Here is a 144,179-nt window from a genome sequence, read left to right on the forward strand (position 1 = left end):
TAGAGAAATGCTAAATCTACAGAATAAAAATAACTTTTTTTTTCATAATCATGTATCCCTGGGTCACACATTACCAGTAGAACTGAGCCCAAAAATCTCCAATACAAATTTCAAATTTTGTCTAAATAGCCAAGAAGTAGAACACAGCCCTAGACTATGCATAGCTTTGGCCTGACATTAACTTTATCTTGCAACTTGGCTATAAGACATTACCATAAAAACTCTTTAAGGACCCAACATGTAATAAAGAAAGCCCTAGCCAGTTTTAGCCACCCTGCAAAACTTTTTAAATCATCTGACAGCATTGCAGTTTTAGAAAATGGATACAAGATCTTATTCAGATGATATTTAACACCTCATAGATTATAGAAAATAAACACACAGGTGTCAGTTAACTGTTGGAGACAAATATAGAATAAAGAGACCTTAGAACATAAATAGAAATGTGCAGACAAAAAATTGAACTGGAAATCACCTCATAAAATAACAAACAATAAAATCAAGAAATATACATCATAAATCATAATAGTAAAATCATATTAATAAAAATGATATATATTTCAAAATATGAATATATCATCCAAAATTTAAAAAAATGTTATAAATCTCCCAAAACACCAATAAAATATTTCTAAACAACAGAAACATCAAATAATACCTCAAGATTAAAACTAATCAGGATTTAAAAATCTTTTGCTCTCCAAACCTGGGATCTTTTGATTTCCAGTGCCCCTGATATTGTTGTGGATTGGGGGAGGGGAGCTGCACAAACTTTATCCTCTCTCTCACACACACAATTGCACATGTTCATTCTCTCATACACATGCCCACGCTTTCACACACATACCCTTTCCAATACACAGGTCTCTCTCCTTCACACACACATGCAAACAGGCACTCTTTCTCTCTCTCACACACACATACATACACACAGGCTCTCACTCTCACACATGCACACACACACACAGGCTCTCACACATATTATGTCTGTGTGTGCATGTGAGAGCGTATACACATAAATACACATAAATACATGCTGGCTCTTTCACACACACACACACACACACATACAGGCTCTCAAGTGTGTGTGTGTGTGTGTAACTGGGCATGTATATGAGAACGTATGTGTGACATACAGACACACATACATAGCTATAAATGTTTATTCTCTCACACACTCTCTCTCTCATACATATGCCCATTCTCTCACACATACTCCCTCTCTCTCTCACATAAACATACACACAAGAGCTCTCTCTCTGTTTTTCACACACACACGTACACACAGAATTTATCTCACACACACTTAGGCTTTCTCTCTCACAGACAGGCTCTCTCTACCTCTCTCAAATACACAAATGCAGCTTCTCTCTCCCTAGCACACACATGCTCTCACACAGTCTCTCTCACATATTCACTCACACAGGCTCAGGGCCTCCCTCAATTGTTGCTGGGTCTTCTCCTTTGACGATGTGGGATGGGCTCCATGGTGGTCTGCAGGCCTCAGTCTTTCTTCAGTGGCCAGTGGGATGGACTATGTTTTTGGACTGGGGGGAATGTCAATCCCCCTTCACCCATGGTGGTCTTGGCATGGGCCGTAAGCGGCAGCAGGAGTATAATTAATCAGCATTATATCCTGCTGCTGTGTGACCCTGTGGAAGCAGAAGATGGTGTCTGCTTAAATGCGACTCCTGCTGCCAGCTGGGAGTGGTGGGGAGATAGATGGAAATGGAGGATAGTGTGGCTGACGGCTGCAACGGATCAGCTAGGGGTTTGGTTTATCCCTGCCTGATCCAATGTATAAAACTGAGACGGCACTTGCCACCCCTTAGTGAAGTCGATGGGGTCCGCTGCAGCACCCCTCGGTCACTGTGTCCAGTTTGGTTGTACAGGTCACCACCCCAAAAGCCGGCTGTGTCCGTGTGCTACAGAAGCGAGTCGCCCACCACCAGTACAGATTTATATTTGTGAATCGTATCTCTCCAAGCAATTTACAGTATTCACCATAAAGCTCAACATTTACATCAACCAGCAAAATATAAATAATAATATTAAATTCCTAGAACGTCAAAACAAAATTTGAATCTTTCCCATCTCAATAAATCACCTCACAAAATGCAATAAATATCATTATATCACAACTCTACGTCACCAAGTGTTCTCAAAATCTGTAATATCCAATGGAAAACAGGCTCATAACAACTTAAGTCAGATTCACACTGTAGTACTTCAATATAATGCCAACCCCAGGCCTTCTACAAACATCAAAAGAACACTTCCAAATCAGCAGAGTCATTTGTGGCCCCTGTGTGCCACAGAGAAGGGGCAGAGTGTACAATATTTGAGAAGTTGGTGTTTCCTCCTAACGGCAAATGGTGAAGGTATTCATACTGAGAGTGGGAAGGTTCCAGAAAGTGTAATGGTCATCAGGTGATCAGAGGGAGGGTCCTGTAACTCTCTGACAGACAGATTGGTACCACCCGCTTTGGGCTCAATGCCATCTTTTTAATATTTTAAGTCATTAGTGTTCTAAACTTATAAATGTGTCTGCCATTTCTCTGAACTACCACATTAAGACTCTTAACTCCTTCCAATTATTCCTCCAATAATGAAAAGCAACCAACATAGCAGGCAGTGTTAAAAGTTATATTAAATGAGAGCTGTATTAGGTTTACGTCATGTTGTACACACTCATACGCAATACGGTGCATTCTACTCCTTCTGTCTAGAAGACATTTACTATCATGCTTTGAGCGTCCATTCATCTTCTATCTCCCTAATGCATCCTCTTACCCTGTAAACCCCAGTGACCTCCACACATTCGTTGACTCTCTTTCTCCCCGTGGAGCATCCCCCCGCCCCCAGGGCACCCACTGACTCTCTGTTCTTCAGTGCAGAATACACCTACCTTTCTTTCATGGCAGTAGCTGTATTTTTGCCAGGCTCTTGAAGTCTGAGATGTTAAATAGCAGAAGAGACATCATGGGCACTGTGCTGGGATAGGCTCTAGAGGGTAATAGGGAAAATACATTCTCCAGGCTGCATTGTGCTTCTCCCTGGGGTTTTGTTTTTTTTTCTGCTGGCCAAGCATCATGGGAAATATAGCCACGATGATATTAGTGCTTACCAAATTGCATGCTTTCTCATCCAGGGGCCTCTGTTTTAACCTGCATTACAATCAGTGGATAACACTCATCTTCTGATTTTACCTGAGACATTACATCTCCTTTTAGCAGGGGATGTACAACACTAAAGAGACACAGAATGTGATGACATTAGAATGGCCACGTTAAAGGCAACGTGGCCCTGATAACACCATCATGTCCAGCAGCTTAGCTTTCCCCACATTAACTGTACCAAAGTGAAAGGGAACTACCCCCCCGCCAAAGTGAAAGGGAACTACCCCCCCCGCCAAGTGAAAGGGAACTACCCCCCCCCCCCGCACCAACCCTGCCCAAAGGCCAAGAGAAGTGGCCTTTGGGCAGGGTTGGTGCAAGAATATTTGGCGCCGTAGGCGAATCTTCGGTCATGAACACTCCACCCCCAACTTACCTACTGGTGGCAGCTCCAGCACAGCGCTCCCTTCTGTGGCAGTATTGGCTTTCCCCTTTTGGGTCTTGCGCTGGTGGGATTTTGCTGCCTTGATTGCCTAATGGAAGCACCAACCCTGTCTCTAGGCCCAATATAGAAAAGGGCCTCCAGGAAGAGCAGCCTCTTGCTTGCATGTCTCTGATACGTATGTCCAACATACAGAAAGTCTGTACACTCATTTCTCTTTAATTCTCTTTATTCTTTAATACATTGCTTCTTATTGTTACATTTCCCATTTTTCTACGTCATACTTGAATGTTTGCATTGTGGATTATATGTTTACGGTATCTGTATACACATATATTCAGTTTATAAGGTTATAAATGGTTAATAAACAGTAAATTAAAAAAAAAAGAAAAGAAAGAAAGTCACGTAAGCTGGCATGAACAGCAAACCTCTGATTCTTGAACGAGGCTCAGCCCATGCCATTCACAGGGCTGCCAATTTTAATCTGTCACATTTCCGAACACTGGAGGATGCTGTTTAATATCTTGACTGATGGGGTTTTCTTACATGTTAATTTTATTGCCCCTCTTCATCATCAGAAAAACACAGGAACATAGAAAATGACAGCAGATAAGGTCCCACCTAATCAGCCCAGTTAATATTCCTGCTACAATAGCATAGACACCAGTTGATTTCTGGCTTTCCTCTCACTTCTTTTCAATTAATGGTCTTCTGTACTTGAGCAGTGCTGTCTTGAACTGTTATTGTTTTTGCCCCTTATCACATAAGAGGTTGCTCCATGCATCCACTATCCTTTCTGTGAAGAAATGTTTTCCTGTGTCACTCTTCAGTCTGCCCCTTTGGAGTCTCATATCATGAGCAGTAGTTCTAGAACTCATAGGTGTTGGAATGGGGGGACCACAGGGGCCATTGCACCCGCCCCCCCCCCCCGAATTTCTGCCAGCAAACATTGGTGGCAGTGGATGGTTCAATCTACTTTCCACCCGTAAACCCCTCATTGGCTCCTCTTATTTTAAAATGGAGAAAGACTGCAGCCTTGGAGCTCCTCTAACACATCCTCCCCCTTTCTTCCTCTCCTGCCAGCCGGGGCCTGGATGACGTGCTTTGACCCACTAAAGCACGATGCTTGGTCCCAGGTCCTCAGCAGAGGAGGAAGGAGGAAGGAGGTCATGCTGTAGTCTCCCATTTCCAAATGAGAGGAGCCGGTAATGGTGGATGAGGGGATTCAAAGGGGGCATGGAGAGTGTGAATGGGAATTGCTGGGGGAGGGGGTGAATAATCCACAGTGAGTGAGGGGTTTGGGGGCAAGAGTGACATGGGGAAAGTGAGAGGTGTGAGGGGAATGAGTGAACTGGGGAAAGTGATGGTTTTGAGGAAGGAACTAGGGTTTGTTGGGAGGGGAGAGAGGGAAGGAACCAAGGGGAGAAAGAGGCAGACCTCTATCCCCACACCTCCCCCATAGCATTCAACTTTTCTCCCCTCTAGTGGATGGAAGGATTGGGGTGTTTGCCTTGTGTAGTCTGAATCACACATACAAATTTAAAAAAATGACACCTGACTATGGCTTACATGAAAATATGAAAAGCTATCTTTTTCTGTATAATATAGACACAAACAGATGCTTATAAGAACATCTGTGACAATAACAAACAAAATAGGTTATATATTAGCACATGTGAGCAGAGTAAATAATCTTCCCCCAGCTAAATGGGTAATTTATATACAGATGGCCTAGCAAGAAGCAGTCACTTTCCTGGAAGAATGTCTCCTAGTTTTCTCTATACGGTTGCTCGCTAAGCAGGATCTCGTGTTGGAGACTGGGCGTCGTTGGAGATTCTGGGTCTTTGCTGAGATGGTCTTGCTGACGTGATCTGATACAGCTGTCAGCAGGAATCTGCCCATCCCACTGTGAGTTAGGGTCTTATGCCTGTGGCTGGCACATGTGCTCTAAAGTTTTTTTTGTCTCCCAATTCTAACTGATAAGAAAAAATGACTGTGTGTCTCAACACTACTCTAAAATGATGGTTTTCTTGTATTTTATCCATATTAAGATTTTTACATTCTACTTTTTGTAGCACTTCAAAGCAGATTACATTTAAGTACTGTAAGCATTTTCATATCCCCAGAGGGCTTACAATCTGAATTTATACCTGAAGCAATGGAGAGCAAAGTGATTTGCCTAAGGTCACAAGGAGCAACAATGGGGCTTGAACAGTGGTCTCCTGATTCATAGACATAGACATCTCCTCCAATTCCTATTTTACCATTTTGTACATCATTCTCCCTCACATTTGGGACTACTAGCCCTGCATACTCTCTAAACCTAAAACATTCCACTGGACACCCAAAATAATAACAAAATCAGCATCAGTATAATCAGTGTCATGGAATAAAAAGCAATGACCTCGGGGTCATTCTTGACTCTGAATTATCGATGACTAACAATATTTCTACAGTAGTAAAAAACTCTTTTTATAAAATTCACATGCTCAAGCTTTTAAGACCCCTTCTTTACCCTAAAGATTTCCACATAGTGCTACAATCCTTGATACTTACCAGATTGGACTACTGCAATATTCTTTATCTTGGTCTTTCAGATATCATTCGTCGTCCTTTACAATTGATTCAAAATACTGCCGTCCGTATCTTAACAGGTACATCCAGGAAAGATCACCTCACCCCAGTCCTGTGCTCTTTACACTAGCTCCCTGTTCAACTTAGAATTCAATATAAAATTCTATCCATTATTCATAACCTTATACACACCAGCAATCTTCTATCTGGCTATGTACATCTCTACGTGTGCACCAACCCAACAGACATTTGCGATCTTAAACAAATGCCTACTTGAAGTTTCCTCTATCCACTAGCTAGAGTTGAGATTAAAAGGAAACGTGCATTTTCAGTCATTGGCTCCTCTCTTTGGAAGTCTATCCCAGACTCTCTAAGGCAGATAACTAATTCAAAAGATTTCAAGGAAAAGTTAAAAACCTACCTGTTTTCCATTGCCTTCAGTTCCGACCCAGCCACTTAATTCTTAAATGTAAGTAATCACAGGCATGTTGAGGCTTTATTTTATTAGTATTATTACTTTTGTCTTAATTATTTATCATTAGTATTGCATTAGTTTTAATCTGTATTTTTATCTTCTTTGTACTACTATGTATGTATGTTTGGACCAACTCCAGTTGTAAAAGCGGGTATATAAACAATTTTAAATAAATAAAAATTTAAGCAAACATTACTGTAAAAACAATATCAAGAGAGAAAAGAATATGTGTGTCCCAAAAGCGCACTTGTATCCATAAGGCCTGTAACTCATATGGCCAGTTTATACTCTGTCTATAAACTAAATTCAGGCAGATGCCAGGTGTCTTCCAGACCTCAGCTCTCCCTTATCTGAGCACCCAGAAAAAGATTGTAACTCCCTAACTTCCAGCTTGTTTGCTTGCACTTCTGTGCTCTTATTCTCTAAGTCTTGATTCCTCCTTGTAATTTGTATTTCTCTATCTGTGACTTTGAAGTGTTCCAGGCTGCTGCTTCTTAGACTGGGGGAAGGATAGGGAGCTGTGAAGAGAGGGCAGCAACACATTAAGTGAACTCAAGCACAAAGTTGCATCCTCTAACTATGAATCAACGCAACTATTTCTCGCTCATAAAGAGCTAAATTAACTCTTTGTATCACACCAAAATGCCTTCCGCAAAACCTATCCCTTATAACTAACATTCCTCAGCCTTAAATAGTCCCACCTCTCTCTCTCTCCCAAGCATCCCACCTCTCTCTCTCCCAAGCATCCCACCTCTCTCTCTCCCAAGCATCCCACCTTTCTCTCCCAAGCAACCCACCTCTCTCCCAAGCATCCCACCTCTCTCTCTTCCAAGCAACCCACCTCTCTCTCCCAAGCATCCCACCTCTCTCCCAAGCATCCCACCTCTCTCCCTGAGTCCCACCACTCTCTCTCTCTCCCACGCATCCCATCTTTGTCCTCCATCCACACTTCCTTTTCCCTTTAGCCTCTCCCCTCAGCCCTTGTCTCTCTCTTTGACCTGTCCCATTACCCCTCCTTTCCCTTCAGCCTCCCTCCTCCTCCTCCTTTCCTCTGCTTCCACCCCCTCCTCTTTCTTCTTCCTCTGGTCCCCCATCCCTACCCGTACCCCCTACCCAGACCCTACCCTTACCCCCAAGCCTTCATTGTTTTTTTTGGGGCAGACCTCTAGTCTCTCTCCTTCCTCCCCTTCAGCACCCCACCTATATCCTCAGCTCTCCTCCTTCAGCATTCCACCTCTCTCCCTATCCCTACTCTTTTCTCTCACCCATCTATCTCTTCTCCCCTCTTCAGTAATTTACGTCTCTCCTCCATTCCGCCCCATCTCCACTTCTTTTTTCTCTCGCCTCTTGTCCTTCCCCTCCTCTTGGTCCTGCTCCCACTCCTCCTCCTTTTGCTCCCTCTCTCTTCTGCTCCATTCCCTACCCCACCTCGTGGGGGGAGAGCATCATGTAACACACACAGTACAGAATAGTCGCTTCAGTACTGACATTTCTATTAGTAATGCCGTTTTCTCCTTTAGCACTAGGTCTGGTTTTCTAGCATCATGCATTTAATTGGTCTGGGAATGAATTATACTCTGATTTGTGCGAAGAATATATGCAAGACAGAATGTTACTGAAAAGCGAAATATAAATCAAATAAATAAAGAACTAAATGTAAAGTAAAAAAAATTGGCAATGGGAATGTGGAGGGAGCTTGGAGTGGAGTTAGAAGCGGGACTTGGTTGACCAAAAGGTGTTCGGCTGCCTCTGCTAGAATTTTACTCTGAAAAAGGTTTGCTTTTACTGGCCCAGGGGCCAAACTATCTTTTGTAAATGTTTTTAGACCTCTGATTAAATCATGGCCTGAAGGGTTTGTAAATGACACAAAATAAATGTTAACCAACATGGTGAACATAGAGTGGCTACCAAAGCACACACTGTATTGCGTAATCTCAGGAGGATATTAAATGCCAAGCTGCGGCTGGAAGGGAAAACTCAGGACATTTCCGAACATTTTAGCCCTTCCTCTTTTTTTTTTTTCTGTACAGTATCCCAAAAATCTGTACAGTCCAAAAAAAAATCAAGACAGCTGGCAACCGGAGCTTTACCCATGATACCAAACATTAAACACAGGGGATCTGAACAATCAGCTCAAATACACCACTTAAAAGTTACACAAATCTGTCATTTGCAAAGCTTCTTTAAGTTTGCAGGTTTTGTTTGACCCAGGCCATTCCCTCCTGCTCTAGAAGAACCAAGGCCTGGGATCCTGGAGCCATGAGCCTTCATTTGTAACTACCGGGCGTTTTCTACCCATATTTTCCAACTCCCCCCACCCCCAGCGTAGAAATCATCTTTCAGCCGGGAGCAAAGAGCCGGCGTTCCTTCTGGACCCCACTAATCACGGGCCCTGAATCCAACCAATTGGTGTCACTCTTGAACGATAGCCATGACTCCCTCTCTGTCCTCCACTGCACCCCCAGGGGGTCTACCATTGGCTTCCATTGACAACAAACACAAAGCATTTTAACGCACGACAACAGACACATATATTTAATATACACTTTTATTTAAAAAAATTAATTGTGTTTTTTTTAAAGCAGGTACTGCGTCTTATATCTATGTAACAGAGTTTATTTTTTGGTACAGAAGATACTTGTGCAATCCTCTTAAATACTAAATATACATTAATGGCTTGTTTGAGAAACATGACAACATTAATTTTCTCTGTAGTCATTTAACCATGTTATAGATTTTCTATAAACAATGTTCGTTTTCATTTGTACATGTGGTATATAGTCACTAAGGCAGATTTTAAGAATATTTACATTCATGCATTATTTCTTTAAACAATATTCTCACAGATAAATTGTAGTTGCAGGGAATATTGTAAATATATATTCATATAGGTCTTAAAGCTAGCATATCTCTCCTTCCGAGTCTGATTTTGCAGCTTCTAAACGTGAGTCACAGGATGCTGACCTTTTGTTTATCTAGTGAATCAAGGATGTGATTCCCACAGCAATGCATGTCTTGTCAAGTGTGATAAATTCAAGTTGGAGAATACCATTAAAAAAGAGTCGCATGTAATTATTTATCTCATCCATGACAATGTGGATTTCTATTGCCCTGTTTAAGAGTTTATGTTGAGGACTAATTAACTACTTGGCAATAAACGTCTGGCTTAGTAAGAAAATAATACAGCAGTCATCTCCTATAAAATAAAGATGAATATACTTGTAAACTCATCAAATGTATCATATTCTCTTTCCGTATGAGAGGGTGTGTGTGTTTTGCCATGGTTTATGGCACAAACAAATGTTAAATGCTCCACAAATCTCTGCTTCAGATAACTGGTTTTTGTTTTTAAGTGGCACAGGTTAGACTTTTATCTGCTAAGATCTGAATATTTTCCTGGTAGGTTTATTTAATGCAATGGCATGGATGTAAGAGCTCCATTCACAAACCTAACAGCAGTGATACAGCTGCATCAGGATTCCAAGAAGGCAATAGGATGGTCTGCATTGAGCAAACATGGTTTAAAATGAAACATCAATGAGCATAGGGAGACCATATGTTCGTTAGTTGTGCAACTGCTTAATAAGACATGGAAGGTGACCAGGTATTAGATTAAGCCTTAAGTCTTGTTTGAAGCAAAGAGGAGTATGACAAGGCCTGAAATGATCTAACAGCAGAGGTGGTGGATGCCAGCCTCCACTGTAACAGCTCCTGGGCATGCTTGGAACAGACTTGGATGGGCAGTAATAGGAAAAGGGTGTGAGAGGTCAGGTAGAAGGCATGGAAGGGGCAGGAGGAAGGGTAGCTGATATTGGCTTGCATATGGGAATTTAAATGCACATTTCTCCAAAGTGGCAGAAAATCAGAGGAAGAATCTCAGCTGGGCAGTCTGAATGGCCAGATGGTCTTTATCGGCTGCCATTTAGTGTGTGACGTATATTAGTATGACTGAGGCTTAGACAGTAACCGGAAGAGTTCTCAGAATCATCACAACTCCACAAAGCGGGAGGAAGCTCCTTCGGAAGGCATTCACACGTTTCTCCTCCTGTTCTGGAGATCTAAATCTCTTGTCGGCAGAAAATCTGTGGCGTAACTTTCAGAAACATCTTACGTTTTGGCACACTTTGATATAGCTTGCCAAAGGGGCAGCCAAGCTTCAGACATTACAGTGAGAGCATGTTCTACCTATTCCATAGTGCCGAGTCTTCTGGTTCATTAAACAAAAAAAAAAAAAAAAGGCTCTTTAGCAAAGCAGATTGGAGAAGCTCCTCAGTCTGACTGCTGAACTCTACTTTGCCTGTGGATGATGAAAAAGTGAAGATAAGGAAACAGAAATGCACAATACTTACACAGCAGGATGTTCAATGCCCCTGAAACATATAGTTAATGTGCTTCCCTATTAATGGTCCCATTTACTCTTCATAATACATAAGTGAAGGGGAGGGGGTCATCGGTGCTAATTACCCTTTTCATAGTGACCTTATTTAAAATTCTACTTCACCTTTCTATAATGCTACATGACATACAAAAATATACACGACCTATGATCAGTGCCAAATTAAAAAATGTTGTCCCAGGGTGAGGGGGCATAGCAGAATAACAGAGGAGAAGTACTAAAAAAAATGGAATTTTTAAACTATGAATACATTTTCTTAATATCATAGGAGCCAGCTCTCTGGGTGCTTGAGCACCCCCACTATTGAGCAAACTTTCTCACTGTGTCCAGGGAGGAGTAATTTGTGTCGAGTTCGGCACCCCCAATTGTTTTGAACGTTGACTTCTATGATTAATATTAGATACTTATTTTCTGGGGGTGGGGTGGGGCGGTTCCTATGTTTCCCTGGGGAGTAAGGGGAGAGGGGAAGCAATATTCTCTCGGGGCTATTGCCTGAATTCAACGTTGCATGATACGCGATCCTGCCTAAGGTATAAAATGGCCACTTTTCAGAGTGGTTCCATAGAAAGTCATTGAACGGTGCTGCAGGGCTAATGCTGAGTCACTTCCACGCTGTGGATACTGCTGAAACATCTGGGTCTTAAAAAATTATTTCAATAAACGAAATAAAAAAAAATATCGGAGCTGCATTGACTGGAAACCAATGCCTGGGTACCACCCACAGAACCCTGTTTATCACTTGTTAGTAGCTTTTTCATTACGCTCTTTCTTGGTTTACAACAAATATTTTCGCAATGGGGGCTCAAACGCATACCCACTTGTACATAAAACCAACTTATTTTGTCATATTAACTCTTGTAACATTCTGAAGCACATACATTGGCGTTATTGACTCAGACCTGTTCCTTAAGAATCCAGTGTTCTATTGCACTTTGCTTTTGGTGCATACTGCACTGCGCTGCATGATTGTAATATGTCTGTGGTCCTAGTAGCACAAATGTCTGCAGCCGTATTGGTTCTGGAGAAAATTGGATAGGTTGTGATGGCCTCTTATTGGCCCAACATGACAATAAGCTAAAGATGATGATGCACGTTGAGCTTTTGATGCCTTCTTCAGATGTGAAGTTACTTCTGTGGTCTGAAAGGCTTTCTGGGTTATGCTTATGTTGGTTCAAAACAAGGTGCCACAACTTACAAAGAATCTATGGTCTTATTCGGCATTTGTTTATAAAGAGTTCGATCTCATTTCTGGTTTTGTGCATGGAAGTTCTACTTGATAACCAAAATAAGGTTTGCTGTTCTAAAAATTATTCTTTTACCTGGCGGAGCAATATTTCACATACAAGTCTTGCTACAAGTCATTATAACATTAGGATAAGTCTGGGCAGAGTCTACTATCAAGTTAGTGGACTAAGTGATGTTCTTTGAATTTTAGAAATGCATGAGCAGACCAGACAGTCCACAACAGTCTTTTCTGGCCATCACAATTCTATGTTTCTAGAGTCAACAAACAAGTTATATGCAATACCTTTTTATTTGACTGACCCAGTACATCTGTGACTAGCTATTGAGAGCTATATGTTTACTTCCGGGCCGATACAGTAAGGTGCAGTAGAAAGAGGTGCGTTAGGGCCGGGTGCACCCCCGTTTACTGCAGGCACAGTTTGGATCACATACCTCTCGATACTCTATTTAAATGGCATGCAAATGCAAGCCGCGTCCAACGTGCGTCCCTGAAGCACAATCCATTTTACTGATTAGGCGCTATACAGCGCCTATACAGTATCCTGGGTGTGCTGGTACCTGTCATTTCAAATGTCATTTCAAATGACAGGTTCCAGGAAGTGGATCCCAACTTTAACCAAAAGAAAACCTAAAATCCCCTCCTCCCGAAGCAAGGCGCAGGGCGGAAAGCGACTCGACATGTAAAGTATTGTGAATAAGTGTAACCAAAGTAAACTTACTTTGTCTTTCTTTCAGCCCTCTCTGCCCTCCTCCGGAGGTGCGCACTGCGGCTCCCCTGCCTCCTGGGGGCAGCCGGCGGCGAAAGCGGCTTCCAGCGGCCCCTGCCGGCGAAGATGGACGAACGCACGCCCGTAGTGCACGGGCGCTCAAGCCAGCGAAAGCACATGAACGGGCGTGCGTGACGTCACGGCGTACGTTCATACGCTTCGCTGGCTTGAGCGTCCAAATTGACGGGCCCCCAAGTCAGCGAAAGCATATGAACGTACGCCGTGACGTCACGCACGCCCGTTCATACGCTTTCGCTGACTTGGGGGCCCGTCAATTTGGACGCTCAAGCCAGCAAAGCGTATGAACGTACGCCGTGACGTCACGCACACCCATTTCATGTGCTTTTGCTGGCTTGAGCGCCCGTGCACTTCGGGCGTGCGTTCGTCCATCTTCGCCGGCGGGGGCCGCTGGAAGCCGCTTTCACCGCCGGCTGCCCCCGGGAGGCAGGGGAGCCGCAGTGCGCGCCTCCGGAGGAGGGCAGAGAGGGCTGAAAGAAAGACAAAGTAAGTTTACTTTGGTTACACTTATTCACAATACTTTACATGGCGAGTCGCTTTTCGCCCTGCGCCTTGCTTCGGGAGGAGGGGATTTTAGGTTTTCTTTTGGTTAAAGTTGCTTCAGGAGGAGGGGGGAGAGGACTGGGGCTGCCCCGGAGACTGGCACCCATGGACGCGGCCAGGGTAGGTGAGCGGGGGCTGGGGGAAAGTTTGCCGCCTACCCTTACCCCTGCCTCTAACGCAGGGGTAAGGGTAGGCGGTAAATTAGCAGGTTAAACGCGCGGCAAAACTGCAGGTTTAAAAAGCAATAATCGGGGCGCGTTTTACTGTATGGGAGGGAATAGCTAATCCGATCGTTTACATCTCATATACATGCCGCGGGCGGAAAGCGTTACCCATTGATTTAAAGAAGCGGTAAGGATGGGTTAAAAGGGATAGTGAATCGCAGGTTGGACTAATGCGGCCAAATTGTGAGTAGAAAGTGGGTTAGAAGCAGGGTAACCGTGGCCGCACTTTACTGTATTGGCCTGTTCAACAGTCACAGATGTATTGAGCCCAATAAAAAAATGTCTCACCTACAACTTGTCTGTTGATACTTGGCGTTTGCAAAAACAGATGGCTCTTAAGATCCTTGATGAGCTTGGCCATTTACAACATGCCCTTAAGGCTCCCTTAAAAAAAGGTAATTAGAAGGTGCTATCATGCTTAACATTTCTGTCCTCGGGCTACATGGATGCACTCTTCATTGTACATGCAATCAGGTCACAAACCATGGGACATCACATAGGTAAACAAGACACGCAATGAACCAAAATAAACCCCAGCAAAATTATGACATAGCTTAGTTTTGTGGAAGTCTGAAAATTAACAGATCACATTTGTTCAGGCATTAAGTGTCCAAAAAGAAAGTGGTATAGATTGCAGGCCAGTTTAGAAACATATTTCAAATCATAAAGCCAGATAAGAACTTGTTCATCTTATCTGGAATTGAAAATGGATCAACCGAGTTTTGTTTTGGCCTACTGACATAAACGCTGCAAGAAAACACAGTATCTAACTAGCTGCTCCTTTATCTTCTTGTCATTCACACAATCTTCACTTTTCTTAAAGCATTTTTACCTGTAGATCTACCCCTAAACTGAAGGGTTATCTGAAAGAGATGAAAGATATATTTACCTGTCCCCCTCCCAATGAACGGGAGGGGGACAGGTAAATATATCCACCCTAAACATCATTTCACTTCATTTTTCCCTGCAAAACTGAAATTATCCAGGTAACTTAACAGAGACAATGCCAGCTTTGGGATCATTGAAAGCAAAGACTGGCTTGTTGGAGTTCTTCAGATATACCACCCTTGAGATTTTTGATTGGTTTACAGTAATAAGGAAAGCCCACAGTAAGGAACGACCTCACTTCCTTCCAGAACATTTCTGAACGAGTGAAACACTTAGACCAAAGGGATAATGATTGTAACGAAAGCACAGTACAACACACACATACACACTCTACATGAAAAGGAGAGAAACACTGCCTACAAAACAATGACCTTTCTTACCGGTTACATTTAAACTGAAGTCCCAAGCGAGACTAAACAGATCCAGTTAAGCTTCCAACGGACAAACACGAACAACAGGAAAATGCAAGACAAAGCTACAGCACACACAGGTTGGCACAATTGGCAGTCTCTGCTCTGGATAGGACTAAGGCTGAACTAAGACACGGCCACTGGTTTAGGCCTTGCCATCTATCACCCCCCCCCCCCCAGGGAGGAATTCACCTGCAGTTGATGTCCTTAGTGAAAGAGTCCCAGGGGGTGTGCACTGTGACTGGGCCTATATTACTTGGGCACATGAAGACAAGCCTGGCTCCAGATGCCAGTGCTGCCAGTCCCACTTAACATCACCGGAGTATGAGGACAAATATCCACTCAAAGAGGAATGAACACCAACTGCTTTCTCCAGAGAGACCTGTATTCTGCTGCATGTGTAGTAAAAACATACAACGTTACATAGGAACAGAAACTCAAGCCCTGTTGTTAAAGCTAAGAAAGAAATGTTAAAACATAAAAAAAAGAGTCTGATTGTGAAGTAATAATGTTCAAAGCACCCTTTAAAAATGATCTCTGTCTTTTAACAGCAATCCTTAACAGTCCTATTTTATAATTTTTGGTCTGTACAAAGTCTTCAGCCACTGGAAATTGCATAGTCGTCAGACTGAAGGTGAATTTCCTGGGTTAACTTATAAGTGCATGCAGGATATTTATTTTTTGGTTGCTTGGCATACCTGTCTTCCTTTATTAATAATAATAATAATAATAATAATAATACTAGTAATAGTACGAAGCAGCTATCTTACAATGGAAATGCTGCACAGGCATTGGACTGCAGGTGAAGTCTCACACGCATGGAAGTTGAAACCACACGGTGATGAGTCACTGCATTCTCCGACCCTTTATCTTCACCTCAGGCAGTCCTACCTACCTAAGCAGTTCTTTATGGACAATCGATCTAAAAAGGAAGCTGGCCGGCCATCTTGATATTGTTACTTTTAACAGATGCTGTGTGTGTGTGGCAGTTCTGCCTTTTACGAGGTCTTTTCTGCAAGCGGTGCCGATTATCCTCTGCTCGACAATCTGCTAGACTGAAGAGCAGTCCGCCCCTCTCTTCTCTCAATAACAGGTGTGCGGGCTAGTTCTGAAACGAAGGCTACAAAGCTCCTTTCATTTCCCATTCTGCACACAGCATTGTGAGTGCTCTGAAAAGTTTAAACACTTCCCGTTGCCTTGGGGAGTCTGTAAGATTATACCACCGCGTTATTTACATCCAGCGGTATGTTGTTCTGGGACATCGTGGCACACTCGGCCCGACTCGTTCCGTTCTCCTCCTTGCGCAGTGGTTTCCTTGGGTGGAGAGTGGGAAAAAGAAAAAGGACAACACACACAGAATTAAGGGCACTTCAGAAGACATCGGGATCATTTCTAGGAGGGACTCGTATATTAAAGCACGCCACCTTTTTGCCATCTTGTGATGGCTGCACCTCCCTATGTAGTGCGGAAATCTCCATTTATCATTTAACAGACCACACTACAAACGTTCCCAAGGTGGGCAGTAGTACTTACAGAGGGCAATATACCCAGGTAAACTGGCCTGTCCCAAATCTGCCTTCCTTAGTCCGCTAAAAGCACACGCGGTCTTCCACAGCGCGCACACTTTTAACCGGATTGAGAGGAGGCATTTTCGGGGGTGGGGAGAGAGCCAGCTAGAGAAGCGATACGGGTAGACTTGATTCTCAAACCTATGTGTGTTTCTTTACTGGTGAATTTTCCGCCCCCACAGACTGCAGAGGTGCAAAGACTGCAGGATCTTTTAGCAGTTTACAAAGGGAAGCTAATTTTTACTAAGCCGCCTAGCACCAAAGTATGCAAGAACTTTTGTACCCACTGACTTTTAGCACATTTTCAAAGGGAAGTTTGCTAACGCATATGCAGGGGGTACAAATGTTTCCCCCCCCCCCCCCCCCTATTTCTGTAGGCGGGGTTACATGGGAGAAACAACACTTTCTTTCTGGAATATTCCAAGTTACACTCCTGGGAATGCCTCCATTCAGAGCGGTTAAACGTAATCTCCTACTGAAACTGGATTTAGCCGCACTGCACAGTTCTCACCCCAAGGGATCTTAGCCGGCTAACTCTTTTGTTAGCCAGTTGAAGCCCTTTGAAAATCGCCCTCTTATATTTAAATGTTAAGTTGTTACAATTTTCTGCTGCCATAGGAGGTACAAAGCTGGCCATTCCCTGGTCCATGTAGTGCATAGTTGTACCTCTGACTTCCTTGCTAACTTTTCCAATTGGACCTTTTGCATGTGGAATGCCTTTTTTGACTTTTCGGCCAACGTGCATGCAGCCCAGCAGAGCATCTGCTACAACTGAATGAAAGTAGGAAGACATAGCTAAGCCTGCATGCACTACCTCCCTCTATCTCATGTATATTCATTATGGGTATCCTGAAAATCAGGCCTGTTTGTGGTCCTTGAAGACTAGAGTTGGCCACCCTGGGCCTATAAGGTCTGTCTCATCGTCACAGAACAGCAGACAGCTCTTGCTACCTGATTCACATCTTGTACGTAACCACAGCAGGGATTTACCAGCTAGAAAAGTCTGAATCAGTGAAGCTGATTAGCCTATCTGAATTCTTCTAGTGGATGGTCCCAATATATGTCTCACACAAACAATGCCCTAAACTGTTTTTTCCAGAACCTCCAAACTTGTACAACACACATCAAAGTACACACAGGGAACTGGTATCATTAATTCTCTAATACAATGTGGAAGCACATGAACAAAATCACCAAGTATGTTATCTCTGTATCTGTAGGACCTCTGGACTACGTGAGTTTGTTAAGCATACAGACTCATTTTGTTGTGTGCAGGTCCAAATTGCTTTTTATTAATCAGGAAGTCAATTTTTAGAATTTTTTATGATTTTTCTTAAAATTATTTATAGACCCAAAACGTCATTCATAACTACATATATCGCACACCTAGTTGTATTGTTTCTTGAAACGAAGCCAAACTCTATAAATATAGGTATTCTAAAGTGGCCTATATTTATAGAGTTTGGCTTCGTTTCAAGAAACAATACAAGTAGGTGTGCGATATATGTAGTTATGAATGACGTTTTGGGTCTATAAATAATTTTAAGAAAAATCATAAAAAATTCTAAAAATTGACCTCCTGATTAATAAAAAGCAATTCGGACCTGTTCACAACAAAATGAGTCTGTATGCTTAAACTCACGTAGTCCAGAGGTCCTACAGATACAGAGATAACATACTTGGTGATTTTGTTCATGTGGTTCCACATTGTATTAGAGAATTAATGATACCAGTTCCCAATATATGTCTGACATGTGGCCCTGTAAGAGGCTGGAAGTAGGCCCCTGCTGAATAAGGCCCAGGGTATCTATGTGCATTTTTGCGGGATAACTAATCAATAGGAAGACAGCTTGGACACTGCCCCATGCTAGTAAAGCCTTCCTTTTTACTAATGTGTTTAATTATTGCTGTGTTCTGCTCAAAACTCATGCAATCATCCACAAATAAAAACTGTTCCAAAAATTGTGTTTCTTCTCTGTTATTTTCTTTTTTCATTCATCTGTCTTATAATTGCAGGAAGCTATCTATGGATATTGCATACTGTTGATGCAGTGAACCTTAAACACAAAATGCTATGGGTTATTAACTACTATTAAGAAACAATTAACTTGAGAAAAAAAAACATCAAACGAATATATTTTAAGAAAGTATGTTGCAATAACTCTACCTAGAGCAATATAATCTCCCAGCAACATTTTACAAAGGTTGCTTTTTTTACTCCCAGTATTTTCCTCCTGCTCCACTGGACTTTCTGGTGAATTGGACTTGGTGTCTGTTGGTCTACAGCGCCATGAGCCTTCATTCCCCCCTCTGCCACCTTTTATATGCCCCATCCAACTCAGTCCAGTCCTCCCAGCAATGGACCTCGACCACCACTGCTTCTGAGAGCCCGCAAACATAGGACCCAAAGTCTGGCCAACGCTGAGCCACGGCTGAGAGTCTCTCCTGCCTAGGGACTGTGGCCACTGCCTCTGCACCACTCTCGGGTCCCCAGGGGGCCCAAGGACTTGAAACCAAGCCCAGATCTCCTGCTGAAATGGACACAGACATTTTAAGGGAAAAATGTACATGCCTACTTCTGAAAATCCCAACCCCGGTCCTCGAGAACCACAAACAGGCCAGCTTTTCAGGATATCCACAATGAATATGCATGAGAAGGATTGGTGTTACAATGGAGGCAGTGCATGCAAATCTATCTCATGCATATCTCTTTGCGGATATCCTGAAAAGCAGGCCTGTGGCTCTCGAGGCTGGGAGTTGGCCACCTTGCCATAGTGGGTACCTCAACTCCTGAGATATCACACGGGGTAACCAAGACTTACAAGTGTAGCTGTAGTTGTATGTAAAATGAATCCCAGCTCAGCGCAGCATAACTAACCTCAGAAGGCAATGCCCTTTGTCCTTAAAAAATCCAAGACTCCCAACCTTAAACCAATATTATCAGAGCATCTGTCTCGCATGAGCCACATTCATTTAAAATTGTGCTTGGACTTAGTACAATGATCTCTTTACTATTTTTTTTCTAAGCAAAGTTGACCGTGTGTATGACCAATCCTTTTTAAGGTAACTTAACACGCAAACATCAGAACATATGTAGCGTCCCCTTGGGATCGCTATGAGAAATTGGGCCTAGTGCAAAGGACCCAGCAGTGTAGGATGTACCATCTTGCCACAGGACCCCCATTGGTGGCTGCTGCAACGATACTGTCCTGCCTGCATATGAGCGGTGACCCCCTAGGTTCAGTGTTGCATTTTTAGGTTGGAGTGGATGAGAAGGTTTGACTTTTTTTTGTAGTTCCCCCTAGGCCTTACCCAGAATCGGCTCAAAACCCTTGCTGAATGGCTTAGGAAGTGAGAAATCTTCTCAGGGCCGGCCAGCGCCATGTTCTTCTTTGACCATGTATTTGTACAGCTGTACAAGAAAATGGCGCCGGCCAGCCTCGAGACTGGCGCCATTTTGAAGTCACTATGGCACCAGTTTCAGGGCCGACCAACGCCATTTTAAAGGAACAACCGAAAGGCAGGAAGCAAGTGGGCACTGCTCACGCCCTTAGTATTGCCCGGGACTCCTACGGACAGGGTAAGCGGGGAACGGGTGGGTTCCCTGTCCCAGTACCTTTCTGGGAGGAGAGTCAGAAGGACCCCAGCAGCATTTTTGTGGCGTGGTGGTTGGAGGGCTCAGAGAGGCCCTGGGGAAGGAGAGGCCTCAGGAACATCTCGGGGAGGCCCTGGGGAAGCCTTGGACCTGTGGTGGACCTTTTTTTTTTTTCCTAAGCTTTTTCCTTTTTTTATTAAACAAAACAAAACAAAAAGAAAACCAATGGAATTTAATTGGTTATTTTTTCGTTCCATTTTTGGAATGTAATGAAACGAAACTGGAAATATAGTTGACATTTCCTATTTCGTTTTAAACAAATGCACATCCCTAGATAATGCCAAGGGTCAGATATAGATAACTTTCTGAACCTGATTTATTGGAGTTATTATGGATATAACAAGAGGGTAGTGCATTAGGTGCCAACTGATTATCACTGAACAGTAAACTCTTATTTTGGAACACCCTACTGAAGAGTCCATTCAACAGGGAATTAAGAGACTAAAAGACTGAGCTTAGACCTCCAGAAAGAGACTTTTAAATAATACCCTGGGCTCTGGAGGTATATCTCCCTCCCCTCCCGCCCACACACACACGATTTAGAGAATCCCTGCCAGGATTTGGAAAGACTTTGCCTGGACTAAGCCCTGGTACTGAGTTTGATCCCTTATTTTATAGCATCCACTAGAAGAGGGCCTACACGTTGAACATGATGGCAGATAAAGGCCATATGGCTCATTTAGTCAGCCCACCCATATCTCATGTAATAAACACATGAAAATAAAAATGTCTTATTATAGGTACCCTGAATGTTTGGTTTTTTTTTAATATATGAACAACTTCAAAAAGAAATTGAAAACATGGCTGTTCAACCAAGCTTACCCAGATTAAAAAGTCATCAATCCGTGCCAGTGTAGACCACAATACGTCGACTCCCTATTTCTCATATTGAGGAACTATGTTTGTTTTACTCCATCTCCTCTCCGCGAGGTACCTTGTTTGTTTACCCTGTCTTTTCTTAGCTGCCTATCGTTTCCCCCTCTCCCAGTTTTGACTTCCCTATTAAAATGTAATTTCCAAACTTAACCTGTTTACTGTAAACCGACATGATGTCCACAACGAATGCCGGTATATAAAAATGTTTAAATAAATAAATATATACCGACATTTTGATCTGAGATATCACATCGGTTTTACATTCAGGTACTGTAGGTATTTCCCTATCCCCAGAGGGCTTACAATCTAAGTTTTGTACCTGAGGCAACGGAGGGTAAAGTGATTTGCTCAAGGTCACAAGGAGCGACAGCGGGACTCAAACGCTGGTCTCCTGGTTCGTAGCCCACTGCTCTAACCACTAGGCTATTCCTCCTCCCCTAGGTGTCAAACTGCAGTCTCGGGGGGGGGGGGGGGGGGGGCCGCAAACCGCAGGTCATGTTTTCAGGGTATCCCTAATGAATATGCAAGAGAGATATTTGCATGCTCTGACTCCATTTAGGGATACCCTGAAAAGCAGATTTGTGCCTTTTAGAGTAAATACATTTTATTCTACAGCCCTTACAGCTGTGGAGTCAGTTTATTCCCGGTAAATCAGATTCACCCTTCACGGTGCATGTGCACTCCTGGCATTAAGTGACCAGCCCTGTGTCTGTCTAGCAGTGCTTTAGAAATGATAAAGAGGAGGAGGAGTGGTAGATAGGCGATGCTTCATTCTTTGCCTTTGTCCAACACTTTCGGTTTTTCAAGCACTCTGGATAAGGGCGCAATATCAACAGTGCAAATAAATACATTAAAACGCACCAGGGGAGCTCTTGCCAGCACTAGACAAAATGAAAGCACTAGAGAGCCACCCAAGGTGGCCCTTTACCCCTTTAAGTTTTCCGGCATTTTCTTTTCCCTGGTCTGTCTGTCTTCTCATTATTTTGTTCTTCATTCTTTCTCTCCTTCCACAATTCTCCAGTGTCTCTCTCTCTACCAGCAGGGCCCCTTTCACTCTCTAGACTTTCCACTCCTTTCCCGCAGGCTGCTTCTTTAGGGTTAATCTGTCCTCGCCTCCTGGCATTCTTTCTACTGCCTGGGGGGGTCTCTCTTCTCCTCTCGTCTTTCCTCTTCCCCTCTACGACCTTCCCATCCCTTCCTGGCGGAAGGGTTTCTACTGGGAAACAGAGAGGATAAAGGCAGTCACGCAATCTACGTAAGTCAAACTTAATAGGTGATTATCCAAACGTGTCTCGCCTTCTCTAATGAAGACAGAATCAGCATTCAGAGGGGCCCGCTTTATTTCCTCACGGATGCTTCAAGTTAGTCCAATAAAAATATATCATCTACAACTTGTTTGTTGACCCCTGATGCCACTTTATTAAAAAGTATTTGCTTACTGTTCTTTTTTTACACTGTTCGAGTCAGATTTAATATCCAGGACTACTGATCAACAGGCAATCTAAAAATAACCAGATTCATAAAGCCTGAAGTTGTATTTTCTCCTCCTGTAATATACCAGGAATTATGCTTCCAGCTTTTGTAGTTTCAGAGAATTGTTTATAGTATTTTATGAGCTTTAGACTCCCATAGCTTGATGTTTCCAAATATTTTTGTGTGAGCTATGGAGACAAAAGAGCCCACAGGCTATTACTGTAAACAAAGGATTTCAAAACCTTGTAACCTTCCCAATACAGTGGGAACCCCCGTCTGTATTTAAAAAAAAAAAACATGAAAAGACCCAGCGCCAGAGACAAGATTACATCTAGGGAGAAAGGGTCATTGTTTCACTGAGATACAACGTGGGAAGATAAAAACACTGCTTCCCGGCTCAAGCACAAGTTTATCTTAAAAGCAGATATTTTGAGTGGTCAAGGGAGCAATAGCCTGGCTCCAGGAAAGAAGATCCAAGAAATCCTGAGCATTGCCCCCTTCCGCTTAAACATGAAAAAGGTGCAGAATTATCCGAGCGAGAGCGGGAGATGCAAACTGTATCTCGATATCTGCAGCTGTTTGTCCAGATTAATGGATCTCGGGGGGGTCATTGGGGGGGGGGGGGGGTAAACGTGAAAGTGGAGAGAGGGTAGGGGGTGTGCCACGCTCACACTCACCTCAGGGGGGGGGGAGGCAGATGCAGAGGAAGGGGAAGCCAGGGAGCAGGGTTTTCGGGGGGAGCGGCAGGGTTGCCAACTTCCAGAAAAATCTACAAGTATTATTTCCTGGCTGGGAGCCCTGTTTTCTCCCTTTCCAAGTATTTCAAATCATCCAAAGGGCCCTGCCCCCCTCCTTGGTTGAGCAAACTGTAATCTGGCCCTGCTCCTGCCCTAACCCCATCTCTGCTCAAGAAACTGCAAGGGGGGGATACCCCCACCCCCCAACTCTCTTGATGATTTGAAATTTCCTATGTGGCCCTTCCTTTGAAATGTTTGGGGGACTCCTGGACTAAAGTAGGTTGGGAGGGGGGATTATAGAGAGTGGAAACATTCACTGGGGAGTTGTGAGTGAAGGCTCAGGGCACCAGAATCCAGTCCTGGCTTTCACTAACCTGGAAGTGCATAGGAGCAGGCGGAAACTTCTGTAATCCTCCCCCCCCAGAAATGTTTCTCACCGATATTTTGGCCTAGAGTTGCTCTATCATTGATGCCAGCTGCAAACTTAAGAGGACAAGAACTGAAAATTATAGGAGAAAAGAGAGAGTGGATACACTAAGGAGTGCAAGGTGCCCTAAATTCTACAGCCTGAGGCTAATAATTTGCTCACTGGGTAAGTGACTTTGCCCACCGACTCGGTAAAAAAAATCCATTATTGTTGTTCTGTTTGATTACCAGTCCTTGCATCCACGTTACACAGAGCGAGAATAAGGGCTAGATTTTAAAAGCCCTGCGCTATTTTGCATAGGCCGCCGGCGCGCGCAAAGCCCCAGGACGCGCGTAAGTCTCGGGGCTTCGTAGAAGGGGCAGGAGGGGCGTGTCTGGGGTCAGGGGGCGGTCCGGGGGCGTGGCGACGGGTCAGGGGCGGGCCGGGAGGGCGGTCCCGAGTCCCCCGGCACTGCGGCCTGTGCCGGGGGATGCGAGGTGGCACGCGCAAGTTACGCCTGCTTCAAGCAGGCGTAACTTGCCCAACAAAGGTGTGTGGGGGGGGGGGGATTTAGGTAGGGCCGGGGGGGGGGTTAGGTAGGGGAAAGGAGGGGAAGGTGGGGAGACGCGGAATGAAAGTTCCCTCCGAGGCCGCTCCGATTTCGGATCGGCCTCGGAGGGAACGGAGGCAGCCTGCGCGGCTCGGTGCGCGCAGGCTGCCGATTTTGCGCAGCCTTGCGCGCGCCGACCCCGGATTTTATAAGATACGCGCGTATCTTATAAAATCCGGCGTACTTTTTAAAGATCTACCTCAGCGTGTAAGAGCGGAGCAGATGATCGGGGCAAGGTGGTAAACTTTTGCTACCTGTCGAGGATCAGTTCAGAGGCAAGCGACAGTAATTGCAGCCAGAAGCAGAGCATTGTTAACTGCCGTGCTGACTCTGCTCTCGTAGGTGCCGGAAAAATCGGTAGCACTATGCCACATTCTTTGCATTTTGCTTCCTCAGCAGTCCTCTGACCACCCTTAGCTGGGTCTGTGCTCCGCCTGCTTCTCTTGCAGCGGTGTTACGGTGGGTAAACGATAGGAGGGCGGAAACGCTGAATGGACATTGTTCTTCGGCTAATTTACTTTCGGTTGCCTCTCGTTCAAGGAAGCGGGGCGCTACTGCTGATGCTGCAAGCTTCCAGCTGCAAAAAAACATTTAACATCACTGAAAATATTTCCTGAACGGCTGCTGTGGAAAGGGAGGCACAAGTGAAAAGTTGTGGAGGGGCCACTGTGCATGAGCCGCATGGCCCGACGATGAATAAAATATTTCCAGCAGAGCAGCAGTACAACCCTAATGCTGGGATTCTTTTAACGTTCACACCAGAATCTGATCTTTACAGAGCTATTCATTCACTTCACTCAGTTTTTCCCATAGAGGATCTTACTAAAATTAAAAAAAAAAAAAAAATTTCTGATGAATAAAAAAATTGTTGATGAAGAAGAGCCTGTAGGATCCAATGTAATGAATGCCTGCCAATAAAATTGGGACTTATCGGTGGACTCCACAATATACTACTCGTACGGCTAAGACTGGACTCTAGTCCCATCTGATCCACTTTTAATTCATATTTATGGTTTAATTTTGTTAGGTTTGGAACATGTGAATGATGCAGCAACATATTTTTTTTTTCAATGCCGTGCTGCCCCCCTGGACAATCCTGGCATTTATTTATTTATTTATTTATTTATTACCATTCTTGCTTTTCAGTTTCTTCTAGACAAAAGTACAGTGGATAAGGAGAACATTTCTCAATGCTATTTACAGACTTTCCACTCCACAGATTTTCTCATTACATCAGCTTGCTCAAAATTTATCATGATAATGTTGTGGGCAAAAGACAGAACACTTAACTGATAAGGGAAAAAAAAGCCAATTAGTTTGATAAAAAGCACATGCTTGGGGCACTACACGGCTGAAAATAATGAACACTGGAGATGTATTTTTAGAAACAGGTCCTCTAAGAAGTCTGCCTGGCATGAGAGGATCTACCCAAGTGGTAGAAAGCCAGAGAGAACACGTCTGGGCAGACTGGATGGGCTATTTGGCCTTCATCTGCCACCATGTACTATGTTACTTGCATAATGTAGTTGTTTCATGAGTAGATAAAAATCAAAATTCAAACTGAAGGGTCAAGCATGGGACGACAGGGAAGATTTTTCCAAGCATTTTCACTGGGTCCTCATACAAGTGAAGGAGTCTTATATCACCCAAACAGGTACATTTTGCTCCAGGAGGCTCCAGAGCAAAACAGAATAACTCAAAATATCCACACAGGGCAGGAAGCAATGATGATAAAAATGCACCACAAATGTCAGTATGTAATAAAATGTCAAAATAACATTTTTCTAAAGTGTAGGGAAGTGCTGCTTGTTTTACATCATTTGTGGATTGCATGGTGTTATCCTTTTGAAGGTGTGGTCTCCAGAACTGTACACAGTATTCCAAATGAGGTCTCACCAGTGATCAATACAGGGCAATATCACCTCCCTTTTTCTGCTGACCATTCCTCTCCCTATTCTGCCAATCATTTTTCTGGCTTTTGCCAACCTTTTATCCACCTGTTTGGCCACCTTAAGATCATCAGATACAATCACCCCAGTTCCTGTTCATACACCAGATCAGTCCAGAGAAGTGAGTTTTGCATCCCTACCAGCAGATGGAGACAGAGAACTAAACACTTTTCAGGCACTGCTATTTAACCAAATGCGCCACCTGCAGCCCCTTAGTATTTCTCTGTCACCAGCAGATGGTAGAGGTACAAACCTGAAGTCAGATGAAGAGAAAAATTAGTTAGAATTAGAGCAGAAGAGAAGCTGAAAATTTGAGGAGATACTCCCGAAGGTGTTTGGAACTTTCGTGGGCCAGCTGTCAGGTTGAGCCGGGCGAGCAGGGGGGTTTGCAATCCTTGATAAGCTTTAGCCCACAGCAGCCAGGGGTCTGAAAACCAGGGGTCCTGGTTCCCTCTTTCCTCCTGAGGACTTCTTCCCTGTAGTGTCTCCAGCAGCAGGGAAGTATTTCTTTCTTCTGTAAGGGTTGCTTCTTTTTGCTGGCGTTGTCTTAAAAAAAAAAAAAACAGCCCAAAAAGGAGGGGACTTTTTCACCCATTCTCGACCTGCAAAAAGTCAAGGTGGTGCTGTGACTTTCCTGTGTTGTGCACGTCTGTCGCAGGCGGCTGCAACCTCTCATGCTCACCGCTTTTTTCCCTGCACTTCAATCATTGGGAGAATGGCGGCCTCCCGCCAACCAACGCCGACTTCCCCGGCATCCCCGGGACAGCGTGGGCACTGCCAACCGCCATCTTACTTCCGGCATCACCTAGGCACGCGCGTACGGCCTCCTTATGAATACGTCATGGCGGGAACCTTGGGGTGTTCCCTCCCGATGACATCAACACCGCTAGTGTACTTATACGGACTGGCCCATTGCTAAGATGAGTTAGCAAGGAGTTCTCTTGCTTGTTAAATCCGCTCTAACTTGGATCTTCCGTTTCAGACTACCTTCCTGGCAACTGGACGCTCTGAGTACCCGCTCCTCGGGGGCTCTTCCGCGTCTTGGCTATCCGCTCCTTGGAGGGCCCTCCTGCCAGGGACATCCTGACCCGCTCCTCAGGTATCTCTACTGGTACTTCCTTGTGTGAGTACATTCTCCAACTTCAATCATCTCTACTGAAGATTCCACGGTGTATCTCATCCTCGAGCCACTACCGTTCTTCAATCCATCCACGCTACTCTATCTGTGCCTCAGGATACTTAATCTACTACACTGGGTCTACAGCCTGGTTCCTGTATCACTAACCTCTGCCTTTTTAACTTCTATAGTACAGCTTCCTCGGCATATCTCACGCTGCGGGCCACTACCGGATCTGCACTCAAGAGGTATTTACATCAGCCTACAGGAATCCCCGGGTGTACCCCGCGCTGCGGGTCACTACCAGGACCTTCGTGTATACATCATCATCCTGACCACTGTATTTGTGTTTATCACATTTCCCGCTCCTCAAGTTATGTTCTATCTTTCTCCTTAATAAAGTCTCTCACAGCTCTGTCCTACGTCACTGAGACCACGCCCACCGACGGTGAGGCCCATAGGGCTCCTCCCTGTGAGTAGAGACATCTCTCACCTTGGCCCGGGGTTCACTAATTCATCAAAACCATAACATTCTAGTTTCGTTTGGTGACACTGTGAACGGTGATAGCTGCGGTCCATCAAGGAGAGTTTGTGGCCTCATTGGACTCAACTGAGGCTTACTTGCAAGTACCCATACTCACAGAACAGCAGAATTTCGTTGGCTGGTTCAGTATTTCCAGTTTGAGTCCTTCCCTTTGACTTTCATGAAGGTAATGGTTGGGGTGGCTGTGGCACTCTGGAAGGAAGGGGTTTTTGTTCATCCATAACTGGACGACTGCCTTATCTGAGAGGAATGTCATCAGTCTATTCGGAAGGTACTGAAGATGTTGCAGTCTCTGGGCTGTGTGGTGAACCTAGTCAGGAGGCACCTAGTTCCAACCCAGACTTTGGAATACCTGGGGTTAAGATTCGACATCAGACTGGGCAAGGTGTTTCTTACCTCAGAGAGGATTTTGAAGCTGCAGTCATAGGTGAACCAACTGCTGCAAATGCTGGTGGCCAGGGCCTGGGATTATCTACAGATTCTGGATTCTTTGGTATGTACATTGGATTTGATGCCATGGGACTTTACCCATATGCGTCCGCTCCAGAGAGCAATTCTGTCCCGTTGGAATTCATTGTCAGAGGAGTTTCATTGGGCCTTTTCGCTGCAGGGGTTTCCAGATCCATTTTCTCGTAGTGCTGGCACGACACAATTTGGAGAAGGGAGTGGATTGGAGGTACCAGACTGGATAGTGGTTGGGGGTGGTCTGTCAAGAATGAAAGGCCCAAGGGTATCCTGGTCTATCAATCATTTGGATATGAGGGCAGTGTGCAGGGTGCTGGTGGGATTCCTTCTTCAGGTTCGAGTGTGATTGGTAAGAGTGTTCTCAGACAATGCAGCAACAGTGGCCTAAAACAATCATCATGGCAGGTAAAAGAACCAAGCTGTGGCTCTGGAGGCTCAGCAGTTGTTTGCCTGGGAAAGCGATATCTAGAAGGGATTGCGTGATCTCCTATGGCTAGAGTGAACAACTTGCAGGTGGACACTTTCAGCAGGAGAATGGGAGTTGTCGACGGAGGCCTTGGATCTCATTCGGGCCAGGTAGGGCAGTTCCCAGCTGGATCTGATGGCATCGCGCAGCAATGCCAAAGCATCGCGGTACTTACCAGGTACTTGTGTCTTGGATTGGCCACTGCTGGAAACAGGATATTGGGCTTGACTGACCCTTGGTCTGACCCAGTAAGGCATATCTTTGGTTCTTATGTTCAGTCGCAGAAGAGAGATAGGAACCGAAGAGATCGATGCTCTGGTTCTTCTGTAGCCAACAGGAATTCGGCTGTATGTGTTCCCTCCTGGACCACTCGTAGGCCGAGTGTTGAGGTGCATAGGACAACTTCCAGGCATGGTGCTTCTAGAAGCACTAGAATGACCACAGAATCCCTGGTTTGCATATCTCATTCATCTCGCAGCGGACAGACCCATCTGACTGGTTCATTGGTCAAGCCTGCTCAGGCGAGGGCCTATTTTTTTGGATCAGGTGGATCACTTTTGTCTCGCAGCTTAGCTTTTCAGAGGAGGCACTTAAGATCTAAGGGATACCTGGAGTCGGTTGTAGCTACTTTCCTTCAGGCAAAGAGGCCTTCCACATCATTGGATTATGTCAGGGTGTGGAGATTGTTTTGGGTCCTGGTGTATGGAGGAGGGCCACGTTCCACTGCAGGTAGATGGTCAGCACATCTTGGCCTTTTTACAACAGGGTTTGTCTAACGGTCTGTCCTATAATTCACTTCGGGTACAGGTAGCAGCCTTGGGTTCCCTTCGGGAAATGTTGCAGGGAAAACCTTTAGCTTCTTATCCGGAAGTCATACATTTGCTCAAAAGGGCCAAGCATTTGTGGCTGCTGGTACAAAGGACGTATCCCTCATGGAATCTTAACTTGGTCTTGCGAGGGCTATGTGGTCCTCCATTTTGGCCTTTGCATAGGGCAACGCTGAAGGGCCTTATCTTGAAAGAGGGGCTTCTGATGGCGATTTGCTCAGCCAGAAAGATTTCAGATCTTCAGGTCTTTTCCTGCTGGGAGCAGTTTCTGAAATTTTCGGAGGATGGCATTTCTTTACAGACAGTGCCCTTGATTTTTGCCAAAGGTCATTTCTTCATTTCACATCAACTAGACGGTGGAAGTATCGGCCTTTCCAGATTTTGTGAGCGGAGGGCGCACTTGCATGGAAGCTTCGCCTTTTGGATGTGCGGTGGACCCTGATGCATTACCTTAAGGTCACTAATAGTTTTTGACATTTGGATCATCTATTTGTCTTGTTTGGGGGCACAAGCAAAGAAGCTGGGTGTCGAAAGCCACTATGGCTTGGTGATTAAAGGAGTCTATTATTTCGGCCTATATTTGTAAAGTCTGAAAGGTTCTGGAGGGATTGCAGGCACATTTTACTAGAGTGCAAGCAGCCTCTTGGGTGGAGTGTCAGTTGGTGCCGCTGCAGGAGATCTGTAGAGCTGCGACGTGGTCTTCCCTTCACACTTTCACCAAGCATTATCGCTTAGATGTGTGGACGCCAGAGGAGGCGAACTTTGGGGAGAGTGTTCTGCGAGTGGGTCTTTTGGGTTCCCACCCAGTGTAGGGGAGCTTGGGTACATCCCACTTATCTGGACTTATCTGGGGTATGAACGGAAAGGAAAATTGGTTCTTACCTGCTAAATTTTGTTCCTGGAATACCACAGATCATTCCAGAGACCTGCCCCTGGATTCTGTAAGACTATTATGGCTTCGATAGATGTTTTCTGCAGAGCTTATTTCTGTATATAGTTGGATCTTGCCCAGTATGGCAAACCTTATGTTCTAAATCTATCTTTTTCTGCCGTCATTTATTATGTTACTATGTTAATAAGGATGTGATTTGAAAACAAAACAAAATTTCAACAAAATTTCTGTTTTGTTTCCTTTCATTTTTAAAACAAAACAGAGGAAATTTCATTCCATTTTTTGTTTTTTTAAAGATGTAGGACCTGCCCTGAGATTGGCAACATCTTGCTATAGAGAACTGGCAGAGCAGGAGCAACTGGGGATAGTTCCTGCTCCCACTGCAGACCAAGTTTGGGGTAAGATGCTGGAGGGATCCAGAGGCCTGGAGGGAAATAGTAGCATTCCCAGGAAGGCTTTTTGTTAATTTTGGCAGCATGCCTTTTGTTTTTAGCATATGCCACATGTTCTAAAAATAAAATGAAACGAAAAGAAAAAAGAAATCGGAAACGAAAGGAAATGAAAAACTTGAATAACGAAATGATACATAAACAAAACGGAAAAAAGCCCTATTACATAAGTTAGAAGGGTGCATCTTTTTTTTTTCTTATTCTGATTAGAGTGCTACTATTATGTCAGAGTCTTATCAGTTGATCGTTAGTAGGTCTATTGTCTTATTTATTTGTTTGAATGTGTTATTGTATGTTTGTATGTGTTGAATTAATTTCATCTGGAGCAAGGGAGGGACAGGGATAGTGGGTAAGCAAAGAACTAAGAGCACTTTTATGACACTGCATGCCACGGCTAACTGGTTCCTCGCTGAATGCAAGTATCATTTGCAAGTCTTCCAAAATGTTCTCAGTTGTTCGATGTCTAAGTGGATATTAATCCCCAGGCGTCCCAGGTCATTTGTTTTCACCTACGGAGTTAATTGAATTTGTCTTGGGGGGGTTTTTTTCCCACTTATTATAGCTGTGCTGTTAACTCCATGAGTTTTTACGGCAGTGCCATAAACTTTTATTACATTTCCATAACTGTTGCGTTGACAGTTTTGAAAGGCAATAAAGCAAGGTAAAACGTTTCATGAAAAGTTGGTCTAACACTTCAGAGATTCAGTCTGAACATCAGCAACACAAGCTCGGTGTTATGAAGAGACTATTTTGAGGAGAGGGTTGCTCCCCATGAATATTCAATCCTTCTCTTCTCTGCTGAGCTAAGCCAGGGCGTCAACCGGTGTTAACAGCATTACCAATTTTAATACTGGAGACAGCTGTCCACTGAGACATAGACTGAGACCATCCGGTGGTAGAACACAAGAGCTGAGTCAGACCAAGGATCCGTCTAGCCCAGCATTCATTCTTCCACGAACTGATCTAAATCCCTTTTAAATCTAGCTATGATATGTGGATGACCACATTCTCAGGCAGCAAATTCCACAGTTTGATTTTGCACTGAGTGAAAGAAATACTTTCTCCAACTTGTTTTAAATGTGCTACCTGCTAGCTTCATGGTGTGTCCCCCTAGTCCTTGCACTATCTGAGGGGATGCTGTATTAAGGTGCAGCAAGCTGTTCGCACATGTCAGCGAGGGAACTTTATTCCTGACTTAACAAGGAGTTTTGTTCACAGAAAAAAGTGTGCACACAACCATTTGCTTACATGCGCACACAAATTAGAGCTCCTGCATGCAAAGCCCCTTGTTAATGGCAACATTAGCGATGACTCCCCAAAGCAGAGGATTGCATAGGCTCAAAACTTAACTCCTGGTCAGAGACGGAGTAAACTTCCTGAGGTCGACGTTAGTCTATGGGTCTGACTCTGGAGCTGGTGACGTGGGGTCCTGTATTCGGAATCTGCATGTAGACAGCCTGCTGCCTGCATAAATCAGGCTTTCTGGGCCTAAACTGCATTTCAAATGCAGAAAACAAGATTTGTGTGTAGAAATTCTGCCTTGGGCTCAAATCAGTTTTTCTGCACATAAATGACTCTCTTTTTTCCAGTTAAAATGTATTTATTTATTTATTTAACACTTTTTTATACCAGTATTCGTAGTTACATCATACCGGTTTACATTGGAACTGAAGGTGGAAATTACAATGTACGCTCAGCCTATGTAAAAGGACGGGCATGCATCTTAACCCGGATTTCTGCGCGCATTTTCAAATCAGCGCAGTTTTTTTAACTCCTGCTGCGTTAGCATGCCATTAACTTCATCAGGAGTTAATAAAATCTTTTAGCACATGCTTTAGGAAACTCTCTGCCGACTTTCAATGCACAGTTTTAATGCACGGCTTATCACATCGACCTGAAAAAAGAAAATAACCGTTCCATGTTTATCTGTTTCCCTCTACTCATGATTTTATAAGCCTCTATCAATCATATCATCTCCAAGCTTCATAGGGGAGCTGTTCCATCCCTGCTATTTTTGTTACCCTCCTCAGTTTGTTTTCTAGTCCCGCCATATGTTTTTTTGAACTAGGGTTATCCGAATGGCACACGATACTCGAGGTGTGGTAACACCTCAGATTTATAAAGAGGCATTGTGATATTCCCCAGTTTTGTTCTCCATTCTGCTCCAAATAATTTCTAACATTCCATTTGCCGTTTTAACCTTGACAGCATACTGAGCTAAGGATGCTAATGTACTGTCCTCCATCGCACCAAGATCCTTTGCCTGGGTGGTGACTGGAGTGGCCTAAGGATGAAAGAGTGGCCTGGAGGTTAGAACAATAGGCGGAGAACCAGGGAAACTAGAGTTAAAATCCCACTTCTCCCATTGACACTCTTCGGGCAAGCCACTGTATCTCCCATTGCGTCAGGTACACACTTAGATGGTAAGCTCTTTGGGGGGGGGGAACTTGTCATACCTATATTTCAATGGAAAAGAAGCTGAGGAACTAGGGTTCACAATATGGGGCTCTCAGAGGGGTAGATTCAGGAACAAGGTATTTTTTCATAGAGAGGGTGGTGGATGCCTGAAACGCCCTCCCAGAGGAGGTAGGGATGACAGGGGCAGTGACAGACTTAAAGAAGGCATGGGATAAACGCACAGAGGATCCCCAGTGGCAAGAGAGTGGTAATGAGGGCACTGGGCAGCCTTCACTGAGCGACAGCCGCAGCCCGGGGCAGCAGTGACACAGCCGCATGGTGCTTCCTGGAAGGCATGGGGGTTAACTTGCCTGGAGCGGCAGCTGCAGCCATAAAAAAGGGGACGCAAACAGGTTTGGAGGTTGGGTCCCATGCGGAAATTTTGATCCACTTTTGACTAAATGTGCCTAAAAATCACCGCTGGTCTTTATCTGCCGTTGTTTACTCGGGGCTCGTTCACCCTAGGCAAACCTTCGGTCCTGCACCCCTACTGGCGGCAGCTCCAGCACAGACAGCGCTTCCTCCTACTGATGGCGGTGGCTCCAGCACGGCGCTCCCTTCTACTGATGGCGGTGGCTCCAGCACGGCGCTCCCTTCTACTGATGGCGGTGGCTCCAGCACGGCGCTCCCTCCTACTGATGGCGGTGGCTCCAGCACGGCGCTTCCTCCTACTGATGGCGGTGGCTCCAGCACGGCGCTCCCTTCTACTGATGGCGGTGGCTCCAGCACGGCGCTCCCTCCTACTGATGGCGGTGGCTCCAGCACGGCGCTCCCTCCTACTGATGGCGGTGGCTCCAGCACGGCGCTCCCTCCTACTGATGGCGGTGGCTTCAGCACGGCGCTCCCTCCTACTGATGGCGGTGGCTTCAGCACGGCGCTCCCTCCTACTGATGGCGGTGGCTCCAGCACGGCGCTCCCTCCTACTGATGGCGGTGGCTCCAGCACGGCGCTCCCTTCTACTGATGGCGGTGGCTCCAGCACGGCGCTCCCTTCTACTGATGGCGGTGGCTCCAGCACGGCGCTTCCTCCTACTGATGGCGGTGGCTCCAGCACGGCGCTCCCTTCTTTGGCAGCATTGGCTGTAGTTGGGCCTTGTGCTGGCAGGATTGTTCCACACCCCCCCCACACCAGCACTGCCACCCTAAATTTTGGTGCCCCGGGCAACCACCTAGTTTGCCTCCTGGAAGCACCGGCCTTGCATTCACTATGTTCCTATGTTATCTTTAAAATAAAATGCTGTAAACCAGCTTCAGCTAAAATTAGAAGGGTGGACTAGAAACACAAATAATTAAAAGAACCCCGGGATTGCATACTTATAGCTAGCAGTATTTTTCCCTACGCGCATCACTTTACGTTTGTCCATATTAAATTTCATCTGCCATTTAGATGCCCAGTGCTCTGTTTCTGCTTTAACTGCTCTGAACACTTCTGTGCCGTCTGCAGATCCGGCCACCTCTGCTGCTGCCCCCGCTGGTAACCAGGAGCAGGGTTTGGGGGTCAGCACGCACCGACAGCCCAGGAAAGCTACACTACCAGTCAACCGCATGGGTTAGAAACGGGGACTGGTTCAGTCCTGATCCCGGGTCCTTACCATTCCACCCTGGGCCAGATCTGGGGCTTTTCGGAAACACGTTTAGCGGTTTCAAAATCCAAATTCTAGACGAAAGGGGACCTGGCCTTTACTTTAGCTGTTGTCGGTGTGGAGTCCGGGATTGCTAAGCCCTTATTTCGCACACCTCTTAACTTACTCTCACACCTTTCCTGCGTGCATCGTTTATCTCCACAGGCTCTGAAAGCATCTGAAATGCCTTATTGCAGGCCTGACCTGGCTTTGCCTGCCACTGATATTCTGCCACGGGTTTCGCATGGAGAAGGGTTCTGCTTTATTCCCCACCTTGCTGTGGGGGATGCGTCTGGGGCATGTGATCTGGGTCACCGCCTCTCCCCGGGAGGAGCCATCAGGAGGTGGTCTTGGCTGCAGACTGACCAAGAGAGGAGTTTGGGGAGCGGAAGACGGGTGGAAGAGTTTTGTGCTTTTGGATGATGGAAGGGCAACGCCCGGTGTCTGGAGAGGGCCGGGTGCCAGGGATTCTTTGCCTCCCTGACTATTCTACAGCAGCAGGGGGCTGAAGAGGGTGAAGATTTTTTTGGAAATCCTGTGTCCTTGGAGAGAAGCCTTTCTGGAGTATTCTGCTTTCAGGGTTATATTTTTGAACAAAGGGGTTTGCCAACATTTTTTCTAGCCCTTCTTCATGCTGGAGCTACAATCAGACCCTGGCGAATTTTGCTTTGATTTCGTTGATTACTGTTGCTAATTTTTTTTTTCTACGCTGACCTGGATTCTTATTTTCAAACTTCAGTAAACTTTTCTTTTGAAAACCATTACCGGTACCCCAAGTGGGCAGAAACTTTCCCTGGCCAGTGACCGCCGGATGAACCCCCAGCATTATAACTCCCCGGTTTCAGCTAACAAACCAAGGGGGAGGTCCTGCTACAGAAGCAGAGAAAGTCACACAGTCTCAGGCGTTCCTGTCTTGGCAGATTGGGAGCTATGGTTTTCTATGTTATTTTATCCAATCAGTCAGAAGCACAGACCCATCAACTCATTTCATATCCGGCACCAATCACCATTAGCAGATTTGCCATGATCATTTTAATAGGTAGAAAAGAATCAGACGAAGAGGCAAAAAAAAAAAAAAGAGAGAAAGAATGAATTTGATTTTCACATGTCCTTGCAGGCTACTCTGTATATTTTTATTAATTACTTCACCAAATTTGACTTGAAGCTTCTGTTTATCGGGCTGTCTAAAAGTGCTGCGGGGAGCAGACAGTTCTTAAGGAAGCCGGCAAGTTAGCAGAGTAGTAAGCCAAGACGTTAAGAGGCTTTAGTACAGCGTGCTGAGCAGAAGAGATGCAGGGTACAGACCTGCAGCTCCAGTGCATGCTGCTTAGGATCATTCTACCCAGAGCTGAAAATATGCATAGAAAACTTAGGCACCGGTCATAAAATTTTAGGAGTCAGGGACATTTTTTCCTTATTTTCTTTCTTGCTCTTTTTTCTTATTGTTGCTCTTTTGGTTTGGGTTTTTTTATTTGCTCTATTTTTTTTTTAAGTGTTTTATATTATTTTATTTCTTTCCTTTCCTTTTTTGTTTTTCTGATTTTTAGGCACAAGGTGACCTGGCTCTGATGATTTTTCCAGGCCTGATCATAAGAACATAAGAAATTGCCCTGCTGGGTCAGACCAAGGGTCCATCAAGCCCAGCATCCTGTTTCCAACAGAGGCCAAACCAGGCCACAAGAACCTGGCAATTACCCAAACACTAAGAAGATCCATTGCTACTGATGCAATTAATAGCAGTGGCTATTCCCTAAGTAAACTTGATTAATAGCCGTTAATGGACTTCTCATCCAAGAACTTATCCAAACCTTTTTTGAACCCAGCTACACTAACTGCACTAAACACATCCTCTGGCAACAAATTCCAGAGCTTTATTGTGCATTGAGTGAAAAAGAATTTTCTCAGATTAGTCTTAAATGTGCTACTTGCTAACTTCATAGAATGGCCCCTAGTCCTTCTATTATTCGAAAGTGTAAATAACCGAGTCACATCTACTCGTTCAAGACCTCTCATGATCTTAAAGACCTCTATCATATCCCACCTCAGCCATCTCTTCTCCAAGCTGAACAGCCCTAACCTCTTCAGCCTTTCCTCATAGGGGAGCTGTTCCATCCCCTTTATCATTTTGGTTGCCCTTCTTTGTACCTTCTCCATCGCAACTATATCTTTTTTGAGATGCGGCGACCAGAATTGTACACAGTATTCAAGGTGTAGTCTCACCATGGAATGATATAGAGGCATTATGACAGTTTCCGATTTATTAACCATTCCCTTCCTAATAATTCCTAACATTCTGTTTGCACACTGAACCGACGATTTTAAAGTATTATCCACTATGATGCCTAGATCCTTTTCCTTGGTGGTAACTCCTAATATGGAACCTAACATCGTGTAAGTAACTACAGCAAGGGTTATTTTTCCCTATATGCAACACCTTGCACTTGTCCACATTAAATTTCATCTGCCATTTGGATTCCCAATCTTCCAGTCTTGCAAGGTCCTCCTGTAATGTATCAAGGTCTGCTTGTGATTTAACTACTCTGAATAATTTTGTATCATCTGCAAATTTGATTATCTCACTCGTTGTATTCCTTTCCAGATCATTTATATATATATATATATATATATATATATATATATATATATATATATTGTACTCTGAAAGTGGGTTAAAGGATTATGTATGAACCGTGGCCTTATACCAGAGATTTCTCTTTAACATGGAGGATTAATCTTTCTGCTTTAGCCATGGTCATAATGTTTTCATATCCCCAACAGCTGTACATCACAATGGTGCCAGCAGCACTGGAGGATGGTGCCAAACTGACATCACTTTTTAAAGGGCCAGGATCCCGGTGAGTGGCACTGTTTCTATCCGTTTGGCAGGAATATCTGGAAAGGGGGTTAATTGGGGGTTGGGACAGGAGCTCCCTGACCCTGGCACTTTTATATAGGGAGAAGGGACGGATCCAGTCGGCTTCAGGCAGGTCCCAGTGCCAGGCCAGCTCGGGACAGGCCCTGGTGCCAGGCAGGCTGTTTTTTGCTTGGAAAGGCCAGTTATGCACACCAGAGGCCCTTTTTTTTTGGTTTTGAAGGTTATTTTAATGTATAATTTATTTTTTTTTGGTTTGTCAAATGAACTAAACCCACAAAAACATGAACTGATATATAAAAAAATGTAAAACAAATCCCTCTAAATGAAAAAGCGAACTGAACTGAAAATGTTGGGGCTCACAGTCCTACCCCAGGCTCCTCCGATGCCTACAACACAATGGCGCCGGTCACACCTCAGACAGGCATCGGAGTGATGTCACTTTGGTGCCGTTGACTGGGTCCAGCAGGGCCACTTTTAAATATCCAGGTGGCAGGGCAGGAGTGAATGAGCTTCACTTCCTACGGTTTTCATCTTTTTCATTCAGACCTGCAGGAAGTGGGAGCCAGGAAGGGAGGCCCCTGGCCCCAGCACAGGCTCCTGAGAGGGTGGCAGGAGCCCGGGGAGGCCCCAGATGGACCCGGCTCAGCCAAGCTGGGTAGGCCCAGGCCCTGGGCTTGATTTTTTATCTGCAGGATTTGGGGCCAGAGGGGCTTCGGTTCAGCCTAGAGAGGCCCAGCTGGGTTTAATCTTTGGGGATGGGAGTGGAGGTAAGAGGGCCTCAGGGTGGCCCCTTTTTTTGCATGGTTCAGAAACCGAAAATGACCTCATATGCCCTGTTTAACTCATTCATTTATAACAAATGCAGATCCCTATAAATTACCTTGTTGGTTTGAGTTTGAGCCATTGTCTATTAGTCAGTTTCACATGCTGATGGCTGTCCTTCCAGTTTTCTCTTGATTTAAAAGAAATTATTATAGAAAGGGGAAAAAAATCTCCCCAAAAAGTAAATCTCCATTATATTCCCCCTCTCAGCTTCATGTAGATGAATGCTCCGTACTTTCATCTTGCCTTAAAACAATGCTCCCATGGGTTGATTTGTATTTCTTTTCAACTAGCCAGCCCAGTACAGATCCGACCCTAGCAAAAAAAACATATCCTACTACAAAAATTTCATTGCTACAGATCTTTGGCATCACCCAAACCCTTGCTTGTTCTCCTACAGTGCTTAGACATCTCCAAGCAAGACTGCCAACAGTGCCAAACTGTGCTGAGGTGAGGACTCGGAATTCAAACTCATAAGACCTGGAACCCCAGCTAACTCCAGAAATACTCCGCTCTCCTGCCGAAGGCACTGATTCTGCCACAGTGACAAGAGGTTTCCCCTATCTGCCTGTTACTGAAACTGGTTGCAGATTATCTAGTGCAGCACAGCCAACCCTACTCATATTACGTTCGGGTACCTACAGTACCCGAATGTAATACGCTTTTGAAGTGCTGAAAAGCAGAATATAAAAATCTAAAATAAATAAATACGCAGTGGCTTCCAATACCACATCAAGGTCTGCGGTTGCCCCCGCCTATGACGGCACTAAATTCCTTGGATGGTGAGGCGCATCCCTTCTAAGGTAAAGAACCAGAATATTTTTGATGGGCCCTGGAATACCTTCCCCTTTAACTGAAATGACCTGCTTCTCAGTTTAGCTAAGCTCTCCTAATCACACTAATGTTGATATGGGCATTGTGATCAAGAGGCTACCAGGATGGGATAAGAAGCAACAAAGGCGCTTATAAAACCTCCGGACAGACCAGATACCTTTTTCATCTGGGAATTCAATTCAAAACTATTACAGAACCCCAGAACACACTAAAGAGCTCTGACTCCCCATGAAAACAAAGCACATCAGATCATAGTTTTTTTTTTAAATGTTGCTCCCCCCAGCCTCTACAGTTCTAACTTTGAATACTGCCGAATTAAAGGTTTTCTAACTTTCAGAAGATACCAGAACGATCAATTTGCTTGAAGTTCAGAAAAACACTTCGGATGCAGCCTGATGGCCCTGCATGTTCACCCTTCCTTCTTTAAGAGGGGGCTGCACCTGCTGAGTTTTGGGTTCTGACCCAGAAGTTGAAATCCACTGCCCCCTCCCCCCTCCTCCCCAGTGAGCTAACACCATGCTAACACACACATGCGTGTGCACACACATGCGTGTGCACACGCGCTCCATTCATTGCGGTACAGAGGAGTCAAGGAGGCGGAGTCGGCCTATTCCCTTTGGGTGGTCCCGGGGGGGTCAGTATTTGCAGTTCAGTTGCTCTGGGCGGTAATAAGGGGGGGAGAACAATGACAGCATAAAGATGGAAAATGAAAAGACAGTCAGCCTTACCTTTTTATTGCTTTGTAGCAAATGATGATAAGTACAAAGAGGAACCCTAACGTGGCACAACATACTGCGATGATTATCACCAGGTCTTGCCACCAGGTGTCTTCTGCGGGGCAATGAGGTTGGAGAACTGGACAAGAAAATACAAGAAAATCCAATAAAAAAACAAACAACAAATCAATGCAGTAAACACCTTCTAATTAATTTTTTTTTCTTTATTTGTGGAAATAATGAGTGCAGTTGCACTAGAAAGCCCAGGATGCTTTTAATCAATGAGCTGCCTGCCAGGTAATTAGATCCCAACCTGCTGGTTCATCGCTCTTCAGAGGAACTTCATGATACAGCAAGAGATCTGTTTACTTAACTGAGGGAGGGGGGGGGGAGGGGATTCAGACATTTATTTTTTAAGCAGGAGGTTTAACACTGCTGCATTGACCATGGTCCCCAGGGGTGGCAGGGCGGTAACCTCCCCACGCTGTGCAGATTTTGGGCTTCCAGGCCTTGGCTCACAGCTCAGACCCCGCAGTGAACCCGGACGTAGCGGCAGGAAGCGCTGGAGACAACGCCTGCCACATCAGCCCTCATCTGCTGGCTTTCTGGATGCCGGCGCGGGGGGCACAGGACAATTGCCCCAGTTCTCCCCCTCTAACCTTCCCAAGGATGGTCCTGGGTTAAGTCACCCAAATCTGAGTCTAGAGCTATGATGAGCAGACACTGGGAAGAATCAGCACAAATATTCTAATTTCTATGCTATGTTGGGAATATTCAGCCTCAGGAGCCCAAATAGTGGTGAACAGGGCAATACTGAGCATAGAGGGCAGGTTTCAAAGGGCTGCTACGAGTTACAAATGTCACAAGCGCTATTAACTTTAGGGACATTTTCAAAGACAGAGAGTACCCGCGCTGACTATGCCCTGCGGCAACAATTAGGAAGGGTGAAATATGTCCGAGTACTTTGTGCATGTTATTTGTGCAAGTGGCAGGGCTGGAGAGGGAGGCCCCACAAAATAGCAAGTGCACATTTGAAAATCTAAAATACGCGCATTGATTTCCTCCCCCTGACCTGAAGACGCTCACTGGACATAAGAACATAAGAACATGCCATGCTGGGTCAGAGCGAGGGTCCATCAAGCCCAGCATCCTGTTTCCAACAGTGGCCAATCCAGGCCATAAGAACCTGGCAAGTACCCAAAAACTAAGTCTATTCCATGTAACCATTGCTAATGGCAGTGGCTATTCTCTAAGTCAACTTAATAGCAGGTAATGGACTTCTCCTCTGAGAGCAATGCCTCTTTTTCCAGGGGTGAAAAAAGTGCGTGATGCTCTGGAACCCGCCAGCACCTTTAGCCACGTATGAGAAGGGAGGGTTCCATTCAGGCCATTTTACCCGAGAAAATGCCAATTTCCCTGCCTTGGAAAATTGTCCATCCTCTGGGTAAGTTTTTGAACGTCGCACATAGGGCACCGACCTTCCCATATCCCCTACCCCACCCCAGCCCCTGCCAGCCACACACAGTTAGTGAGTGCTTCTTTTTATGGGCACTGAATCTATCCAGACAAAAGGGGGGAGGCAATGGGGGGGGGGGGGGGGGGCTAACCTGTAGCCAGTGGGCGCACAGAACGAGCACGCTCTAGCTAAAGTTACACGCATCAATCTGGTCTGAACAATCACAGCCCTAACTTTTCCCACGTAAAGTTCTGCATGGGGTATTTTCACAGGCCAACTCTCACTGAATAGCCAGGAATAGTCACTCACATTGTCTTTCCCTGGATATTTCTGCCACTCGCTGGCTCTCTGAATGTTGGCCTGCAGATATATCACCTTTCCTCCTCGCCTGGACCCTATAACCACTTCCCCTGCCCCGTGTTCTGGCCCCTGTCCTCCCTCGCCCCTTTCTGTTGCCTCCTCTGCCCCTTATCCAAAGGAACTGATATGCTCGAACTGCTTATTTAAATTAGCTGCTGAATCAGCACCCCATGCTAATCAATTGTTTTTTTGCTATTTTGCATTACTCCTTAGTAGCGTTATGTTAAACTAATTCTTTCTCTCTTAATTGTCCTGAATTGTACACCCTGTTTATTGTAACTTTCTTTCTTCTAGTTAAATGGTTTCCCCTGCTTCTGCTGTAAACCGGTACGATAAGACTCTGTCTTGAGCATCGGTATATTAAAAGAATTTAAATAAATAAATAAATATATGTAATACGTGTAGGCATAAGCAGCAGGGACAAAGACAGTGCACATGAAAAACCCGCTGAGGGGTGCACCCACGTGGGCTTGAAGGAGGTTTGGGCAGTGGCCTCCGGTCTCCCCGTGGCCAAAGACTCATGAGGTACGGCCACAGTCACCAGACAGAGAATCTCTGCATAAAACACATGACTGGGATGGCTCCATGAGCTGGGTATGGCCCCAGGGGACAGCAAATGCTGGAGAAGGGCGGGCCATAAAAAGCCCCAAGGGGTCGCAAATGTTTTCTGGATGTCTGCTGGTATTACTACATTATTTGTGGAATTTTAAAAAATAAAGCTCCCACTCTGCCCACAAGTAAAGTGCTATCAACCATCCTGATGAAAATGCCTGCCTGGCTCAATGGTAAATGTTTTACATAAAGTATCTTGTTCTATAATACGGCCTGACAGCTGGGCTCTGTAATTCTCCAGGGTAGAAGCAGCAAGTCATAAAACATAAGAACATAAGACATTGCCATACTGGGTCAGACCAAGGGTCCATCAAGCCCAGCATCCTGTGTCCAACAGAGGCCAAACCAGGCCACAAGTACCTGGCAAGCACCTAAACATTAAATAGATGCCAAGGTACTAATGCTGGCAACAAGCAGTGGCTATTCCCTATTGCTTAATAGCAGTTTATGGACATCTTCTCCAGGAACTTATCCAACCTTTTTTAAACCCAGCTACACTAACTTCATTAATCACATCCTCTGGCAATGAATTCCAGAGCTTAATTGTGCAGTAAGTGAAAAATAATTTTCATAGATTTGTTTTAAATGTGCTACTTGCTAACTTCATGAAGTGCCCACTAATCCTTGAATTATCCAAAAGAGTAAATAGCCAATTCACATTTACCTGTTTAAGTCCTTTCATGATTTTGTAGACCTCTATCATATCCCCCCCTCAGCCGTATTTTCTCCAAGCTGAACAGCCCAAACCTCTTTAGCCTTTCTTCATAGGGGAGCTGTTTCATGCCTTTTATTATTTTGGTTGCCCTTCTCAGTACTTTCTCCAGGCAACTATATCTTTTTTGAGATGCGGCGACCAGAATTGTACACAGTATTCAAGGTGCGGTCTCACCATGGAGCAATACAGAGGCATTAAGACATCCTAATAATTCCTAACATTGTTTACTTTTTTGACCACTACAGCACACTGAGCCATCAATTTCGATGTAATATCAACTATGATGCACAAATCTTTTTCCTGATGGCAATTCCTAATATGGAACCTAACATCGTGTAACTATAGCATGGGTTATTTTTCCCTATATGCAACACCTTGCACTTGTCCACATTAAATTTCATCTGCCATATGGAGGCCCAATCTTCCAGTCTTGCAATGTTCTCCTGCAATTTATCACAATCTGTTTGTGATTTACCTACTCTGAATAATTTTGTATCATCTGCAAATCTGATCACCTCACTCATTGTATCCGTTTCCAGATCATTTATAAATACATTAAAAATCACACTGGTCCAAGTTACAAATCCCTGAGTCTCTCCACTGTTTACCTTTTTCCACTGTAAAAACAGATCATTTAATCCTACTCTCTGTTCCTGTCCTTTAACCAGTTTGCAATCTACAAAAGGACATCACCTCCTATCCCATGACTTTTTAGTTTTCTTAGAAGCTTCTAATGAGGGATTTTGTCTAATGCCTTCTGAAAATCCAAATACACCATATCTATCTGTTCACCACATGTTTATTAACCCTTTCACAAAAATGTAGCAGATTTGTGAGGCAAGATTTTCCTTGGGTAAATCCATTCTGGTTGTGTCCCATTAAACCATGTCTTTCTATATGTTCTGTGATTTTATTCTTTATAATATTTTCCACGATTTTTCCGGCACTGAAGTCAGGCTCACCAGGCTATAGTTTCCCGAAATACCAGTGGAGCCCTTTTTAAATATCGGGGTTAGATTTGTCACCTTCCAGTCTTCAGGTACAACAGATGGTTTTTATGATAGGCTACAAATTACTTGTAATCAGGTCTGAAATTTTATTTTTTAGTTCTTTCAGAACCCTTGGGTGTATACCATCTGGTCGAGGTGATTTGCTACTTTTCAGTTTGTCAACCTGGCCTACCACATCTTCCAGGTTCACTGTGATTTGGTTCAGTTCATCTGAATTGTCATCCTTGGAATGGGTATCTCCCCAACATCCTCATCAGTAAACACCGAAGCAAAGAATTCATTTAGTCTTTCCACAATGGCCTTATCTTCCCTAAGTGCCCCTTTAACCCCTCGATCATCTAACGGTCCAACTGACTCCCTCACAAGTTTCATGCTTCGTATATTTTTTAAAAATATTTTATTATGAGTTTTTGCCTCCATGGCCAACTTCTTTTCAAATTCTCTCTTAGCCTGTCTTATCAATATTTTACATTTAACTTGCTGATATTTGTGTTTTTTCCTATTTTCTTCGGATGGATTCTTCATCCAATTATTGAAGGCAGATGTTTTGGCTAAAAGTCAGTCTCATCCCGTCCTTCCTCAATTGAATAAAGTGGGAGTGAACTGGTAGCCAGCTCGGAAAAATCATGAAAGACAGGTCATTTCTAAATTACAGTCCTAACTAGATTCCTCACAATATGAACTTGCCTACACTCTGGGTCTATTGCTTCATCTTTCTTTGTCTTATTCCTAAGCCTCCTTTGTTTTTGGTTCAAACATCTCTTTTTTGCTGTAGACAGAGACATATTGATATAGAATATACAGCCAGATTATATCATACTAAAATGTATGTTCCTTCCATCTTAATACTGATATGTGTATCCCTTGCACTCTTTGTACGGGCAACTTACCCTGAAGAAGACTCTAAGCATGGAGTCGAAATAAAGCTTTGGCTTCTAATATGTTTCTGGGCTCTAAATTAGTTGTGATGTGAGAGCCAGTGTCTAGATGTTGCTGGTTATGGCACCCCGTTTTTAAGCCACTTCAGCCCGGATAGACAGAGACTGATATTTCATTATTTGCTCTGGATTGGACCTTCCACGGACTGAACGGTTTTATTGTTATTATTATTAATAATATCATGGCCACAGTCCTTATTTCAGTGCCGTCCTCTTCCAGGCCCAGGCTTCAGTTATTCATGTGACATTCACACCTTACAGGATACGCGTCAGTGCGATGTCTACATGCCTTTCTGATGATGGCAAGCGAAGCCGCGCTCCGGCTTAGGACGGACTACGTGGGGGGAATAAAAAAAAGCGCTTTCAGAATCTTTAAAAAAAAACCCCAAAAAACCCTTTTAACATCTACTACAAATACAATAAGAATCAAGACTATAAGGTGAGATCTTAACAGCTTTGTACTGTTTGACTGCCAAGGAAAATGTCTAACATAGTAACAAAGGAGATAACAGCAGATAAAGGTTAATTGGCTGGGCTTCTGGTAACTACTGCTGAGGATATATCCCAGCTGCCAGCCACAGAAGCTGGACTGCTTGCTCCTTATCTAAGTCACTTTTCGTCATCTTCCTCTTTGGGTCCCCTACCATCCTGACCCTTCCTCCCCCCCCCCCCCCCCCCCCCGCGTCTTACCACCCAGTTTGGCAACAATCTTAGTAGCGACCGAAACAAAATTTTAGCGGCCCTTCTCTGAACGGCTTCCATGCTTCCGGAGGGCAGGTTTCCAAAGATTTTTATCCAGGTAATCGCCCTTCCCCCCTCTGCAGCTAAAATTTCCCTCGGCCTGCCTCCACGGCGCGGGGTACTTTTGCCCTGCGCCACAGAGGGGCAGGGCCAACCAGGACCACACATGGGGGAGCGCGTCCTTGAAAATCGCCGCGCGGCCTTGAAAATCCCAGTGCGGACCTTGCATCTTCAAAACCTGTGAGCGGTAAAACTCGCCCACGGGGCGCTGCCCTTTTGAAAATGTACTCGCAGGCCCGCAGATACAATGTACCCCCAGACATTTCCTGAAACTGGCCCCCTCAATGTCCTTGCAGAGGTGCAGCAGCCACCACAAGTGACTTATAGGGAGGGATTATCATCTTCTTTTCTCCTGTTAATGAGGCTTCTACTTATGCAACCCAGCAGAACGTTAATCCTTCCCCGCTGCTTTATTACATTGTCAGGTCATCGGAGATAATTACTCCTACATCTCTTTATGATAGTTCCAGTTCTTGGCCTTCTAACTGAAGCACGGCTAATGGATTTTTGCATCCCCCAAATGCAGGATTTTACACTCTTTTTTTTTCCACACGGAAGCTCAATTTCCCAAGCCCCTGACCATTCTTTCAGTACTTCAAATCTCTTTTTGTTTCTTTTAACCCTTTTGGCCTGGTCTGCTCTGTTACAGTGTTTTGTATCATCTGCATACAAACATATTTTTCCCTAAAGTTCCTCAAAAATGTCATTAATAAAGATATTGAAAAGAACCAATCCCGCTCCCGAGCCTTGGAGTAGCCTACTGATCACTCTGGGATCAATTTTCAAAGGATTTGGGCACCCAACCTAGGGAGTTAGGCTTTTAAATAGACCTCTCTTAAAACTGGCAAGGGATGACTGCCTAAATCTAGGTGCCAACAACAGGCTCTTAGGCAGTGATATGTGGCAACCTAGGGGGATCTATGAATCACAAGCACCTTATGAGAATTTCTGAGGATTTTATGAGAAATTTGCAAAGAAGAATCCTGCGAAGGGATGCTAGTACTAATGAAATTTGGCATGAAGAGTGACTGAGAGAACAGGGATTTTTGAGAACCAGATTAAGATCTAAATGCTATGCTAAAGGAAGACGAAGTGTAACGTACGTTTATTTTGCACTGCTGCTTATCTTTGCTGTTAATCCTGTAACTCATCCTTTTTGATGATTTTTATTATTATGAATTGACTGCTGGTAACCCCAGAAGAATAAAGGTTATAATTTTCAAATATAAAGTCCAAGGTCATGGATTTGATGTATGAATCTGCCAACCTAAGGAAGAGGAGATTGAAGATTTTGGGTGTAGGTGTGCAGTCAGATGATCACAGAGGGGAAATGGAGGAGTTTAGCATTTTTCTCTGTCCAGCATGAGAAAATATTGCCCTTAGCCTCTGGGCAGGCGCAATCCTCCATCTACTTGATCAAAGAGTTATTTCGCACCCACAAGAACTGGTACCATTACCACAAAACCCCCAGCATCAAACCCCTTTTATTTTTTGTGCCCTGACTAGGAGTTACACTAGTAATGCTACTTTAAACTGCTTTACCATATACAAATTTAATCTGAAAGTCACTCTGTATAGTACAATATGGCTGCGGAAAGACTCTGAAGGATTTATATAATTATGTTGTGTTTGTGCCATAATCTTGGCAGGCTCTTATATACAATGGGACTACCAGCGTGCAGGTTTTTGTGCATCATTGAGATTACCACGACTGAAAGCTGCCTCCGCACCTTGAGAGTACAGTACCAACAATGCCATGTACACTTTTTTACTGTTACTAGGCTTGGATTAAGACTCTCTTTAATGCGCTTTACTTACTGGGAAAATACACTTCAGCTCTTGGGTACGTACTGCATGTTTTAAAGCCACACTGATGTAAGACAGAGAAATTGACTTGAACCCGCTGAAGTCAAGTGTACAGGAAGAAGGCGGCTTTGCACTTTCTTCTGTCAGCATTACGACCTGCCGCTATATGGCAGGGGGGTGTGGGGAGTGCAGGAAGCAGCGGGCAGAGTGCAACATTATGGATCTCCTTGGTCTTCTCCCATTTTTAATCTGGGAGTAACATGAACATAGGAATGGCCAAAGTGGGTCAGAGCAATGGTGTATGTAACCCAGCATCCCAGTCGTGAGCAGCAGGTAATTTATTTTTTTATTATTCAAAAATTAACAGAATGTCAAATCTTGTGGTACGTAACCAGCAAAAAGCAATATCAATAACAACAGACCGTAAGAACAGACAGCGCTATGCTCAGATTTGATTCAGTATATACCCACCCTCCTTCCCCTCCCCTCCCCATCTACCTCCCATGCATCCGCTACCTGGAACTGCGTATATAATAAAAAGGAAGAAATCAGAGCGACCCACCGGCGAAATAAACGAGGTAATTCTGGGTATTAGAATAATATAAAAAAACTAAATAAAAAAAGGAAAAACAAAGTAAATGATGCTCCTTTAAGTGTCAACTATTACTTGAGCTGAATATACCAATGTAGAAAGGGCTCCCATATTTGCACATGTGAGGCTACCTTACATTCCTAATAGCTAGGAGGTAGCTCATATAATGTAAAGACTAGAGCCTCTGGAGAGATGAGGTCCGAGTTGGGACAGCTTCCCGTTTCCAGTATGCAGCCACTTATTTCTGAGCAGCACACAATATATGTGGTTCACCATAAATTTCACAGCAAAAGGTCAAGTATTCGGATACAAAGAAAGAAGATATACACCAGATTCAAAAGGAGAAGTCACAAGGGTCATTTCCGTAATCATCATCTCAGTCCATTTCCAAAAGGATAAGAGCTTTGGAGAAGTGCACCCGATATGATAAAACGGCCCCACAAGACCACAGCGCCTCCAACATGTATCCGGATAACCGGGGCAGATTCTGTGTAGTTTTTGAGGCGTAATGTACCATCTGTATAAAATTTTATAATTAGTTTCAACAGTATTCACAGAAATTGAACTTTTTGCTGTCGCCAAATAACAATCCTCCCAACTCTAGCTTTCCAAATTAAATTCACAATTTTACAGATATTATCTGCTGCTTGTCTACCTGGTATAAATCCAGATTGGTCCATATAATCCAAATCCGGTAACACTCTATTTAATCTGGATACCAAAACCTTAGCTAAAAGTTTCGAAATCTAGATTCAATAGCAAGATTGGTTGATAGGAACCACATAATAATAATATAAGAAATTGCCATGCTGGGTCAGACCAAGGGTCCATCAAGCCCAGCATCCTGTTTCCAACAGTGGCCAATCCAGGCCATGAGAACCTGGCAATTACTCAAACACTAAGACAATCCCATGCTACCGATGCAATTAATAGCAGTGGCTATTCCCTAAGTAAACTTGATTAATAGCCATTAATGGACTTCTCCTCCAAGAACTTATCCAAACCTTTTTTGAACCCAGCTACACTAACTGCACTAACCACCTCCTCTGGCAACAAATTCCAGAGCTTTATTGTGCGTTGAGTGAAAAAGAATTTTCTCCGATTAGTCTTAAATGTGCTACTTGCTAACTTCATGGAGTCCCCCCTAGACCTTCTATTATTTGAAAGTGTAAATAAGCGAGTCACATCTACTCGTTCAAGACCTCTCATGATCTTAAAGACCTCTATCATATCCCCCCCTCAGCCGTCTCTTCTCCAAGCTGAACAGCCCTAACCTCTTCAGCCTTTCCTCATAGAGGAGCTGTTCCATCCCCGTTATCATTTTGGTTGCCCTTCTCTGTAAAACCGTTATTCCCGCACACGCAAAGAGGCAGGTAAAACAGCGTCTTGCAACAAAGCACTGTATAAACATTGTAAAGTGGGAATAAGCAAACTCCTAAACTTTTTTTTTTTATAGAACTGCCCTGTAAACCCATCTAGGCCAGGGGATTTGTTTATCTTAAGAGAGGATATTGCTGCAAACATTTCCACCTCTGTGATTTCCCCATCCAATTGCTGTGAAATATCTACTGAAAGAGATGGCACATGAACCTTTTCTAAATAATTATCAATGTCCTCCCCCATAACAGAAGTTTCAGCTGAATATAAGTCTCTGGCGAACTGAACAAATCTGTCCCTAATCTGATCATCATCATAGATGACTGTCGTCCCCCTGTCCCCGTCCCCCCCCCCCCCCCAAATATTTCTAATTTTTAAAATTTGACTCTGGGAAATTTGCCATTTTAACTACCATGGTAACAATTACTAGGTTTATTACCTTCCTCAAAGTACTCTTGATAAGTGAAATCTAGTTTATACTAAATTTCCCCACATAAAATGGCATTCAACTTACTCCTTTTCTCATCCAACTCCTTTAACATTTTATTTCCACCCTTCAATTTATGGATACGTTCTAACTTGCTAATTGATATCTCTTTTTTAGCTTCCGCCTTCTCAAAGCTACTGCCTTAGAAATCAGCTTTCCTCGCAGGACAGCTTTAAAACAATCCCAAAGAATCTGATCCCATACTTCACCAGTATCATTAAGCTGGAAATATTCTTTAACATCCTTCCTCAGATCAGCACAGATCTGTTTACTGTACAACAAGGAGTCGTTCAATCTCCAGAATTTTTGTCCCGCTTCTGTTGGTGAAGCCTAAATTACCCCAAAGACTGGTAACATGGTCAGACCACGTAATCGGGTCCTACTCCTGCAATACTGCATCCCTGGAGACATAAAGGGGCAGATTTTCAAAGGGCTACGCGCGTAACCCGAGAAAATCTGCCCCTGCACGCACCGAGCCTATTTTGCATAGGCTCGGCGGCGCGCGTATGTCCCGGGGTTTGCAAAAAGGGGCGGTCCGGGGGCGTGGCGGTGGTTTGGGGGGGGCGGTCCGATTTCGGAGCGGCCTTGGAGGGAACGGGGAAAGCCATCGGGGCTCCCCTCGGGCTCGGCGCGCGCAAGGTGCACATGTGTGCACCCCCCTTGCGTGCGCTGAGTCCAGATTTTATAACATGCTCGCGGCAGCGCACGTGTATTATAAAATCGGGCGTAGATTTTAAGATCTGGCCCAAATTGTTCACCATAAGTAAATCAGTTATGGAGTATAATTTATGAGCCATGGGATAAAATGATTAGCCTTTCACTGAGGGGGTCATCAACCTCCGAATATCATGTAAACCCCAGGAATCAGTGAGAAGTTTTAATTTTGCCCTCTGTGTTTTTAACTCATGGCCATGAAAGAAGTGATTATCTTTGTTGGGGTGAAAAGAGATATAAAAATCTCCTCTTAGTATCACATGACCCTCAAACACATCACTTAACTGCTGAACAAGCTGCACAGAAAAATCCCTCCCTGATCAGTATTTGGGGCATAGATATTTATCAATTCGATTATTAAATTCCCTATCTTGATTTTTAATGCTATATATCATCCCTCCTTGTCTTTCTTTAGAAAGCAAAATACCCTCACTGCCTCGCGTCTGGTGGACTCTATTGGAAGCCATAAACATATTTGGAAAGCATTTACTCCTAAGCAAATGTTCATCCTTCTACTGAAAATGCATCTCCTGCATAAAAAAAAAAAATTAAAAAATGAAGCTGGTCTAACTCGTGCCTCCTCAAATAAGAGTTGTCTCTTTCTAGGTAAAATGAGACTCTTAACATTTAAATAAACCACACAGTGATATCAGCCATTATTAAAAGAATATACCCAAATCAGCATAACAAAAACCCACAAAATATCCCCTAGTTAGAAATATTGACTATAAGCCCACAACTTTCCCATAACCCCCACCTTCTTTACCCCTATCCACAACCCCAACCCCTACAATAATGAAATGTGTGAACTCCTCCCCATCACACTTCTCATGAGGAATGACGGTTCCAGCGATGGACACCTTATCCAATACAACAACCTTCTGAAGTAGTTAATTAAACATAGAGGATAAACAAATATAGAGAGAAATATAGATCCATAAAGGATCCCCCTTCTTAAACCTGAGAATCTGAGAGAGCCCCAAAGCATAAGCAATGCAGGGAAATAACAGTTAGCGATGAGTATTAATCTTCAACATTATTGACTCTTCTGCCAATCATAAAGGCATATGACCCAGTATTCATGATCCTGAATCGCTCGCAGGCAAATTGCCATCGCAGTTTCTCCGCAATCTCTCCCCCCCCTTTGCCGATTCTCTGCCATCGCGGGATTTCTCATCGCCCTTCACATCTTTATCTGCTAAGCCTTTCTTTTGCAGCATATTCGCTGCCTCTACCAACGAGCATGCCTGCAAAGTCTGGCCACTGATAATGAAAGAAATTCCAAATGGACAAAGCCATTTATATCTGATGTTTTCAGTTCTTAAGAGTATCAGTAATTGGTTTCATAGCTTTACGTCGCTGAAGTGTGATAGCAGAGACATCATTAAATATCTGAAGTCTTGCCTCCTTCCATAAGATACAGCTCATACCTCTTGCTCAGAATTGCCCTCCCCAGGGCTCAATGTGCCCAACTCCACCTTCAATTCAATCTGCTCAGATCCATGGGATGCAGAGGTAAGAATGACACCGCAAATACCTTTTATAATCTGGTACCCCTCTGACCCGTCTATTATTTCTACGGGATCGATTTTCCACATCTTCCATTTTATCAGTAATCTCCTTGTTCAATTTTCTGAGCTGTTGCACATCCTTTACTTGCTGCCTCATAACATCGGCCTGATTGTTGGCTCTTTGTTCCAGGTCAAACGTTCTCTGCCCCATCTCTTCAACTTCCTGGCGAGGCTCTCCCACCAAAGTTTGTATTTCTGGCTTCACAGTGCAATATCGCTTTTTAAGACCTGGAACCATGCCTTAAACTCTGCTCTCATTGGCTCCTCTTGACCACTCACGGTCTCAGCCACGCGTTCAGCTGCGGCTTTTCCTATCGTTCGCTCTCCAGCCCCTTCACTACCAGCCTCTTTGGACTGAGCCATGGCGCCGTAGAAGGAACATTCTTTTAAATCGACCGCCTTCCCGGCGATTTGCCATGCTTAAATATACTGGATCACTATCTCTGTGGGGCTGAAATAAATATAATAACCACTTTTATCACATAGACACGTGGAGCAGCAAGATTAAGCGGCCATCTCTATCGGATGACGTCACGTCCTCAACCGTCTCCCCTTTGGGTTTGCTGCAGTCATGGTTTAAGGATGCCCTGAACCCGAGGTAACATTTCTGAATGTAATGTTACGTAGCCTCTGATTGATCCACCTTCCATGTGTTTGTTTAGTCACATCTGATTCCCCGTTTTGCAATTTATTTGAACATAACTGTCGAATGGTATTCCATTTCCTCTCCAGTCTAGCTCAGTCATCACAGCACAAATCCTTTCACTGAGGGGGATAGCTTCCTCTGGAACCCAGCAAAAGGACTTCCATAAGCTAATTATCAGATGTCACTATTGAGCGATAAAAGGGCCACCCTTGCTCTCAGGATCTGTGAAGACTGTCTCCATATCATGCCTAGCACCTGCTGATCCAAGGAGCATAAGCTGGCCTGAGAATCAAATCCTCTTTCTTTTCTGATTCTGTAATTGTTCTTTTTATGAATAATTATCATGGCCAGTTAAAAGTCAAGCCACGGGAATGCTAGGGTGCATAGGAAGAGGCATAACAAGTAGAAAAAAGGGAGGCAACAATGCCTATATAGGTCACTAGTGAGATTTTATCTGGATTATTGTGTCTATTTCTGGAAGCCATGCCTCTGAATGGAGAGGTGCAGAGTAGAGAGAGCTCAAAGGGCTACAAAAATGGTGCAGACAGACCTATGAGATAAAGAGGTCCATATTCAGTCACGCTGCTAGTTGGCCAGATAAATCAGCCAACTAACTCTGAATATCGAGTTAGTCGATTAATTTATCTGGCCGACTCAACTCCTCCCTGATCCACCCTTCCCCCACTCCTGACTTGTCTGGCTAAAAACTTAGCCTGCTAAGCACTTAGGCCCCCACCTGATTCAGTGCCATTTTCAATATTGAGCTCTTAAAGACTAAACTGGGCAGACTAGTTAGGCCTAATGGTCCTTAACTGCTGTCATATTCTATAGGGTTAATTTTCAATGAGCTGCTGAGTGGCAAAAATAACTGGATAGGTTTGTGGCTGAAAGCTTTTCTAAACCTAGTCAGACAAATTCTGTGCTGACCAACCAAGTTGAAAACTCGACCAAGGAACGCCACTAGCGCAACCTTTTTTTCTGGCTAGCTAAATTTCTGTGCCCCATGAATTTGGGTGGACAAATTGACCTGGTCAGTGGAGGAAAGTGTCAGTGATAATAATGAGACTTCAGTAGTGGAAAGAGTGACTTGAACTGTTACAGTGTCTGTTCCTTCAGAAGGGAATACCCACTGGACATTGAACTGACATTGGATACCCTCTCGGCAGTCTCCATACTACCCACGTCTAAGTGCAAAGCAATATTTTAGTAGCTCACCACTTACTATGCGTAAGCTGCTTGTAATAAGTTACTCAAGGAATCCAATTCCAGTCCTTGGTTGTTTAGCAGCAAAAGTAACATTTGAAACAAATTGTGTAACTGCTAAGTTCAATGTTGCACTACATATGCAAGTACTTAATAGAAATATTATCACAGTTCCACCTACAATACCGCACTGCATGCATCCACTGTCAAGGAAATAGCTAATAGTGCAGAGGGGTTCATTCATAAAGTTAAAATTAAAACAACGTGGGGCCAGTGCAGCAGAAAGTACATCAGTTGCCTTTTGCTGTGGAGGGATACTGTCTCATGGTAACTTAAATATCTCGTGCAAAATGACATCACTGAAGCTAGTGATTCTTCTGATGGGGGAAAATAGTTCCTCAAATCCCAACCCTGGAAACATCTCTGTTTAATTCAGCTAAATGTATAAGTGCTGTGATAGCCCGCTTGTACTTTTAGCTGAGCAAAGGGCAATTGTCAGCCAAGCCGTCTGATCCTTGTACTCAGCTGAAAGCTTTGAAAACGGTCATGTCCTAACAGACTGTGAAGATGAAAATCCTTCGATCCTCCATCAATGCCTTCACAGACAGAGTGCTAGCATGTGAGCCATGCCGCCGCTTCCTGGGTCTTCCTCTCACGCTGGTCCAGGCCTCATGTAGGGAAGAGTTCCCCTCAATACTGGGAGGGTCTTTCTTTCACTCTTCTTGGATCAGGCTGAGTTCCTATTTCCCTGGCCTTTCCAATGGTTTCCTCTCACTGGTTGAGACTATTCTACATTACAGTTGCTGCCTTCTCTTCCCTTCTCTGTCTGATTTGCTCCTTTTTCTAAATGCCTGGGCTGAGGGTTGTCAACTCAACTCAAGTCAACCCAGCAGGCTAACGCAGTCCTAGTTTTGTGCCACCGCATGCATGGAGCTGTAATTCCAATTGCCCCACTGACGTCCCTTAGATGATTGGAGCTACACCTCCACGCATGCAATGAGACAAAGCCAGAGTTGGATCCTCCTGTTCGGTCGATCTAGGGTGAGCTGGCAATCCTACTCTGGGCAGGGCTGCCATCCTGGGCAGAGCTCTCCGCCCCCCTTTCCAGAGATCTGCCAAGGGACACCCGTTTTTCTGCTTCTTTTTAACTTTTGCAGCTTTATTTGCTTTGTTCTTTCTGAATTCCTGGCCTGCCTTCTCTCCTATACCGTACATATGCTGTCATGACTTCTGTTTGGTACATTATGTCATTTTATACAGGCCATCATTCCATAGGGTATACTAAGAAAGTTGGTGTGGATTTGGTTTTGCCACAAAAAACAATAGTGTCTGCTTTGCTTTGGGTCATGATTTTACCCAAACTCGATTACTTTCGTTTCGGTTTGCATCATCCGATGGGAAATGCGCGAAACTGGATACAAAACTCCTTACATTCAATTTAGCATCAGCAGCAGGGAGGGATAAACAAAGAAAGCCCTCAGCCCGTACCATGCTGAATGATGGAGAGAGGGAGGTATCCTGGGATTTATTTATTTAAAACCTTTCTATACCGTCGTTTAGTAGTATACCATCCCAACGGTTTACAGATTGATGAGAATACAATGAACGAACAAGGATGCTGGAGTGGAGGTCTCCACCACTAAGCCCTCTTCCCCAAAAACACACAAATTCTTTCCCCCTCCTCAGCCCTTCATCCGCTATATTTGTCAGAAAAAGAGAAAAACGATTTAAAGATTAAAAGATAAAAAGACTGTAGCAGTCCGCATGTATTGTATTATGAGGCTTCTAGCCCCAAATCAATCTTGTTATCATTGCTTTAAACACAATCATCCGCCAAGCAGATATTTTGGCTCATAATTTTCTTCTCTTCAGCATGCTGAGTGTCTAATGAAGGCCCAGATGCGTCTAGAAAACCCAGATGGAGATGATGCATTTAACATTATGGGGTCAATATTCAAACGTTACCCATTTATTTAAGTTAGTCGGATTGACATAACCAGCTAACGTAGATGGGATATTCAGCAGCATGGCTATGCTGCTGAATATCCCCCGCACAAATTGCTACTTAGACGGATAAGTATTAACCTGCTATTGAGCAGGTCTAACTTAGGTGGATAAGTTATCCATCTAAGGCTGAAGATCGCTACTTAGCTGGACAACTTATCCGGCTAAGTAGCGTTGCCCCGATCCACCCATTGTTTGTCCACAAATTGACCGGCTAAAAGATATCTAGCAGCCGCTGAATATAACTGAATAATCAGTAGCTGCTATATAACCAATGAGTCCTATTTATCCGGCTATCTGCTGGCTGAATATCAGGCTCTTTGTCTTTTCTCTAGGATGCATTCTGAATTACCTGAGGCCTGAAATGCTGTGCAGTACATGGCAAGGAGGATGCCTCTGGCTTTATCTTATCAAAACCTTCCTGAACTGTGTTATTGAACCTGCAAGGTGATCCCTGAAAGAGACAACAGTATCGGCACCCATCAGTGTCATTCAGAATAAATCGAGGCAGAACGCCAGTCTGGAGATGATGCCACTGCACAGAATCTTACGTGCCGCTCCCAGACAAACCAGAGTGCTGAAACCAGTGCTAGAGAGGAATCTTTCTTTCTGAGCACACACCCGAGAAGGATTTGGGTAGCATCACAAAGACAAGCACATTTTCTTGCTCAGTGGAATGAGTAATGAGGCACGCCAAGCCAAAGTCATGGCCCTGCTCCAAGCCGTGGTCAGGGCAGACGCCTTTAAAGAAAACCAGCTGCCACATTATTACTGCCCACGTCTTCTGTGGAGGGATTTTCACAGATGTCTGCTCACACCCGGCTCACGCAATGCTCTCTCCTTCTGGCTGGAGAGCTCCATGCAACCAAAAGAAAGCATAGCAATGTTTCTGAGAAGCCCGGTGCACCTCATTGGTGTCATCCTTTTAAATGTTTAAATGTTTAAGCCACCAAGAACTGCCTGAAACCAACCCTGTGCAAACTGCTTGGCAAGAAAGACGTACAAGAATGTGAAAGCCAAGCTATGAATAAAGTGAATGAACAACAGGTGCAATTTTGTTCTGAATAAATAAACATATATAGAAACATAGAAATGACAGCAGAAGAAGACCAAACGGCCCATCTAGTCTGCCCAGCAAGCTACGCACTTTATCCATTTTTTTCCCCTTTTTTTCTCTCCCACCTGTTACTATTGGCTTCCAGTACCCTCCAGCCCTAATCAATTAGGGGTAGCAACCGCTGTAACAAGCAGGCCACACCCTTACCCCATACTCTTACCCACCCCTGTTTTTATTTTATTTTATTTTATTTATTTAATTTTTTTTGAGATAGCAGCCCTTCATCCTTCCGCTCCGTGAAGGTGGAACACCAACTACTGGCCACTGGCATCCCGCTCCGTGAATGCCTCTGTGGCTACTGCCGCTCCGTGCAGTGTTTGAATGCCTCCTCTTTATTCACGCCCTCTAGACTTGATGGATCCACAGTGTTTATCCCATGCCCCTTTGAAGTCGTTCACAGTTTTAGACTTCACCACTTCCTCCGGAAGGGCATTCCAGGCATCCATCACCCTTTCCGTGAAGAAATACTTCCTGACATTGGTTCTTAGTCTTCCTCCCTGTAGCCTCAGCTCGTGACCTCTGGTTCTGCTGATTTTTTTCCGACGGAAAAGGTTTGTCGCTGTCTTTGGATCATTAAAGTTTTTCAAGTATCTGAAAGTCTGAATCATATCACCCCTGCTCCTCCTTTCCTCCAGGGAGTACATATTTAGATTGTTCAATCTCTCCTCGTATGTCATCCGATGAAGACCCTCCACCTTCCTGGTCGCCCTTCTCTGTACCGCTTCCATCTTGTCCTTGTCTCTTTGTAGATATGGTCTCCAGAACTGAACACAGTACTCCAGGTGAGGCCTCACCAAGGACCTGTACAAGGGGATAATCACTTCCCTTTTCTTACTCGATATTCCTCTCTCTATGCAGCCCAGCATTCTTCTGGCTTTTGCTATCGCCTTGTCGCATTATTTCGCAGACTTCATATCATTAGACACTATCACCCCAAGGTCTCTCTCCTGCTCCGTGCACATCAGCCCTTCTCCCCCCATCGAATATAGTTCATTCGGATTTCCACTCCCCATATGCATGACTCTGCACTTCTTGGCATTGAATCTCAGCTGCCATATCTTCGACCACTCTTCCAGCTTCCTTAAATCCCGTCTCATTCTCTCCACTCCTTCCGGCGTGTCCACTCTGTTGCAGATCTTAGTGTCATCCGCAAAAAGACAAACCTTACCTTCTATCCCGTCCGCAATGTCGCTCACAAATATATTGAACAGGACCGGTCCCAACACCGATCCTTTTGGTACACCACTTAAAACCTCCCTCTCTTCAGAGAGAGCTCCATTTACCATCACACATTGTCTTCTGTCCGTCAACCAGTTTGCAATCCAGGTCACCACCTCGGCACTCACTCCTAAGCTTCTCATTTTATTCACCAGTCTCCTGTGCGGGACGTATCAAAAGCTTTGCTGAAATCCAAGTAGATGACATCGAGCGCTCTTTCTCGATCCAATTCCTTGGTTACCCAGTCAAAAAAGTCAATCAGATTTGTCTGACAGGATCTTCCCCTGGTGAATCTATGCTGCCTCTGGTCCAGCAATTCTCCCGATTGTAGATAGTTCACTATTCTCTCTTTCAACAGTGACTCCATTACTTTTCCCACCACCGAAGTGAGGCTAACCGGTCTGTAGTTGCCAGCCTCCTCTCTGTTCCCACTCTTGTGAAGCGGAACCACCACAGCTCTTCTCCAATCACTCGGCACCACTCTCGTTTCTAGGGATCTATTGAACAGGTCACACAGTGGACCTGCCAGCACATCTCTGAGCTCCCTCAGTATCCTGGGATGAACCTCATCAGGTCCCATGGCTTTGTCTACGTTCAGTTTCCCCAGCTCTTCCCATACATTTTCTACTGTAAATGGAGTTACATCTACTCCACTCCCCTCCAGTATCTTGTTAACTAGGGACGGTCCTTCTCCAGGGTCCTCCTTCGTGAACACAGAACAGAAGTATTCGTTTAATATTTCTGCCATTTCTTCGTCTCTCTCCACACATTGATCCTTTCCACCTTTCAATTTCACTATACTACTTTGAACTTTTCTCTTTTCACTGATGTATCTGAAAAATGTTTTGTCACCTCTCTTTACTTCCTTGGCAATCCTCTCTTCTGCTTGACGTTTTGCTCTCTTGATTAATTTCTTCGTCTCCCTCAGTTCTACCAGATATTCTTCTTTGTGCTCCTCTCTTTGGGATCTTTTGTATTTGTTGAACGCTGTTCTTTTAGCCTTTATTTTGTCAGCCACCTCCTTTGAAACCAGATAGGTTTCATTTTTCTTTTGCTTTTCTTTACTTTTCTAACATATAGATTAGTTGACTTGGCAATTGCTCCTTTTAGATTGGCCCACTGTTGATCCACTTCTCTCACATTCTCCCAGCCTTTTAGTTCTTCCTCCAGGTACTTCCCCATTTCATCAAAGTTTGTGTGTTTGAATTGCAGAACTCAGGTTTTTGTGCTTCTTTTCCGTATCTTTTTTGTGATATTAAACCATACCGTTTGGTGATCACTGGTGCTGAGGTGGGCACCCACCTGGACATCAGAGATGTTATCTCCATTAGTGAGCACTAAGTCAAGTATTGCTCCTTCTCTCGTGGGTTCCATAACCATAAAATATTCTATTTGCAACAAACTGAGAACTTAGACATTTACTGTAATCAAATGATCTTTTGTCACCTTTTGTGCATCACAACTTCAAGAATCAACACTGAACAGGACTACTGCTTATTTATTTATAAGACTGAGATATATCTAAGTAAAGACTCTCATTCAAAAGATACTCTCTTTCTTTCCTGGAGAATCCAAGTTTTCCTGATACATTTTAAAAACCACATAAAGAACCACTGCACACAGACAGACTGCATTCTCAAAAATGTTACAGACAGACTACTCTCAGAATAATGAAAAACAGGAAAATCTCATCAAATTCGTCAGACACTTGGAACTTTTTTTTTTTTTTTTTAACTCTTTACACCTCAGTGCTAGAAGTAGGCCAATAATCTCCAGAGAACAGGATGCAACCTCCAATCTTTGGGGGCTGAGCTCGCAGCTTGTAACAGAGCCATTGCTGCTGGTCTTCTTCTCCCAAGAACTTCCTGATGTCACCAAATGATAAGTAGTAAAATGATAAGCATTATTATTAAAGGCCACATTACAGTACTTAGTAGGCATGCACATTAGTTTCAAACAAAATTGAAAAACAAAACGACTAGGGACTAATTTGTTTTTTTTTTTGGGGGGGGGGCCCTGAAATGAATTAAGAAGGTCCCCCGAATTAAATGAATCCTAATCATTTGAAACAGAATGATTTCTATAAGCCATCATAGTCAATGGACTCAATAGAAACCATAGAAAAGCAACAGCTACATAGGTACAGTTAGAAATTGATACAGTAAAGAGCAGGAAGTCAGAAGAGAAGGGGAGGATGGGCCTGTTGTCAAGGAGATGAGAGGAATGACGTATCACAGCGAAGCGTTTTGCCAGTCCGACCTATCGCTGAGGGCTTGGTACAGTGATGCTGATCTGGAAGACTGAGGATGTCAGAGATTTGCTCTGCAGTGCTTCTCAAGATATTGTCTATGCAAAGCATAGCTCTGAGCTCTCTCTGAATCGTTGGTGAAGTTTTTTCCTGTGGCATAATTTTTGTCTCAATGTGGGCACTGTGTGTTTAGCGCCCGCTTTCATAACGCGCCCCCAGGCACCTTTCCTGGGGACGCGACGCAATATTTAAATTAGGGCTCGCGCTGGCGAGGAGGCGCTAGGGGATTAGTTAGCGCCTATACAACCCGCGTCCAACCGCGGGTTATACAGTGCGCTGGGCTAAGCGCACTGTATTGCATCGGCCCCTGTGTCAGCCCATTAACAGCCTGTCACACGAGAGGATAGCAAAGCAGTGAGGCAGCGCTGCATCACAATATCTGTGTCTCATTGTAGATTTGTGTTGCATTTGCTGTAGTGTTTTTCCTTTCTGGTGATTGAAGGCTTAGGTACACATAAGATTAGTCATTTATTCTCTGTTTGGCTAGCAGCGGGCACAGTGTGGGCAGTGGCCACTAGGCAATACTGGGCATGAATGAGCAGTGAGGGCAGGGCAGAGAGTGCAGCATAACAGCCTGTATTGTGAAGCCTGTCTGTGTCAGAGAAATAGTGCAGACAGAGCAGGCAATGTGACACTCACTGTTTGCCTGGCAGCAGGCAGAGTGTAGGCAGTGGGCATTACAATACCAGTGCAAAATATTAAATCTTTGTTGTAATCTTCATGTCCCCAGTGACATAAAAGCAATCATGTCAGGGAAAGGCAGAGCAGATAAAGTAAATGTAAATGTGTCAGAAATTGGGCAGGATGGCACTGGCACTGAACTCGGGACAGATACTGACTATGCCTTATCCTCGGAACAGATTTCAACCAAGCTTCGCTCTCAGCCAGGAGTGGACCTTGACCTACTTTGTAAGTCCTGCTGGCTGCCAGAACCTGAGGGCTAAACCCAAGGGAGAGGAGGTTGGCTAGGCAGAAGATCTTGGGCTGGGGTGAGTCGGCTGCCTCCAGCCAAAGCCTATTTTGTACTTTCACACAAAATAGGCAGTGCCAACTTGACAGTGGCCTGAGGGCTCTGTCATGCTCAGCATGACAATGCTTCCATATTGTTTGTTTCTCCTTTTTGTTGTTTTTTTTTTTGTTTTACTGGGGTGTTTGCTTTTCTCCAGAAAAAGAGGTGAAACATTTTGGAAAAAAAATTTCTCCTCACCTTTACCTATTTTACAGTTCTTAGCTTTATTCTGATCCCTCAGCAACGATCCCGGCATGGTTTTCACACCCTGTTTATTTCTGTTGATGCCACTGGGCTGTTTTCTCCACAAATCAAAAATGTGAAAAAAGGCAAAAGAAACCAGTTTCTCCTTCCGTGGACTTGTTGCTGTACCACCATAAAGAACTTGCTGTCACAGGCCAATCTTCCATAGTATTGCTGGGGCCTTCTTTTGGAGCCTGGAGATGTTTTTTTCCCCCACATTTGCACTCTTTTTGGTTTATTATATTAGGGTGTTTTGTCTCCCGAAAATACATTTGAAAGAAGTAAAAAAAAACAAAAACAAAAAAAAAACCAGACACAGTTTTCATTACCAAAAGCCAAAACTCGTTCTATGGTTTTTCCTTTCCTCCAACAATCTCAGTCTGCCCTCCCACCCTGTTGCATTTTTTTCTTAAACTGGGGTAGTTTCTCCCACAAAGCCCTAATTCAGAGGGAGAACAAATTGCTGGTATAAGACAAAAGATGCTCAAGAGAAACCATTTACTGAACTGAATACAAGAAAAGATTAAAGTAGCTAAGAGGGAACTCATGCAAAACCAATACATGAGTAACTGCCAACTTGATAGCGTTCAGGTACAGGGTATGGGAAGGCTTTTTTGCCCAAAAAAACCCTCATTCTGAAGCAGAAAATACCGGCAGAAGACAAAAGATGCTCAGGCATAACCATTTCACTGTTCTGAATGTGATAACACTTGGAGCAGTGCCAGAGATTTCATGCAAAAGCAGAAAATCAGGACAAATAACAGGCGGAGGGGCAGCTCAATGAGATGATCGGGGAAATGGAATACAGATAAAGCAGCCCTCACTGCTTTCCTGGAAAACCACCTCACAACCATTAGAAAAAAACAATTTGATGTACTAAGTGCGATAATAATCTTAACATCTGGCAAACCCATTCTACAAGAAAATCTAAATTCCACCCTGCACCTTGGGGGGGGCTCTTTGTGCCACTCAGCCTTGCTTCCATGCCCAGAACTTAGAGTTTCCTTTGCCACTGTGCCGCGCTGTCGTACCCCAGAGCTAACACCTTGCCAGTCTGGGGGAGCTGCTTTGCACCTCTCATGTTGCTCTGGAACAATGAAGCCCCTTCTTTGTGCTTCCTGGCCCCTGTCTTGGGAGGTTTTACTGTCGCTTTTTTCTGCCTTGCTCCTCCCTTCACGTTGGCTTTGGATGCTAATGCCACTTCTGATGCCAGTTTGCCACTTGAGATGCCATCAAGGGTTCATGGCACAGTCGCTGACGCCCTCTTTTGGAGCTTTGGGGGTGTTCTCCCCTCTTTTTTTTTTTTTTTTTTTGCAGCCTTGCTATTTTTACAGTGACTTGGTGAAATCCTGCCAATGCCGGTGCCCCTTCGCCCCTTTTTACGGAGTCACAGGAATTCATGCCAGCTTGCTCCCACTTTTCAGTCTCTCTCCGTACCATGGAGTTCTTTCCCCCTTTCTGTTGATTTCTTCCAACAAGTTTTAAGATAATTGATTTAAAAAAAAAAAAAAAAAAAAACCCCAACCAAACAAACAAACCCTATTCTGGAGCCCAATATAGGCTGAAAATGACCTGAAATGCTTCCCCCATTGACTTTAATGGCAAACGAAAACGAATGAAACGCAAAAAAAAAACAAATTTTTTGTTTTCATTTTGAAACTAAAGAAAACAGACTGGAGTCCCTACGAAACAAGTTTTAAAACAAAATGAATATTTTTTCCTGCTGCACATGCCTAGTACTCAGAGAATCTCAGGCAGTAGGATCTAGCCGACAGGTCAGTCAGTCACACTGGCATTAAAACCATCCACAGAGCTTAACAGAAAGAAGACACATAAGCAAGGAGACCCATAAAAAGCACAGAGCTCACTGTCCGACAGAGGCTTTACAAGACTGAAATAAAATCTTTAGGCAGAGTCACTGTGTTCAGAGCTACAGGGAGGTGAATTAATCCAGCTTGAATCGGGTCTCTGGCCATAACTACCATACAGTGAACAGAAGAAAGCTCACTGCAATACGTTCTCCTCTGACTACCCTTTCTTTACTGGGCTGAATGAAGCACTGAATACTCAGATTTCACCCGTCTGGTTCTACACTGCCCAAACCAGGTTACAAAAAAAAAATAAATCACAAAATGAAGGTTTCTGTTGACTTTAACACTTACATGCCAGATAGAAATACACTTTAAATGAGAAAATCTGGGTTATTAAACAGCTGTCAAACACCACTGCATTTCTGCAGCTCTTTTTTTGGGTGAGAGGGGGGGGGGGGGCTTTCATCACAACACATCTTTGGTAAATGGAGTCCATTGTGGTCTTATAAACAAGTGCCAGCTTATGATAAAGGGGAAGCTGTCTTCGTGAAGGCCAAGGCACTCCCCATTATGGCCTGCAGATGTGTGGTTCCGTGCAATGTCGTCATTTGCCCTGGATCTGCACTGGCTCGATTGTGCTGTTATCTCAAGCGCCTGGGGCAGACTATCACCAAGTTTACGCAGCTGGAGGCAGCTGCCCGCGTGTCCTGCGCTCTTCGTGGTGAGCAATCAATAAGTCACATTCTGGCTGCTGCTGCCTCCGTTCACAAATTTGGAAAGCTTTCTCTCTCTCTCTCTCTTAAGGCTAAATGTCATTTGCAATTCCAAAATACATTCAACCAGGAATCACCCGCACTACATGGAATCATAATCTGTTTTAAATTAAAATGTTGTCTTATAGTATAGGTACCATTATAAGGCCATTACCCAGCAATTAAAAATACTATTTTTTTTTGTCAGATAACTGAAATTAAACTAGAAAAGACACGGGTATCACTTCCTTACTATGTTCAAAACTAAAACTTTGCTAATGACCAACTGACCTTTTGCTCTTAATTAGCAGACGTCAGTGGGAACTGTACTTATTCTGCAGTAATGCAATATTATTTTCTCCATTTGTGGGTGTATGGAACTATATTTTAGCACTGCTCTTAGCTCAAGAGACTCTTCAACCTCATCATCTCTCAGAGTCGACTAGCTTAAAATTTATTTTCTATGGGAAGGCCAAACGTCTTTAACTTTATTCCAGAAACAATGAATTTTCTGTCACCAACTCGGAAATAATCAGTATTGGAAAACACAGATTTCCTGTAACCAGTCATCTATGCAACCATTATTCTTATCCAGGAAATGATAAGCAGTGCAGAGCAGAGGGGGCTGTGGGTATCCAAGTGCACAACATTAATAGACACAGGTTGGGACTGAGTCTAAGAGTTTTTGCATTGGCACAGACCAGAAGACTTCTGTCCCAGCACGGCACCTCTCACTACACTTTCCCCGAGTCATTGCCAGAACTTTCTGCATCTTAAACAAACAACAGCGCTGTCCATTGCAGCAAATAATTATCGCCAGAACCTTCACAATTCAGAACAATTCACCTTCCAGTTCTGGCATCAGGAAATGCTTAAGCCTGTGGTTATTTTATTTATTTATTTGAAAGACATATTCCACTGATCTACAGTCCTCAACGGATTATAACGGCACACGCATAATCAAATCCACAAAACAAGTCTAAAAAAGTAAAATAGACTATAAATAAATAAAACAAACAAAGCAAAGCAGCACTAAGAGAGCCTGCACTAAGTGGAGAGGACTGACTATACATTAAAATTGGAGAAAACAAGGGTGCTTTCAATATTTTCCTGAAGCAAAGCAGGTCGTTCTGCTCTGATGTCTTGTAGGGGCAGCTCCAGCAAACATTCTGTTCTGCCACACTAACCACTTAATTGATCTCAATGCAGGGATCTCCAGAAGGCATTGTGTCGCTGACCGTAGTGACCGGGTCGGTTGACATTTTTGAATCGCAGGTGTTAGACAGTGCAGTACCCAGTTATGAAGAGATTTAACTAGGGAAAGTACTTAAAATTCAATGTGGCTAGCGACTGGGAGCCAGTGTAGTTGGGCTAAAAATGGTCACTAATAAGTTGGTTAGACCAGTGGTTCTCAAACCACCCCTCAGAGACCACCTGGCCAGTCAGGTTTTCAGGATATCCCTAATGAATATTCATGGGGTAGATCTGCAAGCACTTCATGCATGTGCATGGTGGATATCCTGAAAACTTGGCTGGCCAGGTGGATTATTTATTTATATAAAAATTTACAGGCCACCTATCTACAATACTAGGAGGTTAACAACAGTCCATCCATAGTAATTAAAATGTACACCACCCATATAAAAACATACAAGAGTAAACAAATATTAGACTCAAAGACCCAGCTTTGCCTGCCACTAGAATTTTCCTAGACATTTCTAGCATAGGCAGTGGGATGGGGGTTTGCATTTTTGGATTCCTCCCCCGGCTTTCTCCCCACCTTTTCGTGGGAGGCTGCTGGGGATTATAAAAAATCCCCCTGAGCATGTGATCTGGGTCTTTGCCATCCCCAGGGGGACCGACCAGGAGGAAAGCGGGTTTCTTGGCTTTGCAGTCGAGGTGACCTAGGGAGCAGATCTTTGGAACGTGAAGATTTTGCTAGATTTTTGGATTCGCGAAATTGAACCAGTCCCTGAAGGAAGGGAAACCCTTGCTTTTTGCTTTTACTCCTAGACATTGTTGGAGTGACTGCTTTCTGAAGACTAGTTTTTGCAAACAAGGGGATTTTTGTCGCCTTTTCCCAGTTCTTGTGTGCTGGAACATTGAAGAGGACACCAAGAAGACGTCTGATGGACGAGGAGAGCATGCTTTTTCTGACATTGGCTTTCCTAATGCTGTTCCCTATCGTTTCCATTCTTGCCTAGATTTTGATTTTGAAACTAAAGTAACTTTTTGCTGAACACCATCTGCTAACCTCGATGACTCTTTCTTGGACTGAACAGTGGGAAAGAGAGTGAAGAGGATTTTTTATGTATTCATTTTTGTTGGTCTTCTATCCTGACTTATACTGAAAAACCCTCCCGCACAGCATCAGAAACCAGGGGTTTGAAAGCAATGCCAACCTAGCATGGACATGACCACGCCAAGGGCCCAGGAGGTTAAGCTCATCCCTCCTCCTCCGCCAGATGGACCCCGGCATCGTAGATTCCCAGATGCAGCCCACCAGCCAATTGTATTTATTTATTTATTTGTCGCCTGGTGACAAACTCTAGGTGACTTACAAAAGATACATACATAAAATTACCATACATATAATAGTCCAAATACATAAGACTAACAATGCCAATTAAAACAAAAGTTCATAAAACAACAACTAAAAACATCAGTAATCACAAAACAATCCTTAAAGAGCTTATACATCAGTTAAGCAAAGGCAAGTCGGAACAGGTGCATTTTTAGATGAGTCTTGAATGTTTTGGTGCAAGTGGTAAGACGCAATTCAGCAGGCAGTGAACTCCAGAGGATTGGGATGGCAACCAAAAAGGCTCGTTCCCATGTCGCCATGAGACACGCACAGTGTACAGATCCAACAACCCTCACTGAAAAGAGCACAAGGCAGGCGTAGGATTGTACAGATGGAGCATGGCATTCGCCCACGGTACGGAATCAAAGGCAATAAGCTTGTGAACTACAGTAGCAATGTTATAACTTAACATGATACGCAACTGGCAGCCAATGTAGGCTGATCAAAATGGGGTCCCGCTACACAAGAGATAAAATTTAGACAATAAAAGAATGACAATCATCTAACTTGTCATTTAACATTTTAACCTACTTCTGGTTCCCGAGGATCGAGCTGAGAACCACTAAGTTAGGCCTCATAGGGTTTTCTTTTTAACTATATCCAGCTATTTGCAGGGTTCTCATGGGACGCTTGGCAAAAAGCTTTAAGAATCAAGATACAGATCCTGAAAACTGCCTCAGGCCTTTAAACTCACTAACATGCAATGTAAATTCTAGCACCGTGCCCTATTGCCAAATGTTATTACATACTCAGGGACCACTGAGTTTTTAGTAGATCTGTAAGCCCTTCCTGTTAAGCCTGGAGGTAAGTGCGTGCTAAGACGTTCAAGGATTGTAATATTTTATTTTTTTTTTTACTGTGCCCAGTTCTGCAAGAGGAAACTGGCGAGTCAGCACCTGTTTTGTTGTGGTACTGGTTCTTCCAGCATGGACACTTCCTGGGTGCAGGCCAACAAACAAAAAAAGGCCCCAGAGAGGACTCTGCAGGACCCCCATCTGAGAGATTTTCCTGGTCTTCCGGAACTTCCTCCGGACACTCTACATAAAGGGCAGAGTGAGCTGGAAACGAGTGCGGGGGAAAGAACCTGAGGAGAACAGCAGAGACTGTTTCTTGTGCTCAGGGTGGTGGGAACTTCAGCCCCTTGGGTTATCAGGGGCAGGGCGTCGGGAGAGGGGAGGTCTAATCTTGGTGAGAGCTGGTCTCCTCACTGCCCTACGCTCGTCTAGAGATGGGGCTGTACTTTCATAGTGCATATGAGTGTACCAGCTTCACCGTGAATTACCAGTGGACGTGTGTGGACTCTGTAACTACTTCTGCTTCTGTGAATAAAAACAGACACTTTTGGAACCCACCTGTACTATTCTCTGAATTATTCGCCTGGGATTGGACTCTTGGATTCATTACACCTTCCAGTTGTTTTCCCTGCATGAAAATGTTAAGTCTTGTGCCAAACAAAGAAGTTGTTCCATCACAGAGGAGTCGAGGAAGCCCTATGTAGCGAAGGTTTCACTTTGTCTGCTCCACTACATCATTTTCTTGACCATGACCCAGTGGCCCGGGCAGGGAATGGTATCTGCCTTTCCCAAAGAAGGGTTAACATAAACCACATAATTAAACTCTGGGATTCGTTGCCAGAGGATGTGGTGAAAGCTGTTAGTATAGCTCCGTTTAAAAAAGGTTTGGACAAGTTCCTGGAGGAAAAGTCCATTAACCATTATTAAGGTGGTGTTGAAGAAATCCAATGCTTATCCTTGGGGTAGGTAGCTTGAAACCTATCTACCCCTTGCGATCCTGCAGGTACTTGTGACCTGAATTGGCCACTGTTGGAAACAGGATGCTGGGCTTGATGGACCCTTGGTCTGACCCAGCATGGCAATTTCTTATGTTCTTATGAACTCCCTTGGGCTGCTGCCTCAGTCCTTTCAGCTATAACCGTGGTCTGAAATGGATGGTGGGCAATGTCAGCAGCAAGGCTTTACTAATAGCTGTGTCCAGCTTCTTTATTATCCCAAAACAGAAATTCACCTGTATGAATCTGCATTACCAAATATTCGCAGGTCACTTTTGTTGCTCACATCACTAATATAAGCAGTAAAATATACGTACCCCACAGTGCTGAGCTGTGGGATTTTATTCTAAGTTTCCTTTGGGGAATCCAGCCTCAGAAGCTCTTTGGAGGCAATTTTCAAAGGCTTAATGGTGAATTTTCAAACGTTGCACGCGAAAATTAAAATGCACTTGCTCACATAAAATAGCATAAACGCGAATGTACACTATTTAAAAAAAAATGCAATATACACGCATAAATCAGGATCTGAGAGCAAATTTGTGTGTGTGTGTAAAAAAGGGGATGGGGCCAGGGTCATTCCAGGGAGGGGCCACAGGTTACGCAATAAATTGTTATTTTACAACCTGCCAAAGTGGCGTGCATAAGTATTTAACTTGCTTATATTTATTCCTGCTGAACCTCGGACGTAAGCGATCGTGAGTAAGTGAGAGAAGATAGGGGAAGGGAAGAAAAAAGGGAGAAAGTAGGAAACTAAAAGTAAAATTCAAAACCAGAAAAGAGGGAGAAAAAGGACTGAAACCGAGAAAGGAAAGAAATTACAAAATAGCAGAGCAAGAAGAGAAATATTTTCGAAACAAAGGAGTTTAAATACCACTTGGCTTTTTGGGATTATGTGCCCCAGAGCCGACGAAGAAACTTGAAACCTGGTCCACGGAAACTCCTGCTCAGGGCTTCCCTCCATAATGAGTCCCAACGAGGGATCAACGGTCAGCCAGAAGCTTAAAATCTGAAATGTTCCAGCTGCTTCTTTTATCTGCTACACAAGTTATGATATGCTTTTATTTATTGGGTGTACTTTATGATGCGATATTTATTCATTCCGCTTTTTTGTTTTTTTTTTTAATTGGTTTACTTTGAACCTCGCATTGGGCTTCTGCAGAAAAGCAGGGTGATAGATGCATTTGATTTGTCTGGAATTAGGGTCCGAAAGGCAAATGTACTTGCTGCTTTGAAAACTGTAGTGCTATAAATCGGCAGGGGAACAGCTCGACGCGGCCAGTGTTAGACCGGCCGTGACAAAACACCGCTTCGGGAATCACAAGCTGCCACCAGCCATAGATTCTCTGACCTCCGCAATCCCTACAGTATGAAAACGTCAGACCTGCAGTCAGAGCTCCAAGCACATGGAAAAAGAATTACCCTTGGTAGAAGGATTAAGGGCTGGCTGATGTGATGAATTTGGTTTCCGGAGCTGGAAGGCCCAAGAGAGTTACATGGAAGACTTTCAAAGAACACGCCGCGGGCACAGGTCCAGTCCTACGCTAAAAAGCACTGCATCAGGTTTCCCAAACTGCTGGTTTCTTAGCACTGTGGTTGAAGGTTTCCTCTATAATTAAGCCCATGACATTTATTACGGATGTCTCAAACCCTGGTTCATAACGAGATAAGATACATCATTTTGGGTCAGACCAGAGGTGCATGGAGCCCATCATCCCATCTTTGACAGTGACCAGTCTGGTTCACTAAGAAGTACCCAGCAGATCCCAGAGAGTAGATCCATTCCTTGCTCCTCGCTCCCAGGACTTTTCCTGTTGCGCTCCTACCATGTGACAGGGGCCGACCAATGGCACCGGTAGCCCCTGTGACATAGTAAGGGCAAAGGCTATCGGCGCCATTTTGAATACTGGCAGCCGACGGCCCGAGTGCAGGAGATCGCTCCAGGACCCGCGCTGGATCACCAGGGACTTTTGGCAAGTCTTGGGGGGGGGGGGGGTCCCCAAAACTTTGGGTTGGGGTGGGTTTTTGTTTTTTTTTTAATAAATGTCTCCCGCGCTGGATCACCAGGGACTTTTGGCAAGTCTTGGGGGGGGGGGGGGGGTCCCCAAAACTTTGGGTTGGGGTGGGTTTTTGTTTTTTTTTAATAAATGTCTCCCATACTAACCCCAAAAACGAATTTTCCCTGAAGTTCGGGGAAAATCCGTGTTGGGGTTCGAACCCTCCGAATCACGACGAATTAGGCAATTTCGTTGAAATTGTCTAATTCGTGATAAACTAATGCACATCTCTACTCTGTACTACGGTTGTTCAAACGTCCTGCAGGCATCGATTGCCTCTGCACTGCTTGCTTACAGCTTTTGCATTCCTGAAGTTTCCCCATCGGGCTCACTAGAGGGCCGGGTGTCCTAAACATTCTCCCCCCGCCCCACAGACACAAAATGGGGAAAAACCGGTTAGTTCATCCAGCCCTTAGCTCTTTCTGACCTGACCGGGAAAACAATCCCACTGTTAACTCATAATGCCGTGTTTCTCCAATAATAAACCCTACCCTGAAAATAAGCCCTAGCTTGATTTTTAGGATTTTTGGAATAGGGCTTGAAATGTAAGCCCTACTCCAAAAATAAGCCCAAGCTGTTAAGACGACGAGCGGTTCCACCCCAAGACTTGCCCTCCCGACTGAGATCCCCCCCCAGACTTACCAAAAGTCCTGGGGGGGGGGCCCAAAACCGCGGGGGGGGGGGGGGCCAGACGGAGGGTTGTAAAAAAAAAAAAAAAACAAACAAACCCCCCCCAACCCTTCAAATTTCATTCATTGCAATCCCCCCCACCCTCCTGACCCCCCCCCCCACCCAAGACTTACCAAAGGTCCCTGGGAGGGGGGCAGACGGAGGGTTGTAAAAAACAAAACAAAAAAACCCCAAACCCACCCCAACCCTCCAAATGTAATTTATTGCAAACCCCCCCCTAAAAAAAACCTTGCTGAAACTCCCTGGTGGTCCAGCGGGGGTCCCGGGCCGTCAGCAATCAAAATGCGCCGATGGCCCTTTGCCCTTTCCATGTGACAGGCTATCGGCGCCATTGGCCGGCCCCTGTCACATGGAAGGCGCGTCTTGGGGGGGAGGGGATTGCAATGAATGAAATTTGAAGGGTTGGGGTGGGTTTGGGGGGTTTTTTTTTTGTTTTTTTTTTACAACCCTCCGTCTGCCCCCCCCCCCACAGGGACTTTCGGTAAGTATTGGGGGGGGGGCGGGAGGGGGGGATTGCAATGAATGAAATTTGAAGGGTTGGGGTGGATTTCGGTTGGTTTTATTTATTTATTTATTTATTTATTTATTTTTTACAAACCCCCCCTTCTGCCCTCGAACCGCGGGAAAACGAAATTTCCCACGACGGGCCGATAGCGAAGGCCAAACCAAAAAGGTTCGGCCGAAAACTGAATCTGATTGGTGAATGAAAGAGGAGGTGGGCTTAAGCCTTGTCCTCATTCACCAATCATGGGGAAAAAAAAAAAATAAGACATCCCCTGAAAATAAGCCCTAGCCATTTCTTTTCAGAGCTAAAAAAGAATACAAGACCCGTCTTATTGTCGGAGAAACACGGCAGCAGGTCTCATGCTCCAGCGAAAAAATACAGACACCCCCCCCCCCCCCCCCACCCGCTGGCAAACCCCTGTAACCTTTCCCATGTGTTCACAAGACAAAGCCACATTAGAAACCCCCTTTCTTACCTTTGGGCCTGGGAGGCGGTGGAGGTGGCGGCGGAGGTGGTAACGGAGGAGGGGGCCGACAGCAGGCCTGCTGGCAACCGCCACTTCCTTTCTCGGCCGTGGACCTGGAACATGAATTCTGGAGCTCACCCTGAGTGATCTGCAAAGAGTCAATCGGTTTACGTCAGCGGGAGCCTGCAACTCACGGAGCAGAATGGGCCCCAATCCAAGCCTCTTTTGCTAACACGAACCTCTCCCATGCAGAGGGCACGCGCGCTGGTGGAAAAGGCCCCAAAACTGATGAACCCGATTGACTAAATTCTGCTTTTTTTTTTTTTTTTCCTGGCGTGCGCGTCCTCTTAATCGGGGAGGGGGGCTGCGCGCCGAGAATGAAAAATCTGAAGCCAAGTCCCATCACGAACAAATCCATACATCAATGAAGCCCTTTCACTGCAGGCCGGGGCAGCTAACAAACAGGCCAAAGAACTGCACTTTCACTGCGGGTGTTTCTGTGCCCTGTGCTCCACGCACTGCTCTCTGACAGCATCCAACCAAGGGTCAGAGAACCACCAGCTGCAAAAAGTCAGATTTCGGATCCCACTGAAAGGAGGCCCAGGGAAATGTCACTTTTAGCATAATTTCCTACTTGGAAACCGGTTTCATGAAGCCATCACATCTGCGGCTCTCTGCCTAGCCCTCCTGTAAAATGTACACCCCCCCTGCTCCCCCCTCCCCCACCTACAACGTTTGAATTGTTCATTCAATTCCACTGAAATGTCGGCCCCAGGACCCCCAGCTCACACTTTTCGTGTGCCCTTGATGCCCCTCTGAAACACACAGAATCCCCTTTTTTGTTTCTCTTTCCTGGGGGAGAACAGGCCGCTCCGCTTGAAATCCCAGAGAGGTCAGAGCACACTGTGATGTCATCAAGCATTTTGAAAGCTGCCTCGCCATTAGTTAAACAAGGGAAAAAGGCACCGCACACGCACGCACAATCACACACACACACACTCACACACGCACGCACACCACATACACTCTCTCACACACACACACACACACGCACGCATGCACACACACATACACTCTCTCACACACACACACACACTCACACACACTCACACACACATACACTCTCTCACACACACACACACTCACACACACACACACTCTCTCACACACACACACACTCACACACACACACACTCACACATACTCACACTCACACACACGCACGCACACACACATACACTCTCTCACACACACACACACATACACTCACACATACTCACACTCACACACGCACGCACGCACACATACACTCTCTCATACACACACACATACACTCACACATACTCACACACACACGCATGCACACACACATACACTCTCTCACACACACACACATACACTCACACATACTCACGCACAAACTCACCACTTTCCTGCACTGAAATAATTCTGGGGCATGTTTTCCAGGCCCCAGTCCTAGGGAACTCTATGCCAAACCAGTTCGCAAGGAACACTCAGCCAGTCTCCAATTTGTGCATATTCTTTGTGGCTATCCTAAATGCTGTAAAAACTTAATTAATTAATTCATATCCTAACAACCAGACCTGCGAGGTAAAGCTCCTGGACAGGGTTGGAAAACCTCGCTTTTAAAGACCCTGGGGGTGTTAGCACGATAGGAAGGAGCAAGAAATTTGTACATGTGAGACACACCCCACGAAAAAAAATTATTCAGTAATAATAATATTCCTGGCAGTGATGTAGCGAGGGAAGGCCAGGGGAGCCAAGGCCCCCAGGTGCCAGTCTGTAGGGGGGGAGGGGGCGCCAAGGGGGCAGGGAATCCTATCCAAAGAAGAAAAGATACCTATCCCGCCCGTCAGCCGCAGACGGCTGCGCCCTCTATTGCTCACCTTTTTCCTGCCTGACTCGGTTCCTCTTGGGAAGATGGCTGCCTCTGCTTCTCCACGCCATCCCCTCCGGCGTCCCCAGTCCGGCATGGGCGATTGCGTTCGCCATTTTTCTCCAGGAGTCACTTAGGGCGCACGCAAGCACGCGCGCAGCCCCCGTCCTTTACGTGCGTCATGGCGGGAACCTCGGGGGCGTCCCCGCCGCATGACGTCACATGACTCTGATATTTAAACTCCGTTCACGATTCCTAATACGAGTTAGCAAGGAATCCTCCATGCTGATCTCTCTCTACGATACCAGACGCTCCCGCTCTGTGTACTCTCGCTCCAGGACGACTTAGGTACCCGCTCCTCGGGGGCCTTGCCTCGCTCCTTTACACCCTCCGGGGTTATCTGCTACTAACTAGGACGCCTAAGGTACCCACTCCTCGGGGGGCCTTGCCTCGCTCCTGCCTACCCCCTGGGGTCGTCTACCACCTACAAGGATGCCTAAGATCCTCAGCCTACCCCGCACCACGGACCACTACCGGATCTACTCTCACTGGTCTTTCCATCTAGGCCTGGGTTCCTGGCCTACCCTGCTTCGCGGACCACTACCGGACCCATCTCCCTCTCGGGACCTGGTGAGACTGCGTAAACTGCCTTTTCCACTCTGCAGCCTTCAGGCAGAACATTGCCATCAGGCATCTCCTCTTCTGGCTGGGATCATTGCCCCTTCCTCGGGTTACCATCTACGTTGCAGTATAATAAGGACTCACATTCTCTGTGTTCATCGCTGCAAGTCCCCGCAGGGCTCCGCCCTGTGGCAGGTGCCATCTCTCGCAGCGACCAAGGGCCCACGCCTCAATGTCCAAAACACAACACAGAGGAGGCCTGCAGCCACCGGGGGAGCCCATCCTGCCCGGCGGCAGAAGAGGAGGCCGGCGGCCGCCAGGGACGCCTATCCCGCCCAGCATCAGAGATAGAAGAGGCTTGTGGCCACCAGGGGAGCCCATCCTGCCCGGCAGCAGAAGAGGAGGAGGCCGGCGACCCAAACTGAAGGAGAGGGACTGGAGCTGGAGCCAGAGCCTGCATACATGTGTTTCTTTGGAGGAGGTGGAGTGGAGCCAGCACCTGTGTGTTGTGTGTGTAAGAGAGGGAGTGGAATCAGTGTTTGTGTGAAGAAGACAGAGAGTAGCCAGTGTGTGTGTGTGTGTGTGTGTGTGTGTGAAGGAGAAGGAATGGAACCAGCCTGTGTGTGACTGGAGGAGAGGAAATGGAGCCTGTGCCTATGTGGATGAGAGGGAATGGAGCTAACATGTATATGTGTGTGTTGGTGTGTGGAGGAGAAGGAATGGAGCCAGTATGTGTGTGAGTGGAAGAGAGAGAGTGGAACCAGCATATGTGTGTGGCAGAAAGGGAGTGAAGTCAGTGTGCGTGTGCCCTAGAGAGAGAGAGCCACTGTGTGTGTGTATGTGTGCACTTGAGAGAGAGGGAGGCAGCCAGCTTGAGTGTGTCTGTGAACGTGTGTGAGTTTTGAAAGAGTTTTTGTGTGTGCCAGTGTGAGCATGAGGATGAATGTGTGCGTATATGAGGTAGGAGAAAGCTTGTGCACCTCCCTTCCCATCCCACTACTCCATAACAATCTCAGGTTGACCAGAAGTCAAATGTTCCTAGGTATGGAGAGTGAGTGATTTTTATTTAATCCTTATTGATTTTAATTAATCGGGAGTTCTTTGATGTGTACGCTGTTTTGAAATATTGTATTGGTGTTTGGGAAATTTAAAAAAATTTATGAGTTTTTAATTATTGGATGTTATTCTACTGTTTTGAAATATTAATTATTTTTATTAGTATGGTTTCACTAATATGATTGATGCTTTATATTTCTTGATTTATAGTTTGATGTTTTCTGAGGAAGGACGATATCTTACAAAATAATGGAGGAGGAGCATCACTGATCCCCCCCCCCCTCGTCCCCTGCCTTGAAGAGACTGTGGCCTGAAATCCCGTCGCCCAACTCCAACCCGGGTCCCCCAAAAGCGTCCCCACAGCAAAGCAAGAGCAGGAGAGGCTCCGACCGCTCCTGGCACCCAGTATTAATTTATTCACTTTACTCCTGGGTGAAGCAACCAATCCCCATTCAGAACTCGGTGCTGAACAGGGATTGGCTGCTTCTTCTGGGCCTGAAGCACATAGGTGAATACTGCAGAGCCAGGGCCTATCAGAGTGTTGGTGCGTAACATTCAGTGGAGTGAGGGCTGGTAAGAGCCTCTCCTGCTCCCACTGTACTCTGGGGGACATTTTGGGGGGGGATTTAGGTGTGGTGGGGGGATAAGATTTTGGCCTAGAGGTTTTTCAAGGTAGGGCATGAGGAGTGCTGCTCTGCCATTTCTATTTTGTAAAATTCTGGGGGTAGGAAGGGAGCCGCTTAGCCTGAGCAGGACCGGAGCTTCCATTAGGCAAACCAGACACTCACCTAGAGCATCAAGGTTTGGGGGGGGGAGGGGGGGCGGCAAAATCCTGCCAGTGTGAGGTCTAGAGGGGGCTGTACCAGAGCCAATACTGTGCTAGAGCCACTGCTGCCAGTAGTTACGTTTATTTATTTATTTAGGTGTTTGATATACCGTCGTTCCAAAAGAAGATCACAATGGGGGGTGAAAGACCAAAGGTTCGCCTAGGACACCAAATATGCTTGCGCCAGCCCTGAGTGGTGGGAGGGGAGATCGGCCACTCCTCAGCCATTAGGATACCTTTGCTCAGATAACTTTCCCCGCCTACAGTGCGTGGAGTGCTTATCCGATTAAGTTCCACTGACTATCTGGTGAAAGCTATCTGGATAACTTTACCCAGATAACTTGCTTGCTCACCGGCATACTCGGTATCAGACCTGCCACGTCTCATGCCTTGGATGGGAGTCTCCTGCCCTCCCGTGCATGAGTGGGACTCAGTCAGGTGGCAATCACTCTTCCCTAAGGTGCGTGCAGGGGGCTGGTGCCCAGCAGAGGAGGCGCGGCGGGGGCCCATCTCGCAGCAGCCACTGGCACCGCGGGCCACTTCAGATCTGGCCGCTCCTATCGCGTCCGCCCTTCCTCCCATCGAGAATAACTCCTAGTGGATTCTTCCCATAAGAGAGCTCTTGGGAGCAGGCACGAGTGTTCCTACAGACAAGACGCTCCTATTTCCAGTGTGAGGAATAAAGGGAGTTCTTATACCATGTTCTCCTACGCCGAAAAATGTAAAGCTGCAGCGCTTCCAAACTCACACTGGAAAAATAATCTTGCGGTGGGTAGGAGACCGAAGGGAAGGAAAGAAAATCCAGTGCCCCCCACCCCCACCCAGGAGCTCAGCACACGCTTTGCGGTCACCTGCGCCACCATCACTCTTCCCTCTCGGCAGCTTCTGTGTGGCTTCTCAGGGGGCCACACGGCCAAACAGGTGCTCCCCAGCGGTGGCTGTGGTTCACCACTGGGGGAAGGGAGACGCCGCGTCCCACTACAGAGCATATTCTTACAGCTCCCGTTATTTCCATAGCTGGTGCTCCAGTTGAAAATGCCTGCCTGGGGCTGGCAAGTTAAATTTCCTCTTTCCTATTCAGCCTTCTCTTCAGCAGAGTTTGTTTCTGAAGGGGGCAAGCGGCGAGGCCTGCTTTAAAACAGAACTCCCTGTAAGCGGAGTCCTCCGTGTTTTGCATGCTTTACATTGACTTTCTTGGCTTCGAGTGCCTCTCTAAATTGGTAGTCGCACTTCCTTGCACAATAGCTGTTAGACTGCATGTTGGCAAAGCTCCAGGAAGGGAGGCCTGCGCCAGACCCTCCGATCAGTACAGGACATCTGCACTTCCACACGCCGTGGGGCTTAGCGATAGCTCTGGAATGCGTGAACTCGCACTGGAAGGTCAGGGGAGTGTGCGTTCCCTGAGTACACATCTATAAACCTATCACAAGTGTATCTTGTAGGTTTAAAGGTTTGGTCTCTCTAGCACCATGAAATAAAGCTATTCAGATATAGGACTTTATGTATTTATAAAGGTCTTTACATTCCACCTCATCCAACAACAGTTGTTCTAGGCAGATTACAGGTAAAAATAAAAAATGCTTCTTTGTCTGACTGAAACCGTGTAGTTGCTTTGTTATTTTATTTGAATGCATGGAAATAACAGTCAGCAAACAAGCTCTAGGTAACACCTTTTTAATCAAACTTTCTGTATTTTTGCGCTAAAGTGGTGGCTGTCTGGCTGGCTAGTTATTTACCATTGACTTAGGGTGCTCCAAGGATAAGGAACTCCGGTCCAGGAGTGCCACAAAGAGGTCTGGCTTACAGGACCTCCATAATAATCTGTATTTGCATGCAATGGAGGCAGATTCTGCAGACAGACCTCGTGCACACTCATTGTGGATATCCTGAAAACCAAACCTGTCTGTGGCACTCCAGGACCGTAGATGTCTACCCCTGGGTTAGTCCAATGAAAGGCTGGCACCCGAAACTTGCTTGTTGACATGTATTTCCACATCTCTTTCAAACAGATGCATTGTTGAAAGACACGTTTTATAATATCCATATTAAAGGGAGTCGTTTTGTAATGGCCTACAGGAGAAAGCTGGCAAAAGCGTGCACAAGTTCCACCAAAGCGAAGTGACATGCTATGTTAGCTTTGAAAATTACCTACAAAAACAATCGGCCCACAATCACACCTGCTAAAATGTACACGGAAATTTCCACGCAGACTTCTGAAAATCCAAAAGTGTATGCGTAAGTGAAATCCCTCCCCCAATCCCACCCCCGGGGATGCCTCCACTCAGTCCCAGTAAACTTACACATATACACGCGTAAGTTAACCCGTACGTTGGATGGACGATTTTATAAACAAGCCATTTATGGAAGGGGAAGGAGGAGGACCCAGCCAGGTAGGTCCAGACCCAGACCCATTTTTGGCAGCAGGAGGAGTGTTGAAGGGGTACAACTGAGCCTCAGCTGGGCCTGGCTTGGGTCTCAAGGCTTCTGTTGGGGCAGATGGGGACTTAAAAGGCATCCAAGAGGCATTTTATAACTCTCTCCCCCCCCCCCCCCCCCCCCCACATATATATGAAAACAAAAATACCCCCCAAATTTTAGGGTATTTTCATTATAGGCTATTTTTGGCTTATTCCATATGGAATGAACCAAAAATGGTCTAATTTGTCACATTTTCTTAAAATAACTGCACATCCCTACTGTCTGGAATCCAACAGATTATAAGAGCCAAGGCAGCACGGTTTTACCAGAGGTAGCTACTGTCAAACAAGTCTGATCAATTTCTTAGGCTGGGTGACTAGAGAGTTGGATCAAGAAAGAGCACTATTTGTTTACATTTATAATCTGCTTTTTTCAGGGACGACTCCAAAGCAGATTACATTCAGGTACTGCTGGTGTTTCCCTACCCCCAGAGAGCTTACAATCAATGTTTGTACCCGAGACGACAGAGGGTAAAGTGACTTGGCCAAGGTCACAAGGAGCAACAGCAGGATTTGAACCCTGGTTTCCCGCCCAGTGCTCTAACCACAACACTAATGAGGACAGAATTAAAGATCTGAAGATCTATACCCTAGACGAAAGGCATGATACTGGATATATGAATGGAGAAATTACTTACCTGATAATTTCGTTTTCCTTAGTGTAGACTGATGGACTCAGGACCAATGGGTATAGTGTGCTCCTGATAGCAGTTGGAGACGGATCAGATTTCAATCTGACGTCAGCACTACATATACCCGTGCACGAAGCTCTGCTCTTCAGTATTCTCCTCAAAAAGCAATTGTGGATATATGTGTGTTTGAATCACTTGATTAACTTGGTTAACTCGATCAACTTGATTAACTTGGTTAACGTGAATTCTAGCTGGAGACCGCCAGTGCACTCAACCGAGAAACGCAGACACCTGGCAATTCTGGGTGTCTTAACTAGGGGTAAAGTCCGGCTTACCTGTGCTTGTCTTGCTCTCGGGGATTGTCACCCGAGGTTTCCAGATTTTGGGGCAGCCGTGGGCGGGATGCTGAGTCCATCTGTCCACACTAAGGAAAACGAAATTATCAGGTAAGTAATTTCTCCATTTCCTAGCGTGTAGCAGATGGACTCAGGACCAGTGGGATGTACAAAAGCTACTCCCGAATCAGGTGGGAGGCTGCCCGTGGCCCACTTAGTACTGCCCTTGCAAATGCTGTGTCCTCCCTGGCCTGAACATCCAGGCAGTAAACCTCGAGAAGGTGTAAATGGAGGACCATGTCGCCGCCCGACAGATCTCGGCGGATGACAGCATCTTGGTTTCTGCACAGGACACTGCCTGGGCCCTTGTGGAATAGGCCTTGACTTGTAGAGGTGGAGGCTTGCCTGCTTCTACAAAGGCTGCCTTGATGACTTCTTTGATTCAGCGGGCTATGGTTGCCCACAAGGCTGCTTCCCCTTGTTTCTTCCTGCTGTGAAGGACGAATAGGTGGTCCGTCTTTCATACGGATTCCGATCTTTCCAGGTATCGGACTAGGAGTCTGCCAACATTGAGGTGGCGTAGAAGGCATGCGACTTCCGAGTCCTTATGCTCGTCTGGTGATGGCAGCGAGATGGTTTGGTTTAGATGGAAATGAGAAACCAACTTTGGAAGGAAGGAGGGGACGGTGCGTAGCTGAATGGATCCCGGTGTGAATCTGAGGAACGGTTCTTGACAGGAAAGTGCTTGAAGTTCGGAGATGCGACGGGCTGAACATATTGCCACTAGAAATGCAGACTTCAAGGTCAGGAGCCATAGAGACAGACCGCGTTGTTAGCGCTCACCCCGCCAAGGGGGGCGGAGTTAGTAATATGTTATTGATCAGCTCCCCCAGAGGGGATGAGCTGGCAATCTGATATAGATCACCCCGCTAGGGAGGCGGAGTTAGCAGTCTGATATGGATCTGCTTCCCCAGAGGGGAGTAGTCAGCAGAGTGATGTACTCCGTAGATGGAGTTAATGATCTGTTGTGTGTTGGTTCCCACAGAGTGGCAGTCTGTATGATACAGCTCTAGTAGTGTAAGGAATAAATACTGAATGGAAATTGGTGAATCCTTGGGCCGATGGCAGATGACAGCGCCCCCAGGAGGATATCCTGAGAGGGACCACCGGCTAGGCTGGAGTATGGAGACAAACACAGATAGTTCTTTATTAGACAGGAAGTAGAACCACCAGAGGTGGAAGTAGTGAGTTGATGTGCCCGGCAGGGCTGAAGTCCCTCAGATTCTGGAACTGTGATCTCTGGGTTGCTGAGTTGTAGAGAGAGAGACTATAGATAGTGAGTAGACAGGGTATGTGGGATACATAACCAGTAGTAGATGATACACTCACAATTGTAGATATCTTGTAATGGCTTCAGTGCAACAGACAGTCTTCAGTATATTCAGGAACAGGAGCCGTAGGCGAGTACTGGTTCCTATATGCAGTCTGGAATAAGAACTCACAATATCTGTGTATGAGGTGGCTTCTGTAATAGAAGAGAGTCTTTGGAAGGTTTTTGGAACATAGGTCCTCGTGGAGCGAGTGCCGGTTCCTATCTGCAATCTGTAATAGTACTTCACAAGATATAGGCATGCAATAGCTTCTGAGATAGAAGAAAGTCTGGGAAGGGTTCTAGGAACATGGGCCCTCGTGGAGCGAGTACCAGTTCCTATCTGCAATATGAAATAGTAATGTACCAGATATAGGTATACGAATGCTTCTGAGATAGAAGAGAGTCTGTGAAGGGTTTTAGGAACATGGGCCCTCGTGGAGTGAGTACCGGTTCCTATCTGCATTGATAACTCACGATCTCTGTACCTGCGATAACATCTTAGACAAAAGGGAGTCTTCAGAGATCAGGAACATAGGACCTCGTGGAGCGATTACCGATTCCTATCTGTAATAGAACTCACAATGTTCACGTCTGCGATCGCTTCCAGGCATTAAGGAGTCTTCTGAGCATTCAGGGACGTAGGCCCTCGAGGAGCGAGTACTGGATCCCGTCTTAGCAGTCTGAAATCAAGAAGAGAGAGCGGGGCCCCTGAGGAGCGGGTACCCCTTGGTAAGTTTGTGGAGGCAGAGCAGCAGAGAAAGATTTCCCCTTGCTAACGCGATTCGTAGTAGCAAACAAAGACCTTTTAAGTTAGAAGCGGATGACATCACTACGGGGGACGCCCTCGAGGTTCGCGCCCTTGCCGGTACAAACTCTGGAGCGCGCGTGCGCGCACCCTTACGTCATCAGGAACATGGCGGATCCACAGCGTCAGGCCAGCCCGGGGATTCCGGGGAGAAGCGGCAAGGAGAAGCAGCAGCAGCATCTGTCCATCAGACCCAAAGGGAGTCGCCACAAAGGAAGAGAAGGTGGAGCGAGGGCAAGAACAGGCACAAACGCAACATGCGTGTAAGTCTGAAATAGGCTCTTGCTAGAAAGCCGAGTACTAGGTTGAGATTCCATAGGGGTTCCATAGGGCCACTTTAATGGTGGTCGGATTTGCTTGACCCCTCTCAGGAAGCAGGAGACGTCTGGATGGGAAGATAGGCTGATGCCGTACACTTTGGCTCTGAAGCAAGCCAGCATGGCCAGTTGAACCTTGATGGAGTTGAGAGACAACCCCTTCTTCAAGCCGTCCTGAAGAAATTCCAGGATCATGGGAATTTTGACTGTCCGCGGAAGGATGTCACGGTCTTCACACCAGGCTTCGAATATTCTCCATATTCGCATGTAAGTTAAAGATGTGGAAAACTTGCATGCTCGGAGCAAGGTGTCAATCACTGCCCTCGAGTATCCGCTCTTCTTCAGGCGAGTCCTCTCAATGGCCAGACCGTAAGAGAGATTCGAGTTGGGTCTTCGTGGAGGATCGGTCCTTGCTAAAGCAGGTCCCTGTGTGGAGGTAGACACAGGGGGTTCCCCGCCAGAAGTCTTTGCATGTCTGCATACCACAGCCTTCTTGGCCAGTCCGGGGCCACTAGAAGTACTAGCCCCCTGTGGTGTTCTATCTTGCAGATGATCCCACCCAGTAGTGGCCATGGAGGAAAAGTGTACAGCAGGTCTTCCTGTGGCCAGCTCTGGATGAGGGCATCGATCCCCTGGGATTGTGCTTCTCGTCTGCGGCTGAAGAGCTTGGGAACTTTGGCATTGGACCAGGTTGCCAGAAGATCCATGGCTGGTGTTCCCCAGCGGTTTACTATCGACTGGAAGGCTGTGATCGACAGCATCCATTCCCCTGGGTCTAGACTCTCTCTGCTGAGGTAATCCGCAGTGACGTTGTCTTTTCCCACGATGTGGGCGGCTGAGATCCCTTGTAGGTTTGCTTCCGCCCACGCCATTAGGGGGTCTATTTCCAGGGACACCTGTTGGCTTCTGGTTCCTCCCTGGCGGTTGATGTAGGCAACTATTGTGGCATTGTCTGACATGACTTTGACAGATTCGCCCCGGAGCCTGTGACTGAATTGTAGGCAGGCTAGTTTGACTGCCCAGGCTTCTAGTCGGTTGATGTTCCATCCTGACGCTTCCTTGTCCCATTGTCCCTGGGCCTTCAGTTCCTGGCAGTGGGGTCCCCACCCTCGTAGGCTCGCATCCGTGGTTAGCAAGACCCAGGTCGGTGGGGATAGCCTTACTCCCTTGCTCAGATGGTCTTCTTGTAGTCACCATTGGAGTTGGGTCCGCACCTCCTCCGGTAGCTGGAGGCGAACGGAGTAGTCCTGGGACATCGGGTTCCATTGTGACAGTAGGGACCGTTGTAGCGGTCGCATGTGGGCTCTTGCCCATGGGATGACTTCCAGGGTTGATGTCATGGCCGAGGACTTGGAGGTAATCCCATACCTTGGGGCGAGAACATCTCAGCAGTTTTCGCAATTGGTTCATCAGTTTTCTTTTCCTTGTAGGGAGAAGAATGACCTTGTCTTGTTTGGTGTTGAACCGGACTCCCAGGTATTCTAGAGATTGGGAGGACTGCAGGCAGCTCTTGGTTGACTTTCCTCTGGAGATTTTTCCCTGATCAGCCAATCGTCCACATATGGTTGTACGAGGATTACTTCTTTCCTCAGTGTCACCACTACTACAACCATGATTTTGGTGAACGTCCAAGGGGCTGTCGCTAGCCCGAAGAGTAGTGCCCGGAATTGGTAGTGATGGTCCAGGATCATGAAGCGTAGGAAGCGCTGATGATTGTGATGGACCGGGATGTGCAGATAAGCTTCTGACAGATCCAGGGAGGTCAGAAATTCTCCCAGCTGTACCACCCTTATGACTGAGCGTAGGGTTTCCATGCTATTGCCTATCTCCAGACCCGGACCTCCGCTTCGCCTGACTACGCTATTGCCTATCTCCAGACCCAGATCTCTGCTTCATATGTCTATGCTATTGCCTATCTCCAGACCCAGATCTCTGCTTCGTCTGTCTACGCTATTGACTATCTCCGTGATCAGACCTCAGCCCTGCTTGCCACTGCTTTCGGATTGCCACCAGCCCTGACTCAAGCCTGCTCTTCGACGCTTCTCCAGCTTACTCCCTGGAAGTGGGTTACTCTGGCTTTGGCCTGCTCTTGCTCGAGCGCCCCCTGTCTGCCTCTGTTCCATTGGCGCTTGAGTTTCCAGGGCTACCCTGTCCAGAGTAAGACTGTACCATCTCTCACCCGCTGTCTCTGGGCTGAACCGATTCTCACCTCGACTACACACAGGGGCCCACCTAAGTCCTGTTGGCCCCGGCACCCAAAGGCTCAACCCGCGGGAAACGAGGGCTGGTATAGGTGAAGCTCCAGCGGCCTCTGTCTGACTATCAGCCCACTCCACCTGCTGATGGTGGGGACTCATAGATCTCTACCTACGGGTTGCGTCATCCCCACCTCGGCCCAAGGGTCAGAGAAAAAGTTTGCAAAGTACAGGCAGACGGGCTGGAAATCTTGGCGTACAGTAACAGGATATGTGAGGAACACAGGCCTGAAAACAGGGACTTTCCAAGCCCATTCTAACAGTGAGGACAAACTTAAAACTAAACTTCTGACATTCAGGGTCCCTATGGATTTCTTTTATGGAAAGTGTCAACTCTGCTCCCCTTCTGTACCTCCCTTCCCCACCAAATCATTAGCTGACTTTGAGAAGTTAAAACCCCCCCTCCATGACCTACCTCCCCACAAAGTCTGGGGAAACGAGATTTCCAGCTATTTCAAAGTTACAAGAAGGGAAAAATACACAAATCACAACATACACAGGCATTCAGATTTCAGGACCATTTGATAAGCCTCTGTTTCTGTAACACTGAGGCTAAAAGTATGCCTGACATCACCAACCACACATATAAATGAGACAATTAATTAATTAATAACATGGGATGATTGGTCATTCACTATAGTTGTGAACCTGCCAAGAGGGGTAGATAGAAACCTGGGAGACGACGGGTGAAGTGGAACAACTGTGGACCAAATTAGAAGGAGCTATTTCAAAGGCTACAAATCTCTGTGTAAGAAAAATAAACAAGATTAAGAGGAAAAATAAACTAATCTGTTTCTCAAAGGAGTTGGCTAATAGAATAAAGGCAAAAAGAAGAGCATTCAAGAAGTATAAAGGTTCTCAAAAAGAGCAACATGGAGAAGAATATCTGGTGAAGCCGATGGAAACAAGGAAGGCAATCAAGAAAGCAAAAGGTCAAGTGGCAGAAAGGATTAGTAAAGAGGTAAAGTGAGTTGATAAAACCTTTTTTTTCATATATATTAGTGAAAGGAGGAAGACCCAAGATGTTATAGTAAAATTGAAAGGAGACTTGGGGCAAAGTGTGGAGAAAGATTATGAAATAGAAATATTAAACAAATACTTCAGTTTGGTGTTCACTAAACAGGTTAATGAAAATCAGTTATTTACTCTCTCAGACAACAGAAGGACTTGGGGGGTACTCCATGAAGTTAGCAAGTAGCTCATTACAAACAAATTGGAGAAAATTCTTTTTCAGTCAATGCATAGTTAAGCTCTGGAATTCATTACCAGAGAATGTGGTTATGGCAGTTAGCGTAACTGGGTTTAAAAAAGGTTTTGATAAGTTCCTAGAGCAGAAGTCCATAGACTATTAATCAATAAGGAATATTTAATGTTTGGCTACTTGTGATTTGGATTGGCCACTGTTGGACATAGGATGCTGGGCTTGATGGACTCTTGGTCTGACCCAGTATGGCATATCTTATGTTCTTATGTACTACTCCTTAAAATCCAGAAGAGGGTTATAATTACAGAGCTGATATCAATAACACATTTACTTGGCATGTAGAAGCACTATTTGGAAAGATCTAAGTGTGGCCCTAGCTTGCCACTAGGGGTCTACTAAAGTGCACTGGAGTGAGTCTACATCACAACACTGAGGGGCGGATTTTCAGAGCCCTGCTCGCCGGTAGGCCTATTTTACATAGGCCTACCGGCGCACGCAGAGCCCCGGGACTCGCGTAAGTCCCGGGGTTCTCTGAGGGGGGCGTGTCGGGGGCATGTCAGGGGCGGGCCCGGTCGTCGCGGCGTTTAGGGGGCGTGTCGGCAGCGTTTGGGGGGCGGGTACGGGGTGTGGCTACGGCCGGGGGCGTGGCTATGGCCCGGGGCGGTCCGGGGGCGTGGCTGCGCCCTCCGTACCTGCCCCCAGGTCGCGTCCCGGCGCGCAACAGGCCCGCTGGCGCGCGGGGATTTACTTCTCCCTCCGGGAGGCGTAAATCCCCGGAGAAAGGTAAGGGGGGGATGTAGACAGGGCCGGGCGGGTGGGTTAGGTAGAGGAAGGGAGGGGAAGGTGAGGGGAGGGCATTAGAGGATTCCCTCCAAGGCCGCTCCGATTTCGGAGCGGCCTTGGAGGGAACGGGGGTAGGCTGTGCGGCTCGGCGCGCGCCGGCTATACAAAATCAATAGCCTTGCATGCGCCAATCCAGGTTTTTAGCAGATACGCGCGGCTCCGCGCGTATCTACTAAAATCCCGCGTACTTTTGTTTGCGCCTGGAGCACCAACAAAAGTACGCCAACGCGCCTTGTTTGAAAATCTACCCCTGAGGGTTCAAAGAGAGTTCAGAGGTTTTATGAAGTGTTTCTAAGTGCCACTTTTGGGAACCATTTAGCAAAGGCAGTTCAGAGAAAGTTTATGGGGTTTATGTAACTACCGGAATGTCAAGGTGATTCTTTCTTCTGAGTGGATGAGACAGTAGATGAAAGTATAAAAATGCTTCCCACAAGGCACTAAGGAGGAGTTTTATGATCTTGAAGAGTTTCCAAAGGGGAAGGTCCTTAGTATTGTGACAGAAAGACAGAAGCTGTTGAGGGAAAAAAAAAAGGAAGGGAGGCACAACAAGGGAAAGTTGTCCTAGCCTGACTAGCCAGGTCTTGGATGGTCTTTTCAAAAAAGAGAACCCTTCCCTAGACCTGGATTGCCTAAGTACGGGGAGAAAGTGGGGAGAGTTTCGTGTACAAGAACTAGAGAGAGACTCTGCAACCTTTCCTGCGGGAACAACAAAAGAGCCTGGGAAGGAGGAGCAGTGGGCAAAACCTGAAGTGACTTTCAGTGTTTAAGGTCAGATTCCGACTGTTGAAGAGACTTAAACTGTTGTATTCTACATTCTGGATTTTCTACTATTTTTGCTGTGGATTTTCTTTTGCTCTTGCTGAAACTTGGTTATTGATATTTTCTCTCTGTTTGAGGCACAAACCTCATCTGGACATTGTTTTTTTTTCTTTTGAAGATAATCTCTGTCCTTTCCACGGAACCCAGAGAACTCGTCCTGCCACCCTGGTTGAGTGAAGCCAGTGTTCTCCAGGGTTGGGAAGGTGTCCTCCACCCAAGGAGGGGGATGGGGGCTATACAAAAAAATCTTAAGATGCTGGCACATTAGGACCAATTGGGTCCATTCAGTAGGGATGTGCAATGGGAAATGTTTCATTTTGTGGGATGGGAGGGAGGTTCAGGATTTGCTTTAGTTCATGTTTATTTTGATTTGCTGAAGTGAAATAAACATTAAATTAAAAAATATAATAAAATATGTTTAAAAAGCACCTCCACCCTGCTCTTCACAGCCCACCTCCCTCTCCCGGCCCGTGCACACTCCATCACAGGTTTACAAAGTAGAAAGGGGCAGGAACAGCGAGGCAGTTTCTCCTGCCCCACTAGCTGTGATTTAAAAACGACGCCGGTCGTTGGGCCCTATAGGGTGCCAAGTTGTTTTAAGGCCATAAATCAATATGGCTGCAAAGCATTATAGCGATAAAACCAACCACTCTGCCCAGATATTCCAGTCCACCCTGCACGTAAGAAGAGCCATGCTGGGTCAAACTAAGGCCCATCGAGCCCAGCATCCTGTTCAAGTCTCAAGTATCCAACAGATCTATTTCTTGTTGCTCACTCCTAGGAAAAAACGATGGCTTTCCCAAGCCTTTCTGGCTAATAACGGTTTATGGTCTTTTCCTCCAGGAACTTGTCCAAAACCTCTTTTGAACCCAGCTATGCTCATCACCTTGACTACATCCTCCAGCAACAAATTCCACACCTTGATTGTGCGCTGAGTGTTCTGAAATCTGCTGGTTGCTAATTTCACAGAAGGTCCCCTTGGCTTAGTTTTATTTGAAAGGGTAAATAACTGTCCCCCATCTACCCATGCCACCTCTCTGATGACTTTATAAAGCTCTATCATATCTCCTCCAGATGTATTCCACACATTAAGAAAAGTGGAAGGAAGGCCAAACGATTGCTGGGATGGTTAAAAGCTGTGGTAAATGAAGCTATTTTAGCTAAAAGATCTTTCTTAAAAACTGGAAGGAGGAACAAACTGTAGAAAATAAGAAAAAGCATAAGCATTAGCAAGTTAAATGTAAAACATTAATTAGACAGGCTAAAAGAGAATTTATAAAAGAAGTTGGCTGTAGAAGCAAAAACTCATAATAAAAACTTTTTAAAATATATCCGAAGCAGGAAAACTGCGAGTAATTTGGTTGGAACATTAGATGATCAAGGAGTTAAAGGGGCACTTAAGGAAGATAAGGCCATCGTGGAAAAACTAAATGAATTATTTGCTTCGGTGTTTACTAAGAAGAATGCTGGAGAAATACCCGTTCCAGAGACGGTTTTCAAGTATGACGATTCAGATGAGCTGACCCAAATCACGGTAAACCTGGAAGATGTAGTAGACAGGCTTAAAAAATGAATAGTAGCAAATCACCTGGACCAGATGATATACATCCCAGGGTTCTGAAAGAACTCAAAAATGAAATTTCAGACCATTGTACCTGAAGACTGGAAGGTGGTCAATGTAACCCTGATATATAAAAAGGGCTCCAGAGGTGATTCTGGAAACTACAGACCAGTGAGCCTGACTTCAGTGCTGGGAAAAATCATGGACATTGTTATAAAAAATAAAATCTTAGAACATACACATAGACATGATCTAATGGGCATAGCATGGATTTACTCAAGAGAAGTCTTGCCTCACAGATCTGCTACATTTTTTGAAGGGGTAAATATGCATGTGGATAAAGGTGAACTGGTAGATGTGGTGTATTTGGATTTTCAGATGGCGTTTGACAAAGTCCCTCATGAGATAAAACTAAAAATCTATTGGACAGGAGGAGATGTCCTTTTGTGGATTGCAGGATAAGACAGGAAACAGAGAGTAGGAATAAATGGTCTGTTTTCACAGTAGTAAAAGTTAAACAATGGAGTGCCTCAGGGATCTGTACTTGGGCCAGTGCTTTTTAAGATATTTATAAATGATCTAGAAAGGGGTACGACGATTAAGGTGATCAAATTTGCAGATGACACAAAATTATTCAAAGTAGCTAAAACACACACGGATTGTGATAAATTGCAGCCTTATGGGACTGGAAAATTGGGCATCCTTATGGCAGCTTAAATTTAATGTGGACAACTGCCAGGTGATGCATTTAGGCAAAAATAACCCATGCTGTAGTTACACGATGTTAAGTTCTATATTAGGAGCTACCACCCAGGAAAGAGATATAGACATCATAGTGGATAATACATTGAAATCATTGGCTCGGTGTGCTGGGGTGGTCAAAAAAGCAAACAGAATGTTATTAGGAAGGGAATGGTGAATAAAATGGTGGATGTCATAATGCCTCTGTATTGCTCCATGGTGAGGCCACACCTTGAATACTGTGTGCAATTCTAGTCGCTACATCTCAAAAAATATATAGTTGCACTGGAGAAATTAGAGAAGGGCGACCAAAATGATAAATGGCATGGAACGGCTCACTTATTAGGAAAGGCTAAAGAGGTTAGGGCTGTTCAGCATGGAGAAAAGATGACTGAGGAGGGATATGATAGAGGTCTACAAAATCATGAAAGGACTTGAAAAGGTAAATGTGAATTGGTTATTTATTCTTTCAGATAATAGAAAGACTAGGGGGTACACCATGAAATTAGCAAGTAGCACATTTAAAACAAATTGGAGAAAATTCTTATTCACTCAACGCATAATTAAGCTCTGGAATTCATTGCCAGAGGATATGGTTAAGGTAGTTGGTGTAGATGGGTTTAAAAAAAAAGTTTGGATAAGTTCCTGGAGGAGAAGCCCATTAATGGCTATTAATCATTAAGGAATACCCACTGCTTGTTACCAGCATTAGTACCTTGGGATCTATTTAATGTGTGGGTACTTGTCAGGTACTTGTTGGAAACAGGATACTGGACTTGATGAACCCTTGGTCTAACCCAGTATGGCACATCTTATGTTCAGTCACCTCTTTTCCAAGCTGAAGAGCCCTCACTTGTTTAACCTTTCTTCAAAAGAGTTTCAACCCATCCAGGGCCAGTAGAAAAGTATTTGGTGCCCTAGGTGAATCTTTGATCATGCATCCCCTTCCCCCAGCTTATCTACTGGTGGCAACTCTCTCCTACTGGTGGCAGTGGCTCCAGCACAGTGCTTCCTTCTTTGATTTTATTGGTTCTGATACAAAACTCGTGCTGGCAGAATTTTGCTGTCCCACAAAACTCTGGTGCTCTAGGCAACCAGCTAGTTTGCCTAATGGAAGCACCAGTCCTGATTCCATCCCCTTTATCTTTTTTATTGCCATTCTCTGCACATTTCTAGTTATGCTATGTCTTTTTTGAAATAGTAAAATCACTACGGATGGGCATTCATTTTCAATGAAATAGACAATGGCAATTCAATTGTCTATTTTGTCTTGTTTCGGGAGCACCCCGAAACAAAAAAAAAAACTGACGAAATTTTGTGAAAATGAGTATTTTGTGTTAGTGCACACTAACGGGACTGACACTTTTTAACTTGTTGGTAACATTTTTTGTTAGTGTGCACTAACATCTAGTTAGTGTGCACCAAAGTCCTATTAGTACGCACTAAGCCTGAAATTAGGAAAACTAGTTAGTGAGCACTAACTCGAAATTAGAGAAACCTATTTTAAAAATGAAACCTATTTTAAAAATAAAACGAAAACAACACTAGAAAAAAAAAATCAGTGTACATCCCTAAAAGTCACAGTTGCACATAATACTCAAGGTATGGTTGCAGCATGGCATTATGATAGTCTCTGTTTTATTCTCCATTCCTCTGCAAATAATTCCTATTATTCTACTTGCTTTTTGACCACTGCCACACACTGAGCTAAGGATTTCATTTATTGCCCACAAGACTCTGAGGTCCTTTTCCTGGTAGTGATTTCTAATACAGAACCCAGCATTGGGTACCTTTAGGCCTGGATTTTCTAAAATCACAGGCCTTATTGAATTGCGCGGTACCGGGGGGCGAAGCCGGCAGCAATCGCACCACCGCGGTGCTGTTGCTGCCGGCTTTTGCAAACCAATAGCGCCACCGTGAAAGGTGATGCTATTGGGCACGTTACTGGCAGCGATAAGGGGCCTTACCTTTTCGCTGTCAGCAATGTCTTCACTGCATCCGCCCCGGTGCTGCCCCGACTACTCCCCTTCCGATGCTGACTCTGCACCGATCTAGCTATCGCACGCGAAAAGGGACTTTTCGTGTGCGAAAGCTATAGAAAATGACCCCCCCTAGTTGGGATATTTTTCCTTATTTGCAATACTTTGCACTTGTCCACATTAAATATCATCTGCCATTCAGTTGCCCAGTCTCCTAGTTTCATAAAGTCACTGCAATCCCTCACAATCTGCTGAACAACTTTGAATAATTTTTGTGACATCTGCAAATCGGATCACTGCACTCACTCACTCCCTTTTCTGGAACATTGATGAATATGTTAAACAGCACAGGTCCCAGTACAGATCTCTGAGGCACTTCACTATTGACCTTTTGCCATTTGGAAAACTGACCATTTAGCCCTACCTTCTGTTTCCTGTCTTTTAACCAGTTACCGATCCACAGCAGGAGACACTGCCTCCTATCCCATACCTTTTTAATTTCCTCAGAAGTCTCTATGAGGGACTTTGTCAAATGCCTTCCGAAAAGCCAAATACTCTATATCGACCACCTCACTTTTATCCACATGCTTATTTACACCTTCAAAAAAAATCTAATAGATTGGTAAGACAAAAACTTCCTTCCCTTTGCTGAAACCATTTTGACTCTTCCCCATTAAGCCATGTCTGTGTATATGGCCAGTATTTTTTTTTTTAAGAATGGCTTTTACCATTTTGCCCAGCACAGACACCAGGCTCACCAGTCTATGGTCTCCTGGGACACACCTGCAGTCCTTGATAAAAGCTGGGGTTACATTGGCCACCCTCCAGTCTTCCAGTACTGTGACTGTGTTAAATGAGAGGATACTGATTACTAGTAACAGGTTTTTTATTTCATGTTTCACTTCTTTCAGAACTCGGAGGTGAATATCATCTGGTCCTGCTATTTGTTATTCTTTAGTTTGTCACTTTCAGCTGTTACATCCAATGTCCTCGCTAAGGATTGGTTGCTGTGTGCAAAAATATTTGTTTGTGAGCAAAAATGTTTGATTACATGGCCCTGTGAACACTACTTTCTTTGATGCAACCCAATCCTTAAAGGGAACATTGGCTAAGTCCATCCCTTAAAATAATTGCCTAAGCAGTTACAACAATAAAATACGTGAATGGAAAAATATTTTCTGCAAGAACATTCAAAATCATTTTCGGCATGCAAGTGAAATTAATAGCAAGCAAATTTCTGTTTAAAATAGAAAAGTGGAAGAGAGGACCATAATACCTTAAAAGCCAGTGATAAATACCATCATTTTCACAGCAAGAATTAAAGTTACATAACAACTGTACTTTTAAAATACAGACTCTCACCAAACACAGAATAGAAAGACCATAAAGTATAAATAGAAACCTGCCGACAAAGACTATACTGGAAACCACAAGCCCAACTGTATTATGCAGTGCAAAATGGAAAAACAGAAACAGCATTATTCCTCGCAAAACATCAAGCTATAAAATCAAGAGATTTAAAACATCATTCATAATATTAAAACCATACTGATAAAAAGAATAAATATGTCAAAACAGCTAACGAATATCCGATAAGTTTATTTGTATTTTTCAAACGCCAATTTCAAAACATGTGATGAATAAAACATCCAATAATTTAAAAATGTTCTATTTCCCCAAAAAACAATAGAATAGTTCAAAACAACAGAAACATCAAATTACACCAAATAATTACAACTAAAAGGATTTAAAAATGTCCTGCTCTCCATACCTGGGATGTTTTGATTTCCAGTCACTCTGAGATTGTCGTGGATTAGATGATGTAGGACCACACAAACTTTATTGTCTCTCTCTCTCTCTCACACACACACATTCATTCTCTCTCACATTCCCTCTCTCGTATACATGCCCCTTGCTCTCACACATACTCTCTCTCTCTTGCATGCATAGGCTCTCTCTCCCTCACACGTACATACGTGTGTAAATGCCTGTGAGAGCCCGTGTGTGACACACGCTCCCACACAAATAAAGACGCACAAATGCACACAGGATCGCACACAGACACACATACATAAGCTCTCACACCAGTTGCATACCTAAAGTATTTGGCAACCAGGATGGATACTTCCTTTGGCACTCCCATCCCCAAATATAAATTTTAAAATGTCCTAAATAATCGATAAAATATTTCAGAATAGCAAACACGTCAAATAACATCCAATAATGAAAACTACTAATGGAGTAGATTTGAAAAGAAGCGTGCGTGCGTCCATGTACGCTCGTGGACGTGGCGATTTTATAACATGTGCACCCTGGCGCACGCATGTTATAAAATCCGTTGGCTGCGCGCTGGATTTTATAATCCGCGCGTGCATGTGACGTGTGCAGGGGGTGAATTTTATCAAATTGCGCGCAGCAATGCAAGCAGGCCTTCCCCAGTTCCCTACCCCCCTGACTCACCTTCCTTCCCTTTCCCCTCTCCACCCTGACCCCTACCCCCTAAGTAAAAGCATTTATACATTTTTTTTACTTACTGCTCCGATGGAGCAGAAGCAACTTGCGCGCACCAGCCAGGTTCTGTCCCTCCCCACCCCAGCCCACCCCTTCTTCAGGGCCCGGCACTTGTACACGTATCGGCAGTTATGCGCGTCGCTGGGCCCTTTTGAAATGCACGTGGTGCACACAGGGCCCGGCCACAGGCATAAGTGCCACTATTTGCAAGTGTGGCCATTTTAAAATTCTGTCAAATGATTTTAAAATTCCCTCCCTCTCCATATCTGTCCTGTCCTGAGATTGCTGTAGACTGGGGGGGGAGGGGGGGAGCGTGCACATGTACACACACACATGTGCGCACAAAATAAGCTTCCTCTTTTTCTCTCTCTCTCACACACACACACACACACACACATATGCAAAAACTGAACTGGAAACCGCAGCAAGCCAGACTCTGTATACAGTACAACAATGGGAAAGCAGAAACAACACCATTCCTCAAAACAATACAATAAAAAACATATAAATCAATCAGAATTGTAAAGCTATACTACTAAAAAAATATATATTTCAAAACAGCTGACAAACAGAATAACATCCAATAATTAAAAACCCCTGCATAGTTTTTAAAAATTTCCTAAACATCAATAAAATATTTAAAAACAGCAGGCACATCAAATAACATTTAATTAATTAAATCAGTAAGGATTTAAAAAAAAAAAAAAGTCCACTCTCCATACCTGGGAATTTTTGATTTCCAGTCATCATAAGATTGCGGTGGATTAGTGGAAGGGAAAGGGGGGGTGCAAAAACTTTCTATTCTCTCATATATACACACACATACACAAACACTCCCTCTCTCAAACTTGCACATGCTCCTTTTCTTACACTTGCTTATTCTCTCTCAGGCACACACACACACACACACACACACACACACGCACTCATACACATGCTTCCTCTCTCTCAGGCACACATGCTTGCACAGACACACACATATACACACACTCATACACATGCTTCGTCTCTCTCAGGTGCACATGCTTGCACACACACACATATACACACACTCATACACATGCTTCGTCTCTCTCAGGCACACCCATCTTGCACACACACACACACACACACACACATGCTTGCACACACACACACTCATACACATGCTTCCTCTCTCTCAGGCACACATGCTTGCACACACACACACTCTCATACACATGCTTCCTCTCTCTCAGGCACACATGCTTGCACACGCACACACACACACTCATACACATGCTTCCTCTCTCTCAGGCGCACATGCTTGCACACACACACACACACACACACACACACATTCATACACATGCTTCCTCTCTCTCAGGCACACATGCTTGCACCCACACACTCATACACATGCTTCGTCTCTCTCAGGCGCACATGCTTGCACACACACACACACACACACACACTCATACACATGCTTCCTCTCTCTCAGGCACACATGCTTGCACAGACACACACATATACACACACTCATACACATGCTTCGTCTTTCTCAGGCACACATGCTTGCACGCACACACACACACATATACACACACTCATACACATGCTTCCTCTCTCTCAGGCACACATGCTTGCACAGACACACACATATACACACACTCATACACATGCTTCGTCTCTCTCAGGCACACCCATCTTGCGCACACACACACACTCATACACATGCTTCGTCTCTCTCAGGCACACATGCTTGCACGCACACACACACACACACACACAGATATACACACAATCATACACATGCTTCGTCTCTCTCAGGCACACCCATCTTGCGCACACACACACACACACACACACACACACTCATACACATGCTTCGTCTCTCTCAGGCACACATGCTTGCACACACACACACTCATACTTCCTCTCTCTCAGGCACACATGCTTGCACACACACACACACACACACAGATATACACACAATCATACACATGCTAAGTCTCTCTCAGGCACACATGCTTGCACACACACACCCTTACACATGCTTCCTCTCTCTCTCGCACCCATGTTTACACACAGAAACACACACATACACTCATACAATTGCTTTCTCTCTCTCTTACACACACAACACAAACACTACAAACGTTCTTCTCTAGCAGGCGAGCAGGATATGATCCCCTGCAATCGTGGGGGCCTCCTTTAGTTGGGCTACCAGGCAGGGCTCAATCCCCCTGCAGCTGTGGCACCTCCTGCATTTGGGCACAAGACACAATCCTCCCGCATTCATGGTGCCTCCTCCATTTTGGCCTCTGAGCAGGACGCGATCCCCAAGCAGCCACGGAGCCTCCTCCTGTTTGGCTGCAGAGCGGGATGGGATCTCCCGGTAGCCGCAGGGCTCTCTGCTTCGGGCCGTGGTGGGATGAGCTGCACTGTGGCCTGCTGGTCTTCTGCGCTGGGGGGGTGGGGGGGGGGGGTGCTATGCACAGCTTAGAGGGAACATTGATTACATTTTGCATTTGAGAGTGCTTTGGTTACTCAGAATCATCACGGTTAAAGAGCGATTCTGGTGTGGGTAGATGTCTCCAACAATCTCCTCAGACTGAGACAAAGAATTAATTCAGTTTTTCTTCTGTTTTCTTGTCCTCCCCAGGGCACTCCTTTTACTCCTTGGTCATCTAGAACAGTGGTTCTCAACCTTTTTTTCTGTCGGGACAAACCTGACAGATGGTTCTCACATGCGTGACACACTGACCCATGATCGTCACGGGGATAGATGTAAAAGTACAGTTTGCATCCACGGGAACCCCCCCGACCCACAATAATGGATGTAAAGCAGAATTATGACATTCCCCATACAACTCACCCTACAAAAAAGATATTCTGGTTCTGGTGTCACCTCAGTAACAGCAACTCAAACTCCTTCTACTTCCAGGCTCAATAGCCCTACTTATGAAAAGACAGCAGTTTACCACCAATGCATGTCCTCTTGAGAAAACACAACAAATAAGACCGATACAAACGCTTACATGCTAGTAAAATATCTCATCTCGGAAACAGACACAGAACCGACCTAACATACTCCCAGGATCTGTAGTAATGCACAAACTAATCCGCACACAGTTACACCTGTATTATGGAATACACTCAAACAGGAGCAACCCTATCTATGAAAAGGCAACACTATAAATATTAAATCAGGTACTAAAAACCAATACACCTCTTATTAGGAAAACAGAACTAGCAGGCAGCTATAGATCCCCACACAGAAATAATTGTAAAACTATACTAATAAGTAGAATAAATGTTTCAAAACAGCTATGAACAGAATAATATCCAACAATTAAAAACTCATAAAAACTATTAAACATACTCCAAACACCAATAAAATATTTTAAAAAAAGCAGACATCACATATTAAATAATTAAAATGGCAGTCAATCAAGAAAAATAAACTTAAAAAGCCTCCTTTACTTACCCCCTCCAGCAGCTCTCCTACTCCCCTTCCATGCAGGCTGTGGCACACACCAGAAGCAGCAGTAGAAGCTAAGCTCTATACTCATGGTCTTCTTCCTTAGTGCCCATGTCTCTCTCACACACACACACACACACCCCATACCAGTCATGCCCCCATGACTAGTTTCTGTCTCATACACCAATCATCTCCCAAACAGTCTTTGACATACACATACCAGTCACCTTCCTGAACAGTTTCTCTCATGCCATACACACACACATGCTTCCCACTCCCGTGTTTTACTTACATATACGGGCTTCTCACTCTCATAATCACCTTCTGTCACACACACACACACCAGTCTCTGACTTCCATGCTTGTTCTATCCACATGGACAGGCTTCTCATTCCCATAATCACTTTCTTTCTCTCTCTCACACACACACACACCAGTCACATGATCTCTCTCATGCATATACACACACACACACAGGCTTCCCACTCCCGTGTTCTACTTACATATACGAGCTTCTCCCTCCCATGCTATGTCTCACACACACCCAGGTTTCTCACTCCCATGCTCACTCTTCACATGCACAGGCTTCTCATTCCCTGAATCACTTTCTTTCTGTCTCTCACACACACACACAAACACACACCAGTCACCTGACCTCTCTCATACACACACACACACCAGTCTCTGACTCCCATGCTTGTTCTATCCACATGCACAGGCTTCTCATTCCCATAATCACTTTCTTTCTCTCTCTCTCACACACAAATACACACCAGTCACCTGATCTCTCTCATGCATACACACACACACAGGCTTCCCACTCCCATGTTCTCTTTCAGATATATAGGCTTCTCACTCCCATGCTGTGTCTCGCACACACCTAGGTTTCTCACTCCCATGCTCACTCTTCACATGCACAGGCTTCTCATTCCCTGAATCACTTTCTTTCTGTCTCTCACACACACACACAAACACACACCAGTCACCTGACCTCTCTCATACACACACACACACCAGTCTCTGACTCCCATGCTTGTTCTATCCACATGCACAGGCTTCTCATTCCCATAATCACTTTCTTTCTCTCTCTCTCACACACAAATACACACCAGTCACCTGATCTCTCTCATGCATACACACACACACAGGCTTCCCACTCCCATGTTCTCTTTCAGATATATAGGCTTCTCACTCCCATGCTGTGTCTCGCACACACCTAGGTTTCTCACTCCCATGCTCACTCTTCACATGCACAGGCTTCTCATTCCCATAATCACTTTCTTTCTCTCTCTCTCTCTCACACACACACACACATACACACACCAGTCACCTGATCTCTCTGATGCATACACACACACACACACAGGCTGCCCACTCCCATGTTCTCTTTCAGATATACAGGCTTCTCCCTCCCATGCTGTGTCTCACACACCCAGGTTTCTCACTCCCATGCTCACTCTCTTCACATGCACAGGCTTCTCATTCCCATAATCACTTTCTCTCTGTTACACACACACCAGTCTCTCTCTCATTTCCATGCTCGCTCTCCACATGCACAGGCTTCTCATTCCCTGAATCACATTCTCTCACATTCACACACACCAGTCTCTTTCTCTCACATACACCGTCACCTTACCAACCAGTCTCTCTCTCTCATGCATGCACACACACACACAGGCTTCCCACTCCCATGCTCTCTCTCTCTCTCTCACACACACACACACACACACACCCCCAACACCAGAATTCTTACTCCCATGCTTTCTCACATACCCAGATTTCTCACTTCCATGCCTTTTCTCTCTCTCACACACACACATCAGTCATCTCCCTGAGCAGTCACTTTCATTGTCTCTCACATATACACACACATCAGCTCTCTGACCAGTTTCTCTCAATCACACACTGACTGGCTGGCTGGCTGCTTCTCTCTCTTTCTCTCACTCACTTCCTCTCTCCCCCCCCCCCCCCCCCCGAGCACAAATGGTAGCTGCAGCAGCCTCCTCCTCCAGCCCCCGCAGGCCAAGAAAGAAGAATCCCATCGGCCGCGGGAGGCTCACGCTGCTGTCTCCTTTCCCGATTACCAGCTGCTTCGATTGCTCGGGGGCCGATGCTGCTGCCGCCGCTATTTTTCCACGCGGCACGGCCTTTCTCCTTCCCGCGCACAGCGTATCACTTCCTGTTCCAGGTCCCGGGGGGGAGGCAGGCGCGGGAAGAAGAAAAGGCCAGCCGCGGGTGCCACAACTTCTTCTAGCACCGCTGCCGTTCCCACTGGGCTGGAACGTGCTGATAGCCCGGTGGCAACGGCAGCAGGGAAGGAAGAGCACGGGAGAGACCGGGAGCATGCGACACACCTGCCGGTGCTTGGCGACACACCGGTTGAGAAGCGCTGGTCTAGAGATCCAACTGACTCCTCACAGGTGTTTTGCTTCAAACAGACTTGAAAAAGTTTTTATCTTGAGTTTTCTGCCTCTCTGGCAAGCTTCGCTCAAGCTCTCTTTTGATTTGCATTATTAATGCTTTACATCTAACTTCCCGGTGCTTAATCTCCGTCCCTGTTTTCCTCATTCAGGACTGCTTTCCATTTTCTGAAAGATGCATGCCCTTCTGACTTAATTGCAGCTTTGGCCTTGCCATTAAAACATGCTTGGTCTTCCTCTGATCTTCTCTAATGCACGGAAACATTATGCCCGGGGCTCTCAAGGTGGTAGTTTTAAGCACTGCCCATGCCTCAAGCAAACTTTGAACCTTTTAGGCTTTCTTTCTCTGCTAATTTCTTCATTTTATCTTAGCCTCCCTTTCTCCAGTTAAATGCTACTGCCATCGTTTTTCTTAACATCTGCCCTCCGGTGATCAGGTCAGATTTAATAGCAGGATGGATCAGTGCTGCCAAGCAGATCGGACCCACCACATTTACTGCTTGCACCGGGTCCTACATTACACTAAAAGTAGGATCTAAAGCAGTTCCTCTCCCCCCACTGCGTCCATGATCAGCCGCTGCATGAAAACGTCACTCATGGCACTAATGTGCCGTTTACCTAACCACCTACTAATTCTGTTAGCATTTTACACTCTGTTTCCTCATACTGGCCAGGCAGGCAGTGGTTTCCCCCTATTAACGTGTTTTAGCCAATCATACTTCAAATTTGTATCCACTGGGATTCCAGCATGCAGACCTTTTATCCTGCTTGACTCCCTGTCATCCTTAGTAAACACAGCCACCGCTCCATCAATTTGATTTGCTCTGTCATGTGCATAGTTTGCACCCTGGTATCACAGTGTCCCGTTGGTTGGTTCTCCCTCCTCTGTGCCTCCAAGATGCCTGGGCTGTATCTTCGTTTAGTGTCACGTATTCCAACTCTCCAGTCTTATTTCTCAGCCTTCTGGCATTCGCACAGAGACATTTTAAGAGATGCTTTTTTATTTATATGCACAAACTGCTTATTAACAGGTGACACAGGCAGTCTGGAGTCCTTCATGTCTACGTGCTCTTTATTTAAATCCATCCACTTCAGCTTTTACCACAGCCTCTCTGTCAGGTTATTCTAACTTCTGTATCCTTGGAAGATGCCTCCCTCCGAGCCATGCGCTTCTGAGCGACTGTCTGCTTTCCCCCCATCATCTAGCTTAAAAGCTGCTCTATCTTCTTTTTAAAGGTTGGCCACATCAGTTGGATTCCACTCTGATTAAGGTGGATCCTGTACTCCAGTTCTCTCTTCCCTGTGCTATCGTCTCACCCAGGCATTGAGACTCTGGAGACCATTGTAGAAGCAGGATGGCTTGTAGGCTATCGCCTCTTCTCTAGGGCTATCTTTATTGTCTTCTTCATTGGCTCTCTACTATCCTCAGCAGGTGAGTGCACTCGTTCCCACATTTAATCCAACACTCAATCCTTCTCAACCCATTACCAAAGCTAGCAAGGCTGTTGCCCAAACGTCCAACCACTTTGGTTTCCGTGGGCTTGCTGGACAGTACCCGGTTAACAACAACCCGCTGGTTATCAACCCCTGATGGTTTCTGGAAAATTGCAGCCTGTGGCCAGCAGTGCCACTTGGTCATGCGTCCTTTATCTGTGCCTTGTTTTCTCCTTATCTCCTCTCCCCTGGCCTCTGCTCTTGAGGGTGTGAAGGGTGGGTTGTCTGCAGTACTACAGTCCCCCAGCCTTGTTCCTATCTCTGTTCTAAGTGTGCCTGAATGCTGTCACAGTGCTGATTTTCACCACCTCTGCTAGTAGGTTATTCCAGATATCTACCACCCTCTCAGCTAAGGATTTTCTCATGTTTTCTCTGAACTTTCCTACCTCCATATCATGGCCCTTTTTCCTCGAAATTCCTTATCTGTGGAAAATGTCACCTTCCTGTAATTTATTGAAGACTTTCAGGTCTTTTAATATTTCTGCTATACCACCTCGTATCCCTTCTGTTACGCATCCCGTCCACGCCCGGCCCGCGCACGGGCCTGCTCACCTTCATGGTTCCACGGCAGGTCCCGGGTCGGCCTCCCTAGCGGCAGCTGCAAGCGCTTCCAGGCCTCGGCGTCCCGCAGCGGCGGTCGCCGGGCCTTCCACTGAGCACCAGCCTCACGCCAGAGCTCGGCGTCCTTGGCTATGTTGGCCACGCCCCTACGCGCGTGCGGACCACCCGGCCTCTTGTAAGGCCAAGGGTGGGTCCTAGCTCCGCAGTGCGCCCTGATTGATTCCCTGTTATAAGGAAGTCCCTGCTTGTACTTTCTTGCCTTGGCAATCAGGTCGGTGTTTGTGCTGGATTATCACTGCGTTTGTTTCTTGCTTCAGTTTTGTTCCAAGTCTCGTTCCAGGATCCTTCTGTTCCAGCTCTGTTCCTGCATCCTAGTACTTCAGCGACCTTCTGTTCCTGTTCATCTGTCCATCTCCCCAGGTAGTACCTCCGGACTGTCTCACTGGTACTGACCTCAGCTTGCTCCTTGACCTGCCTGCCTGCTGCCTGCCTTCTGACTCCAGTCTGCTCCTCAACTTGCCTGCCTGCCTTCTGACTCCAGCCTGCCTCTCAACCTGCCTGCCTGCTGCCTGCCTCCTGACTTCAGCTTGTTCCTAGACTCGTCTGCCTGTCTGCCTGTCTGCCTTCTGACCTTGGCCTGCCTGTGACCTCGACTGACCTCTGGTACCTGACCTCTGCTTTGCTGACTACTCCTCGGACTGACTCCCGGACTTTGACCTCTGCCTGCTTGACCACGTCTCTGGATTCTGGCTCTGTTCCTAGCCTTGTCATCACCTACGCTCTTCTGGTCTTCCTTGTTCCATCTGACCTCCAATCTTGAACCTGACTGCGCTCCCCTTCTGCCTATGGGCACGCCGGATTTCCATTCTCCCAGGAGACCCTGCGAGGCCCAGCTAGGTCCAAGCAGCCCGGGTCCCTACGGGCTCCTCCTGGGGGGACCTCGGGCTTCCAGTGGTGAAGCTCTTCCTAGCCTCTGTCTCCTCCAGTGCTCTGCCCCCTGGGGGCAGTTGCTTCCTGGTCCCTACCAGGAGGCAGTTCTCCACTGCTTCAGGACAAGGGTCCACCCCCGAGCCCAACACCTTCCTTCCTTCACTGCGCACATTTTGAGTGTATGAAGTCTTTCTTTGTAGGGTTTGTCATGCAGGCCTTGAACCACTTTAACAGAATCTTCTCTGAACTGCTTCCACCTTCTCAACCTCCTTCGGAAGTTACGGCCTCCAGAAGTACTAAAGACAGTGGGTGTTACTAGTGACCTACACAACTTGCAAAGCAATTTATGCACATTACCCAAAAAGAAACCACATTCAAGAGTTTCTAGGCCCTTTGTCAAAAGAGTTCTTTTTACCTCATGAGTCTATGGCAAAGCCGTTAAGCCTAGGAAGGCCTAGCCATTAAGAGCATTGGCCACGTAACTGAGCTGTCATCTGACACCTTAGATGAAGGAAGTGGGGGCGAGGTGGAAAGAAGGGGAGCTGGGATAGGCTGAGGCAAATGTAAAAGGGTAGGATGAAGGGAAGCAGGGTGCTGGCAGCAGGGATCCAGTGAGCAGAGAAATGGGGCAGCTGCAGCAGGGGGCGATTCCAGTCTTGGAGTAGACTGATGTTGGGCTGAATCACTAGATGACTGTTTATTTGGGAAGTTCAAGTATTAGTATTCATCTCTCCACCCGACACCCCCTTTGCTAGTGGGGGGTTACTAAAGATGTGCATTCATTTTTAATGAATTAGACAATTTGCCAATGAAATTGTCTAAATTCGTCATGGTTCGGGGGTGCCGAAAAACACAAATACGAAAATCGGGATCCACAAAAAAAACCCAAAAACCGAACTGCGGGAAAAACAAAATTTCCCACAGGGGCTCAAAAACAAAGCCTGAACCGATAAAACAAAATGAAGCACATATCTAGTGGTTACATGCGATTTTTTTTTTGCAATTAATGTTGGGATGAAAATAAGCGGTGGCCATTTCATTCACTGAATAAAGAAGCATCTGAGTGCTTTGAGTTGTGTTGGGGGGGGGGGAGAGTGGAAATGCAATGGAAATTGCTCGGTTTTTTTCCCCCACTGATTTTTCTCCTTTGTTTGCTCATTATAATAAACACTGATAAATTCTCAGGGAAAATAAAAGAAAAATTGAAGGTCTGCATGAACGGGCAAAGAACCAGTAGAAAGTATGACATTCTGGATAACCTTGTTGCACCCCTCCCCCCCCCCCCCCCACACACACAGGCATTTATTTCTTAAGGGGAAAGCGCCAACTTTGTCCCCCTCCTCTGACCCCCCCCTCCCAATGACCAAGCACTCCCAAACTTTGAAACTAGAAAGGTTAGAGGCCCCCACCACCACCACCAAGATCCTACTGCCACACAAAGTCTGGTTCAGCCTAGTCCAGCTGTTTAAAGGTTAATGGGGCGGGGGAAGGTGGGGAGGAAGCACCTACAAACCGAATCGCACACAGATGTTTAGCACTGTCGCAAGCCTTTTTCGTCTAGAAAGAAAGCTAAAAATGCAGGATGGCAGAGGGAGGGAAAAAATCAGAGACACAGAAGGCAAAGGTCGCCGCACACCCCTATTAATGGCACCCGGCCCTCGTGGCTAAATCTCTACCGACGCTCAATGGATCTGGAAGCACTCAATGGTCCTCCGAAAGCAGATGAGAGAGTCTGAAGATTCTGCCAGCCACCCGCTGCTTCTCCAACAGTTCAAGACGGCAGAATTAAAGCATCGGCACCGTTTTATTCTGGGCTGTGTTACAAGGACGGGCCATAAAAGGGCCTCAGTCTGGACAGCAGTGCTGTGACTGGGCCCTTTACTGCTGCAAGCAACGTTCTGAATTGTAATGTAAACCTCCAAAAAGTAGGAGCCTCCTCTACACAATCCGGCTGCTACCCACTTCCTACTGGCACGAGAAACGTCCGTGCCCATGAAACCAGCGCCACATAACTTCAGTCTTCCTCATCTGCCGATTTTCCCCCTCTGTGCCTCATTTGGTTCAAAGAACAAAAGGGACAGAATTTAGATTGCCATTAAATTATTAGGAAAGAGATTATGTTAGTGAAAAATTAGGTACATAATTAGATTTTAAGCCCTCTGGGGATAGGGACATACCTATAGTTACCTGGATGTAATCCACTTTGAAGTGCCGAAAAGTGGAATATAAAATTTAAAATAAGTAAATAAGTAAATCTTAAATCAAGCTGAACATAAAATATCTTCTTGAATGCATTATGCATGCATACATCCGTCAGAGAACCCTAAAATAGGGTAACCCCACTAATGTTTTAAATGATTTGAAAGATGATTCATGAGCCCTGTTTGACACTTAACATCTCAGCATCTGTACTGCAAAGAGGCACTGAAGTCTGCTCCAGATACAGTTCCAGCAGAAGAAACTTGAAAAGGTTTCCAACCCGCTAAGAAGACCGTGGAAATTCACATAGGATTATGCTGCATTTAGCAAGCTGTTAATTAAGAACAGTTGAAGTCTTGGGACACTGAATTGACAAAGCGACATATCAAGAAATCAACAATAAGAGATCGCATCCTCTTCACTAAATACAGTCCATGCTATCAATGCAAGAATAGTTATGAATAATATTTTCTCCTGAGGAAGACTGGACGGCGAAACAGAGGCCTTTGTCAGGACAGAGAGAATACAGGATATAGCAGAGACTACAGAAACATCATTGGAACAACAGCCCTGTGAAACAATATCCCCTTTTTAATGAAGGTATCTTCCATGTGACTCATTTGCAATTCACAAAATAACTTTCTTGAAGTCCAGCTCTATTGCAACGTGTGTCATTGTTTCATTACAAGCACTTAGTATATTTTTTGACAATGTTTTATGATGATATCTATACATGTTATAAATGCATAACAATACAGAGAGTTTAGAAGCGATGTGAATGAGGAATGATTGACTAGGGCAACTGATAAATATACGTGTGTGTTATTGTGCCAGTTTTATTTTTTGAAATATTTTGTAAATAGTTTTGATATTATTTGCCATTGTGTAATAAAACTTGCAACCTTAATCATCTTTCAAATCACTTAAAACTTTAGTGGTGTTACTTACCCTATTTTAGGATTCTCTGACTGATATACCATTTTAAGTACCCACATACCATTTTTATTTCATTTAAAGCCTAGACCCAATATACTATAATGTGTGTATCCATATAAATAATAATGTAAATGTTCGTTTGTTCAAAATCTTAAATCTCCGAAAGTTCTTCACCGATTGCTTTGAAATTTTGACACAACGTTGCATTCGAATACGCGCGTGTTTTTATATACCTATATTATATAGATCTCACACCTGTGACAGGTAAAACCATGTTTTTTTGGAAAAACAGCGCCATCTGTTGGATGTTAAAGCAACACACGCTATCTACAATATAAATGGGCTCTGACCGATGGACCGCAAATGCGCAGTAGAGAGCAGCTCTACCCCGCATGTGCGGACCATAGAGCTCTGCGCTACGTGCTGGGTGTCAGAGGGGAGGAGGAAAGGGCATATTTTCACGGGTCAGGACTGACCTCTTAGCCAGGTAAGGGTTAAGCAGAAAGCAGCTTAGAAGGAAATGATAGAATTATTGTGTCTTGCTGTTGCACGGCTTCTACAAGAAGGCTCCGGCCTCAAGCGTCTGGGACATTTTGAGGTTAATTCTCAGCAGCATATGAAGACATAGCAGATCCCTCCAGGTGCCTCTGCTTCACCATGAATGCCAGCCACCTTCTGGCATTTAGGATGCCAGGGATCTATACCTGGAGCAGAGGGCTAATTCTGTCCACAGAGCTGTGGATAGTCCCACAGCATAACAAGGCTGACCTTAGCTCTGAGGTCTGGTGAACTGTCCACCCCTCTCAGCCTCCTCAGCCTGTGGGTTGGTGATCATCTGCACCTGTGAGCTGGATACTGAGGAACCTTTTGGCCTTGTGCTTCACCCCGGGTCCTGGTTGGACATGTGGTTAACCACACCTGTGGGATGGACCTTTACATGTGGAATGTACGTGACTTTAGTGTTAGCCGATTACTTCCAAAGTCTGGACAACCCTAGAAATGTGCCGAAGACTTGTCATCAAATAGATTACATAGGAACATAAGAACATGCCATACAGACCAAGGGTCCATCAAGCCCAGTAACCTGTTTCCAACAGTGGCCAATAGAGATGTGAATCGTGTGATCGATCGTCTTAACAATCGATTTCGGCTGGGAGGGGGAGGGAATCGGATCGTCGCAGTTTGGGTTTTTAAAATATCGTGTAAATCGTGTAAATCGAAAACCGGCACACTAAAACATCCCTAAAACCCACCCCGACCCTTTAAAATAAATCCCCCACCCTCCCGAACCCCCCCAAAATGCCTTAAATTACCTGGGGTCCAGAGGAAGGGTCCCCGTGTGATCTTTCCCTCTCGGACCTCCTTGCGTTGTAGAAATGGCGCCGGCGCTACCTTTGACCTGTCATATGACAGGTCAAAGGTAGCGCCGGCGCCATTTTGTTTTTTTGTCCCCCGACGTCAGGAGATTAGGAGATCGCTCCCGGACCCCCAGGGACTTTTGGCCAGCTTGGGGGGGCCTCCTGACCCCCACAAGACTTGCCAAAAGTCCAGCGGGGGTCCGGAACGACCTCCTGCAGTCGAAAAACGATTCGCAGTAGGAGATCGTTCCGGACCCCCGCTGGACTTTTGGCATGTCTTGTGGGGGTCAGGAGGCCCCCCCAAGCTGGCCAAAAGTCCCTGGGGGTCCGGGAGCGATCTCCTAATCTCCTGACGTCGGGGGACAAAAAAACAAAATGGCGCCGGCGCTACCTTTGACCTGTCATATGACAGGTCAAAGGTAGCGCCGGCGCCATTTCTACAACGCAAGGAGGTCCGAGAGGGAAAGATCACACGGGGACCCTTCCTCTGGACCCCAGGTAATTTAAGGCATTTTGGGGGGGTTCGGGAGGGTGGGGGATTTATTTTAAAGGGTCGGGGTGGGTTTTAGGGATGTTTTAGTGTGCCGGTTTTCCCGCCCTCCCCCCCCACTGGACCCCAGGTAATTTAAGGCATTTTGGGGGGGGGTTCGGGAGGGTGGGGGATTTATTTTAAAGGGTCGGGGTGGGTTTTTAAGGTTGTTTTAGTGTGCCGGTTTTCCCACCCTCCCCCTTCCCCTCCCCCTTCCCCCGATTTATGATTTTTTGACGATAAATCGGGGGAATTGTTATTGTATCGCGGCTCTAACGATTTTTGACGATTTAAAATATATCGGACGATATTTTAAATCATCAAAAAACGATTCACATCCCTAGTGGCCAATCCAAGTCACAAGTACCTGGCAAGTACCCAAACATTACATAGATCACAAGCTACTATTGCTTACTAATTAATAGGAGTTTATGGATTTTTTCTCTAGGAACTTATCCAAATCTTTTTTAAACCCAGTTACATTAACTAGAATAACCACATCCTCTGGCAATGACTATGTGCCAGAGGAGGTAAGAATAATCTTTGAGTTTTAAATGAGCTACTTGCTAACTTCATGGAGTGCCCCCCGTCCTTCTATTACCTGAGAGAATAAATAACCGATTTACATTAATTTGTTCAAGTCCTTTCATGATTTTGTAGACTTCTATCCTATCCCCCCCTCAGTCGTCTCTTCTCCAAACGGAACAGCCCTAACTTCCTTAGCCTTTCCTCATAGGGCAGCCGTTCCATGTCCCTTATCATTTTGGTCGCCCTTCTCAGCACTTTCTCCAGTGCGACTACTATATCACTCAGGTGTCCCCTCTCCTTGCATATGTCTGACTGTGCTAGCCAATGAAACCCTACCGAAGCTACTGACCATGTACATTGCTTTAACACAACTCAGATAGGGAAATTGGTCCAGGGACAAATAGGCTCCCTAGTTGGCTGGCCTGTATTATTTTTTGTGACTACAATATACACACACACACACACACACACACATACACAAATCAACACTCAATCTAATTGATCCGACAAGAGCTTTCTTTCTCAATCTGCTCCTTTGCATGTACAGTAATTACATTTCTTTAAGCATGACTAGATCTAATTTTGAATTCTCATTTAGGAACTTACATTATAAAGCAGGGTAAGCTGCCAAAAAGGTTCTCTCATTGCTGCAAAGCCCTACACTGATTTTAATTGTACTTATAAATCTCCTGCCAAGAGATAAAATATTAACAAATGCACACACTGTGCTCCCAATTAATAATCAGGTTGTTTGTTCTAAGGTGAGATTCTTAAAGCAGAGTGTGACTTCTGGAGCAAGCCATGCAGAGGAGATTACTTTTACTTATAACTGGGGATGGTTATAAACCGACCAGGGTACTTTTAATCTCTGGGAGGGGAGGAACCATTAAATCAGACAATTAATTAAATGCAATTGAGATTTTCTAAAACAGCATCTTGACAATTAAGGCCTTATTATTTTCAAAGTACATTTTACAAACAGAAGATTTAATCGGAGAATTTTAAAAAAATTGTTTGCTGCACTGACCTGTATAGCACACTGAGAAAATCAGTCTGTGTCTGTCTCCGAAACCAGTTAGTTAATGGCTACTGGACTTGATGGCCCCTCTCCCTGGGCACCAAGTCCACCAGTCACACCATGTTAGTCTGATTGGTGGACTACGCTGATTCAGCTTTTTCTGCCTCAGTGATCGTTTCCTAGGGCTATAGGGTACATGGCAGAAATCACATTTTCACCTGAGTACTTCCTATTTGTTAACTTGTTTTGTAATGGCGCCTATGGTAATTATATTTCAGAAGTCTCCACTGGCTAGAAGCTGCAAAGGGACTACTAACAGTTTTGTTTCCAAAAGCCCAGGGGGTCTGCAAATGTAGTTGCCTCTTGAATCATTTCAGATAAAAAAAAAAAGGACCCAAGGCTGATAACTTGCTTTGATAGACCTTAGGAGAAAACTAGAAAAGGATGAAGATTCCTAATTGAGATTTTCTTAGACACAAATACAGTATTTTTTGTAATCAGTGTTTTGCTCAGAAAAAAAACAAAACCCTGAATTGCTATTCAAATGAAAGTGTTATATAGATGGTTTGTCTCTAGCATGTGGCAATTTGCTACAACTACTGGCATGCACAGTTAGTTGTAGCCAATTAAGCACGGTGCTCGCCTCCTGCAGCGTCGTCCGCTAGAGGAAAAGAGGAAACGCTGCAGAAACTATCAGAGCGGTTCAGAATCTGTAACGCGCGTCTCTTTCTGGCAGCCCAAATGCATCTCAGGGAAAGCCCCGTTGGAGGAACGCCCCCAAACTGCGAGTGTGCACCCAGGCTTTTGTGCAGCCCCCACGGAAGCACCAGTCCGTCCCGTCTCCCTCGCTCACAACTAGTAAATAAGGCCGCGTGCTCGCTCTTGTGCACTTTTACATCACAAAACTTGGATCGGCAGCCGAGGGCTTCCCCAGAATTTTGTTTACAGCTAGGGGGCGGGGGAACAAGGTGAGCATACCCCCCCCCCCAAAAAAAAATATATATAGTGTTGTATAAAAACAAGATCAGACATAGTTACATTAAAAATCCAGGAGGTGGGGGGCAACTAAATAACCCTCCCCCCCCCCTACATACATACGCACACACGAGCAGCGCTTACCTGCGTGAGAGCCCAGAGGGGGAGCAGCGCCCAGTGAAGCACGAGGGAAGGCCGGGGCGAGCGGGGGAGCAGCAGCAGCAGCAGATCCCGGATCGGCATCACTCCCGGGTGGTGGGCGGGGGGCAGGGCCGCTCCTCTCACCGACCTGTGGCGAGGAGAGAGAGAAAGTGACAGCGGCGCACGCGGACGCAGGGATCCAGGCAGAGCCGGGGGGGGGGCGGCGGCTCGGGTCCCGGATCCACAGCCTGCCCTGATGCTTTCGTATTTGGGGGGTTTGTTTTCTTGCCGTGCTCCAGGACTTCAGCCCCCTCCTCCCTCCCCGCCGCGTGTCTGGAGGATTGGGTCCTCTTCAGTCCTTACCCTTTCCAGGGGATATTTTTTTCTCTCTCTCTCTTTTTTTTTTTTTTTTTTTTTTTAGCAAAGTTCCGCTCGGTTCTTCACGTGCTGCATCGATGGCATTTATTAGCCTCCAAGTTATAGAGGGGGTAGGGAAATATTTGCCATTTTTTCCCCCAACCTTGCTACAGAAAGCAAAACTTTCAGGCTGATGTAAACTGTTTTCCGTGGCTTGGCTGAAATCTCTCTCTTAACAAGTTCGTCTGCTGCGTGTCCTCGGGAATAAAGAAAAAAAAAAAAAAGTGCACTCCCCAAAATGGTGTTACCAACTCTAAGCAAAAGACAAAACAACCTGAAAAGAGGCACTCAATAAAAACATGTTCAAAAAAAAAGTCAAGATCAAGTGAAAAAGGTATAAAAAAAAAAATATCACGAAACCCAGACAGAAAAAAAAAAAAAGAATTATTACGCGATCAAAGTCAGAATCAATGTACTTACGAAACGCAAGACAAATCCATGGGGGGAAGGAAAGGGGGGAAAAAAAAAGGCTAACGAATCCGGACCTCCAGCGGCGCAGGCTGGCGGCTGTGGCTGCCCCCGATCGCGGCTCCTCCGGTGCCAGCGCCGCAAACTTGGAGACAGCAAGGAGCGGCCGCCAGCGCGGCTGCGGCGGGCGCCGGGTCACGTGGCCGCCCTGCCCGAGGTGCGAGGAATGGCGCTGAGCCGGGAACGCGCGAGCCCCAGCCAGGGGCTTCGGCACGGCGAGGCTGGCAGACGGACGCCTCTCCCTTCCCTCCCAGCGCTGCTCCTCGCTGGCCCGCAACCGCGGGCCGTCATTGGTCAGGGCTGGTGACAGCTCCGAGGCTGCTCCTCGCAGGACGTCTGCTGAGCCCTCAAATAAATAGAGAGAAAGCTGCTCTCCTCCAACCGGGGAGCTCAGTACTCTTTCTCTCACATGGAGAAGACGACACCAAGACAAATAACTATGATATTTAAAAAAAAAAAAAAATCACTTTATTTAAACAGATCTTAAACCCCAAACCTTCCATAACCAAAAAAATAAACAAGGGATTGACCAACCATCCCCCCCCCCAATAATATTGCACATTTATTGAACTTCCTCCTCGGGAGGTGAATTTTTAGTAATTACATTTAAACTTGCTTTGAGACCTGTCTATCAATAACATAACTAAGTTTGTTTTGATTGCAATCAAATCGTTTATATTATAGTCTTGTTCAAAATACATACAGTATGATAATCCATGCATCCAACTGATAACATTTTCATGCGAGCAGTGAGCACAAAGCTATAATTATGGAGTCCCCAATGACATTTAAAATGTTTACCAGGTTTATATTATTTGCATAAATATTTCTTTTGATATAGTGCTTGTCATGTAAATTGTCCCTCTAATCTGAAAGATCAAGTGAGAGACCTGAAATTGAATTACAGAAACAATTAAATTACAATTGTTTTTCTATTAAAATATATTAAAATACACCAGAACAGTATCATTTCAATAAGTCGCATTAACACCCATGTAATAAATCAGTTTAATTCAATTTGCATCATATTCTCAGCTAAGGACATCCTCAGTATATGTATGAGGACTGAAAACTAATTAGGAAACACAATAGAAATTGCAGTGCTTTACATTACACCACAGTGTACATTCTTAAGCATGAATGCAAATTAATGCATCATTGATTTAACCAAATTGGTATGAAGTCTGTTGGTTTATTCAGTCCTCCTGGAGATAAAACACACAATATAGTGGTCCTAAATGCTTCTTAGAATATTATCTTTTTAAGTTTATGGCCACTTCCACCTTCTTGAGTTCTGGAACAGTTCTAGCCCTTGAAAAACCAGCCAAGTAACTTGCATGAACTAACCACTTCCCAATTGTGACCCCTAGTGGCAAGAATCAAGGTTTACACACACTTAAGTTTTGCATTGGTCCACAGGCGGTGGCCCTTGGCTGAAGACTGGTGCTGCAATGGCTGGACTGGATGGGAGACAGGAGATGAAGCATTGTGCAATGAGGCGGGGGTAACAGTCCTGTCCCCACTCTCAGCTTGCTCTTCCAGGCATTGCCACCTGGATGTGCCACTGTCACTGTAAATTTACATGGCAAGGAAAGAATTTCTTAGCTTTTCTTCCAAACTCACCTGCTCTGTGCCCCCTTTTTCTATCTCTGTGGATAACACTGTCCTCCTTGCAATCTCCTCAGCCTGCATTCTTGGGGGGGGTCATCTCTGAGAACTTGCCTCGACACACCCAGAGGATTCAGAAACCCAGAAATAAGTGGTTTACAGTGGGATCTAGTAGGATAAGACCTGTGACCCAAAGCCCCCCCCCCCCTTTTTCCAATTGTGCAGCCCTGATACCCATGCTCACTTCCATAGAGCATCTAGAAATCTAGGAACAAATGGATTACAGTGGGTTCTGGTAGAACAGGATCTGTGACACAGAGACACCCAGATGATAGCGGTACAAAATGCCTTTTCTGTATTGAAAAACAAAGTTGTCCCAGCAAAGGAAACTACAGTAGTATCTGGAAGGAAAGAAGATACCCAATAAACAGGAAAACCCCATAACACGATCAAAAGTCATAACAGAAGGATTCTTGTGCAGTAGGCAGTAGGCACGGGCAGCCTCCCTCCCTTCTCTCTGGCTGGCCCGCTGCGCACCCTGCTGTCGACCGCGGCCTAGCACCACTGTCCGGACTGCTGCTCCTGCTTCCGTGGCAGGCTGCCGCCGATGCTATCTCCGCGCGGCCTAGAGGCCACGGTTGCCGTCTGCCCATCACAGCTGGAGTCATCACCTGGAGTCCTTCTTCGAGCAGCAGGGAAGCCGCCTCTGCTGCTGCCTGTTTCCCTGCGGCAGCAAAGCTACCTCAGCTGCTGCCCGTCCATCTGCTTCGCAGCAGGGAGCCGCCTTCCGTTAGGTCTTCCACGCGGCCTGGATGCCGCTGTCCTCGGTGCTGCTTCCTGCTCCTCCCTAGGCACAGGTGCACGTCTCATCTCTTTAACAGGTCTTTAACAGGTTAATTGCCTGTTTTCTCTCCTGCTTCGTTATTGATTTATATTATGCATTTGTTCGTAATAGTTAAAATGAGTTATATTATGTACCCCTTAAATCCATTATTTATGTAAAGCCTGTTGCTGTTTTTATTGTTTACTGTCTGTTAAGCCTGTTGTCTGTAAAGCCTGTTGCTAATTTATTGTTTATTGTAAACCGAGGTGATGTATCATTTTACGTGCCGCGGTATATAAAAATCACTAAATAAATAAATAAATAAATAAATAAATCTCGACTTTTAAAGGGCCAGTGGCGGGAAAAGCCCCGTGGCCCTTGTCGATGATATCATGAATGTGTTCCTGCTTCAGCCCTATAAAAGGGCCTTGCTGCCAATCCTCAGTGCCTTCGGATTGGGTTTGCACAGCGCCTGTGTTCTTCTTTCCGATCCAGGGCTTCCGTGGTCTCCTGTGCCTTGATGGATCTTCATTCCATGTTCTTTGTGTTCCTAAACTTCGTCTCTTTGATGTTCCTGGTTTTGTCCCTCGTCTGAGCTCCCTCGTCACCTGTCTTCTGTTCCTGATGTTCCAGATGTTCCGTGTCCAGATGTTCTAATGTCCCGTGTCCTGAGGTGCCATGTTCCATGTCCCTGATGTCCGATGTTCCTGTCTTGACTTCATCTGTCTCATCTTCAGCTCTTCATCCAGTTCCCAGGTCCCTCATCTGTCCACCTCTCTTGGCGTGCCATGTCGTGGTCCGTGACCAGCCCTTGGAATGGCTGTGTAGGGCACCTCGTGGTACAAGGCCTTCTTCTCATCTGCAGCACAAAGCCTCTGGGAGACTTCTGTTCTTAAAGCCTTGTTCCTGAGTATCTTGTTCCCAATGTATGGAGTTCCCTTGTGTCTGCATCCGTCCATGCCTAAGACTCTGCCAGAACTTGCTCCGCTCCAGCATGGTCCGCGACCAGCCACAGGCAGCTGTGTAGGGCGCGTCCCGGTACAGGCCTCTACTGAATCTTCGCCATGTTCCAGTCTCAAGTTCCATGTCTTCGTCTGGAGTCTGCTTCGCATTTAGCGTGGTCCGTGACCAGCCATGGGCGGCTGTGTAGGGCGTGCTGCAATGCAGTCCTCACCGAGTACTTACGCCTGACTCTTGAATCCTTGCCTGAAACTTCCGAACAACCTGAATCCTTGACGGAGTCTTCTGAGTATCCTGAATCCTTGTCCGAGTCTCCCGAGTATCCTGAATCCTTGTCTGAGTCCTCCGAGTCTTCTGAGTATCCTGAGTCCTTGTTTGAGTATCCAAGTCTTCGTCTGAGTCTCCTAAGTAATCAAGTTTTTGTCTGAGTTTCCTGAGTATCCAAGCCTTCATCTGAATCCTCTGAGTAACCTGAGTCTTCGTCCAAGTCTTCTTGTTCCTGCCCTCAGCCTGCATCTGGCCTCACGCAATCGTCGTTCCCCAGCGTCGGGTCCGGAAGGGCTATCGAGTGGTCGGACGTCTACTCTCGAGATCAGCATTGCGTTGCTGGATCTCATTGGTGCGTGGAGGTCCAGTGGAGGTCTGAGCCTGCCTAGTTCCTGGTCTGGAATCCTCACCTTGTCTTCACTCCAGCCTTGCTCCTGCTCCACCCGTGCTCGTATCAGCTCACCTCCCGCGGTGTGCTTTGGGGCTCCTCCCTGAGCCGGGCAGCGGCCCAAGGGCTCACATCTTCCTTAGATGGGACCGCGTCTCCGAGCTACTAACCAGGCCTGAGGGCGCGCTCCGCAACAGGCGGTAATTTGGGACTCCATTTCAAGGAGAACAAAATGCCTTCCAGAATCCTCAGCTGGTAGAAGTGAAAACTAGATAGCCAATAGAATTAAAGAAGGAAATAAGGACTCAAAAATTGATGTTATCATCCATCTGAGGATCAATGACATTGCTAGAAATAGCATCCAAAGAGTACAGAGAGATTTACGGTATCCGGGGAAGAAGACTGGGCACATGGCGAAGACTATTGCCTTTTTATGGAAGGGGGAAGGAAAGGCTAAGCCATATAGACAACATCAATACATGGCTCAAAAACATGGTGCAAAGAAAGTGGTTTTGGATACATTGGAGGCTGGGGCCGGTTTATATGGTAAGGATGGCCTACATTTGTCTGTGGCAAGAAAGAGGATGCTAAGTGAGAAATTCAGATCGTATATTATCAGGCATTTAAAGTAGAGCGTGGGGGTGGCAGGCAGGAGGTGGTCAATGAAACTGGCGTGTCATCCCCAACCAATACGGGAAGTGGGAGATGAAAATAATAAAATTAATCAGCTCAAAAAAGCAGAAAAGGTGACTGCAAGGAGCAGAAAAAGACCAAATGGTCCATCCAGTCTGCCCAGCAAGTTTCTTATGGTAGTGACTGCCGCTCCGTGCAGGCTACCCCCAATGTCTCTGCAGAGGGCAGTAACTGCTGCTCCATGCAAGTTACCCCCATGCCTTATGTTAAGGGTAGCAATATTTACAATCCAAACCAACCGTCAAATCCACCACAAAATTACTGCTAGCAACGTTTTACAGGGTAAGCAGCCTTCCTGATAATTCAGACAACACTGCTTGAACGTGCTTTGCTTTTGGGCTTAGCCATAGACGCAGTCCTGTGCTAAAGTCCCTTATGTCTGCATATCAGTACCACAGACCATAAAACTCATCGCCCAGCATTGGCTATTGTCTGACTCCAATTCCCCCTTTCCCCCTTGCTGTCGAAGCATAGAACAATGTTGCAGTTGCATCGCAAGCATCAAGGCTAATTGGTTAAGGCTAGTAATCCCCATGGTGCTCCATACAGGTTTCTCCCATGCACCCTCGTCTTCATTTCCAACCTCTAGCCTTTAGGATCCACAGTGTTTATCCCATGCTTTTTTAAATTAATTTACTGTTTTTTTACTTTGCCACCTCTTCTAGAAGGGCATTCCAGGCATCCACTACCCTCTCCATGTAGAAATGTATTTTATTTAGATTTATATTCCACTTTTTGCTCTTTTTCAGCACTTCAAAGTGGATTACATTCAGGGTACTGTACTGTAGGTGTTTCCCTATCCGCAGAGGGTTTACAATCTAACAGGCCGATACAGTAAAGTTTGCGGGAGAGCAGGCAAGTGCCCGCTCTCCTGGTGTGCGCACAGGCCAGTGTCCTGTGCGCGCGATACAGTAAGACAAAATATTTAAATTAGGGCCCCGCGGTAAAAAGAGGCGCTAGGGACACTAGCACCTCCCTAGCGCCTCTTTTTGGACAGGAGCGGCGGCTGTCAGCGGGTTTGATGGCCGACGCTCAATTTTGCCGGTGTCGGTTCTCGAGCCCGCTGACAGCCATGGGTTCAGAAACCGGATGCCAGCAAAATTGAGCATCCGGTTTTCAACCTGCGAGCCGCGGGGCTGATTTAACTTTTTTTTTTTTAATTATTTTTAACTTTTTTTAACTTTGGGACCTCCAACTTAATATCGCCATGATATTAAGTCGGAAGGTCCACAGAAAAGCAATTATTACTGCTTTTCTGTGCACTTCCCCGGCGCCGGCAGAACCTACCTTTGGGTAGGTGCTAATTTCTGAAAGTAAATGAGGCTTGGCTGCACATTTTACTTTCTGTATCGCGCGGGAATACCTACCGGTAATAGGGCCATCAACATGCATTTGCATGTTGGCGGGTGCTATTAGTCTCGGGGGTGGGGAGGTTGGTGGTTGGACACATGTTTTTGACGCGCTATTACCCTTACTGAATAAGGGGTAAAGCTAGCGCGTCGAAAACATGTGTCCACCCGCAGGTTAACAGGTGCTCCACCGGAGCGCACTGTACTGTATCAGCCTGTTAGTTTGTACTTGAGGCAATGGAGGAGGGTAAAGTGACTTGCCCAGATCACAAGGAGCGACAGCAGGACTAGAAATATTTCCTTATGTTGTTCTGAGTCTTCCACCCCCCCCCCTGGAGTGTTCATTTCATGAGCCCTACTTCTACAGTTTTCTTGCCAGTGGAAAAGGTTTGAAGTTTCATGCATCATTAAAACTTTCAGGTATCTCATCATCAAACCAAAGGGAGACAAGTTGGAAAGCTCTGCTACAAAAGCTCGTAGTCTGGGCAATAAATCCCAGATCTGCAGGTCTTAGTGCTGGAGGGCCGGCCTTGGACATTGTCGCTGTTACAGAAACATGGTTCTCCGAGTCTCAAGATTGGGATACGGCCATCTCAGGCTCTAACTTGTTAAGGAAAGACAGAGAGGACAGAAAATGGGGAGGAGTAGCTCTTTATGTCAAAAGAATATCCAAAAATAGCGAACGTGAATGAAATCTGGCAACCCTTAGATTTTTAATTCAGACCCATGGCATTGTGCGACACGTGCAGTACTACCATACAGGGCATCTCTTGGCAGGACCCTCTCTCTCAGACACTTTATACCAGACGATTTAATACAAACTGTAATTCTTAAAATGTCATTTACATTCTACAATACACATGTCCACAAATTTACGTAGGTCCATCTTCATGAACCTCATAGCAGACTCAACACAAGCAATTTGGAAGCGCCAATAGTTCAACATTATTTAGAACACAAGCATATATTTACACTATAATTGATGGCAATCACTTCCTCAGATTGCGGAGGTGACATTAAAACCTTATTGAATTATTGCATCGGGAGTTTATTCTAGCGTGTCCAAAATGTGCATCCGACTGAGTGCACTTTATTGCATTGACCCCTAAATTTGTACCTCAGATGAGGAAAGGTGAAATGACTTGCCCAGGGTCACAAGGAGCAGCGGCAGGATTTGAATCCTGGTTTTCAGCCCACTGCTCTAACCACTAGGCTACTGAACCTGAAAGGTAACATACTGTGAGCACAGGTTTGGAAAGGCTGGTGAATAAATCCAAACACCAACTCCTTCTTCCTTACCACAGACTGCAATTTAATTCTAAGGAGGAAGAATTGCTTTAAACCCCTGTTTCATTCCTGTGGCTTGAATGCCCCTACTACAAAGAGTTGGTCTAGTGGTTAGCATAGCAAGATGAGCACCATTTATTGTTTATTTTAAAATATTTGTTACCCGCCCTTCCTAAGTACCTTCCGGGGTACAAAACAACAGACATAATAAAGTTTAAATGAAACTTACATTAAAATAAGAGCCAGCGTTCAAATCCTGCTTCTCACATTAGTCTCATTTTTTATTCGTAATGTAGTCACAGGGTTGGTGTGACCTAATGTGAAAACCGTGCACTTTGCACAGGGCAAGCAGCTCCTGGGGGGGGGGGGGGGGGGGGGGGGCGGGCACATCACACAGCTGAGCCTGCCCATTGCGGTCTAAGCAGTGGCTTATTCTCTCCATTCCCCACTGCAGCCCTCCCCAGCTTTCATGAGTGGCACTTAACATAGCATCAACTTCCTGTGCTGGTATGAGGCACAAGATCTATGGGGTTCACACCATGAGATTGGACCCACACTGCACAGGAAGTTAAGCACCAGTCCTTCTGCTGAGCGAGGAGGCTACAATGGGAAACAAAGGGCAGAGAGGATCAGGGGAAACTGGGAGAGAGATGTGTGGGAGCTTATGGCCGGCGGGGGGGGGGGGGGGGGGAGGAATGCAAGGAGAGCTTTTAGGAGGAGGATGCAGGGAGACCCTTCTAGGGTTGGGATGGGTCTTGGGGAAAGCCTTCTGGGGTGAGTGTGGGATGTGGGGAGAGCTTTCTCTGGGCAAGGGGAGGGACTGAGGAGAGAAAAGACTGAACCTGGGATTGGGAGCGGAGCGAGAGAGAGAGTGAGGACACAGGGATTAAAGCTTTCCTTTAGTCCGCTCGTCAGAGAAAAAGGAAGAATCATATCATTCCACACTGGACCTTTGATTTGACTATAATTGATCATGTCCCCTGCAATTCCATTACTTGTACCTGTAGTTTAATCCTATTTTGATTGTAATCTGCCTTGAGATCACTCGTGGAAAAAGGTGGAATATCAAATGTTTGTAAATACAAAATTAAAGAAAGAGAAAAAGGATCCAGGATGAGGGGCCTGAGGAAGATAAGACTGAGGGCAGAGGGAGAAAGGACCTTGGTTAGGTGGGAACGGGAGGGAGAGAGGGATGAGGCCGCAGGGCCTGGGGAAGGAGGACTTGGTTATTGGGTGGAGGGAGGGGGAGAAAAGACCTGTGATAGGGGAAGGGAAAAGGAGAGGGGATGGGGCTGATAGAGAGAGGGTCTGCATTTGATGGGTGGCAGGGGGAGAGGGGGATAATGTGGGGAAAGGAATAGAGGAGAGAGAGCAGATGAAAAAGAGGCACCTGGTCAAAAAAGTTTACTTATGCATTGGGTAAGAGGCAAGAGCAGAGACGACGTCACTAAATTTAATTAGCTCCTGGAATAGAGGTTTGCAGGTGGAGTTGGCTTGGAAAGATTGGAAGGGAACATGGCAGGCAGCTCCTTCTATTTCCGTTTGCACCAAAGGCAGAAAACGTTTTTGTAAATTGTTACATGGTGCACATATCGCCCACCAGTGATGTTTTGCTGAATGTAGTTCTAGCAGCTCTGATTGCTGGCGTGTGTTTGCGGGGACGATGGCTCGTGGTTACCATACGCGGTGGGAGTGCCCCCTTCGTGAGAGTGTTCGGGGAGCAGGTTTTGCAATGCAGTCCTCACCTTTGTGGGACATCCCCACCCAGGGATCCTTGTGTTTACCTGGAGAGTTTTTTGGAGGGACTGCTCATGTTCTGCGTGGGTGCAGGAAGCTTGCCAACCGGGTGCTGCCCGCCGGACGCCTCACCACGGCGCATGTGTGGATGCAAGCTCCTAGGCTACAGTGCTGGGGAAGGAAGGCAGCCGACGGACGCCCTGCGAGATCAAAAGGACGCATTTGGTCAGGGTGCCGGTCACGGAGGCGGAATAGAATTGCTACTTAATCAGTCAAGAGTGGTTTTGGGTAGGCCACGTATTATTGTTTTGGTTCTTATTGCTGCATTCGGGATGTTGCGTATGTACTGTGCCTGAGTTAAAATAAGGAGGAGGAATGGGGAAAGCCGAGCAGGCAGGAAGAATCTGAAACGGAGACAAGGAGGAAGAGAAGAGAGGAGAAGAGAGCAGAAAGTGAAGGAAGAGAAAACATTAAAATAGCCACTTTGAAGGAAAAAGACAATGAAAGGAGAGAACTTAAAGAGAAAGGAAAAAAGGACACCAGAAAGAGAGAACAAAAAAAAAAACAAGGAACAGCAACAAGAAGAGAGCATTAAAAACAAAGACTGAGCAGACCATGCAAGCCAGAGACAGCAAAGACTGGAAGTTACTTTATTGTCTGCTGGAGAGCGTTTAATATCATCAGCTTAAAATATCCTGGCCCCCAGTTCTAAGTCTCTGCCCTGGACGTGCCGCTCACACCAAATGTAAATGTTGATAACACCAGAATATGTTTGCCTAGTTTTTGAGTTTTTTTCTGGGGCATAATTCATTCTCTTGTATACAGGACGTACCCACCAGCCCTGAGCCTTTTGTACTGGGTTTGAAATAGTTTGTGGTGCATTTGGGGGGTAATTCTGAGAGTGGATTGCTATGTTTTTTTTCAGAGAGACAGTCCAGACAGCAGCCCCCCCCCCCCCCTCACCCTCAAATGAACTGCTTGATCACTACTGGTACTACCATGATGAAGTGTCCCAGATTCGCAGCGATAGACACGAAGAGATGGATCGGTAAAAAGGACTTGCAAGATTCAATAAAAGTCCTTGTTACCGATCCATCTCTTCGTGTCTATCAATGCTAGCCATCTTGGATCAGCTTCCGCTTTGTTTTTTTGTGTCCCAGATTCGCCCACCAGAAATCTTGGTAAACCTTACTGTAGCCCCAACGCAACCATAACCAGTGTTCAGACACTCGTAAAAGTATTGATGAAAGTTATTGCACAGAGCAGCAAAACAGGTAGCACTGGCCTTGTGTAGCCACATAGCATTTCTGCCTCTTCATGTCTGCGTTTCAAGATCAAACTTGCATCAATTCATCTTGTCCAGTATATCATAGGTTTTTTTTTGATAAGGCAGAAATATATTTCTATCAATCAGTGGTCGAATTCAGAAATTTTGTCAGATGGAGGATCAGAATAATAGGGGTGTCATGAAAATTAGGATTCGTAGAAGTACTAAAAATGGTTACGAAACTATCAATCCATTTTTTTTTTTGTGCATATTAATACTGCATCTTCTTCAAGGGGGTGGGGTGGAACCTAAGTTCCCCAGAGGGCGGTGGCATCCTAGGGATAACGCTTCAGCTGAACATTTCCATCCATGTAAAAAAAAAATAAGAATAAGAATAAGAATGTGAGCGTACAAACGATGCACCCATGGCTACCGCATAATTTCTAAATAGAATTCATCTTATACAAGAAATAGGTATGTGTCAATTAAAATTCCAACAACTGCATTGTAAGAGCATTGGGTCCCCCTCTCAGATGTTCACAGCATTCCACGTGCCACTTAATAGCCCAGACTTTAAGGTAACTCACGTTTAATTCAACTTCCAGTTGATTTTACTTAATTTTTCCTGTTACGTCTATTGGAGCTGTAAGTTACATATCAGTGTTTATCTGGACTATTTAAAAAAAAAAAAAAAAAGACATCATTATCCTTAGAAGCTGGATCCAGCAATGGTCCAATGTCAGAGACCTGTTGGACTTCCTGGAGCATTTTTAACATGCTCATTGTAAACTCCGATTTAGCCGCAATTCCTGCACTGCAGCTCCTTTTCAGTTATGACAGCAGGGCCGGGTTTATTCCTTGCTACTCTTTTGCTATCCTTATCAGCTGCCTTAATTCCATCACCCCTGTGCTATGGCCGTTCTTTCAGCACGTAACATTCTCCTCTGGTTAGAGTATATTTAATTAGGATTTCAAGGCACTGTTGGCAAATGCCATTCATTATTCCACCTGGTATTGTAAGATTAAATTTAGAGCTTGGAATACGATTACCGTGAAAAGCTTGCGAGCTGCCCCCTTCCTTTATGATGGAGACATTTTAAAGTGTCATGTTTTTTTTGCAAGAGCAAGCCTCAGACTCAGTTGTACAATCATCATCCACAGACAGACAATTCAAATAAAGGCAAAGAAACCTCCTAGGTGAATTTTCTCTTCATTCCCAATCTCTGTTAAAGAATTTATAATATTGAGGGGTTCTAGAAAACCTCATCTTCCATGACATCACCCACCTTACAACAGTATCTCTATAGATTTATCTTCCTGAGGAATTGAAATAAATACAAATTTTAATTGACAACACATTGCATATTAACTGAAATTACAAAGTAAAAAGCCTTGTTGAACATGGTCTCCAGTCAGTGGGTTCTCAACCTGGTCCTCAGGGACCCTGTCAGTCTGATTTGTAGGACATCTGCTATCAATATGCATGAGATATATTTGCATATCATCGACGAAGTGTGTGCAAATTAAGTTCTGGAATTTGTTGCCAGAGGATGTGGTTAGTGCAGTTAGTGTAGCTGGGTTCAAAAAAGGTTTGGATAAGTTCTTGGAGGAGAAGTCCATTAACTGCTATTAATCAAGTTTACTTAGGGAATAGCTACTGCTATTAATTGCATCAGTAGCATGGGAACATCTTGGTGTTTGGATAATTGCCAGGTTCTTGTGGCCTGGTTTGGCCACTGTTGGAGACAATATGTTGGGCTTGATGGACCCTTGGTCTGACCCAGCATGGCAATTTCTTATATTCTTATGTTCAAATATCTCCTGCATATTCATTGTGGATATCCTGAAACCAGACTGACCAGGCTAATTGTGGCTAATAAACTTTTCTAGGTAACTGTGTAACTGTGGGATGATTGCCACTCATCACTATGAACTAGATAAACTGTCTTAATGAGAACAATAATTTGAGCTAAGAAAAGCATTCTCCTCCTCTCTGCAGATTTTCGGGGCACCTAGATCATGCTATAGAACGATGACTCTTGCTTAGAAGCAGAAAACCAGCAGTCTTAATTCACATTTCATTTTTTGCCCAATGTATACCTCTTCACCAACACCTTTCAGACTGACTCCATCAATTGAGATGGTGCCGTGTTCACCATTGGATGTGTACAGGCTTGATCACACCTGAAGTATAACCTTCAGATACTCATAAAAAACCAAATGCAACAGCTCAAAAAACTGATCCAAGTGAAATTATTATTCACATAAATGTCAAGCAGAGTGAAAGCCATAAATGTTTATGAATATCATTGTACAATATGCAGCATGGCTTGTGACATCCATTTATGTGGCAATAAAAAGACGGGCTATTGAAAGAGAAAAGGCTTTCAGGTATTTTTATTGACACATGCAACATGAAAGGCCACCCAACAGCTAGTGCACGTTCTTCCACTGGAAAAGATCAATACTGAAATTATTCAGTCATGTTTTAATATTCTTTATTTTGTCATTGGAAATATAGTAAATAGTCATGACTGCTTTCAGAAAACTACACAAAAATTCTCATTGAGTAAGAATTAACTTGGATGCGAGGAAATATAATGACGCTTACATGCCAAGTAAAAAAAACTATCAAGATCCCTCATGTACAGCAAGGTCTCTGGGTAATTCTCTTCTGTTGGTTCAAGAAATGGTCTCCAGTGACACTTCATCTACTAGAGCGTAATAAATACTTTACCATGAAGGCCATACGCACAACAGGCATGCTAGATGACGATGAAAATCACTGCAGCCGGCTGAGTATAGATTACTTTCAAGGATGTGAGAATTACCTTTTGTTTGGAAGATTTGGGTTATTGTCACAGCACAGATGGATTCTTCTGCCAATGCATCTCTCTCTCTCTCTCTCTCTCTCTCCCCCCAGTACATGAAGATCTGGTGACATGCTTGATGCCGACACTAAACAATAAATCACAACCAAAGGCGTTTCCTTTTCTGCTTGCTCAGCCCATACCGACAAAATGGGCTTCTAAAATAGTAACGTAGCAGTCGTTCGCCAAGGCTGCCTGTTTGTCCTGGCCTCCTGTGTCACCAGGGACCCCCACTTGAACCTCTGCTCATCCTTCTCCCTTGTCATTGTCATTGCCCCTTGTATCTGTCCCAGGATGTATTGGATTCTATCAAAGGCTTTTACCCACTCCCATCTCTGCTGGCAGGCACATTTCAGACAGAGGCGCTGTCCTCCCTGGAGGATTCATTTCGCTGTGGAGGTCGGAAAGAGTTTTCTCTGCTCTCAAGTTGCAGACCCTTTGCACTTTCTGCTGCTGTTTTCCCCCATTCCAAAGAAATGGGGAAGGGGAGAAGCCAAAAATTCTCAGCCAGCGAACCCCTTCCTTCAGGCAGTTGGGTTGCAATATTACAATGTTTAATTTTTTGTATTTTTTCATATTTTTCCGCTTTCTTCAGCAGGAAAGGAGGGAGACAGTTATTTGTTTTAACATTGTTTTGTACATTCTAGTTTGTTCCTTGTCTGTTATTCTCTATTCCCTGTGGGCCTCCCAATGCTGTGTCTAGGTCAATCGATGGCCTAGCTTCTAGTATGTCCCTGCCTTGCTTTTGCCCTTCTTAGGCCTTTCTGTGGCCTACCCCCTCGTGTGTTCCTGCTCCCTGCCCTTGTCTATCTGTGCCCTGCCTAGCCTAGGTCCCCTGATCCAGTCTTGCCTGCCATGTTGTGTGCCTGTTACCACCACTCGTTCCTAACTGGGTGTTCCACCCCTGTTCCTGTCTTGCCCCTCCATGGTCCTGCCCTGCTACCTTGCCTTCTCAGTTTACCTTCTTCGACTGATCTTGTTGCCTGTCCTGGACTGTCCTCTGACCGTGCTGCTGCTTGATTTCTGCCTGCCTGACCTTGTCTTACCGCTTCCAGCCTGATCCCTGCTGCCATACACCATACCCAAGAAGTCCTGCCAGCCACCAGAACCTGCGGGCCCCAACCCAAGGGGGAGATAACTGGACAGAAGATCCTGCCTTGCTCTGCTGCATAGGCCTGGAGTCCTCCTGCTGGGGGGAATCCCTGCAACACGACTACCAGACCATGACAGTAAATGCGAATCTCTTGCTTACTCTTTCAAAAAGTATAGATGTAGGGGAGACACAATGAAATTACTAGGCAATACACTTAAGACAAATAGGAGAAAATATTTTTTACTCAACAAATAATTAAACTCTGGAATTCATTGCTGGAGCACATGATGAAAACTGTTTGTTTGCTGGGTTTAAAAAAAATGGTCTGGACAAGTTCCTGGAAGAAAAGTCCATAAGCCATTACTAAGGTGGACTTGGGGAAATCCACAGTTTATTCCTGGGATAAGCAGCATGGAATCTATCGACCTTTTGGGATCCTGCCAGGTACTTGTGACCTGGAATGGCCACTGTTGGAAACAGGAAGCTGGGCTGACCCTCCATATTGGCATTTTATGTTCTTATGTCCATGATAGCAACAATATCCAAGCCTGCCTCTAAAATTAGGGCTTGTAGATCTGAAATGTTATAGCCGAGACTGTGAGCATTTAGGCCCATAGCTTTCCAGCTATTTTCGTACAGCCTCATAACCTGCTCTCTTGTTCGACTCTGGTGCTAAAGAGTGGACTAGAGAACTCATCGCATTCATGATTTTCCCATTGTCTTACTTTGTTTGTCGAGGGGTGACAGCCTGCATCAATTGGTTGACTTACTGAAGTCAAAATTCCAGCTCATGAGATAACAACATGCTTTTCTTGATATGTATGTGTGTGTGTGCGCGCGTGCGTATATCCAAGAGAGACTGAGACAGACAAGGAGATCAAAGAGAGCAAGAATGAGAGAGATTGTAATCTCCAATGCTTTCAGCAAAGGAAAATTATCCTCTTTGTTTAATGAGCATTAAAAAGAATCCTTCACTCCTTTTCCAGAACTGATGTCCGAAAAGCTCCCTGTCTTACCCAGCTGAGTTCATCGGGCCTGCTGGGGCTCCCCTCAAGATATCTCAGCGCTGGGTCAGAGTACAAGGCCCAGAGCCATGAATTGCGCCATCTGTTCACGGAGCCCTCTGTAGGTTTGTGGCAGAACGAGCGAGAGAGTTTAAAGCATTGCGAGATAAAACTATGGAGCCCGGCAGGACCGGCATTAGCTGTTTTGCTACCCTATGCAAACGATTATTGTGCTTACCCCCCCCACACACACCCCCACACAACACACCAACACCCACACTTCATTCAGTTTCTATCTCGGGCCTGCCAAAAAAAGCCCAGCTCCTTCCAACGACCTAAACTTTAAAACTGTCTCCCCTCTACCCTCCAGGTCTTCACCCCCTCCCCCAAGAGTATTAGATGCCCTAGGCAAACCTTGCATCCCGCCTCCTGCTCTCCATATACACAATTAAAAATTATGCATTTTAATAACAGATTTTACATGAAAAAGAATATTCAAAATACAGTCTTCTGAGGTAAAAAAATCACAAATATTTTCATGGCATTTCTTTGGTGCCAACCAGAAAACCCTACATAAATAGACACTTAGAACCCTTATGGCATTATTTATTTATTTATTTTATTTATTTTTGTTGAGAACGGGGGGTTTAGTGTGCCCTTGGGCCTCAGCCCAGGCCCCGACCTTCAGGGCCGAGCCAAGGGTTGACGGTGGCTCCGCATGGCTGACGGTCTTACCCTCTGCCAGGTCGGCAAGCTCCAAGGCCAACATCCAAGGATGTTGGAAGTTGAATGGTCCTCCGACCATTCCGAGCCCTTTCGGACCTGCTGCATGCAGCATGGAGCAGCAGGCCTGGCCTGAGGTTGAGGGCAGACGGGCCTTGACACGAAGACATGACAATGATTGATGCGACAGCATCTAGACGAAGACACTGGGCTGATGCGAAGGCATCCATGGCGAAGACACTGGGCTGATGCGATGGCATCCATGCCAAAGAACTTAACATCCAAATAGGCAAAACACAAGGCATGGACATTGGCACTGTCTCTCAGGGCGCCCTACCATCCCCCTTCATGGGTGGACCCAATGGGCTGGTTGCGGACCACCCTGTTCCACTGCGCGCCCCTACACATCCCTTGCAGGCTGGTCACGGACCATGAGGAGAACGGGACAGCGCAGGAAAGGTCTAGGCAAGGAGGAACTCCAATGATGGAGCCGGTGTCATCCGAAGCTTCCCCCAAGGCTTGGCAGGAACGGAGGCTCAGGAGCACAGGGACACTTCGCACCTGCAAGCCACCTCATTCTCGGGCATACACCATCCGAGAGCACTGGCTTGACAGGAACAGAAGGCTCGAGAGCAGCCAGACGAAGACACGGGAAGAACATCCTGGAAGGAAGACACATCAGGATGTGGAGGAACATAACGAGACTCAGAACAATGGACCGGGACCTCAGGCGGAACACCAAGACATGAAGACGTGGAAGAAGGCAGACTAGACGAGACGAGGAGCTCCTCGAAGACAGAAGACCTTACAACTCTGGCAGGCAGGAGCCTCCAGAGGGAAGTCATCACGATGCAAGGCCATGAACAGACTGTCGAAGCAGCCCTTTATAGGGCTAAAGCAGGAAGTCCCATTGCAGGTGGGGCCAGCGCACTTCCTGTGCCTGGCCCTTTAAATCCAGCAGAGAGGCGCGGGCCGGCGCCTAAGAAGCAGCAGGGAGCTGTGCAGGACCGCGGACAGCGGCCTGCACTGACGTACAGTGTCAGAAGAGGCAGGGCTGAGCCTGGACGCAGGCTCCGACGTCGGCAGCGGCTCCAGCCGCTGCAGGAGGCCCCAGGGGCGGTTCCAGCTGCTACTCCAGCCCAGGCTGCGGCCTTAGCGCCGCGAAGATGAAGTCAGCGTCGGGGGCAGTCCCAGCCCCGGGGGAGATGCCGGAGGGCCGTGGCTCCGACCACGGAGCAGGAGAACAAGCAGGGCGGCCTCCGGGCCGCAGGGGAGAGAAGCAGAGCGTGGCTCCAGCCGCGTGGGAGGCCCGACGGCGGCGTCCTGCCGCATCGGGTGAAGATGCAGCGTAGATAAGTGAGCCTGCTCGCGGGGGAACCCGCGGGCAGTGTTCATAACAATTTTTATTTTATATAGATTTATATTCCACTTTTCACAGAGCTTCAAAGTGGATTATATTCAGGTACTGTATTAGAGCTTCTGTAAGGCATATTAGGTGTGGGCTTGACCCTCAAAAAGCCATGAGTAAATTATAATTAAAATAAAATAAACCTACCACACCAAAATAACACTAACGGCCAGTACTCAAACAGTACAACCTTACCTATGAAAAGGCAACACTGCAAATATACCAGGCCCTAAAACACCAATATACCTCCTATTAAGAAAACAGATAAAACAAGCTGCTCTAGATTCCGACATACTAATAGAAGACCTCTCCTCGGTCACACGTGCAGAACACAGGCAGACCCTCACTAAATACAAAATAAAGAGAGACCACAAAGTATAAATAGAAACATGCAGGCAAAAACTGAAAAGGAAAACCGCAACAATCATACTCTCTGTAGTGCAACAATGGAAAAATAGAATCCATCACCAATCCTCAGACATTAAACATAAAATCAAGAAATATAATAAATACATTAATCATAATAGGATAAACATACTAACAAAAAGAATATTTCAAAACAGCTGGTGAATGGAAGATCCAATAATTAAAAACTCATAAACAATTTGTTTTAAATTTCTCAAACACTAATAAAATATTTCAGAATAGCAGACACATCAAACAGCATCCAAAAATTAAAACTAATAAGGATAAAATAATTCTCACTCTCCATACCTGGAAACCTTTGTTTTCCAGTCACCCTGAGATTGTCATGGATTAGTGAGAGAGGGATGCATAAACTCTCCTCGCTCTCATAGATACATTTCTATACATACACATACATGCATATGCTCTCTCCCTCATACATGCACATGCTCCCTCTTTCTCACTGTTGCGTTCGTGCCTGCTTTTCGCCCTCGCACCACCCTCTCTACCCTCCTTGACTTACTCCCTTGGGTCTGATGGATGGCATGCGCTTCTCTCTGGCGTCTCCGGACCAGCCTGACGCTGCGGATCCGCACTGTTCCTGATGACATGCTCTCCGAAGTTTGTACCAGAAAGGGCCGACGAACCTCGGGGGCGTACCCCCCGTAGTGACGTCATCCACTTCCAACATAAAAGGTCTTTGCTTACGCTTACGAATTGAGTTAGCAAGGATTCGTCCAAGCTACTCTGCCTCCTCGGACTTTTTGGGTACCGGCTCCTCGGGGGCCTCACTCTCTCTTCTTGTTTCAGATGCTAAAATGGGATCCAGTACTCGCTCCTCGAGGGCCTACGTCCCTGAACGCTCAGAAGAAGACTCCCTATTGCCTGGAAGCGATCGCAGACGTCAACATTGTGAGTTTCTATTCCAGTTGCATATAAGAACCGGTACTCGCCTCCTCGAGGGCCCATATTCTTAGAACTCTGAAGATTCTCTTCTGTCCTAGACGCCTTCGCAGGTACGGAGATCGTGAATTATTATTACAGATTGCAGATAGGAACCAGTACTAGTGGCTCCTGTTCCTGAATATACTAACTATTCTCTATTGCCCAGAAACCATTACAGAGATAGATAACTATGAGTTACCATCACTCTCTCAGAGCTGTCCCTGGAACCAGGTACCCACTCCTCGAGGGCCTAACTCTCTCCAGTTTCAAGAGCTGAGAACATTGCTAGCCCCGCCCCTCTGGGGGAGCAACTCTAACAGATTGCTAACTCTTAGCAGAAAAGATAACACTCACACACATTCTCAAACTCACACATGTTCATGTATGCTCCCTCCTACATATGCATGTTCACACACGTTCCCTCTTACATACACATACACACATATACAAGATCCCACTCTTTTTACATGTAGATGCTCAGACCACACACTCACAAACATACACACACACGAAGAAACATCCTATGCGTCAATAACCTCACACCTTTCCTAATATAAACAAGAATTACTGCTAAAAAACCTTATTATTTAGACCTCTTATTCCATCATTCCTAGAGCTTTCATCTGTCTCATTGCTCCCTCTCACACACACATACACTCCCTCTTTCACAAACACATGCTCAGACACATAAACATGCCTCCTCTCACACATGCTCAGACACCCACACACAACATACATGCTCAGACACCCAACCACCACTCTGCTTCTGCTCAGACACCCACCCTCACACATACATGCTCAGACACCCAAACACCACACATAAATGCTCAGACCCCCACACACAAACATAAATGCTCAGACAACCCCCACACACACTTACATGCTCAGACACCCACACAACACACATACATGCTCAGACACCCACACACACTCTGCTTCTGCTCAGACACCCACCCTCACACATACATGCTCAGACACCCACCACACACACATAAATGCTCAGACCCCCACACACACATACATGCTCAGACACCCACACACACACATACATGCTCAGACACCCACACACACTCTGCTTCTGCTCAGACACCCACCCACACGCATACATGCTCAGACACCCATACACACTCTGCTTCTGCTCAGACACCCACATATACACATACATACTCAGACACCCACCCACACAAAACATACATGCTCAGACACCACACCCACCTCTGCTTCTGCTCAGGACACCCCCACACACATAAATGCTCAGACCCCCACACACAAACATAAATGCTCAGACACCCCCCACACACACATACATGCTCAGACACCCACCCTCACACATACATGCTCTGACCACCCCACACACACACACACACACACACACATACATGCTCAGACACCACATGCTTACACCAAGGCCTCTCTCAGCAGCCCCCAGCTCTCCACTTCTGCTGCAGGGCAAGTTGGGAAGTGCCTCATGGCTTTCTTTCCTTCTTGTTGGCTAGTGGTTTGAGAACCTTGTGGTCCTCATCTTCCCTGTGCAGCTCTGCAAATTCATCTTTGCTGCAACAGCCCTACAGCCCCTGTTTCATCTTCGCCGTGCGACAGATTGGGAACCGCCACACGGCCGGCGGCCTTGCAACCTTTATCTTTGCCTCGCGGTGGATTGCGAGCTGCCACGCGGCACTATAGCTCCTTCTTCCTTGCTGCACGCCCCTGCAGCGTCTCATCTTCATTACGTGGCAGTTTGGGATCCGCCGCACGGCAGGGGCTGTGTCCCAATCTATAACTCTTTTTTTCCCCCTTCCTCAGAGACCATCAGATGAATAGGAGAAGGTTTTGATACCTTTTGCCTTTCCTTCTGCCGGTGGAAATTCAAGTCTTCTCTTCTTCACTAATTTACAGGTGTTTTCCTTGCAAACGCATGCGTCAGGCTTCACTTTGTGACAGTGCTGTCTTTTTCCGCCCTGTCATTTTCTTAGAACGGGCCCTGGTTTTGAATGTGGAACTTGTGTCGATTAAATTGCAGCTATGCAGGTTAAGGCATAATAATAGCGGATGCATGGAACTGATGAAAACAAGTAAAGGTTGCAGATTTATAATATGGGTGAGCAGCTCCTCAGGTTCTCTCTCTACTATTTGTGCTTGAGATAGATGTGCACGTACTCTGCCTCTGCTGCAACTGTAGGCAAAACGATCTTGTGCATGTTCATTAGGCCTAATTAATTTAGGGAGGGAGATATAAAATAGGAAAGCCCCTCCCCTCCCCCCGGGCACTGCCCATCCCCAGATTTAACACCTGGAGCAGTAAGAGGAATGGTCACCTAAGTGGGAGATCCCATAATGCTGGAACGCAGTTCATCTTGCGGTGTGTGAATTGTTGCTTTCCACCAGCCAGTTACTTCGGTTTCCATTGGCTTTCAAAAACATGTGGTTTACTAATGAAGATAGCAAATAAAAAAACAATAGAAAATTAAATATACAGAAAAAGCAGATTCAGGCCTACTCCCTTCCCATCCCAGCAAGTAGGCAGTCAAATCTTCTCTCATGAATGGCAAGCCAGGACTGCGTAGCTTGCACTAGACTTTTATACGGAAGGCCGACAGTCACATAACCTTAACCTTTAAAACTCATTGTCTTAATTTGATTTCTATATAAAGATATCTGCTGTCACATTAATGCTGTCGCTGACATCACAGAGTAGTCACACGAAAGAATCACGTGGCAGGATCCGTCTGTTAGTATTCAAGGTCATGTTATATTCAGGTGCCCAGGGCGCCACGATTCAAGCCTGCAAAAGGAATGGGATAAATGGAAGATTACTTTTCTGTGCACCAGTGGTGTGTATGTAGTTATATTTATATGCAAATGGGCCGTACTTTCACTATATACAATAGTTGGTGCTCCAATTAAAATGGAAACTTCTAATTAAGGTTTTTACTCCCAAAAACATTTCATGTTTCAAGGCAAAGCTGTCTTCATAAAAGGATGTTGGTTAATAATGGCACTTGCACAATTATTATTGCTATTATTATTTTCCTGAGGATATTTTAGACAGGTATTCCATTACCATTAAACGCTGAGATTAGATTTATTTTATCAGCCTCAAATGATCTTGATGACAAGCACTAAAGTGCTCCGGTCTGAAAGAGTGAAAAAGCAGCTTTTAGCAGAAAACAAAGGTGCTGGGAACAAATGGACATGCATTCTGGGAAAGCAGGATCGGAAATCGGGCTATTTAACATTCTCTTGATTTCTGAAGCTGCTTCTGGCCACATATCAAGAACTCAGTTCAAGAATAATTTCATTAGATTTATTTGAGCTTTCCCATAGTGGAAGGACATAATCAGAGGAATGACATTTTTTTCTTAAAGAAGGTGCAAATCAGTTCACCAGCTCACGATCACTTTGCAGGTTCATTGAATTAGTTTTGGCAAACTTTTATTTTATTTGGGGGGGGGGGGGGGGAGAGTATACTGTGAATTCTCTCAAATCTTCATCAAAGCCCTGAGAAGCTGGTCAGATATTTTTTTCTCAGATTTGCCGGCGGAAATTTGACGGATTTCCCCGGGCTTCTAGGCGAAGTCTGAAATTCCATCAGCGTCGAATGGGGCGGAAATTTGCCTGCTCCAAGGTCAGCCTGCAATGGATTAATTAACTTAGTTTTTTTCGCACATCCCAAGGACAGCGGCGCACTGCCACTGGCATGGAATGTTCTCCGCTACTTGAAAAGAAGGTTTCCCGAGCACCACTCGCCCTACCGTCCATGGGACCACCAACAAGCCAACACGAATAAAATTATCCACGGCGAGCCTCAAATTTCAGTCACACAAAGCCAAAAGAGCTCAGTCATCGTTTTCAGATTGGCCAGAAAGTTTCAGACATTTTCACTAGGGATGTGCAGAGCAAAAGTTTATGTTCATAAGTCCATAAGTAGAAAGGGGGTCCCATTTGCGGTCAATATGGACATATGGAGAATTCCAAGTTGAGTCTATGTCCATACGTGCAAATAAAAATTTAACCCCTCACCCTCCTTAATTCCCCCCCCCCCCAAGACTTACCACACGTCTGTGGGCGTCCTGACTATTCTGAACTCCTTTGCGAGGAGCACGTGACGTCGGCGCCACGTCGGAGTGGGGGGTCAGGAGGCCTCCTGACCCCCCAAGCTGGCCAAAGTTCCTTTTGGCCCAACAAGGGTCCCGGAGCGAACCCGCGGGGAATCACGTGACGCCGCGTCACTCCGACGTGGCGCCAATGGTCACGTGCTCCTCGCAAGAGTTCAGAAAATGGCGTCCTGACTCCCGCTGGATCACAGGGAGTTGTGGTAAGTCTTGGGGGGGGGATTAAGGAGGGTGAGGGGTTTAATTTTTATTTAGGATCAACAATTGCGATTTCCAACGTATTCAACATAGCTATGTTGAATAAGTTGGAAATCCGATCGTTTTTCGCCTCATCACTTTTTAAGTTAAAAAAAAAAAAAAAGTTGCGTTTTACATTTAAGTTCAAAACAAATGCACACCCCTAATTTTCACCGTGACTCTCAAGCATTCCCAGTCTTACAGGAAAAGCCTTAAAACCTGGCAGGGCACAAATTGTTCGGTAGATAAAGGATCTATTTAGTTGAAGTTTCCATAGGCATTCTCTGGTTGCAAAACTTTATTGAAGCGCGTCCTGAGAAGACATGCAACCGGCATGGTCAATCTTCTTTGGAATGCGATAGGCACAACCTCGATATTTGCAGGGATGTGTTGCGGCTGTTGAATCTCTATCCCTTGGTGTTTTGGCACTTGGGAAATGCACGTCCTGGCAGTTTATAGAATGGAAAGGACGCCTTGAGTCTGCCATCTAACCACTTCTTCTCCTTATCGCTTGTTGTCTGGGTTTTCAGAACACAATGAGGTTGAGCTGCTAATTTTAGGCATCTAAGGGCCTGATTTACTAAGGTTTTGTTTCCCCAATTATGTGCCTAGGAGGAAAATGCTGAGTAAATCAGGCCCTAAGTTCAGCTTATCTTAGGATCCTAATTTTTTTAGGGACCTAAAACTTAGAGGTCAATATTCAAAGGGGTTTGTCTGGATGGTTTTTCAGTTCCCTGGACAAAAATCCTGTAATGAAACATTTCCCTCCTGTCACCGGCTGTGGGGGGAGTTTCCGGGGACAGGGCTTATTTTTAGCTGGATAGCACCGATATTGAGCTCTACCTGGGGAAGCCTATGCAGGTAAATCTGGCCGGAGGAATCGGTGGCTTGAGATTATTTCGGCTTACTTTGGCGACAGGACTTACCCGAACAAATCCCACTGCCTTCCTCATGTGAAGTAACCCGGGTAAAATCCTGCTCCCTGTGCTTCTGGACATGGGCCTCTTAGGGTCCCAAATTTCATCCTGCCATTCACTTTGCCTAGATTTAGACTCCTAAGTTAGGTGCCCAGTGCTGAAAATCAGTGTTAAACTCCTACCTTTGTTTCCCCGCCCTAACTCTGCTCCTGTAGCCATCCACTTTCTAGGGCCCAAAATGTAGGGAATTTTGTGAAAATGGGGATCCTAAATATAGGAACTCAGCCCTAAGTATATTTTAAAAAGGGCCAATTTAGGACCCTAACTACCAGAGGGCTGGTTTACTGAGGATGTTCTGCCATTCTGTGTCTGTGGGCAAAATGCTTAGTAAACGAGGACCGAATATAGGAGCAGAGGAGGCTCAGAAATGGCAGATGTTGACAGGTGGACTCCGATTGCACCTCTGTATAAAAACCTAACAGGCCAGTTCAAGGAATGTGACTGCAAGACTTTTGCCACTTTACCTTGTCCATTTTCATGCCGTGAACAGGAAAGAAAAACCGCCTTTAGGACTTGCAGCAGCAGGACCGGGCAATGCCGGTTGCTAAACGTTCCTGCAAGCTCCAGCCGCTTCTGCCGTGATGAATTCTTTACAAAGCGGGGAAATCTGCGGTGCCGGTCCTCACTGGAACCTCGGGCGAGACCCATGCACGCGACCGAAATACAGGGGGGGCCTGGTTCTGGAAAAAAAACAAAAGGCGTGCACACTTTATTCCACAAGAGAATATAAATAAACTTATATGAGGAGGAAAGAGAGGCAGGACCTCAGAATAAGCTCCAAAGCGTAGACCCCTGCTGGGGTTGTTAGGTACCGAGGACCACAGTCCAGGCATTTCCCCGTGCCCTACCTTCCGGGATCTCGGTTGGTTTTCTTTCTACCAAAAAAAAATCTTTCATAAAACTGAATCCCTGATATGAAACTGAGACGGCAAGGGACTTGGGATAACTTAATCACAAGGAACCCCGTCCCAGCAAGGACACGCGCCTGCCCTCCCCTGCCCCAAATTGACTGCCGATCCCAGTCCCAAAGGCAAGGGAGCGTGGCGAATGCCCTCGTCGAGCCCCTATCAAGCTAAACATCCCCTCCGTCTCCAAACGAGGAAGCAATGGCGTGAAGTAAGAAACTCGAAGGGTCCAGCGCCTCGTGCCGCAGCGCCAGGAGATGAAAGATTGCCGGGGAACGAGCATTTGGATGCAATTTTAGATTTTCCGAAAGCTGTGCGAAGCCCATAGACTTCCTTTCCTGCTCACCTCAGTCGGCCTGTTTGGACTTGCTCATGGTGGATGGATATGGGTTTCTCTCAGAATGAACTGATTAAGCAGCGTGACTGTGGCTTCCTTTATTCATTCAAGCGAAAGCAAGAGGCTTGTGGAATAGATTATTTTACAAGCACCCCCCCGGGGGGGAGCCCTGTTATCTGGAGCTGCAGAAGATGCCAGCGGCAGGTCCAGCTTGGGGACTCAGGAGTGGTGCCGCCGTCTAGCGGGACCTGGGTTCGATTCCTAGGTCAAGGGCCTTGGCTTTCCCGATCGGCGGAGCTGGGGGATGCTGTGGAAGCAGGAGGGAATCCCAAGGGGGAGGGAATCCCGGGCTCCGTGTGACAGCAGCACCTAATGGCCAGAGGCAGGGGGGCCACCAAGCCTGGGAAATCTCAGGATTTCACCCAGGGACTGGGGGGATTTTGCATCAGTTTCAGGGTCTCAGGGGAAACGCGAGAAATCTCAGGGCCTCTCCGTATAACAGCTCATCCCCTCCCCTTCCTCAGAGAGCAGGAGAAACGGGGGGGGGGGGGGGGGGGGTGAGCCTGGAGCAGACACTGGGAGCAGCATGTGGGGGGAAACTGGAAGAGGGGCTGCAGCTGCGATTCCAGGACGTGGGAATCACTCAGCTAAGGGTGGAGTGAGGATGCCTAAGTCATGGAGCTCAGGGTTATAGGGGGGAGGGAGCAAGGAGAGTGCCGGGGTCGGGGAGAGAGGAAGGGGGAAATATGCCGGGTCATCTCGGGAGGGGGGAACAGGTGACGGTGATGGGTGGGAGGAGGAAGAGAGAAAGCTGATCCATATTATTCTATTCCTTCACCCTCCCCCCCCCCCTCACCCTCTGCTAATCTCACGGTGACCACCACTCAAAAGTCCCCCAGGTATGGGGGCCACTCTAGCTGAGTCTCGGCGGCTGCCACCGCTCCACAGCTCCAGCCAAGGGCCACTGCCGCAATAACAGGCCTAATTAATTTAGGAGGGAGATATAAAATAGGAGAGCCCCCTCCCCTCCCCTCCCCCGGGCACTTGCCAATGAAGACACATGGGGGCCTTAGCCAGAAGCCCAAAGGAGCAGACAGAGTCTGCCAGCCCCAACAGCCCCCCCCCCCCCCCCAAAAAAAAAACCCCCAGATGCTACCTTTCCTGTCTGCCTGCCTTTTCTTCACCCTGTTCCCAGATGTTCACATTCGTATACAGGTCTGCGTGGCCTACACTACATATTTCTCTAGAGAGTGAAGCACAAGGGCTACGAGAGTTTTCGGAAGGGCTACCCCAGCGATGGCACACAGTGAGCATCATGCACTACAGCCATCCTGTGTTGTAGTCATCCATAACCATTGTTTTCCTTCCCCCTCCCCAGCTCTTCGGGGCAAGGCATTTTCCATGAAGGCTTAAGATTAAACTTAGGGACGGGCGAGAAATTAAACTGAGCCCTGTCCACACCGGAGGAGGAGGAGCCGGCACACTTCCAGTGACTTGATCCGCTGCTGCTGCTGCTGTGGCCTCCACGTGACTTGGATTAGATGCGAACCCTACCTGACCCGGTCCCCGCCAAATTCGGAAATCCTGTGAATTAGTTCTGAGTCCTTGTTGTGACCTGGAAAAAGGTGACTAAGAGTTCAGAGTCTTAGAGGTCAGTTTCAGTGGTGCGGGCAGCGGGAACTTACCTCGCTAACGTGAGGTGGGTATTTCGTGGGGCTTACTCGGATACGTCCGCTGCTGAATTTTACCCGCCTAAGGTCACCCGGGAACATTTAGCAGAGGAATTTTAGGGCAAGGATTTACCCAGCTAAACTTATACAGGTATCAGTGCTGTCCGGATGAAGTTAGGCCACGCCCCATGGAAGGCTGCACCCTCGTTTTATCTGGATAAATTTTACCCAGGTCAGGGGCCAGGGGAGGGCGTTAAATTGAAATCTCCGAGTTTGTCCAGGTAAATTAAGAGGCGGATAGCGAAAAAGGTCTGACCCCCCGAGAAACCCCACGATTTCAATTTGACGCACTGGCGACCAGTGAAACCCTACCCGGGCAATTTTTAACTGGATAAAAAGAGTGAGAGTTGGGGGGTGGGGTGAGGAGGGGCGTTCTGAGGACATGGCCTAAATTTATCCAGGCAGCACCGATATTCACTGTCAGCCAGACACATTTGGATGGGTAAATCACAGTACTAAAGTTTCCCGAGCGACTTTACGCAGGCATTATTTATTTGTTTATTTGTTACATCTTTTCCTAAAGGTAGGCCCGAGGCAGAGTACAGAACGCAACAAGGCACCGAGTACATAAGTAATCGATATGTACCGCTATGATGACAAATACGAGGTGAGGTGCATTAGGTGTGCTTAAGGAAGTGGGTGCGCTTGGATATAAATAGATATACTGTATAAACACTGCATGTATAGTTAATAAGTTTCGAGGTCGATGTTCAGTGCCACTTACCCGAATAAGCATAGACGTATCTGGCTAAGTGGCAGTGTTTGAATATTCGGCCACGTTCATTGGCCACTACTTAGCCGGATAAATAGTTATCTAAGTGGTGGGCAGGATGGAGACGTTCCGGGGCATGGCTACTTATCCGACTATCTTAGTTGAATAAAAGGCATTATTCGGACTTAGCTGGACAAGTTCAATCTTCTACTGAGTGGGTCCAAAGATAGGCGGATAAACATATCCAACTAACTCTAGGTTATTTGGGTACATTCAGTGACGGAGCCGTGCTGCTGAAAATCCCACTTAGCCAGTTTTGGTTATCCAGATAATTTTCTTAGCTGGAAAATGTCTGAATGATGGCCCTCTTCTTGACTCGCTTTCAGGAGTCACACTCTCTTTATGAAGTCAAAATAAAATGATATTATCCAAATATTCAAGTGAATTACAGATTACACTAAACCTTTTACACCATGACCGGGCACGATATTCAAAGCACGTTCAGCAACTTTTTAGCCGGATAAGTGGGACTTATGCGGCAAAGTACAAGTCGCTGAATATGTGTCTACATTCAGAGGCCACCACGTAACCGTATAAGTCCTTTATATGGCTAAATGTTGCACGTGTAATAGGTAGGCGTGTACTGGGCGGATCGGGGGCGGAGCGAGTTAGCTGTATAACTTTAACAACTAACTACCGATATTCGGAGTTAGCTGCATTAGTATCCGTATACATTTAGACGCCCCATATAGCAGGACTAAACTTAGCTGGACAGACTTATCTGGCTAAGAGCGTATATATACGCATATATTCTTGGTTAAAACTCTAATGTTACTCTCCTAATATTTTTTGTCCTGTAACCGTTATGACAGCAAAACCGAATACACGGTATACAAAACATGTTAAATAAATACATAAAAACATAAATATTCAGCAGCTTCGCCGAGCCACTGAATATACATCGTAACTTGGCTGGATTAGTTCTAACCAGCTAATTTACTTTCATGGCCAGCTTTGAATATCTACCCCACTGTAATGAAATCTGCAGACTTAGGGGCCAATGCAATAAACTGCGCTCAGCCTAGCGCGCAGCTTAACGAGCGATTGAATGCGCATTTTGGACGCGCTAGGCTAACACCTGATGCAATAAGGTGATTGACGCATCCAAAACACACATCCAAACAAACGCGTAGCTAATAGCGCTCATCACATGTAACGCCCTGGAGTTGGCATTAAGTCTTGAAGCACATCAAGGGCTCAAATAAAAAGCAAAAAATTCTGCTTTTTGTCATTCCTCCTACTTAGTATCATCACGATACTAATTAGGAGGAAGATCTACTCCTCATGGTTAAGAATTATGCACAGACTTAAGAGTGAAAATCAAAAACTGTTCATGGTTATTTAAAAAATATTTTGTGATCTCCTCATTACTTGCTCCAAAATACAGCACCGAAGGTCCAGAAACAAATGCCCCGCTGTTAGATAATGTTTAACCGTACAAATTTGTAATTTACTGGTATTTAGGCAGTTGCAATATTCAATAAGTTGGGTCTTCACTGGATGTGGCGGGATAAAGCGGACACTCGCACTGAGCGTCCGTTTTCCTAACCCGCCCGCAGCCGCGTCTCCCGGGCACCCGACGGAGCACTAGGGGCGCACAATGTCCCCTAGCACATCCTTTTTAGCACAGCAACTCGTTAGATTATTGCATAGGGCGCCCAGGAGAGGTGGTTGTGTGTGCGTTAGGAAAGCCGGCGCTCAGTACGAGCTCCCGTTTTACCCGCGTGGTTTTATTGCTTCGGCCTTACTCGGGTAAGTCCTGCTGAATATCCCAAGGAAGTTAGCCAGGTAAGTTTACCTGACAACTTTCTACTGCCCACCCCACTGCAATTTGACCTCCTAGTTGGTAAGACAATAGCTGCCCAAAGTGAGGTGGAAGGCCATAAAATTCTTGTGTAAGAAACTCTGTTTAGCCTCTTCCTTGCTATTTTGCAGCCTGAGGGTAAGGGAGACGCAGGGCGGCAAGAAGGGTGAAGAAGCTGGAAAGGGCATGTTGGACTCTGTGTGACTGGGCTGCTAAGGGAGAGAAGGGTAGGAGCAGCACAAGCCCAAGCTGGGTTGACATGTAATATGTTTGGGTACTCGCCAGTAGGGGTGTGCATTCGTATTGAACATAAATGTAAAACGCTACTTTTTTTTTTTTTTAACTTAAAAAAGTGATGAGACATAAATGATCGGATTTCCAACTTATTCAACATAGCTATGTTGAATAAGTTGGAAATCGCGATTGTTGATCCAAAATAAAAATTTAAACCCCTCACCTTCCTTAATCCCCCCCAAAGACTTACCACAACTCCCTGGTGATCCAGCGAGGAGTGAGGACGCCATTTCTGAAATCCTGTGCGAGGAGCACGTGATGTCGGCGCCACGTCGGAGTGACGTGGCATCACATGATTCCCCGCGGGTTCGCGCCGGAACGCTCGTTCGGCCCAAAAGGAACTTTTGGCCAGCTTGGGGGTGTCAGGAGGCCCCCCCAAGCTGGCCAAAAGTTCCTTTTGGGCCGAACGAGGATCCCGGAAGCGACCCCGCGGGGAATCACGTGACGCCGCGTCACTCCGACGTGACGCCGACGTGACGTGCTCCTTGCAAAGTTGGTCAGAAATGGCGTCCTGACCCCGCTGGACCACCAGGGAGTTGTGGTAAGTCTTGGGGGGGGGGGGGGGATTAAGGAGGGTGAGGGGTTTAAATTTTTATTTGCACATATGGACATAGACTCAACTCATTGAATTCTGTTTATGTCCATATTGACCGCAAATGGGACCCCCTTTGGACATATGGACATAAACTTTTGCTCTGCACATCCCTACTCGCCAGGTACTGTAGCCTGGATTGGCCACTGTTGGAAGCAGGATGCTGGCCCAGCATGGCAACGTCTGATGAGCATGCAGGACGTGTCACGAAGTCCCAGTGACACGGGCTGGACTGGATGATTTTTTTTATTCTTAGGAAGGTGCACTGTCAAGCTGTGCAATTTCGTTGCCAGAGGATGTGATCAAGGCACAGCGAGGTTTAAGGGATGTTCCTGGATGAAAAGACCATTGCGCATTATTAGGGAAGCCATTGCTTAGGCCTGTGAGTGAGCATCAGGAATTAGATCCACTTTATGGGATCTGCTAAGTATTTGTGAACTGGATTGGCCACTGTTGGAGAGCTCGATGGACCTGAGTCTGACCCAGCATGGAGATTCCTATATTCTAATGTTCTATGTTCTTAATACGGATGGTCATGGTTCTTTCTCTCTTTTATTTTTTAACCAAAATTAGTCATTGCCCTTCCAATGTGTCACTGTTGGCCACCCTAGCAGAAAGGCACAGAATCCT

The 144,179-nt window shown here is 45.7% G+C and overlaps 1 protein-coding gene across 3 annotated transcripts; it reads right to left on the reverse strand.

Annotated features, from left to right (window-relative positions):
- Positions 1 to 9,143: 9,143 nt before the first annotated feature.
- Positions 9,144 to 113,208, reverse strand: PRIMA1 (proline rich membrane anchor 1). Of its 3 annotated transcripts, none has more exons than XM_029597857.1 (5): positions 112,915 to 113,208; positions 112,081 to 112,225; positions 73,305 to 73,443; positions 40,470 to 40,596; positions 9,144 to 10,904 (listed from the first exon to the last, which is right to left on the reverse strand). In XM_029597857.1, the coding sequence occupies exons 1-5, from the start codon at positions 112,932 to 112,934 to the stop codon at positions 10,877 to 10,879; spliced, it is 459 nt and encodes a 152-aa protein (XP_029453717.1). In that variant the 5' UTR covers positions 112,935 to 113,208; the 3' UTR covers positions 9,144 to 10,876. The 3 variants fall into 3 exon arrangements, with proteins under 3 accessions (XP_029453717.1, XP_029453715.1, XP_029453716.1); XM_029597855.1 differs by lacking the exon at positions 9,144 to 10,904 and adding an exon at positions 13,955 to 16,412 and having other exon boundaries at positions 112,915 to 113,203; XM_029597856.1 differs by lacking the exons at positions 9,144 to 10,904; positions 112,915 to 113,208 and adding exons at positions 13,955 to 16,412; positions 112,441 to 112,862.
- Positions 113,209 to 144,179: the final 30,971 nt, after the last annotated feature.

Source organism: Rhinatrema bivittatum, chromosome 4 (assembly GCF_901001135.1).
Source record: "Rhinatrema bivittatum chromosome 4, aRhiBiv1.1, whole genome shotgun sequence".
Lineage (NCBI taxonomy): Eukaryota > Metazoa > Chordata > Amphibia > Gymnophiona > Rhinatrematidae > Rhinatrema > Rhinatrema bivittatum.

What these genes read in the sequence shown, in the direction of transcription:
- PRIMA1 (XM_029597855.1), bottom strand. Translation starts at nt 112,934, where the DNA reads ATGGATTTGTCTTGCGTTTC. An exon ending in ATGGATTTGTCTTGCGTTTC is followed by an intron (nt 112,226 to 112,914) that starts GTAAGTACATTG and finishes TCCTCGCCACAG; the next exon opens with GTCGGTGAGAGGAGCGGCCC. An exon ending in ACCGCCTCCCAGGCCCAAAG is followed by an intron (nt 40,597 to 73,304) that starts GTAAGAAAGGGG and finishes TTTCTTGTCCAG; the next exon opens with TTCTCCAACCTCATTGCCCC.